This window comes from Musa acuminata, chromosome BXJ2-10, assembly GCF_036884655.1.
Source record: "Musa acuminata AAA Group cultivar baxijiao chromosome BXJ2-10, Cavendish_Baxijiao_AAA, whole genome shotgun sequence".
In the NCBI taxonomy this organism is placed as follows: Eukaryota; Viridiplantae; Streptophyta; class Magnoliopsida; order Zingiberales; family Musaceae; genus Musa; species Musa acuminata.
The window spans coordinates 4033074-4177252 of NC_088347.1; the positions used below are offsets into that span (position 1 = coordinate 4033074).

General features: G+C 40.5%; 2 protein-coding genes across 3 annotated transcripts; both read left to right on the forward strand.

The window, feature by feature from the left end:
* The first annotated feature begins 36853 nt into the window (after positions 1 to 36853).
* LOC135584451 (pentatricopeptide repeat-containing protein At1g56690, mitochondrial-like) lies at positions 36854 to 41633 on the forward strand. 2 transcript variants are annotated; one of them, XM_065128075.1, is made up of 2 exons: positions 36854 to 39046; positions 39176 to 41633. In XM_065128075.1, exon 1 carries the CDS (start codon positions 36892 to 36894, stop codon positions 39004 to 39006), a length of 2115 nt encoding a protein of 704 aa, XP_064984147.1. In that variant the 5' UTR covers positions 36854 to 36891; the 3' UTR covers positions 39007 to 39046; positions 39176 to 41633. The 2 variants fall into 2 exon arrangements, with proteins under 2 accessions (XP_064984147.1, XP_064984146.1); XM_065128074.1 differs by having other exon boundaries at positions 39179 to 41633.
* A 1400-nt stretch (positions 41634 to 43033) lies between these two features.
* On the forward strand, positions 43034 to 111540 carry LOC103999775 (probable inactive DNA (cytosine-5)-methyltransferase DRM3). Its single transcript, XM_009421619.3, has 9 exons — positions 43034 to 43050; positions 43701 to 43764; positions 43848 to 43970; positions 70859 to 70966; positions 79425 to 79524; positions 91021 to 91133; positions 97539 to 97641; positions 109264 to 109334; positions 109926 to 111540. The coding sequence occupies exons 2-9, from the start codon at positions 43762 to 43764 to the stop codon at positions 111249 to 111251; spliced, it is 1947 nt and encodes a 648-aa protein (XP_009419894.2). The 5' UTR covers positions 43034 to 43050; positions 43701 to 43761; the 3' UTR covers positions 111252 to 111540.
* The last annotated feature ends 32639 nt before the right edge of the window (positions 111541 to 144179 follow it).

The window sequence follows — 144179 nt, forward strand, 5'->3', positions numbered from 1 at the left end:
GTCAACGGTTTAAAAGGTCTCGGAAAGAGCTTTTCGGATTTTGAGCTTGTTAATAAGATACTAAGATCCCTTCCTAAGAGTTGGGATCCTAAAGTCACCGCCATTCAAGAGGCAAAAGATCTGCGAAATTTCCCTCTTGAAGAACTAATCGGGTCATTAATGACCTACGAAATGACATGCAAAGCTCATGAAGAGCAAGAAGACATCCTTCCAAAGAACAGGAAGGATATGGCACTTAAAACTTCTGAATGCCACTTGAGAGAAAACTCAAGTGATGAGGACTGTGATGATGACTTGGCACTTTTGACAAGAAAGTTTAAAAAATTCTTCAAAAGAAACAAGTTTAAAAACGATGTGAAAAATAAACTTGAACCTAAGAAGGACCAAGTAATCTGCTATGAATGTAAAAAGCCGGGACATTACAAAAGTGATTGTCCCCAAGTCAAGAAAAGAACAACAAAGAAGAAGGCGCTCCAAGCAACATGGGATGATTCGAGCGCATCTGAGGAAGAAGAATCCAACACCGAGCAAGTTGCTCATTACGCATTTATGGCCATCGAAGAGGAGGTAACGGATTTATTAGATGCTGATTTATCTTTCGATGAATTATTAAATGCCTTCCATGATTTATTTGATGAATGCAAAGTTATAAATAGAAAATACAAGTTGCTAAAAAAGGTACATGATAATCTTACTTGTGAGTTTGATAAGTTAAAAGTCGAACATCATGATAATTTAAATTCATGTATCAAATGTCATGATTTAGAAACTTTACAAAAAGAAAACTTGCTACTTAAGGACACCTTGAAGAAATTCGAGGTTGGTAGCAAGTCATTAAACATGATCCTTACAAACAAGGGTCATGCTCCCAAAAGAAGTGGGATTGGATTTGTGAGGAGTCCTCACCGAAATCCAACTACCTTTGTAAAAGGCCCCATCTTACACGTTCAACACCAAACCAAGTGCAACTTTTGTTGCAAATCTGGACACAAGACACATTGTTGTCCATTCAAGAAAACAAGTCCAAACAAATTAGTTTGGGTTCCTAAAGGAACCATGATAAACTCTATGCAACATGATAGAAAATATAGATCTGTTTATGAGGCACCCAAAAGCAAATGGGTTCCTAAAGATCATCCGTTCCTATAAAAACATTAAAAGTCTAGGCCGGAGCAAGAAATAATGTTCTGCTCCTTAACTCTCAATAATCATAAACCAAGAATCAAAAAGGAACTCGCAACGCTTAAGTAACAAGTGGAAACTATGAAATCACAAATACGATACGATTAGAAACTTATGATATCCAAATTCACATACCCCCCTGATCTTCAAAACCTGTTCATCTACGAATTAATTCTTGTAGAAACTAAACATGTCATGATCTTAAAAGGGACACCAAACAAACATTCGTATGCACGTTAAAAGATCTATCCTACAAAGAGCTTCTTCCTTAAATAAAAACTCATACGAAATCATGTAACAAACATAAATTGCTCTGAAACTCTCCTCAAGACAAATTCTCCCAAATCAAATCATCCTAAGTACTCACCTGCTGCAGGCGGTGGCACCTCTCCAGCTGGCGGTTGCACCTCCAGCCATCACGGGTTGCCAGAGGTTGCACCGCTCCAGCCAGAGGTGCAACCGCCAGCAGCTCTGCCCCTTAAAATCACGCTAGGGCCGGCTAAGAAACCGACCCCAACTCACCCCCATTTCCTCTTCTACTCTTCCAAGTCTCCTCCATTCCCACTTCACTCCTCTAAGCCTTCCAAATACCTCCCATTTCGGAGCAAAACATCAAGAATCCTTCCTTCTCTTGAAGATTTCACAAAGCAGTAGTAATGGGATCTAGAAGATCCTCAAGGGACAAGGGAAAGAGGAGAGTAGTAGAAGAATTTGATCTCACTCTTTTTGATTCCAAAAACCATGCTGAAAAATTTCTCTCCTTCGAACTAAGAAGCATCAATAAAGGAAAATACGTAGATCTGAATGAACTAAGAGATGTAGAGACTATCCATTGGTTTGCAAACCTTAATCTACTTCCCATTTTGCAGATCAATGAACCCATTTATCCTAGACTAGTTAGATTGTTTTATAACAACATGCAAAAAGATGATGAAGAAAGGATATCAACCTATCTCTTAGGACAACACATTTCAATCACTGATAGATTCATTTGTGATATGATAGGTATTCCCATGAAAAGCATAGGACTTTACTTCAAAGGATCATGGGATGAAAAAACTATTGAAACATCCTACGTTGAAGCCTTAGGAACAATCCTTGCCAATCCTAACGTAGAATCTATTCCTAAAAGTTGTGAACATCTAATGCCCTTTAACACTAAGATACTTCATCATATCATGACTAGTATAATTCTTCCTAAGCAATACCATCATGATGAAGTGAGTCAATTGGAATTAGGAATTATGTACCTAATTATGAAAGAACGTGACATTTGTCTTGGCTATCTGATCCAACAAAACATGTTGGAATTATCTACGAAAGATATGATGCTCCCATATGGTGGAATTATTACTAGAATAATGAAAGCTTACGACATTCAAATACCACCAGAAGAAGAAGTAATGAAATCAGATAGATACAGCATAATAAACAAAAATCTACTTCACCGACTGAGATGTCACTATAGAAACGGTAACTGGGTTAGAATGCCTAGAAGAACTGATCCCCCTCAGCTTGAACCTGAACCAGAGCCGGAAACCCCAGTCTTTAGGAGTACCCACTCTCCTCCGATCTGTCCCTATGAGGAAACACATCCGGTTGAGCAAACTCACACATCATCCATCGAAGATATCGGGATTCGGATGGACCGATTTGAGCAACGACAAGAACGGCTTGAACTTCGACAAGATCAAATCCTAACCGAGCTACAACAAATCCATCGACAATTTGACTCTTTATTTAGGCACTTTAATCTTCCACCTCATGAATAAGCTTGTATAAACATCTGATGTTTTTGATATGACATGTTGTAAACTCCTTATGTTATTCATGAAGGACTTTGTCTTTATGGTTACCTGATATGCTGTACATATGTTACCCTGATATGGTTATCTTTATCTATGTAAGCATATTTGCAAACATCTCTTGTTGTTTATCTCGTCTTTTTTACTGAAACTAAAAAGGTTTAAAAGCCTATGCCTTGAAAATATGAAGCAACATACCAATGTAAGTTGATAAGTCAGCAGCATGACATTGATATGGTAGCTATTGCTAATATGTTTGCTATCAGGCCATGTATCAAACAAAAATTTGCATCATACGAGCTGATATCTTACCATGTGATGCAATGCTACACTTGCTGAAATAAAAATCCTGCTATGCAATATGATATAATGCTGCACTTAAAATAATTGTGTTACTACATCAAAATTATTCGAATGCTATTACATGCCTTGACAACGCTTGATCAAATAACATGTTGCAAATTATGTGACAAATATTTTTAACCAAATGCATGTAAGAAGTTCATTTTTCAGGTTGTATGCTAAAAATGGGATGTTCCCGTACACTCTTATGAAAACTCTTTGGAAAATGACTTTCCTTCGTCAAGCAAAATATATGTGTCATGACTTCCTTTATATGCTTGATAATGCTATCATGCTTTTTGTTGATGACAAAGGGGGAGAAAAATATGAATTGATAAACACTATGTCATAGCTGAACTGCCATAATCATATCTATGTCATAGTTGCAAATACTTGAGTGATGCTATAAACAATGTTATGCCATCCTTGCATCACCAAGAGATATGTGAACATGTACTATAGTTTGCATCATGTCTTGATTTGATATTATAAAGAAAATGCAAACTTACTAGAAAATCTCAAATGTGAGCATCATGTAAAAAGTCCTTCGTTGCTTTATATGATTACATGATGAATGGTTACAAACACAATCATACAAACTTGATGATGTATGTCATGCCTTGACATAATTCTTGAAGAGATACATCATGATAGGCATCATGATGGGAGCATTGATAAGTTTAACTGATCTAACTTATCAATACGTCACTTGAATTCTTAGGTCTTGAATTCAAGGTTGACTTATCTCAACTATGGCATATAGATAGGGGGAGTTAAGGACAACTCCTTTATCAATTGATTGTCATCATCAAAAAGGGGGAGATTATTGAATCTCGGATTTTGATGATGAAGTCAATTGTCATTTGTTATCTAATCTATGTGTTGAGATAAGTGTGCAGGATTAACTACGATGAGAGTAAGACAAGCAGCAGGAGTTGCGCAGGAGTCAAGATCATGATCACGTTGGGAGTTCGAGAGTTCGACGGAAGTTCGGACGGTCGTCGGAGGTTCAGAGAGAACAGATCCGAGAAGTCCAGAAGCTTGCCAAGCGAAGCTCGTCGGAACTCGCCAAGTGGATCGTCGCAAAGTCCAGGAGTATGCCGGATGTCCGCAGAAGGATCACCGAAGGTTATCGGTTGATCGACGGAAGTTGGCCGGAAACTCGCCGGAAGAAGCGATTGACGCATCGGAGCAAAGCTGCAGAAGTTGTCTTAGAGATATTCGTAGTTAGCACGATGATTAAGCATGAAAATGGGAGGTGATCCCATTAGCTTAATCTTGGGGCAATTGGGCCCCTGAAAAGATTCAAAGTGGGTCGAATGGAGTGAACCATTCGGACCCTGATTGCACCAGGAGGTGCAACCGCCCCAGCCAGGAGGTGCAACCGCCTGGGCTGTGGGGTTGAGAGGTGCAACCGCCCCAGCCAGGAGGTGCAACCGCCAGGGTTGCAAGGCTGGGAGGTGCAACCGCCCCAGCCAGGAGGTGCAACCGCCAGGGTTGCAAGGCTGGGAGGTGCAACCGCTCCAGCCAAGAGGTTGCACCGCCAGAGCTCAAGTTCCGAGCTCTGCCAGGCGATGCAACCACCGAGCTCAGTCTTCGAGCTCTGGCAGAGTGGTGCATCAGCCTGAGCTCAGTCTCGAGCTTTGCCAGGTGATGCATTCACCAAGCTCAGTCTTCGAGCTCTGGCAGAATGGTGCATCAGCTTGAGCTCAGTTTGGAGCTCTGCCAAGTGATGCAACCACCAAGCTCAGATTTCGAGCTCTGCCAGGTGATGCAACCACCAAGCTCAGTCTTCGAGCTCTGCCAGGTGATGCAACCATCGAGCTCAGTCTTCGAGCTCTGGCAGAGAGAAGCAATCGGCAGAGCTCAGTCTTCGAGCTCTGCCAGGCGGTGCCACCTCTCCAGTCGAGAGGTGCAACCGCCTGATCCCAGAATTCTGGGATTTGATCGATTTGATCGTTTTGAGCTCGAATTTTGAATTGGGTTGGGGCCTATAAATACCCCACCCATTCAGCACTGAAAAGATAACAGACCCATACCAAAATCGTGATCTTTTCTGTGATTCTAAAGAGCTCAAAAGTGTTGTAAAGCCTTTAAGTCTCCTCCTTCTGTTCTTCAAGTTTTCAATTGTAAAGTGAGGAGAGAAAGGTCTGTAAAGGTTGTCTCCTAAGCCTGTCAAAAGGAGAGAAATTGTAAGAGGGAAGTTTGGCCTTCGCCCATTGAAGGAAGGCACCTAGTTGACGTCGGCAACCTCATCGGTGGAGGAAGCCAAAAGTGGAGTAGGTCAAGGCTGACCGAACCACTCTAAATCTCTGGTTTGCGTTTAATTTTGAGTACTTTATCATTACTGCAAACCTCCCTCATCACTACTGCTCTCTGCGCTTTCACGAACAAGTTCTAAGAGCTGTTCTTCCAAATCTGCATTCAGACGTAACTTCATATTTTCATACATTACAGCTTACGTTTACGTTTGATTCTGCAGAACTGTTTTCCGCACTTTTACGAACGAGCTTCCTTGCAGTTTACGCTTACATTTTAATCCTATTAATAACTGCAATCTGTCCTCTACGATTTTAAGAACGAGTTTCAACATTTAGACGTAAAACTGCATTCAGACGTAAATCGGCTTTCCTCGCTCAATCATCAGATTTCAGTTCACGTTTACGTCTTGATTTCAACTGCATACTGCCTTCTGTGAGTATACAAACGAGTTTCAAAGTTTAGACGTAAATCTGCGTCTAGACGTAAAACTGCGTTTAGACGTAAATCTGCGTTTAGACGTAAAACTGCGTTTGGACGTAAATCTACGTTTAGACGTAAAACTTCGTTTAGACGTAAAACTGCGTTTAGACGTAAAACTGCGTTTAGACGTAAAACTGCGTTTAAACGTAAATCTGCGTTTAGACGTAAATTTGCATTTAGACGTAAATCTGAGTTTAAACGCAAAACTGCGCTTAGACGCAAAACTGCGCTTAAACGCAATCTGCACTTAGACGCAAACTGCACTTAGATACAAACTGAGAATTTACTTTTGCATCACAATAGTTTTTGAACGAACGCAGCTTTTGGTTTTTAAATTATTATAAGATTTCCGCTGCACTAATTCACCCCCCCCTCTTAGTGCTCTCGATCCTAACAGACGGAACCGACGAGGACGAGATGGATGATCACATGGCATAGAGATGCACTGCTACACACATAAATCTTGATGTGAGTGATTAGAGCCATTGGCTCGGGCATGATCACATTAGGTTGTAGTCCATGATCATCTAGTGTGATTACTTGTATACCTACTAGATATATATATATATATATATATATATATATATACATACGATGTAGATATATATTAAATATGTGTATGCGTGACATGTCATATTAGGAGACCAAATCATAGAAACCCCTCTCTGGATAATATTAAGTCAATAAACATGAGACAAGAGGCTCACCTACATCACGATTCGCTATCTTGCCTACGACATAGAGATGTCACCGATGACCTGAGGACATGGTATGCTTGGTTGAGTCTCTCGAGAGTATATCATCGAATTAGACTCATCTTGTAACAATGGTGTTGACTTAACCGAACATCATGGTTAGTCGAGTCCCTTGAGACCATGGTGATTCAAAGGCCGAACAAGACGGGAATCATAAGGAGTTGTGATCGGCAAGAGTTGCCTACCTTTAGAGCATAGTGTGATTGGTCAAGTCCCTCGAGGTTAAACTAAGACGTTGATTGGATCCTAATCCTCGCTAGAAGTATGCCGGAGACTTCCGTTTCATGTGTTGAGGGTATCGTATGACTCGCTAGTAAAATAGTGGGAGCATATTAAGATAGAAGTCCATATCTTGATTGTTTATTTCTATAAAATCTACTTGTTATTTATTTATGTTGTATCTTTATTTTCAGAAAATGTCACTTTCAAATCTCTTACGTGGCATACTTGATGTCAACTACCTTACTGGTCCAAATTATATGGATTGGCTCCGCAACTTGAGAATTGTTCTCATGATGGGAAAAATTACGTACGTCCTTGATATAGTGATGCCTACGCCCGAGGAAGGGGCAAGCGAGGATGAGATGACTCGCTACGTGAAGTACATTGATGACTCCACTCTTGCTTAATGTTACATGTTGAGCTCTATGACTCCTAAGTTATAGAGATAATATGAAAAGATGGATGCCAGATCCATTCTCCTACATATCCACAAACTGTTTGAGGAACAGAGAAGGACTCAACGATATGAGATATCCAAGAGCCTCTTCCGAGCTAGGATGACTAAGGGGCCACAAGTTCAGAACCATATCCTATAATGATTAAGTGGATAGAGAAACTCACAAGTCTAGGAATGGTCCTAGAGGATAACTTGTGTGTGGATATTGTGCTTCAGTCCCTACCAGATTCCTTTTCACAGATCATAATGAATTTTAATATGAACAAGCTTGAGGTGACTCTCCCGGAGCTCCTCAATATGTTGAGGAAGGCAGAGAGCACTATCAAGAAAGAGAAGTCAGTTCTCTACACTGATGAAACCAAAAAGAAAAAAAAAAAGCAAAAAAATCCCTTAAGAAGGGCAAGGACAAGGGCAGACTAGGTAAAGTAAAGGTTACTAAGAAAGACCCGGCAAAGAACAAAGGCTAGTGCTTCCACTATGGCAAAGATGGGCACTAGAAGACGAACCGCAAAGAGTACCTTGTAAAGAGGCCAAAACAGAAGCTTGGAGAAGCTTCAAGTACATTCATGACCAGTCTCCATTTGTCAGACTCTTATGATAACACATGGGTATTGAATACTGATTGTGCTTATTATATATGCAATTCGTTGCAGGTTCTGGCAAGGCCTAAAAGAATAGCGAGAAGTGAGATGGACCTCAAGATGGGCAATAGAGCAAAAGTTGCTATAGTAGCTATTAGCAAGGTCACCCTACATCTACCTAGTGGAGCTATTATTGCATTAGATGCATGTTATTTTGTTCCTTCTATTATCAAAAATATTATCTCCATTTCATGTTTGATAGTCAGTGGATATAAATTAGTTTTTTAGAACAATGGTGGTTCAATATTATTAGATAATGAGATTATCACAAAAGGAACATTGCATAATGGTTTGTTTATGCTAAATACTACTCTACATATCATGAATATAAGTGTGTCTAAGAGGAAACGAGATAAGGTGAATAGTGCATACTTGGCATTGTAGGCTAGGTCACATCCATGAGGGAAGGATTCAAAAATTGCTAAAGGATGAATATCTAGATCCATTTGACTATGAGTCATATGCAACTTGCAAGCCTTACCTTCATGGAAAAATGACCAACTCTCCATTTAGTGGAACTAGAGAGCGAGCTATTGAGTTGCTGAAACTCATACATAGTGATGTATATGGACCCATGTTAACTCATGCCATTGGTGGTTACTCCTACTTTATCACTTTCACAGATGATTTCTCAAGGTATGGATATGTGTACTTAATGAAGTAAAAGTCCAAGGCATTTGAGAAATTCAGAGAGTATAAGAATGAAGTGGAGAACCAGACTGGAAAGAATATCAAGACTCTTCGATCAGATCGATGAGGTGAGTACTTAAGTATAGAGTTTACCTAGTTCCTTAAGGACCATGGGATTTTATCCTAATGGACACCTCCTATACACCTCAGCTTAATGGTGTGTTTGAAAGGAGGAATCGTATGCTGTTAGACATAGTACAGTCCATGATGAGTTTCACTGACCTACCCATCTCATTCTAGGGATATGCCCTAGAGACCACAGCTTACCTTCTGAACAGAGTTTCAACTAAGTCGGTAGTGTTTATACCATATAAGATATGGAAAGGGAAGAAGCCCAATCTTAAGGTTGTTAAGATTTGGGGTTGCCCTACCTACGATAAAAGACACAACCCCGATAAGTTGGAATCAAGGACGGAGCGGTGCAAGCTCGTGGGATACCCCAAGAAAACTTATGGGTATTATTTCTATCATCTTGAGGACCAAAAGGTCTTTGTAGCCAAGAGAGCGATGTTCCTTGAGAAGGAACACATTCTTGGCAGAGATAGTGGGAGCATGATAGAGTTGAGTGAGGTTGGAGAACCTAGCTCAAGCACCACCCTATAGCCTAAGTCTATTCAGGTACCGAATACACAAGTTTCAACTTTACGTAGGTCTGATAGAGTATCCCATCCTCCTAAGAGATATGTGCTACATATTAGAGAAGAGGATGTTGAGGATATTGATCCTCAGATCTACGAGGAGGTTATTATGAGCATAGACTCCGGGAAGTGGCAAGAAGCCATGAATTCTAAGATGGATTCCATGTACTCCAACAAGGTTTAGAACCTAGTTGATGCGCTTGAGGGTATTGTACCCATCGGTTGCAAGTGGATCTTTAAGAAAAAGATTGGAGTAGATGGAAAGGTAGAGACCTATAAAGTAAGGCTAGTGGCTAAGGAGTATCGTCAAAGGTAAGGTATTGACTATGATGAAACTTTCTCACCCGTAGCAATGCTAAAATTCATCTGAATTCTATTGGCTATTCCAGAACACTATGATTATAAGATATGACAAATGGATATGAAAATCATATTTCTCAATGGGAACCTCGAGGAGGAGGTGTATATGATACAACCCGTGAGATTCATGTCCAAGGACTGCCAGATAAGGTGTGTAGGTTGCTTAGATCCATTTATGTACTAAAGTAAGCTTCCCAAAGTTGGAATATAAGATTTGATGAGGCAACCAGATCTTATGACTTCGTTAAGAACGAAGATGAGCCTTATGTGTATAGGATGGTAAGTGGAAGCATTATCACTGTTTTGGTGTTACATGTGGATGATATCCTGATCATTGGAAATGATGTAGAATGCTATCCATAATAAAAACTTGGTTATCTAAACACTTCTCTATGAAGGACTTTGGGGAAGTATCCTATATCTTGGGGATTTGGATCTATAGAGATAAATCGAATAGCATGCTTGGCTTATCCCAATCCAGGTATATAGAAACCATTGTCAAAAGGTTTGGCATAAAAAATTCCAAGAGAGGTCTCATACCGATGAGACATGGGATATCGCTTTCTAAAAGTATGTCCCCAAAGACTCCTGAAGAAATGACGAACATGGATAGGATACCCTATGCCTTAGTAATAGGGTCTATCATGTATGTCATCCTATGAATTATGCTTAATATAGCACAAGCTTTGAGTGTCACATGCAAGTATTAGGTGGACCCAAGCTTGGAGCACTGGAAAGCAGTAAAGTGTATCCTTAAGTACTTAAGAAGGACTAAAGATCTTTTACTGGTATATGGAGTTAGTAGCCTCAAGGTTGAAGACTACACAGACTCGAGTTTTTAGTCTAATATCGATGATAGTAAGTCAAATTTGGAGTTTATGTATACCCTGAATGGAGGAGCAGTATGCTAGAAGAGTTCCAAGTAAGATACCACTACTGACTCGACCACAGAGGTGGAGTACATTACTGTAGCAGAGGCAGCAAAGGAGGGAGTCTAGATGAAGAAGTTCATCACAGATCTAGGAGTCGTGCCGGGTAGCGAGGAGCCGATTCCTTATATTGCTTAAATAAGGGAACCCGGGTCTCATCAAAAGTGTTCTAAGGAGGTTCCAACTTATTAGAGAGATCATGACTCGAGGATATGTAGTAGTGGAAAGAGTTACCTCCGAAGATAACATTGCAGATCCACTAACAATGCCATTGTCTTATATTGTCTTTGAGCGTCACAGGGGTCTAATGGAAATCAGACACATAGGTGATTGACTTTAGGTCAAGTGGGAGATTGCTAGTCATAGGTGCCCAGCAAGCCAATCACGTAAGTGATGGCACATGTGACTTGACACAGAATTTTTTTACTTATTATATTTTGGCATTTATCACTTTATATTGACTATTGCATATATGCATATATATATATTATGATGTCCTTGGATCTGTGCAATAAAAATCGGATCGTGATGAGATCACGATAATGAGACCGATTCGTATTTAAACATAGATCCTAAATAATCATGGTCATAGGTTACTCGAGAGGGACATCGAGATAATCGGACAGACTGGTGTGCTATATACCCATCCATATGATGGATGCAGTTGGTCTTATAGTTGCTCGTGTAGGGACACTAGGGATACAATACAAGTGCTTATTGGAGAATGAGTTCACTGATTAATCTTCTTGCAGAATGCTGGATGGTTGATGCTACCCGATTGTCAAACAGCGATTCCGTAGTCCTAGTGGTGTATCTCGTCCTTAGATTTGAGACACCAAGGATGTCTTGTATGAGTACTCCATTCTTTGATACCAGACTTATAGGTTTAGATGTCCTGGATCTTGTACAGCCGGTCATTGGGAGTGGTAGTCAACCTTACGAGGGCTATTGAGTGTCGATAGAGGATCATCAACTCTCAATGTCATGAGAGGAATATCCTATGTATTCTTGCTCAGACAAATCCCTAGCTAGGGTCATTCAAATTGAGAGAGAAAGTGTTCTCTGGGAGAATCCGATTAGAGTGAGACTTGAGTAGAAACCATATGGGTCTGACATCACCATGCCCGATATACAGTCTCTAGGATATTAGATGGATGAGTGACTATAGGTATATGGTAACTAAGGACTAACATGTCCAATGGATTGGATTCCCCTGTATCGTCTGGGGACTGCGACATAGTGGGCTAATACGTCCATAGTCGATGAGTCGAGTGAATTATTATGGAGATAATAATTCACTAAGTCAGAAGGAGTTCTGACATGTATGACTCATGATTAGTTTGATATTGGGTCTAGAGGGTCACACACATATGGTAGGCACTACAATGAGTAGAGGTACAAATATGAGATATCCGCCGGAGCCCTATCTTATTGGATATCCAATAAACTCCTGAATTATTGAATCATATGGATGAGATCCAATAAGAGCCCATGAGAGATTATTGGATAGAGATCCATTAATCTAAGAGGCTTAGGTAGTTGGATGCAGATCCAATACCCAATAGGGGAGGATACATTAAGGTTTGATAGGGGAACTCTATAAATAGGAGGGATTCAGTGGATCATAGGTTAGAGTCTTTGCTTGCCTCTCCTATTCTCCTCCTCCCTCTCTACCTCAAAGGAGGCCTAGAGTTTTGAGGAGCATCATTGCAGTCCTACTGTGTGGATCACCGCTAGAGAGGAGAGTGCTTGACCTCCTTCACTCTCTCCTAGAGATCTGTAGGGAAACAAGGATATATGATCTCCCTAGGTAACCTAATCTATTCTATATGTAGTTTTAAGTTTCACTAATTTTTTACGCACCAATCTTGACCCTAGCCAGGGATTTCTCGAAGCAAGAACACATGGGATATTTCTCTTATGACACCGAGAGTGGATGATTCTCTATCGACACTCAATAGCCCTCATAAGGTTGACTACAACTCCCAATGACCGGCTGTACATGATCTGAGACATTTAAACCTATAAGTCTGGTATCAAAGAATGGAGCACTCATACAGGACATCCTTGGTGTCTCAAGTTTAAGAACCAGATACACCATTGGGACTATGGAATCGTTGTCTGACAATAAGGGATCATCAATCATCTAGCATTCCGTAAGCGGATTAATCAGTGAACTCATTCTCCAATAAGCACCTATACTGTATCCCTAGTGTCCACACACAAGCAGCTATGAGACCAGCTGCATCCATCATATGGACGAGTATATAGCACACCAGTCTGTCCGATTATCTCGATGTCCTTCTCGAGTAACCTATGACCAAGATTATTTAGGATATGTTTTTAAAGGCGAATCGGTCTCACTATCGTGATCTCATCACGATCCGATTTCAATTGCACAGATCTAAAGACATCACAATATATGCATACATATATGCAATAGTTAATATAAAGTGATAAATGCCAAAATATAATAATCAAAAAGATTCCGTGTCAAGTCACATGTGCTATCACTCACATAATTGGCTTGTTGGGTGCCTATGACTAGCATAAACATGATGTCCGGTCTAATTGTGGTGAGATATAGTAAACTACCTATCATACCCCTATAAGTTTTTTATCAAAGCTTTCTCCACTTTCATCAATATCTAACTTAGTGGATGTACTCATAGGAGTGTTGATAACTTTTGAACTATCCATATTAAATTGTTTTAGCAAGTCTAGTGTATATTTTGTTTGACTAATAAAAATATCATCCTTAAGTTGTTTGATTTATAAGCCTAAAAAGAAGGTTAGTTCCCCCATTAGGCTCATTTCAAACTCTAGGCTTATGCTTTTGACAAACAATTCACTTAAGGATTCATTTATAGAGCAAAAAATAATGTCATTAACATAAATTTGAACAATAAGAAAATCATTTTCAAAATTTTTGATAAATAATGTAGTATCGACCTTTCCTTTAGAGAAATTATTTTGAATAAGAAAAGAGCTAAGTCTCTCATACCAAGCCCTTATAGCTTGTTTTAAACCATAGAGAGCTTTAGTTAATTTATACACATGAATGTGGAACTTATCATTCTCAAATCTGGGAGGCTGTTCAACATAAACTTCTTTGGAAATAAAGCTATTAAGAAAAGCACTTTTAACATCCATTTGAAATAACTTAAAATTATTACTACTAGCATAGGCAAGGAGCATTCTTATGACTTCTAATCGTGCCACAAGAGCGAAGGTTTCTTCATAATCGATACCTTCTTCTTAGTTAAAACCCTTGACCACTAATCTAGCCTTGTTTCTAACCACGATACCAAATTTATCTTGCTTGTTTCTAAAGACCCATTTAGTATCGATAACTAAATGATCATTTGGCCTAGGAACAAGCTTCCATACTTCATTTCTCTCAAATTGATTCAACTTTTTTTGCATTATGATAACCCATGAATCATCTTTCAAGGCCTTGTCAATGCATTTAGGTTCAATTAGGGAGAGAAAAGTGTCGTTGATACAAATATTTTAAAGAGAAGAACGAGTTTGAACCCCTTTTGATGTGTCTCAAGTGATTAGCACCTTAGGATGAGCATCTACATACTTCCATTCCTTAGGTAAGGATGTTTCGGAAGAAGATGTATCCAAGTTGCTAGATGAAGAAAGGGTTTCATTTAAATTCAAAGCATCAAAATTAAGATCATCATCAAAATCAATTTTTTTAACTCCAGAAACTTCATTAAAAATAACATGAATAGATTCTTCTATAACCAAAGTTTGTTTTACATATGCAGGATTAACTATGATGGTAGTTAAACATGCAGCAAGTGTTGAGCCGGAGTCAAGACAAAGATCACGTTGGGGGTTCGAGAGTTCGTCGAAAGTCCGGATGGTCGTCAGAGGTTCTACGGGAACAATCCGAGAAGTCCAGGAGCTTGCCAAAGAAGCTCATTGGAACTCGCCAAGAGGATCGTCACAAGTCCAGGAGTTTGCCGGGTGTCCGTCGGAGCATCATTGAGGGTTCGTCGGATGTTCACCGGAAGTTCGCCGGAAGCTCGTCGGAAGAAGCGATTGACGTACCGAAACACAATATGCAATACTGATGACTTAATTATCGTAGTTAGCATGTAAATTAAGTTAGAATTGGTAGGTGATCCCATTAACTTAATCCAGGGCCAATTGGGCCCTGAATATACCCAAATTGAATATACCCAATCGGGCCAGTTAGTATTTGAGTGCTTAAAAAGTGTTGTAAAAGGCTAGAGTTCCTCTCCCTCTTTTCTTTCTAAGTCTTGATTATTCAAGAGAGGAGTGAAAACTTATAAGGGTTGTCTCCTAAGCTCATCAAAAGAAAAAAAGCTGTAAATGGGTGGTTGGCCTTCGCTTATTGAAGGAAAGCCTCTAGTGGACATCGGTGACCTTGTCGGAGGAGGAAGCCAAAAGTGGATGTAGGTCAAGATTGACCGAACCACTCTAAATCTCGATTTGCATTTACATTCTGCTCTTTATATTAACTACAAACTGCCTCCGTTGCTTTACATCATCTATGTCACATCCTGGATTATTATTATTATTTTTTTTTATCTTCCCACATATTTAGGCCAAATAGATAAATATCACTTTATTCATCATTCATAAACATTTATTACAATTTATTTATTACAATCCATTTATTCATCGAATCATAAATAAAAAAAGTAAACATAGTGATGTTAACTTCAAGAATCATCCAAGTGGCTCTACCTAGCGGTAGAGAAGGTCCGCTCTCCATTGGAATCCGATTTAGTACTAAAGGGAGGCTGCTCTGAAAAATAAAAAACAAAGAAAATTTAGCAACGCTGAGTAGGAACCCCAAAAGTCAACTCAAAATGTATACATGATCCAAATTCAATCAATCATCCCATTGGCGTATATCAAGTACCCGAAGGAGCACTCCCCCAACAGCGGATGGAGAGGCTTTATCCTACGGGATGAGTTTATATTCTCCCAACAGCGGATGGAGGCAAACTCATATCACACTCCCAACAGCGGATGGAGTGGTGTCCCACACCCGCCAAAGTGGGGGCACGTTCCTCCCAACAGCGGATGGAGGAACCGTCCAGCCGCCACGTTTGACGGCCCGCTAATCCCCGAAGGGAATCGCCCTACCTGCTCTTGGCAGGAAAATATATAATCTCACACTGGTCATGTCCATTTCGGGATGAAATAACATATTTAAAATGTCTCTTTCAAATATCATCAATATCAAATAATATAAATTAGCCCTCAATTGACTTGAACTCTAGTTTAATCGATTCAATTGAACTCGATTTACTAGAGCCTAACTGAACTGATCTCTAATCCTTATTTAACTGGTCTGGAACTACCCTAGACTAGTATAATTTAGACTAGATTAAGTTTAATTTAGGTTAAACTAACTTGAATAAGTCAATCAATTCGGAATCACCCTGAATTGATCTAGACTAATCAAGTCTAGTTTAGTCCAATCAATATTTGGGCTCAGGTTCAACAATAATATTGGGCTAGATTGAGCCAGTCCATCTACTGGTCATGTGCATTATACATGATTGAGTATGCATTACACAAAACTGGCCCAGCCCTGGCCCATGGACTAATCATGTGCGTCGCATGTGACCGCCCATAATGGTTGGGCTGGGGTAGCCTACGGGCCAAGGCATGACCCATGGGTTGGGCCTGGCCTGTGAGTAATTTCATTCTAATTAATATCTAATTTCATATCATAGCATATACCCATTAATAATATAAATAAAAACATAATAATGCCTTAAAAGATAGATGAGGAGAAAAGCTTTAATACAAGGAAATAACATTCTAAATTTGACTAGAAATCATAAGACATTAAAAGAGGAACTCAGTGATAAGTTTTAATACAAGGGAATATCCTTCTAAATTCAAATAAAAATCATGTTTTCAACACATATAAAATTTCAACATATTCTAGTCATATTTTAAATCATTCAGAATAATATATTTTAAATTTTAGATCAAAGAATATCAAAAAGGATTTTAGATAACATATTCTAATCTAACAAGATTTTAATCCAGATAAGATTAAAGATAAACTGTAATATAGGAAATATCATATAACAAATACATTTTTAACATATTTAACTCTACAAGAAAAACCTTAATAATGGGTCAAAGAATATTATGAAAACTTTAACTAATTACTTTAATACAAAAATTTTGACATTTAAAGAATTGATATATATTTTTCAAATTATAAAACTTTTAACATTTAAAGAATCAAAATAAAAACTAAAACTTTTAAATTTAAGAAAGCTAGGGAAACCTACCTTGTCAACAGGGTGTAACTCCTCGTTCCTCCCGCTGTCAGGCTCGACTAGGTTAGGAACGAAGGAGAGAAATTCCTCCCTTTAAATAGGAGGAGGTGATCCTCTATTAAGGGAAATTAATTTTAATTTTTGTATTTATTTAATATAAATTATTTCCATTTAATATACTAACAAATATGATATCATCATATTTAGAATACTTACTAGTTATTTCCTTAATTCATATCAACAAACAAGGAATTAGATTAAGATTTTTTTAAATTATAATAACAAGTAAGGAAAAAAATCAATTCCTAACTTAAATATTTGATGTGATTACATTTCTCCCCTCCTATAGGAAATTTGGTCCCCAAATTTAGCTTTCCTTAATAGAATAGATGAGGATACTGCTCTCGCATATCTTCTTCTCTTTCCCATGTTGCCTTTTGGTCTGATTGGTGTTGCTAACAAATCTTTACAAAAGGTATAATTTTGTTCCTTAGAACATGTTCTTTTCTTTCCAAGATCTGAGTTGGTTGTTCTCTAAAAGTGGCATAATCTCGTAGTTGTAGAAGTTGGTAATATATGACATGTGATGGGTCACTGATATATCTTCGAAACATTGACACGTGGAATACATCATGGATGCTAGCCAAAGCCGGGGGCAATGCCAATCTGTATGCCACAGGCCCAACCTTTTATAAGATCTCAAATGGGCCAATAAATCTTGGGGCTAACTTTCCCCTTTGACCAAACCTCATAACTCGCTGGGTTAGCGACACCTTTAAGAAGACGTGCTCACCAACTTCGAACTATAGATCTCTTTGCCTCGATCTGCATAACTTTTTTGATGACTTTGAGCTATTAATAATCTTTGGCGTATAATTCAAATATTATCAGCATCTTTTTGAATTAATTGAGGCCTCAAAAGCTTCCGTTCTCCCACCTCATCCCAATATACAAGTGATCTGCACTTTCTTCCATAAAGAGCTTCAAATGGAGCCATCTGTATGCTAGAGTGGTAACTATTATTATAAGAAAACTCAATTAGATGCAAGTGTATATCCCAACTCCCACCAAAGTCTAAAACACATACTCTTAAGAGATCTTCAAGAGTTTGTATTATCCTTTCAGATTGGCCATCAGTTTGGGGGTGAAAAGTTGTACTAAATTTTAACTGCGTGCCCAAAGATTTTTGTAGACTTCCCCAAAATTTAGAGGTGAATCTTGGATCTCTATCTTAGATAATGCTAACTGGCACCCCATGATATCGAATAATTTCCTTAATATATATGCTTGCTAGTTTATCCAATGAATACTTCTTGTTAATAGGAAGGAAGTGAGCAGATTTAGTAAGTCTGTCTACTATTACCCAAATTCCGTCATATCCTTTCACAGTCTTGGGTAATCCTGTCACAAAATCCATAGTGACTTGCTCCCACTTCCATTCAGGAATCGAAATCCTTTGTAACTTTCCCGTAGGTACTCGATGTTCTATCTTCACCTGTTGATATATCAGACATTTAGAAACAAACTCTATTATATCTCTCTTCATACCACGCCACCAATAGTTTTGGAGTAAATCTCGATACATCTTAGTAGTCCCGGGATGGATATTAAATTTTGATCTATGTGCCTCCTCTAATAATTGCATCTTTACTGGATGGCTTTCGGGAACACAAAGTCGATTATGGAATGTAATAGAACCATCTTCGGCTTGGAGGAATTTAGGTCTAGATCCTTGAGCTATTTCCTTAACTATCATTTGAAGATATGTATCTTCCTTTTGACCTTCTTTAACCTTTTCCACCAAAAATGATTGTGTCATCAAACACACAAGAAAACCTTTATTTGTCTCCGATAAAAGTTTAAGTTTTAAGTCTGCTAACTCCGTCATCATAGAATTCCTTTGAATATTCATATAGGCTATAAGACTATAGGTATTTCTACTTAAGGCATTAGCAACTACATTAGCTTTCCTAGGATGATAGTTGATATTAAAATCATAATCCTTTAGAAAGTTCAACCACCTTCTTTGTCTCATATTTAAATCTTTCTGTGTGAAAATATATTTGAGACTCTTATGATCTGTGAAGATTTCGAAAGTCTGTCCATAGAGATAATGCCTCCAAATTTTCAATGCAAAAATGATAGCTGCTAGCTCTAAGTCATGAGTAGGATAGTTCTTTTCATGAGGCTTTAATTGCCTCGATGCATAAGCAACTACCCTCTCGTTTTGTATTAGAACGCAACCAAGCCCTTGTAGTGAGGCATCACTATACACTACAAAATCTTCTCCCCATGAAGGAATCACCAAGATAGGAGCACTGGTTAATTTCTTCTTCAATTCTTGAAAACTTTGTTGACATTTATCATCCCACATGAATTTTATATTCTTTTGTGTCAACTTGGTCAATGGTGCTACTATTTTTGAAAAGCCTTCTACGAATCTTCTGTAGTATCCAGCCAAACCCAAGAAGCTTCTAATCTCTGAAACACTAAAAGGCTGCTTCTATTTTATCACAGCTTTAATCTTGTGCGGGTCAACAGATATACCAGTGCTCGAAATTACATGACCGAGAAACATAATTTCATTGAGCCAGAAGTTGCACTTTCTTAACTTGGCATATAGTTTCTCTTGTCTTAGGACTTCTAGAACTGTCTTAAGATGGTGTTCATGCTCTGCTATGCTTTTGGAGTAGATCAGGATATCATCAATGAACACAATTTCAAATTTATCAAGATAAGGGTGGAACACCCTATTCATGAGGTCCATGAAGGCAGCTGGTGCATTTGTGAGTCCAAAAGGCATTACTAAGAATTCATAATGACCATATCTTGTTCTAAAGGCAGTTTTCTGTATGTCTCCTTCCCTTATCTTCAGTTGATGATATCCGGATCTCAAATCAATCTTTGAGTATACCTGAGTACCTTGAAGTTGATCAAACAGGTAATCTATTGGGGGAAGAGGATATTTATTCTTTATGGTCACTTGGTTGAGCTGTCTATAATCGATGCATAGTCGCATAGATCCATCTTTCTTCTTCACAATTAGGACAGGGGCACCCCAAGGTGATACACTGGGTCGAATAAAACCCTTGTCCAAAAGCTCTTGGATCTGTTTCTTTAACTCCTCCAACTCAATTGGTGCCATTCTATACGGAGGTTTAGAAATAGGTGCAGTACCAGGTAGAAGATCAATTGTAAATTCAATCTGTCTATTTGGTGGCAATGCAAGTAGATCTTCAGGAAAAACATCTAGAAAATCCCGCACAATAGGGATGTTCTTTAATACTGGCTTCTTAGATTCTTCTCCAGAAATGAAGGCCAAGTATCCCTGACATCCCTTCAAAAATAGTTGGGTAGCATTCAAGGCTGAAATAATAGAAGGAAACTTTTCTTGGATCCCAATGAACTTGAAAGGTGGTTGATCTAGAGGTGAGAAAGCAATAGTCTTCCGAAAACAATCGACACTTGCATGGTATGCTGAAAGCTAGTCCATACCCAAGATAGCATCGAAATCTTGAAATTCTAGTAGAATAAGATTTACTAGCAAATCGTGACTTTCAATAGTAATAACACAATTTCTATATATCTGATCAACTATCAAAGAGTTTCCAACTGGTGTTACTACTATTAATGCATTATTCATTGCCTCATGATTCTTTTGCAGTTTCATAGCAAAATAGGGTGATATAAAAGAATGCGTAGAACCAGAATCAATAAGCACAGATGCTGGCATACCACAGAGTGTGATGATACCTTTAATAATAGATCTCGAGGCTTCAGCATCTTGATGAGTCAGTGCGTAGACTCTTGCCTGTCCTTCCTCTCTAGGTTGTAGCTATTGTTGTCCAGTTGTTTGGGGTGGAGCTCGGTGTTGATGTTGCTTCTGTGAGCAATCCTTCGACATGTGCCCTGGTTGTTGACAATAAAAACATACACGTTGTCCCATGGGGCATGAGGTGAAAATATGATCTGTCTTCCCACAAAAATAACATCTTATAACAACTTGATTGCTAGGAGCTCTTGCTTGTTGATGCCCAAACTATTTGCTTTTTCCTTTCTTTGAGGGTCCAAAATGTGATCCCCCATACGTAAATGGTGTAGCACTAAAAGGTTGCTTTCGATCCTTTGCTTATTGTAATTCATTATCCAATTTCTCTACCACCAAAGCTCGATTTAACACTTCAGCATATATTGGTAAAATTAGTACTGCAACAGACTTTCTAATTGATGATTGAAGTCCCCTCTCAAAATGACGAGCTCTTTGACTTTCATTAAAAGCAATATGTGGAGAGAATTGAGCCAACTTAGTGAAATGATGATCATATTCCATTACAGTTCTATTTCCTTGGTCGATGCTAAGGAACTCTTGTTGTTTCTCAAAGCGAACTGAATCAGGAAAGAACTGCTCATAAAATGCATCTTTAAACTGCTCCCAAGTTACCACATTACCTCCAGCCTCTAACATCCTCCTTTTTTAGGTCCACTAAGTGTCTGCCTTCCCTTCCAAAATGAAAGAAGCAAAAGGCACTTTCTGATTTTCCCTACATTCGATAGCTTTGAATGTCTTTTCCACTTGACGAATCCAACGTTCAGCAAAGATTAGGTATGGCTTGCCCTAAAAAATTGATGGTCCCAATCTTTTAAAGTGATCTAAAGTATTATTCCTACCCCATGGAATTTCATCTCGTTCCTCCTGACGCTCAAAGTATCCTCTAATAGCATTGAGGACTCCGTGTACGTCATCTTGAGCATTGACGGGTGCTGGTGCATGAGGGGCATTCTGCGAAGTCGGAGAAGCTAGCCCATAATTAGTGGCAGGTGTACGGGAGGACTGGGTTTGCTCTACGATGCGTGGAGCTTCCAAGTTATTATTTGTTTGAACACGTCTCCGAGTGCGTAGACCAATAGCATTGCGACTATGAGCACCCCGAGTGACAGGACCATTAATCTGTGGAATTTGCTCCATTACTCCTATAATAGGTTAAAGGCAATCATCGGTTAGAGTCAATCAAGGGACCTAATACACCTACAGGCCCTAGACCATGCTCTGATACCATAAAAGAATGTCACATCCTGGATTATTATTATTATTATTTTTTATCTTCCCACATATTTAGGCCAAATAGATAAACATCACTTTATTCATCATTCATAAACATTTATTACAATTTATTTATTATAATTTATTTATTATAATTTATTTATTATAATTTATTTATTACAATCCATTTATACATCGAATTATAAATAAAAAAAGTAAACATAGTGATGTTAACTTCAAGAATCATCCAAGTGGCTCTACCTAGCGGTAGAGGAAGGTCCGCTCTCCACTGTAATCTGATTTAGTACTAGAGGGAGGCTGCTCTAAAAATAAAAAACAAAGAAAATTCAGCAACGTTGAGTAGGAACCCCAAAAGTCAACTCAAAATGTATACATGATCAAAATTTAATCAATCATCCCATTGGCGTATATCAAGTACCCGAAGGAGCACTCCCCCAACAACGGATGAAGAGGCTTTATCCTACGGGATGAGTTTGTGTTCTCCCAACAACGGATGGAGGCAAACTCATATCACACTCCCAATAGCGGATGGAGTGGTGTCCCACACCCGCCAAAGTGGGGACACGTTCCTCCCAACAGCGGATGGAGGAACCGTCCAGTCGCCACGTATGACGACCCTTAATCCCCGAAGGGAATCGCCCTACCTACTCTCGGTAGGAAAATAATATAATCTCACACTGGTCATGTCCATTTCGGGATGAAATAACATATTTAAAATATCTTTTTCAAATATCATCAATATCAAATAATATAAATTAGCCCTCAATTGACTTGAACTATAGTTTAATCGATTCAATTGAACTCGATTTACTAGAGCCTAACTGAACTGATCTCTAATCCTTATTTAATTGGTCTTGAACCACCTTAGATTAGTATAATTTAGACTAGATTAAGTTCAATTTAGGTTAAACTAACTTGAATAAGTCAATCAATTCGGAATCACCCTGAATTGATCTAGACTAATCAAGTCTAGTTTAGTTCAATCAATATTTGGGCTCAGGTTCAACAATAATATTGGGCTAGATTGAGCCAGTTCATCTACTGGTCATGTGCATTATACATGATTGAGCATGCATTACACAAAACTGGCCCAGCCCTAGCCCATAGATTAGTCATGTGCGTCGCATATGACCGCCCATAATGGTTGGGCTGGGGTAGCCTACAGGCCAAGGCCTAACCCGTGGGTTGGTCCTGGCCTATGAGCAATTTCATTACAATTAATATCTAATTTCATATCATAGCATATACCTATTAATTTTGATACCATAAAGATTTTATGTATGAGATTTTAAAGTTATACATGATGATTTTTGGGGTTTATTTATCTTGATGGTTTTTATGATGAAATTTATTTTTTGATCCTAAATGATAGATGATATTTTTTTTTGTGGCACAAAAAGGACAAAAGCATGCTTGTATGAAACAACTAAATAGAGAAAATCATTTATCTTGAAAATTATTTTTCTCTATCTTATTGACTTTGATGAATCTATTTTATTATCTTTTTATGAATTTCTTGAAAATGATTTTGATTTGATGATTTGAATTTGAATGAGCTTTATCTTGATTTTTCAAGATTTATAACTTAAGATTTACTCTATAAAAATCAAGATCTTTTATATTCAATGTTTCTTTTTGCCATCTACCATCCAAATGAATTATGATTGGTATTATTGCTATATTTCTTCTTGTCGTGTACTAAAGAGAAAAATTTCCTAATTAAATCATGATTTTTCGGAACCATAATTTTTTTATGATTCATAATGAATTAAGAAATTTTTTATAGTTGAATTAATATCTTGTTTTCCTACAAGAATGAATTTTATCTATATCATAATCTCCTAAGAATTCCTTTCATTTTTTAAAAAGGAGATATGTCAAAATGAATCATGTCTTTTGGTATTCACATAATTTTATCTTTTCATGATATGATTTTTAAGCAATTCCTTGTGTTCATGAAATATTTATCTCATCATCCAATAATTCTTCTTGATATTCCTTATGTGATGATATGAATACAAGAAATATTCATTAATTTGTTTTGATGTATACAAATAAGAAGTTTCGATCATGCATTATAGGATGTAATTTGACAAAATTGGAACCATCATGATGTGAAATAAATGATGATTTGGAATCATGCATGTAATGGTGATTTTATATACATGATGATTTGGAATTGTGCATGCAATACTTTAACTTATAATAATGATGCATACATGAAATATTCATGATAAAATAATTGTTTTGACATTCATGACTTAAATTTTTATCTATGCTATTTACCTTTGTCATAATTTATAAATTAACTTAAAGGGTCTTCCTTTCTTTTTGACAATGACAAAGGGGAGCAAACATGCTAGAAAGCTAATTTGCTAGCTCGCACAATTCAAGAAGAAAGCAAAAATTACACTTCTCAAAAGAGAAGAAAGAAATTGCTATCTTGAACATCACCAAGAATTGCTAGCTTGAAATTTCAAGAAGAGGCAAAAATAACTATCTTGAACATCACAAAAAATTTGCTACCTCGCATGATTTAAAATTTGCTAGAATTGCTAACTTGTGGTCTAAAGAGAAGCCAAGAATTGCTATCTCAAAAGTAGCAAAAGTGCTATCTTGCCTATCTTAAGAAGCAAAACATGTTAAATTTGCACATCTCTAATTTGCTAGCTTGTATGAAGTAGAATATGTTATCTTACTACCTTACATATCTATGATGATAGCAAAATTACATGATGATAAAAATGGAGATTATGTTTATCATGCAAATGATTAGAACTTATATTACAAACACTTGATTGTGGTACTTCTCCTTTTTGTTGATGACAAAGGGGTAGAAGTATGTTGATGACATATATGATTTGATCATGACATGTTGCTTGGATTTTTTAATCCAAGAGTTTCTATCAATAAGCATATTGATCGGGGGAGTTTGTTTAAACTCTGGGAGTTAAGTTTAACTCCGTTATCAATTTGTTGCCATCATAAAAAAGGGGGAGATTATTGAATCTCATATTTTGATGATGAAACAAATTGATAGTTGTGTTTATGTTTTAATATGCGTTTTGATTGAAGCAAGATGCTTCGATCAGGATGAGACAATTAAAGCAGGAAAAATCATGTTGGGTCGGAGGAACATGTCTGAAGATTGGACATCGGGCCGGTGGATCGATCGACGTATCGACAAAAGGCTTCGGACCATGGATTCAGGCATCAAGCCAAGAAGAGCGGGTATTGTGCTAAGGATATCAGAGTTGCGAAGTCAACTGGCCGATTAGGCAATAGGCCACTAGAGAGGACGATGCACCGAAGAATCAGACGAAGCGTCGAGGGGCCAATGACATGTCGGACAACTTGATTAATGCTTAGTATTAATTGTCTAGATCAAAGTTTATTTTACATGTGTAGGATTAATTATGATGGCAGTAAGACATGCAGTAGTTGTTGAGCCAGAGTCAAGATAAAGATCACGTTTGGGGTTTGAGAGTTCGTCGGAAGTTCAGACGGTCATTAGAGGTTCTGTGGGAACAATCCAAGAAGTCCAGGAGCTTACCAAAGAAGCTCGTCAAAACTCGCCAAGAGGATCGTCGCAAGTCCAGGAGTTTGCCGGGAGTCCGTCGGAGCATCGCTAAGGGTTCATCAGATGTTCACCGAAAGTTCGCTAGAAGCTCGTTGGAAGAAGCGATTGACGCACCAGAACACAATCTCATTTCAAATTCAATACTCATACTTTTAGCAAATAACTCACATAGAAATTCATTCATAGAACCGAAAATGATATCATCAACATAAATTTGAATAATAAGAAAATTATTTTTAAATTTTTTGATAAACAATGTAGTATCGACCTTGCCTTTAGAGAAATTATTTTTGATAAGAAATAAGCTAAGTCTCTCATACCAAGCCCTTTCAATCTATAAAGAGCTTTAGTTAATTTAAATACATGATTAGGGAGATTATCATTCTCAAATCCGTGAGGTTTTTTAACATAAACTTCTTCGGAAATAAAACCATTAAGAAAAGTAATTTTAACATCCAATTGAAATAACTTAAAATTATTACTACTAGCATAGGCAAGGAGCATCCTTATGGCTTCTAATCGTGCTACAAGAGCAAAGGTTTCTTCATAATCAATACCTTTTTCTTGGTTGAAACCCTTAGCCACTAATCTAGTCTTGTTTCGAACCATGATACTAAATTCATCTTGCTTGTTTCTAAAGACTCATTTAGTACTAATAACTAAATGGTCACTTGGCCTAGGAACAAGCTTCCATACCTCATTTCTCTTAAATTGATTCAACTCCTCTTACATTGTAATGACCCATGAATCATCTTTTAAGGCCTCATCAATACACTTAGGTTTAATTTGGGAGAGAAAAGTGGCGTTTTCATAGAAATTCTTAAGAGAGGAACGAGTTTGAACCCTTTAGATGTGTCTCCTATTATTAGCTCCTTAGGATGAGCATCTATATACTTTAGTACCAATGAAAAAATGGAATTCCACTATCAACTCGCAACTACTGTATGAGTTCTCAAAAGTCATGTGTTCGTTCCATTGTTTTCTATGTTCTTGTTAAGTCGACTAGAGAAAAAAGCTAGATTAGGATTCTAATAAGGATAAGGTCCTGGCAGCGCTATGGGATAAAGTTGCCATGAGCAAGTCCTTTTCTCTTTTGAGTTTAGTTGTTTGTTTGAAAAGTTTGAAGTAAACTAATTCTTAAAGGAGTATCGGAGTGGTAAGTGCACTCTCTTAATTAGTATGTTTCCAGATTCATCAATACCAGATTCATTACTATCCTTCAGTAAAGAAAGGTTCGGAAGAAGATATATCTAAGTTGCTAGAAGGAGAAAGGGATTCATTCAAGTTCAAATTTTCAAAATTAAGATCATCATCAAAATTATTTTTCTTAACTTCGGAAATTTTATTAAAAATCACATGAATTGATTCTTTTATAATCAAAGTTCTTTTATTAAAGATATGAAAGGCTTTAGAAATGGAAGAATAACTAAGAAAAAATCCTTAATTGGATTTTGCATCAAACTTTCCTAAGATATCTTTTTCATTCAATATAAAACATTTACATCCAAAAACTTTAAAGTATGAAACATTGGGTTTTTTGTTGTTCCACAACTCATAAGGAGTTTTGAAAAGTAATGATCTTACTAGAACCCTATTCATGACATAGCATGCCATATTTACGACTTTGGCCCAAAAATATTTAGGTAGGCTATGTTCATTTAACATGGTTCTAGCTATTTCTTGTAAGTTTCTATTCTTTTTTTCTACTACTCTATTTTATTGAGGATTTCTTAGAGTAGAGAAGTTATGGTTGTATCCATTAGATTTACAAAATTCTTGGAAATCACGGTTTTGAAATTCACTACCGTGATCACTTCGAATTGATGAAATCATAAAACCTTTTTCATTTTGAACAAGTTTAAAAAACTTAGAGAAATACCTAAAGCAATCATTTTTGTGTGCTAAGAAGTAAGTCCATGTGTATCTACTAAAATCATCCATAATGACAAATGCATATTTGCTACCTCCTAAGCTTGATGTAACAATTGGTCCGAACAAGTCGATATAGATCAATTGTAAAGGTCTATAGGTGATTATTTAATTATTAGGTTTAAAGCTACCCTTTATTTGTTTTCCTAATTGACATGCATCATACATATTATCATTGACAAACTTGATATGAGGAATTCCTCTTACAAGTTCTTTAGATAAAATTTAATAGATTAGTTTCATGCTAGCATGACCTAATCTCCTATGCCAAAGCCAAGTATCGTCATTCAAAATCGAAAAATATATTTTATTGCAAAGATCATCGATGTCAATAGTGTATACGTTATTTTGTTTTAGTGCAATTATAGATGTATTTTTGTATGGTTTTTCAATAATACAAGTATTAGATTCAAACCTAACAATATATCCTTTATCATATAATTAACTAATACTCAAAAGGTTATGCTTTAAACCATCAACTAACAATACATCTTCAATAAGAAGGTTGGATTTGTTACCTATGGTTCCTTTGCCAATGATTTTACCCTTGTTGTCTCCGAAAGTGACATATCCTTCGTCTAGGTTAGTAAGCTTAGAGAAATGAGATGGATCTCCGGTCATATGCCTTGAGCATCTACTATCAAGGTACCATCTCTTGCTCCTAGCTTATGATAGTACATTTTTCTACAAAAGAGATGATTTTTAGGTACCCATTTGATCTTGGGTGCCTCAAAAATCGATTTACATAACTTATCATGTTGCGTTGAGTCATTTGAGGTTCTTTTGGGAACCCAAATCAATTTATGCAGACTATATTTCTTGAATGGACATTTGTACATAACATGTCTAAGTTTGCAACAAAGGTTGCATTTGGTATGAGGCGATACATGCAAGGTAGGGCCTTTAATAAAGATGGTTGGATTTTGATGAGAGCTACTCACAAATTCGATTCCGCTTTTCCTATGAACATGACCCTTGTTAGCAAGGATCATGTTCAAGGACTTGCTACTAACCTCAAATTTCTTCAAGGTATCTTTGAGTAGCAAGTTTTCCTTTTGAAGTATTTCTAAATTATGGCATTTTGTACAGGGAGCTAAGCTATTTTTATACTCAATTTTTACTCTATCAAAATTGCTAATAAGAGAAGCATGTTCCTTTTTTAAAGAATTATACTTTTTACTCAAAAATTCTACATTCATCAAATAATTCATTAAAAGCACTTGAAAACTCATCGAAAGTTAAATTTGCATCTAATGAACTTATTACCTCATCTACAGTAGCCATTAGCGCATAGTGAGCAACTTGCTCGGTGTTGGTTGGCTCATCTTCTTCGGAAGCACTTGAGTCATCCCATGTAGCTTTGAGCACCTTGGGACATTCACTTATCAAGTATCACAGCTGCTTGCATTCATAGCATATCAATTGTTCTTTCTTTAGTTTAAATTTATTTTTAGTCATTTTTGAATTTATTTCTTTTTATAAATTTTTTGAATTTTTTTATTAATAGTGTCAAGTCTTCATTAATATCCTTATCACTTGAGGTTTCTTTCAAATGGTCTTCTTGTGTTCTCAGTGCTATATCATTATTGTTCTTTGGAAGGGTGTCCTCAAGCTCTTCATGAGCTTTGCATATCATTTCATAGGTCATTAGTGACCCAATTAGATCTTCAAGAGGAAAATTATTTAGATCTTTGGCCTCTTGAATGACTGTTACTTTAGGATTCCAACCTTTTGGAAGGGATCTTAAAATCTTATTAACCAGTTCAAAATCCGAGAAACCTTTACCAAGTCCTTTTAAACCATTGACGAAACAACTCGGTTTCATTCGAAACAACTCGTAAGAATACACTAAAAGATTAATTTTTGACTCATTCACTCTACTAGTGCCTTCATGAGTCACTTCGAGTGTGTACCAAATGTCAAAAGTTGTTTCACAAATCGATACTTGATTAAACTCGTTTTTATCTAATGCACAAAATATGTTATTCATAGCCTTTATGTTTAAAGTAAAAGTCTTCTTCTCTAACTCATTCCAATCGTTTATTTGAAGAGAAGACTTTTGAAAATCATCTTTGACAACGTTCCAAAGCTCAAAATCCATTAAAATTAAGAAGATCCTCATTCTAGTCTTCTAATATGTGTAATCCGTCCCATTGAACATGGGCGGACATGTAATTGAATGGCCCTCTAGGTTGCCGGCAAATGCCATCTCTCATGGGTTTAAAACCAAATGAGAGTAAACCTTGCTCTTATACCAATTGTTAGGATCAGGAGTGGCACTAAGAGGGGGGGTGAATTAGTGCAGCGGAAAACTTTTTGATTCTCGTATAAAATATTTCGTATATTCGAAGGAAATCGATTCGAAAAGATAGTAACTTTAAAACATAAGAGAGCGTAAGTGTAGTGAAAGCAAGATGAGGAGAAGAAGCACTTTGCTATGAAATAATTTGCAGTTAAAGAAAATTGCTCAAAACAAAATGTAAACCAGATTTAGAGTGGTTCGGTCAAGTGACCTACATCCACTTTTGGATTCCTCCTTCGACAAGGTCTCTAGCATCCACTAAAGGCCTTCCTTCAATAGGTGAAGACCGAACACCTCTTTACAACACTTTCTCCTTTTCTCGGGTTTAGGAGATGAATCCTTACGAGCTTCACTCCTCTTTCTTAGATAGTTACAAGGCTAAGAGATGGAGGAGAACTCTAACTTTTACAATAATTTAAGACTCAAGAACTCAAGATTATGCCAATAGGTTTCGTACCCTTTTCATGCAGAAAAGTGTGGGGTTTTTATAGGCCCTAATGACTTCAAAAATGAAGCCAAAAAGTGTCTAATCCCATATTTTCGGGGTCCTGGCAGTATCACCGCCATTACTAGGCAGTACCACCGCCTAACACCTAACACTGGGTGGTACTACCACTCAGTCTGGGTGGTACTACCGCTTAGTCTGGGCGGTACCACCGCCTGACAAAGCTCGGAGACCGAGTTCTAGCGGTACCACCGCTTGATAGGGGCAATACCACCGCTGGGGGGTTCCTGGGGTCTGAGATGGCTGACATTTTGGTGAGCGGAGGGTGCTCTCCGCTCACCTCTCGCGGCACGCGAAAACGGAGCTGTTTTGGGCTGTTTTGGGGCTGTTTTGCTCGGTTCGGTGAGCAGTCGCTTTGCAACGCTACAGCTTATTCGAACTTACATATTTACAAGCAAAATGACCCAAAACCATGAGAAAACATGCTGTCAAGCAGTTGTACATGCGGGTGTGAGCGACGAACGGTTCGTTGAACGGAGTTGTTGCGGGTGCGCGACGACCGTTCGTGACATTCTCCCCCACTTAAACTGTCGACGCCCTCGTCGACGCTTATTGGTAGTTGTTGATGACTTCTTCTTCATGTCGCAGGGCATCTTCAGGCTTCCAATTGGCTTCAGTTCGGGGAAGCTTTCGCCACTTCACCAAGTACTCTATCTGCTCCGCTCCGCTAGGTAGCTTTATCTTACGATCCGCCAGAATGGTTTCCACTCGCTTCTCGTAGGAGGCTGTGATGGGAGGAAGCCGAGTTGGAACACTTCGAGAAGCATCTTGCGAATCCGAGTGGTAGGCTTTTAGGTTGCTGGCGTGAAGAACGTTGTGAATTTTGAACCACGCCGACAGCTGCAACTTGTAAGAGACGTTGCCTACCCTGCTGATAATTGGGAAGGGCCCTTCATACTTGCGCACCAATCCTTTGTGGACTTTGTTCCTAAAGAATTGGAGTGATGCTGGTTGGAGCTTTACCAACACCAAATCGCCAACTTTGAACTCTTGTGGTCGCCTTCCCAAGTCTGCCCACTTCTTCATCCGTTTTGCCGCCTTCTCCAAGTAAGCTCACGCAATATCGGCATTTCGATGCCACTCCTTTGTGAAATGATAGGATGATGGACTACTCCAAGTATACCCAATTGCCATAGTGTGCAGAGTCGACGGTTGTTGTCCTGTGATAATTTTGAAGGGGCTCTTGTTGGATGCAGAGCTCCGCTGCAAGTTGTAGGAGAATTGGGCGATGTCCAACAGCTTCACCCAATCTCATTGATTGGCACTCACGTAGTGCCAGAGATATTGCTCCAAGAGCGAATTTATTCTTTCAGTCTGGCCATCCGTCTGGGGGTGGAGGCTTGTAGAGAAGTATAACTTTGACACCAACAATTTGAATAGCTCGGTTCAGAATCGTCCCAGGAACCGAGCGTCTCGATCACTAATGATATTGTGTGGGACTCCCCAATACTTCACTACACCCTTTATCATCAGTCTGGCCGCCTCTTCAGCTGAACAGTGTAGGGGAGCAGCAATGAAAGTTGCATACTTTGAAAACCGATCGACCACCACGAGTATCGATCCAAGTCCCCCTACAGGTGGCAAGCTTGATATGAAGTCTAAGGAAATGCTCTCCTATGGCCTTTCTGGTACGGGCAACGGCTCCAAAAGTCCCACCAACTTCCGCTGCTCCGCCTTGTCTTGTTGGCAAGTAAGGCATGTTCGAACATACTCCTCCACATCAATCCCCATCTTTGGCCAATAGAAGGCCCTCTCCACGAGAGCCAACGTTCTGTGAATGCCGGGGTGTCCAGCCCAAAGGGAATCGTGACACTCTTTTAAGAGTTCACGCCTTAAATTGTCCACTCGGGGAACATAAACCCTATTCCCTTTTGTGTAAACAAGTCCCTCCTGGACCCAAAATCGTCGTGCCTTGCCTTCTTTGATGAGCTGCATTAGGATAACTGCTTGGGGATCACTATACAGTCCATGTCTGATTCGAGAAAGGAAGTTGGAGTGTAACTGACTTGCTTGGCCTCTGCCCTCCAGTTGTGCAGCATTCACGCATTCCACTTTCCGACTCAGCGCATCGGCCACGACATTCACCTTCCCGGGCTTGTATTCCATTGCCATATCAAATTCAGCCAGGAAGTCCTGCCACCGTGCTTGCTTTGGGGAGAGCTTCTTCTGAGTTTGGAAATAACTCAGGGCGATGTTGTCTGTCCTCAGCACAAATCGTGACCCGAGAAGGTAGTGTCGCCAAACTCGTAGACAATGGATCACTGCTGTCATCTCCTTCTCATGCACTGGATACCGCCTCTCGGTCTCGTTGAGTTTGCGGCTCTAGTAGGCCACCGGATGACCTTCCTACATGAGTACTCCTCCAATAGCGAAGTCCGAAGCATCTGTGTGGACTTCAAAGGGCTCTCCATAGTTTGGCAATTTGAGCACTGGTTCTTCTAGGATAGCAGCCTTCAGGTCTTAGAATGCTATCTCACATTTGTCCGACCACTTCCAAGGCTGCTCCTTCTTCAGCAACTCCATCAGTGGGGTTGCCCGCTTCGAATATCCGGTAATAAAGCGTCGATAGTAGTTGACGAAACCAAGGAAGGATCTCAACTCTGGCACCTTCTTTGGAGTTCGCCATTCCGCAACTGCTTGCACCTTCGACCTGTCCATCCGAATGGAGCCATCACCGATTCGATGCCCCAAGAATAGGATCTCAGTTTGAGCAAAATAGCATTTCTCCCTTTTTACGAACAACGTGTTCTCCCTGAGAACCTTGAAAATCGTCCGAAGGTGCTTGACATGCTCCTCGAACGTTTGACTGTAGACGACGATATCGTCCAAGTAGACGACCACGAACTTATCCAAATACTCCTTGAATAGCTGGTTCATGAGAGTACAGAATGTGGTCGGAGCGTTGGTTAAGCCAAAAGACATCACCAAGAACTCAAACGCTCCATATCTGGTCACACAAGTAGTCTTTGCATCGTTGCCTTCAACAATGCGCACCTGCCAATATCCCGACCGAAGGTCGAGTTTTGAGAAATACTTTGCCTTGCCCAATTGATCGACCAAGTCTGCAATAAGCGGGATGGGATACTTGTTCTTCACTGTTATTTTGTTGAGGGCTCGGTAGCTGACACATAATCAGAGGCTCCCATCTTGTTTCTTCTGGAAGAGAACTGGAGCTCCGAAAGGTGCTTTAGAGCTGCGGATGAGACCACCGCTTAGCAGTTCACCTGACTGCTTCCTGAGTTCTGCCAACTCTGGTGGAGGCATGTGGTAGGGTGGTCATGCGAATGTCAGTTCACCTTTTCGCACCCCTTTCTTCAATTGTAATGCCGAAATATGTTAGGGCTCCTTGGTTCCTCTCCGAGAGACGGGAACCACGCAGGGGTCATCGCCTCCCATCATACATAGGAAGTTCAAGAACGCCATCGACACCAACTTCGCCGCGTGCATAAACTCCATTCCAAGAATCACTTGGAAGTCATCCAGTGGCACGGCCATCATATTGGTGTTTCCGCTCCAAGTCCCGATTTTGATAGGAACACCCTTTGCTAACCCGGAGATTCGCCTGGCCTCCAAGTTCACCACTTTCATTCGGCTTGGCTCTTCTCCAAGGTCAACCCAAGTCGCTGTGCTTCGCGATCGGCTATGAAGTTGTGGGTAGCGCCCGTATCCACCATTGCACGGGTCGTTTGGCCATTTAGCTTGATGTCCATATACATCAGCTCGCTACTTCCTGCTTTTTGTGCCTTCGTCTTCATGTTCTCCCCCACTTGACCCCGCATAGCGTTCAGCAAACGCATTGCTCCCATTCGGGGTCCTTGCGACTCCTCATCGTCGCTATTGGATTCAGAACTGCTTGAGCTAAGGGCGACAGCTTTGCCCTTGTCCGATCGGGGAGGGTGGATGGAAGCCGTCAATGCATTGAGTGCCTGTTTTTGTGGGCACTCCCTTACCATGTGCGGTCCTCCGCACAAGAAGCATCCTCCAGGTTTTGAGGCCTTGCCTTTCGGGTTTGGCCCTTTGTGGGAGCTCTTCTTCTTCTGTTCGCCCCCGAGCTCCTTCCCTCGAGAATGTTTTGGAGGGCGATTGTCTGAAGATTGTTTCCTTCTCGCTGGGTCTTCAGAGGAAACAAAGTCGGTGAGCCTTTCTGCAGCTGCAATTGCCCCGACTACAACGGTAACATTCCTTCGATTCAGCTCCTGTTGAGCCCATGGTTTCAAACCATCAAGGAAGCTGAATAACTTGTCCTTCTCGGACATGTCCTATATGTCCAACATTAGTGCAGAAAACTGCTTCACATAGTCTCGGATGGTGGAACTTTGGCGGAGTTGTCTTAACTTCCTTCTTGCGACGAACTCTGTGTTCTCCGGTAGGAACTGAGTTCTCAACTCCCGCTTCAAGTCTTCCCATGTGTCGACTCGACACCGACCTTGTTGGATCTCCTCCCAACGAGTACGCCACCAAAGTTTCGCATCTCCGTTCAGATACATTGTTGCTATGGAAACTTTGGTATCTTCAGAATCGGGCCTCGTAGCTCGGAAGTATTGCTCCATGTCGAACAGAAAGTTCTCGAGCTCCTTGGCATCTCTGGCCCCTCCATATCCATGGGGCTCAGGTGCTCTCAAATTTTGTGGCGGTGCAGCGCAGGTGTTGCCTCCTCCCGCATTTAGCGTTCTTGTGAGCATGGCCACCTTTGCAGTGAGTTCCACCACAACATCCTGTAAGTGCTGCACGAAGTCCTTGGTGTCATCGGACAGTCGGTCGACTAGGGCCTCGACCTTGTCGATCCTGGACTCTGCTTCCTCTTGCGAGCTCTCTACCCCAACAAGTCTTTGTTGGCCATGGTAGAGTTCCTCCATGCTCGCTTCCAAAACATCCAGGCGGGTTTCGGCCGTCGTGAGTCTCTCCTTATGACTCTTTTTCCCAGTTAGCGCACTAGATTGCGCTTCCTCCGCTCGCGGAGAGTTGCCAATTTCTCGCTCATCCTGTTCGCTGCCGTGCTCCTCTTGAGCGGCTCCAACAGCATGAGAGTGAGTGTGCACATGCAACCCACCTGCGGCTGCTTGGGGCAAGGGTCCGGCGGACCCTTGCCCCGTCTTGCTTGATTCGCCACGATGCTTTGCCATGGCGAAGTTGCGAAGTTCATTCGCTGTTCGATCGAAGAGCTTGCCCGCTCTGATACCACAATGTCATGACCTTAGCTGGAATTGCCTAAGGCGTGAGGCACCCTTGCGGCCAAAGACGCGAACTTAGCTTGTGTTGCCTAAGTCGCGAGTCACCCTTGTGGCAAAGACGCGAACTTAGATTGCATTGCCTAAGTCGCGCTTCGCCCTTGCGATCTTGCTCCGCAAGGATCAGCCCACTTTGTAACCTCTCGCAGGTCCCGAAGGACCTGTAAAAGAGAAAGAAGTTAGTTCGAAAGAACGAGCAATGGACAAGTCCCGAAGTCTCGCGAAAAGGGAAGCTTTACAAGCAATTCGACGAACACCTTGTGTGCACAAGAGAAAAGAGGGAGAGGGAGAAAAACAAGGCTTTCGAGGATGAACGAACAGCTGCAAGCCCACAAACAGCCGCTCACCTGGTCCCGGGCGCAAAACCAAGTTCCCGTAAAGGTCATGTGCGAACTTGCGAAAGAGTGTTCAACGCCCGGTATATAACCGAAGCCCCATCCAGCCATGTGCCACCCGGGGGGTTCCTGGGGTCTGAGATGACTGACATTTTGGTGAGCGGAGGCAGCTCTCCGCTTACCTCCCGCGGCACACGAAAACAGAGCTGTTTTGGACTATTTTGGGGCTGTTTTGCTCGGTTCGGTGAGCGGTCGCTTTGCAACGCTGCAGCTTGTTCGAACTTACATATTTACAAGCAAAATGACCCAAAACCATGAGAAAACATGCTGTCAAGCAGCTGTACATGCGGGTGTGAGCGACGAACGGTTCGTTGAACAGAGTTGTTGCGGGTGCGCGACGACCGTTCGTGACAGAACGTCCGGACTTCCCACGAACTCTCGAACTCCCAATGAGATCTCGATCTTAACTCCGGCAATACCCGCTTTATGTCTTACTACTTATCGTAGTTAACCCTGCAAACTTTTCTCAACATATAGATTAGATCAAACAATTTACAATTGATTTCATCATCAAAATCCGAGATTTAATACGTTTGTCATCATTATTAAAATTATCTTATTGCCCATCGTCTTCATGTCATTCATGCATGTGTTATCATATGCTGTATTTTTCATTGGAAAAATCGATAGTGTCAAAGTACATGCGATTAAATATTTTATTTTTATAATTATAAAAATTTTAATATAAATTTTTAAATTTTAAGAATCAAGATATCAAAGATATCTAATTATTGGCTTAATACTTAATTAGACAGTTGTCCGTTTCCCACGCTGACACTAGTCTTTCTTTTGTGATTACTTCTGACGTTCCTTATTCACCGCCACCACTACACATCGATGCGGTTCGCACCGTTCCGCTTGCGACCCACCGCTACACCGGCCATCCTCCGCGCGAACTCTCTTATTCACCGCTATGGCCGTTTCGGTCGCATCGAGGAAGCCGAGAGGATCTTCCACGCTATGCCCGAGCGCACCGTCGTCTCCTTCAACGCCCTCATCGCCGCCTACTTTCTCAACCACCTCCCCCTCTGCGCCCGACACCTCTTCGACCGAATGCCCCTCCGCAACACCGCCTCCTACAACGCCATGCTCTCCGGCCTCCTCCGCTGCCCCCGCCGCCTCGCTGAAGCCCGCGCCCTCTTCGACTCCATACCCCACCCCAATGTCGTCACGTGGACCTCCATGATCCGCGGCTATGTCCAGCACGGCCTTGTCGCCGAGGCCGAGGAGCTCTTTCTTCGCATGCCCGAGCGCAACGTCGTCTCATGGACAGTCATGCTTGGCGGTCTCATCCAGGACTGCCGCATCAATGACGCCAGGCAGCTTTTTGATCGGATGCCCGAGAAGGACGTCGTTGCCTGGACCAACATGGTCTCAGGATACTGCATCGCTGGCCGCATCGCTGAGGCCAGGGAGCTGTTTGACGAGATGCCAAGGCGGAATGTTGTCTCCTGGACGGCCATGATCTCGGGGTACTTGCAGAACCTGCAGGTCGATGTTGCAAGAAAGCTGTTCGAGGTGATGCCGGAGAGGAACGAGGTCTCTTGGACTGCAATGATCACCGGCTACACCCAGGCAGGCCGTGTTGGGGAGGCAGCGGAGCTTTTTTGGAGGATGCCGGAGAAATTGCTGGCCGTTTGCAATGCTATGATTCTTGGTTTTGGGCAGCATGGCATGGTGGAGGAAGCAAGGAAGGTCTTTGACGGGATGGTCGATCGTGATGATGGAACTTGGAGTGCGATGGTCAAGACATGCGAACAGAATGGGCTTGAAATGGAAGCACTTGACAACTTCCGCCAAATGCAGATGAACGGGATCCAGCCAAATTTTGCTTCAATTATCAGCGTGCTCTCTGTTTGTGCCAGCCTAGCAATTCTTGATCTTGGGAGGGAGGTCCATGCAGCACTTGTGAGGTCCCATTTCAACGATGATGTCTTTGTTGTCTCGGCTTTGGCAACGATGTATGTTAAATGCGGTGAACTTGTGAAGGCAAGGAAGGTCTTTGATAAGTTTGATGCAAAGGATGTTGTGATGTGGAACTCAATGATCAGTGCCTATGCTCAACATGGTTTAGGGGAGGAAGCTTTGAATATCTTTAATGATATGAGGGACATAGGTATGGTGCCCAATGAGATTAGCTATATTGGGGTTCTGTTGGCTTGTAGTTATTCAGGAAAGATCAAGGAAGGGCGGGAAATTTTTGAATCAATCAGTTCAAATCCTTTGGTTGAGCTAAGAGCTGAGCACTATGCTTGCATGGTTGATCTACTTGGTCGAGCAGGCCTTGTTGATGAAGCAATGAATTTGATCAAAAAGATGCCAATGCAAGCTGATGCTGTTGTTTGGGGTGCTTTGCTAGGTGCATGTAGGACTCACAGGAATACAGATATCGCTGAGATTGCTGCCAAGAAGCTTCTACATTTGGAGCCTGGTAATTCTGGACATTATGTCTTGCTATCTAACATTTATGCTTCAAGTGGGAGATGGGAAGATGTTGCTGAGCTGAGGAAGGTGATGAGCTCAAGGAAGGTGAGCAAGTCTCCAGGTTGTAGTTGGATTGAGTTTGACAAGAAGGTGCATATGTTCACCTCAGGGGACATGTTGGCACATCCTGAGCATGCTATTTTAAGTGGCATGTTGGAGAAATTAGATGGTCTGTTGAAGGAGGCAGGGTACTTTCCAGATGGTGCTTTTGTGCTCCATGATGTTGATGAGGAGCAAAAGGCTCATAACCTGCGATACCACAGTGAGAGGCTGGCAGTGGCATTTGGAATTTTAAAGATTCCTGAAGGATTGCCAATCCGTGTCATGAAGAACCTGAGGGTTTGTGGGGATTGCCATTCAGCTGTTAAGTTGATTGCAAAGATCACTGGCCGAGAGATCATTTTAAGAGATGCTAACAGATTCCACCATTTCAAGAATGGATCTTGCTCTTGCAGGGATTATTGGTGAATTCAAATCTTGGTATTATCACTTCAAAGGAAGACTTGAAGTATGATGTTTTTTTTCTGAAGTTTCTTTTTGCTTAAGAGTTTATTTATAATGTTTAGCCTTCTATACTCATATATTATAGTGTTCAGCGCTCTTAATTGCATTAACACTTGTTTTGCATTTGAAATAGCAGATATTTTGTGTCAAGGTGATCATTCTCGGTCTTACATTTTCCTCGTGTTTATAATGCGGGGAAGGCAGCCCAGTCTTGGTTATACCATATTGAGTGGTTGGTTTTATCTGTCATATTCTTTTTCTGGATTGGACCTACTTCTGATACCAAGTGAGGAGATACAAGATGTTGCCAGATGCAGGGTTAAATATAATATATGCTGCATAAAGCAAACAGTTCAAGATCCCAAGGCTGGTTACTCCTGATTGTCATCTCACTATTTCACCTATCCAGAAGCTCAGAAAGTTACTGAACTCTAGGTAAATGCTCAAGATCTCATATTAGTACGAAAAGAGAAACTGACTGTACCATTCTGATTATCTGCGGAAGCTCCTCAAGTGATCACTCTTACAATTTTATTCTAGAAATATCAATGCCAAAAGAGGTTTATCTGATGGAACTTGTGGGTGTTTAGTAGATAATCAAGTTGTATGTATAGTGTGGGAGCCAGATTGTCAAGCAAAGAACTTAAAAAAGATAAGTGAAAACCATCACATCTGATTAAAAAATTTTGTTCATGTTATTCTGAACATCTTCGATTGTTTTACTTTATTTGTTTTTATCCATTGGTTTTCGAGAAAATAAGTAATCTGATCCGAAATAAAAAGAATAACTATGACTAGTGTTTTTTACTCAATTTTATCTGTAGCCTCTTAAAAACCTTTGCCAACCAGAGGAGTGTACTAAACACTTGGGAGTTATGATCTGCCTGATGTTGGGAAAGCAAGTAGCATTAAAGCGACTGGTAATGTACCATTTGATGCTAGTGAGATTCTTAGAAACTTTGTGCTAATGAACATTCAAGATGCATCTGTTGAGATATGGGACTTAAAGCACAATGTGTAAATCTGGATTCAAGCAAAGAAGAAGCATCTTGCATCTCATTTTGTTTTGTTTGGGAAGATAATGCCGTGAACCCATTAGCCACAAACAGTTCGTGTTGTAGGGAATTTCCAATTTTACTTGGGTCAATTAGTAGAGGAAAAGGCATACAGTTCAAACTTACACCGAGATAAATACATCAGAATATCCTACGTTCAAAGGCTATGTTTATTTGCAAACTGGTTCTATTAGCTTAGCATAACATTTGAGACTGGAGCAAGTAATAGGATACCTTTTTTCCGCATCATTATTCTTTTTTGATTGATATTAATCAAGACCAACACCACTTTGAAGTCCTTCTGATTTAGGTTTTTATACCACTGAAATCGACAGTGATCAAACGTTGCATTCCTAATGAAGTAAGTATTAAGCTATTGGTTTTAAAATCAAATTAAGAGTTTAGTAGATTTTGTTGTGGCTGTGGTAATTTGGTATAATTTTTTCACTATTTTACTTTTTTATTAACCAAGTGTTCCCTTCAGATGTATCCAATTGAATTTTCAGCTTTTTCCTTCCAGCTGCCAGTTTTTTTACAGAACTATATTTTCCTTGATAGATGCCTATGTGTTGATTTATTTTGTATGTTATATATTTATGGTTTCTATAGTTTCTATGGATTCATGCTACTTCTATATTGATGATGCTTTGACCAAGAAGATACTCTAGTTGTCTGCGGACACCTTAGCTCAAATCAAATATGCGGACGGACGGATGGACGGACGCTCGCATTACTGTGAGCTTGTGCCTCGCTTGGACACCTCAGCCCAAGTTCATTGCGTCGTGTCAGATATTTCGGCCACTTGCACTGTTGCTTTTAACCTCGGTAGCATGGAGGGCAATTAAATTTGGGGGATTTCAGAAGGGCCCTGGGGGGGGACACGAATCCGTGCGACACAGGGCTGGATCTCAGTGGATCATGGCAGCAAGTCCACTCTACCACTTACAATGCCTCATTGCATATTTAAGTCGTCTGCAAAGGATTCGGCCCATCGTCCGTGCGAAATTTCACTCCCCGATGGCCACCCGTGGCTATACCACCACGGGGGCTACACTGGTGACACAAGCCCATGGTTGTTGCAGGTGAAAGCTTGAACATAAAAGCTATTTGATGCATCAGTTGGAGCAATCTGCCCTGAAAAAATTACTGGTGTAATGAACTTTATTGTAGCTTGAAAGGCCATTGAAACGAGTAGGATTCTTTTTTGCTTTACCCAAGCTTTCTAAGATCTTGACAAGAATCACTCTCGACAGCTGAAAACTTGTATTGCTTCATCCAGGACTGGTCCAAGATGCTCCTGATAGTTTTCTGAGAGGTTTTTTTTATGAACAGTTTTTATTGTGAGGGAAGCAAAACTATAGGACACTCAACTGTACAATGGGAACACTGCAGCTGCTGGACTATTGAACCTTGAGGATGTCAAAGATGCTAAGGATGCATTTGATGTGGAGTAGAATGGTCTCACAGTTACCTTTGCTGCAAACTGTTGTACCCGAGGATTTTTAATGCTCGTGGCAAATTTTCCTTTTTAAATTATCCACCTTTATCAGTTTCTTTTATTTTCCGTTCATGGTAAGTTATTGTTTTACCATCGTTGAGCATCTTTTTGGTGTACTATGATGGTATCATTAGCAACACATACAACTGTCAAGTGTCGACTTGCTTGCAAGGTGATCTGATTGGTGAGCATCATCTAGGTCTGCTATTGCAGTATCAGTAACTACAGAAAGGTGATCTTAGTGGCATAACAAAAATTATTTTGTGTCATGCCTATCTGATACTATTTGTATTTTATTATAGTAGAATGATGGTGAAAAATTGAGCATCGCAACCTCTTGCAGCTTACGATGATGTCAATACACCATTTAGTGCTCGCCCTGTGGTCGATTAAATCGACTTGATGAATTCAACCACTTGGTTTTTTCGGCACTGATATAGTGACATGTGACATTAAAAATGATGGGTAAAATCATACCATTCAACCATATTGCCGGCATCAGTAGATATGGAATCGGAGGATCCAATGAAAAAAGTGTCCATATTGGTTCCTTTATCTCTAGTTGTATCTTTGTTCCTAGTTTGAAGAAAGTTTAGAAAAGATTGGAGTTCATTTTCTAGCAAGTATTAGGCTTTCTTAGCAGGACTTGAGATGGCTGCTTGTTTCCCTCGTGGATCCTCATACAACCGTGAAGATAGGATATACATTCAAGACATATAGTTCTTGGAGGGACCTCGCTACAGGGCGAAGACATATAGTTCTTGGTAGTTCTTGGTAGCATTCAAGACATATCGTTACCATCTCCTTCCCCACGCAAGGGAAGAAGCCCTCTTTCCCCTTCCTATGTTTGTCGGTTACTGTACCTTTGTTTTATTATCTCATTCGATGTTTCCGATGATCAAAAGTTTTTTGCTTTAATTTCTCTCTTTTCTATCATGTAAGAGACGTTGGATGGAGGAGGTCATACTGGGATAAAGATCGAGAGTGAAGTGATAAAAGATTGATTGACTAGGAAAATATGTTCTATGAGAATAACGTAAAAATGGACGTTCTGCCCCCTTTAAAAAGAGAAAACAACGCAGATATATATATTTTTTAATATTTTATTTAGTTTTATGGATAAAAAAAAGCTTTATGCTTACTAATCAGGCATTATGGAAGCTTTCCGCGGACCCCTCTGAGACCAACCAATCCTCGATTTTGTGGTCTACATCTATTGGTATCCGGGTTTGTGTTCCGACTCTCAGTCCGAGAGCTACTTAAAGTGACCGAACTGGCTATCTCTAGTTTAGACAGCTCCCGACCCTCTCGACCTTGAGGTTTGCTTCGGTCATACAAGCAGTGTTAGTGGGTACTATCGTCATTTCGGATAAAAAGGTTCGACCTCTGTATATTTATGTACCTGAATATCCCAAAACGAGACGTCAGTTCACCGACCCAAGAGCCAAAATTGAGGTTCATCGGATTCGTGCATCCTCCACACTTCTTACCGATCTCTTTTAGTCGCCGGCTTTCTCTCTCCTGTGATCCCATTTACTTGCCCCTTCGTCGTTAATTCTTTTTTGCGCATCGTTCGGGTGTATTATCGAAGATTGTTGGATTTCTGTTTCTTGCAGCACAAGGGTTTTGGTTTCTCGTGGTATTTTAGCTTCTGAAACCCATAAAATACAAAGTTTTCTCGTCCTTATGCCTTTTCTTTTTTCTTTTATTTGTTATTTTAGCGATAATACGTTTGCCTTTGTTTTTTGTTTTGAAGAATTATGGGATGTTTGAAAGAATGGTTTATTGCCGTTGTTTTACTGCTTTGTTCCTGTGAACCGCAATGTCTAGTGCTTTCTGTAAACCACATTAGTTGGTTCATCTTCTTAATGTATCTTATATTTTTCACTGCATTGTTCCTGTAAACTACGATTCCTTCTTTTGCATGGTTAGTTACAGTAAAGGTTTCTTTTGTTTTTTTTTTCCGATAAATTATTTTTTATGATTTTAGTAAATGGGTCCCCAGATATAAAAATCTACGTTTGTGCTACCGAAGGTTCAATTATGAGCCATTCCTGATGATTTGTTACTGAGACGGGTCTTTTGTGCTTCTTTTGGTCTTGTAGAAGGTCGATCTTGCAAAAGCTATTGAAAGTTTCGTATGTAAGAGGACAAAGTTGCAGCAAAATGGTAATTAGTGGAATCAGGAATGGCATCCTTTTTGCTACTTTTTGGTTTTATTTTTATGCTTTTTACCTCATTTTTATTTTAAGGTCAAGGTAGAAGATTGCACAGACAGCGGTAGTTCTTCTGATGTTGAAATTCTAGAACGCCAAAGATTGCAAGTTACTTGGTCAGACTTGAAACCAGGCTCTGCGCCAGACTTAGAAGATGAGGTAGTGTACTGTGCTTTAGAGGTCTGCTTCTTTTGTTTTCTTAGGTTCTCGTTAATAGGAAATTTAAACATGTTCCATGCTTTATATTTTGTTTGACTGAGAACTTTTTGGTACTTTTGTACCAGAAATTCCCTGGCTGCAACTAAAACAAGATCTATGATAATGCTTTACCTTTGTTCTATACATGTACACACATGCTTGGTGATTCAGTTCACATAAGAGAGCAAAAGAAAGATCGAGCTTGTTATAAGGAAAAAATGTTTTAAGTAACGTATCCTGTTTTTAATGTCATAAAAAGTGTCCATAACATGGCTTTACACATGCATGTACATACTTGGTGATTTAATATAATAAAAAAAAAAGGATTGCTCTTGTTCTTGTAAGAAATTGACAAGAAATGTTGTTAATAAACTGGACACATTTGATATTATTTATGATGTGGTCTTGCATTTTGTACTTGAACTTTGTAATTCTTTTGTAGATATAGTTTTAGATGTAAAACTTTGGAAAATGGTCACATGCAGACAAACATTTAACAGTATATCACATTTACATTTATTTGAGCACGAACACTAACAAGTAAGGTTTGCAATACCATCCAGTATGGTTCCGCATAGACAGTATTCACTGGTCTAGCAGCTTGCCGATACACAAACTAGGGTAAAACGAGCAGAACTCGAAATAAGGCATACACCCGATACTACCTTGTACCGATGTGTCACGAACGGTCATCGCGCACCCGCATCAACTCTGTTCAACGAACTGTTCGGCACTCTCTTCTACATGTACAGTTACTTGACAGCCTGTTTTGCCTTGGTTTTGAGTCATTTTGCTTGTAAAAGTGTAAGTTCGAACAAGTTGCAACGTTACAAAGCGACCGCTCACCGAATCGAGCAAAACAACCCCAAAATAGCCCAAAACAGCTCCGTTTTCGTGTGCCGCGGGCTGATTTCTGGAATCTGCCTCCGCTCACCAAAACGTCAGCCATCTCAGCCCCTTTGAACCCCCCGGGTGGCACAGGGTTGGATGGGGCTTCGGTATAGTTTCGGGCGTTGAACACTCATTCGCAAGTTCGTACGTTGCCTTGATGGGAACTTGTTGTCGCGCCCGGGACTCGGTGAGCAGCTGTTTGCGGGCTTGCAGCTGTTCGTTCAACCTTCTAAAGCCCTTGTTTTCCCCCTCTCCCTCTTTTCTCTTGTGCACGCAAGGTGCTCGCTGAATTGCTTGTAAAGCTTCCCCTCTTTTCGCGAGACGTCGAGACTTGTCATTCACTCGTTCTTTCGAACTAATCAACTTTCTCTTTTACAGGTCCTTCGGGACCTGCGAGAGGTTACAAGTTGGCTGATCTTTGCGGAGCAATATCGCAAGGGCGAAGCGCGACTTAGGCAACGCAAGCTAAGTTCGCGTCTTGGCCGCAAGGGTGCCTCACGCCTTAGGCAATTCCAGCTAAGGCCGTGACATTATGGTATCAGAGCCGGCAAGCACTTCGTGCGAGCAGCGAAGGAACTTCGCAACTTCGCCATGGCAAAGCATCGTGGCGAATCCAGCAAGCCGGACCCTTGCCCCAAGCAGCAGCAGGTGGGCTGCATGTGCACACTCGCTCTCATGCTGTTGGAGCCGCTCAAGAGGAGCGCGACAGCGAACATGATGAGCGAGAAGTTGGCTACTCTCCGCGAGCGGAGGAGGCGCAATCTGGAGCGCCAACTTGTAACGGATAAACTTCTAAACAAGATGTTGGATGTAATGCTTATGTCTGTCCGTTGTCTTTTGGCATGTTCATGCCTTGTATAGCAGGTAGAGGGGCGGCCGAAGGCTTATAAGTCCCATTTTAGTTGGGTTGGTGGCCTCTTTAGGCTTGTAAATAAAGGTTGTGTCATGTGGACACGTTCGAGAGCTTTTCGGTCTGTAATGGACCATTTTACCCTTTGTTGTGCCACTGTTCAGAGCTTGTAATGTCTGTTTGTAATTTGTATTGTCTATGAAGTGTTTTTCGGACATGTTTGCTTGTGGATCCCGATTGAGGCGTTCTCTTTAACCCGTTCTCTCTTTTGTTGGTCCTAAGGGACAATGGGAGGCTTCGGGGAGGCTGACCTTTGCGGACGGACGCGCGAGGGTGCCGCACGCCTTAGGCAAAACCAGCTAAGGTCGTGACAATATGGTATCAGAGCGGGACAAGCACTCATAGAAACACTTGACATGCAAACGTGGGGGACCTAGCGGGGCTGCGTTGAGGGCAGTCAGCACACGCGCGACCGTTTGAGGGAAAACGGGCATGGAGATGTAGGGAAAAGAGTCGCTCAGAGGAGCGAGCATCCGAGATTGGCATTCAGAGGAATGGCCAACCCTTCGCGCAAGAGGCACCACGAGAACAGGCAAGCTTGGTTGAATTTGGAGCGCACAAAGGTTGGGATGGCTGAGTTTGAGCTACGGCTCAACGTTGATAACTATACTTGATGGTGCTCTAGGCAGGCGAGGCGCTTGGCAAGAATGAGACCATCCAAGGTGGAATGAGTTGCTCAACGACCAAAAGAGTTATGCAAAGCTCATAGAGGTGAGGGGAATTGCTAACTCGAAGAATTTGGTACTCATGCATGGGCTTGTATGCGGACGATGGAATGTTCGTGGCCATCCCAAGGCGGTCGAGACTCGGCGCCAATGGAGCATTAAAACTTTCTCTTCGGCATGCAAAGGATACGTCCGTAGAAGGCTGAAGTGTGCAACGAGTTCAGCATGTTGCTAGGCCTTGAGGGGTGCAGTGGTGGCTGTATTGACGTGGAGGCGCAATCTAGCAAGTGCGTTTGCAAGAGGCAGAACAATGCACAGTTTGTTCAGCAGATCGGAGTAGTCCAAGGGGATGGTGTTCTCCGAAAACGAAGAGAGATGTTGCTCCAACGGGACAGTTATCTAGGAGGGATAAGTCTCGGCACTCCAGAGGGAGAATCATGTGAGACGAACTTCACATGTTGAGGAGGAGTACCTCACAAACAACAACTTCACGAAGCTCGATGGACTGAGCAAGCGGCGAGGAGTTGTCGCATGATCTCGCTCGAGAGAATGCATTGGTGGATGCATTGCGAGATCAAGTGGGGGAGCGACCTAAAGCAACTTATGAAGGTACACTTGGAGTCGATATGGAGATCGGACTCAAGGGAGGGCTGACCCGTGGAATGGAGGGCGCGAGGGCCACCATCGACTCAATGCAAAAACGAGGAGTGGAGCAACTTGGGTGTAACTTGGCGAAGTACCCAAGCCGCATGAAGGGAGCCAACAGAGAAGTTGGAACATGGAGCAGAAGCACAGTGCTTTCCTTAGACAGAGGTCAAAGACATGAACTCTTGCAGAGGCAAGGGTAGGATCATGTTGTTCCATGGGTCCTTCATTCTGACGGAGCGGACTCATCTTGCATGGTGCCAAAGACGAAGGGAGCTTCTGGGCACATGCACCTTATCTCGGAGGAGCATTTGATGGAGGAACTAAGGCGACTCAATTTGCGGAGGCGAAGTTGGGTTCAGGAGGCCTTAGCACGGGGCAAGAGGACGTAGAGGCGGCTACTCTTGAAGAATATGCCACAGTGTTGCCATTCAAGTTGCCATGAAGGAAGCAGTGCGCAGCGGAGATTGTGCTGGTAGGGGCAGAGGCCCAGGATCCAGACAATGGTGCACAAACTACAGTGAAGTCGGTGGACTTCGGGAGCTACTAGGCGACGGACTGTCCTAGAGTGGTGCTTCATCTAGGTGTGACCCAAGAGTGGGTGGATGAAGGTTGATTGCCAAAGGAGTGAACAAAATCGAAGGTGGAGGAAACCCTGCGATGTATTGGCAGAGGCCACACATGAAGGGTTCACAATTCGAGTTTATTCCACAAGGATCAGAATGCAATGGAGATGTCACCAGGAGGCGACATGGTGCAGCGGATCGTGGTGGAACAGTTCGTGGCAATGCAATACACACAATCCGTCCCGTGAGGGATGAGATCATATGGAGGTATGATCGGGAGTTACTGGAAGCTCCACTTCGATGAACAACACGACGGCAAGAAGGGCTATGGATTCAAGGAGTGAAGGCCATGGTACCGCAGAGGCGGGTCTTCCGGGCGTGCATCGAATTTTGCATCGGATGAAAGCCTTGGTCATCAGCATATGGGGGCTGTGTTCCACCAAGGGAAAAGTTCGAATGCAAGTACCAGTGAGTTCCATGGGAGGGACTTGATCATACAGAGGTATGATCGAAGCAGCTGGAGAGTTGGACTGCTCCAGAGCTCATATTCGCTTAAGGGAGCCCGACAAGTCAGAGGACAAGGTCGAGTAAGCGAACGTTGCTACCAAGGAAGCTAAGGAGAACAGAATCAGTGCAAACTCTACAACGTGATGGCAGAGGCCATGCATGGGAGTTGCAGTCTGTCTTTCCATCGACCAAACAGACTGCTTGGAGAACACAGAGGTGTTGAAGCAGGGGGTCGAAAGGGGCGAGGAAGCGACGACGAGTCCAGAGGGACTTAGCTACCCAAAATCAAGCATCAGTTAGAATGGAAGTGGACTCAGAGGAGTGCCACGGAGACATCTCTACTGATTGTGAAGAAAAGGGATACAGAGGCGAGGCGACGGATAGTAGGGCCATGGGCATGGCAGCGCCATGGTACCGCAGAGGCGGGACTTCCGTGCAAGTCATTGATCCCTTGCTCTCATGGAGGGAGAGCGTTTGGTCGTGAAAGGGGCCGAGGAGGTGGAGCATGCAGAGGCAATCTCCAAGTACCGAGACAAGGCTGAAGGGCAGAGGCCAAGAAACTTCGTAAGACCGGTGTCAACAAGTTTCTCATCAAGATAGCCGTAAGTGAAGGACTTCGGGTCATGCAAGAGTGCACGACCAAGGAACGAAGTAGGCAGTACGCGGTGCTGTACCTTTGCTACTCAGTGGAGTAGGCGGCAGGGTTGATGGAGAAGACGGTACAATCCCAGAGGCGACCTCATCTATCAGAGAATTACTCCAAGTTGGGGTGAAAACTTCCTGCATTCCAGAAGTTCAATGGCATTGAGAAGGTGAATCACAGTAGCCAACTCAACGCAAGGAGTGCAAACACTTCAAGTGCTTCAGAAGTGTGAGCAAAGAGCAGGCGAAGACTAGTAACCAGCTCGATGCATGAAGTACAACCTCGAGGAGGCGGGCGAAGTCAAAGTAACCTTTGCCTTCTCAACTCTTAAGAGAATGGGCGAAACCGAGTACCCCAGTTCTCTTATCTATCCAGCAGAGGAGCTCTGCACAAGTTCAAAGACCCTTCGAAGATAATGGAAGACAATAGTTGTCAAATCCTCACCAACGGTGATCAGTGCTACTGAGAGTAGATCGTCCGCTTCATTTCCCAACGAAATGCCAATCGAAAGCGGAAGTGATGCGAACCTACTTGGATGTGACAACTAACTGAAAGAAGAGTCAATGAGCAAATTTTGTGGAGGAAGTACCCAAAACTTCAGAAGTTTGCGAGGCGATGCTCGTTAAAGCTCCAACAAGCATCCACCCAGTTCAAGCAGCATGTGGAAATTTTGAGAGACTGGCGCAGAAAAGATGGTCTTTTCCTTCATTTGGTGGATCCGCAAGAATCGACAAGGATCAACACAACTCAGCAAACCCCCCAATAGATTCAGAGTCATTGGTGAGTTGTAGCAGCATGGCGGATTTAAGGGTCGACTACTCAAAAACAGCAGCGTAGAGCAGCTGGGAGCCAGGAGGCGCATTGCAGCTGGAGCGGAAGATTGAAGACTCAGCAAAGGCGAAGAGTTGCAGTGTTCACAAAGGCTTCGACGAGGACGTCGAAGGGATAAGTGGGGGAGAATGTAACGGACAAACTTCTAAACAAGATGTTGGATGTAATGCTTATGTCTGTCCGTTGTCTTTTGGCATGTTCATGCCTTGTATAGCAGGTAGAGGGGCGGCCGAAGGCTTATAAGTCCCATTTTAGTTGGGTTGGTGGCCTCTTTAGGCTTGTAAATAAAGGTTGTGTCATGTGGACACGTTCGAGAGCTTTTCGGTCTGTAATGGACCATTTTACCCTTTGTTGTGCCACTGTTCAGAGCTTGTAATGTCTGTTTGTAATTTGTATTGTCTATAAAGTGTTTTTCGGACATGTTTGCTTGTGGATCCCGATTGAGGCGTTCTCTTTAACCCGTTCTCTCTTTTGTTGGTCCTAAGGGACAATGGGAGGCTTCGGGGAGGCTGACCTTTGCGGACGGACGCGCGAGGGTGCCGCACGCCTTAGGCAAAACCAGCTAAGGTCGTGACAAACTGGGAAAAAGAGTCACAAGGAGAGACTCACAACGACGGAAACCCGCCTGGATGTTCTTGAAGCGAGCGTGGAGGAACTCTACCATGGCCAACAAAGGCTTGTTGGGGTAGAGAGCTCGTAGGAGGAAGCGAAGTCCAGGATCGACAAGGTCGAGGCCCTAGTCGACCGACTGTCTGATGACACCAAAGACTCCGTGCAACACTTACAGGATGTTGTGGCGGAACTCACTTCAAAGGTGGCCATGCTCACAAGAGCACTAAATGCGGGAGGAAGTAACACCCGCGTTGCACCACCACAAAATTTGAGGGCACCCGAGCCTCATGGATATGGAGGGGCTAGAGATGCCAAAGAGCTCGAGAACTTTCTATTCGACATGGAACAATACTTTCGAGCTACAAGGCCCGATTATGAAAATACCAAAGTTTCTATAGCAACAATGTATCTGAACGAAGATGCAAAACTTTGGTGGGGAACTCGCTGGGAGGAGATCCAATAAGGTCAGTGTCGGGTTGACACTTGGGAGGACTTGAAGCGGGAGTTGAGAACTCAGTTCCTACCGGAGAATACTGAGTTTGTCGCAAGAAGGAAGTTGAGACAACTCCGCCAGAGTACCATCATCCGAGACTATGTGAAACAGTTTTCTGCACTAATGCTGGACATGCAGGACATGTCCCAGAAGGACAAGTTGTTCAGCTTCCTCGATGGTTTGAAGCCATGGGCTCAGCAAGAACTAAATCGAAGGAATGTTACCGATGTGGTCGGGGCAATTGCTGCTGCAGAAAGGCTCACCGACTTTGTTTCCTCTGAAGACCCAGGGAAAAGGAAACAATCTTCAAGCAATCGCCCTCCAAAACATTCTCGAGGGAAGGAACTCGGGGGCGAACAAAAGAAGAAGAGTTCCCACAAAGGGCCAAACCCGAAAGGCAAGGCCTCAAAACCTAGAGGATGCTTCTTGTGCGGAGGACCGCACATGGTGAGGGAGTGCCCACAAAAACAGGCACTCAATGCGCTAACAGCTTCCATCCACCCTCCCAAATCAGACAAGGGCAAGGCTGTCGCCCTTAGTTCAAGTAGTTCTGAAGCCAGCAGCGACGATGAGGAGTCGCAAGGACCCCGGATGGGAGCCATGCGTTTGTTGAACGCCATGCGGGGTCAAGTGGGGGAGAATCCGAAGACAAGGTAACAAAAAGCAGGAAGTGGCGAGCTAATGTATGTTGACATCAAGCTCAATGGCCAAACAACTCGTGCAATGGTGGACACGGGCGCTACCCACAACTTTATAGCCGATCGAGAAGCAAAGCGACTTGGGTTGATCTTAGAGAAGAGCCCAAGTCGAATGAAGGCAGTGAACTCGGAGGCCAGGCGAATCTCCGGGTTGGCGAAGGGAGTCCCCATCAAAATCGGGAAATGGAGCGGGAACACCAACATGATGGCAGTGCCATTGGATGACTTCCAAGTGATTCTTGGAATGGAGTTTATGCACGCGGCGAAGTTGGTGCCAATGCCGTTCTTGAACTCCCTGTGTATGATGGGAGGCGACGATCCCTGTGTGGTTCCTGTCTCTCGGAGAGGAACCAAGGAACCACAACATATATTGGCGTTGCAACTGAAGAAAGGGGTGCGAAAAGGTGAATTAACTTTCGTGGCTACGATGAAGTTAGAGCCACTTAACGAGAAGGCTATTCAAGAACCTGCTGTGGTGGCGAACGTCCTGAAAGAGTTCAATGACGTTATGTCACCCGAGTTGCCGAAGACTCTTCTACCACGCAGGGGCGTGGATCACAACATCGAGCTGGAGCCAGGAGTGAAGCCTCCAATGAGACCACCCTACCGCATGCCCCCACCAGAGTTGGTAGAACTCAGGAAGCGGTTAGGTGAACTGCTAAGCGGTGGTCTCATCCGCAGCTCTAAAGCACCTTTCGGAGCTCTAGTCCTCTTCCAGAAGAAACAAGATGGGAGCCTCCGATTATGTGTCGACTACCGAGCCCTTAACAAAGTGACAGTGAAGAACAAGTATCCCATCCCGCTTATCGCGGACTTGTTCGACCAGTTGGGCAAAGCTAAGTATTTCTCGAAGCTCGACCTTCGGTCGGGGTATTAGCAGGTGCGCATTGCTGAAGGCGACGAAGCGAAGACTACCTATGTGACCAGGTTTGGAGCGTTTGAGTTCTTGGTGATGCCTTTCGGCTTAACCAATGCTCCGGCCACGTTCTGCACTCTCATGAACTAGCTATTCAAGGAGTATTTGGATAAGTTCGTGGTCGTCTACTTGGACGATATCGTCGTCTACATTCAAACGCTCGAGGAGCACGTCAAACACCTTCGGACAATTTTCAAGGTTCTCAGGGAGAACACTTTGTTCGTGAAAAGGGAGAAATGCTACTTTGCTCAAACTGAGATCTTATTCTTGGGGCATCGAATCGGTGATGGCTCCATTCGGATGGATAAGTCGAAGGTGCAAGCGGTTACGGAATGGCGAACTCCAAAGAAGGTGCCAGAGTTGAGATCCTTCCTTGGTTTCGTCAACTACTATCGACGCTTCATCCCGGGGTACTCGAAGCGTGCAACTCCACTGACGGAGTTACTGAGGAAAGAGCAGCCTTTGAAGTGGTCTGATAGATGTGAAATAGCATTCCAAGATCTGAAGGCTGCTGTTATGGAAGAACCGATGCTCAAATTGCCAGACTATGGGGAGCCTTTTGAAGTCCATACAGATGCTTCGGACTTCGCTATTGGGGGAGTACTGATGCAGGAGGGTCATTCGGTGGCCTACGAGAGCCGCAAACTCAACGAGACCGAGCGACGGTATCTAGTGCATGAGAAGGAGATGACAGCGGTGATCCACTGTCTACGAGTTTGGCGACATTATCTCCTCGGATTGTGATTTGTGCTGAGGACATACAACATCACCCTGAGTTATTTCCAAACTTAGAAGAAGCTCTCCCCAAAGCAGGCGCGATGGCAGGACTTCCTGGCTGAATTTGATATGGCAATGGAGTATAAGCCTGGGAAGGCAAATGTCGTGGCCGATGCATTGAGTCGGAAAGTGGAACGTGTGAATGCCGCACAATTGGAGGGCGGAGGCCAAGCAAGTCAGTTGCACTCCAACTTCCTTTCCAGGATCAGGGATGGACTGTATAGTGACCCCCAGGCAGTTATCCTGATGCAGCTCATCAGAGAAGGCAAGGCACGACGATTTTGGGTCCAGGAGGGACTCGTTTACACAAAAGGGAATAGGGTTTATGTTCCCCGAGTGGACAATTTGAGGGGTGAACTCTTGAAAGAGTGTCACGATTCCCTTTGGGCTGGACACCTAGGTATTCACAGAACGTTGGCTCTCGTGGAGAGGGCCTTCTACTGGCCGAAGATGGGGACTGATGTGGAGGAATATGTTCGAACATGCCTTACTTGCTAACAAGACAAGGTGGAGAAGCGGAAGCCGGTGGGACTTTTGGAGCCGTTGCCCGTACTAGAAAGGCCGTGGGAGAGCATTTCCTTGGACTTCATATCAAGCTTGCCACTTGTAGGGAGACTCGGATCGATACTCGTGGTGGTCGATCGGTTTTCAAAGTATGCAACTTTCATTGCTGCTCCCCTACACTGTTCAGCAGAGGAGGCGGCCAAGCTGATGATGAAAGATGTGGTGAAGTATTGGGGAGTCCCGCATAATATCATTAGTGATTGAGACGCTCGGTTCCTGGGACGATTCTGGACCGAGCTATTCAAATTGTTGGGGTCAAAGTTATACTTCTCTACAAGCCTCCACCTCCAGACGGATGGCCAGACTGAAAGGATAAACTCGCTCCTGGAGCAATATCTTCGGCACTACGTGAGTGCCAACCAACGAGATTGGGTGAAGCTGTTGGACATTGCCCAATTCTCCTACAACTTATAGCGGAGCTCTGTATCCAACAAGAGCCCCTTCGAGATCATTACCGGACAACAACCGTCGACTCCGCACACCATGGCCATTGGGTATACTGGGAGTAGTCCGTCAGCCTACCATTTCGCAAAGGAGTGGCATCGAAATGCAGATATTGCGCGGGCTTACTTGGAGAAGGCGACAAAAAGGATGAAGAAGTGGGCAGACTTGGGAAGGCGATCGCAAGAGTTCAAAGTTGGCGATTTGGTGTTGGTAAAGCTCCAACCAGCATCACTCCAATTCTTTAGGAACAAAGTCCACAAAGGATTGGTGCGCAAGTATGAAGGGCCCTTCCCAATTATCGGCAGGGTAGGCAACGTCTCTTACAAGTTGCAGCTGTCGGCGTGGTTCAAAATTCACAACGTTCTTCACGCCAGCAACCTAAAAGCCTACCACTCGGATTCGCAAGATGCTTCTTGAAGTGTTCCAACTCGGCTACCTCCCATCACAGCCTCCTACGAGAAGCGAGTTGAAACCATTCTGGCGGACCGCAAGATAAAGCTACCCAACGGAGCTGAGCAGACAGAGTACTTGGTGAAGTGGCGAAAGCTTCCCCGAACTGATGTCAGTTGGGAGCTTGAAGATGCCCTGCGACATAAAGAAGAAATCATCAACAACTACAAACAAGCGTCGACGAGGGCGTCGACAGTTTAAGTGGGGAGAATGTCACGAACGGTCGTCGCGCACCCGCATCAACTCCGTTCAACGAACCGTTCGTCACTCTCGTCTACATGTACAGTTACTTAGCAGCCTATTTTGCCTTGTTTTTTAGTCATTTTGCTTGTAAAAATGTAAGTTCGAATAAGCTCCAGCGTTACAAAGCGATCGCTCACCGAACCGAGCAAAACAACCCCAAAACAACCCAAAACAACTCCGTTTTCGTGTGCCGTGGGCTGATTTTTGGAATCTGCCTCCGCTTACCAAAACGTCAGCCATCTCAGCCCCTTCGAACCCCCCGTGTTGTCACGGCCTTAGTTGGAATTGCCGAAGGCGTGAGGCACCCTTGCGGCCAAAGACGCGAACTTAGCTTGCATTGCCTAAGTCGCGAATCACCCTTGTGGCAAAGACACGAACTTAGCTTGCGTTGCCTAAGTCGCGCTTCGCCCTTGCGATATTGCTCCGCAAGAATCAACCCACTTGTAACCTCTCGCAGGTCCCGAAGGACCTGTAAAAGAGAAAGTTGGTTAGTTCGAAAGAACGAGCAACGGACAAGTCCCGAAGTCTCGCGAAAAGAGGAAGCTTTATAAGCAATTCAGCGAGCACCTTGCGTGCACAAGAGAAAAGAGGGAGAGGGAGAAAACAAGGCTTTAGAAGGATGAACGAACAGCTGCAAGCCCACAAACAGCCGCTCACCTGGTCCCGGGCGCGAAAACAAGTTCCCGTAACGACCACGTGTGAACTTGCGAAAGAGAGTTCAACGCCCAGTATATAACCGAAGCCCCATCCAGCCCTGTGCCACCCGGGGGGTTCAAAGGGGCTGAGATGGTTGACGTTTTGATGAGCGGAGGCAGATTACTGCAACCCTCCCGCGGCACGCGAAAACGGAGCTGTTTTGGGCTGTTTTGGGGTTGTTTTGCTCGGTTCGGTGAGCGGTCGCTTTGCAACGCTGCAGCTTATTCGAACTTACATTTTTACAAGCAAACTGACCCAAAACCAAGAGAAAACATGCTGTCAAGCAGCTGTACATGCAAGTGCGAGCGACGAACGGTTCGTTGAATGAAGTTGTTGCGGGTGCGCGACGACCGTTCGTGACATTCTCCCCCACTTAAACTGTCGGCGCCCTCGTCAACGCTTGTTGGTAGTTGTTGATGACTTCTTCTTCATGTCGCAGGGCGTCTTCAGGCTCCCAACTGGCTTCAGTTCGGGGAAGCTTTCGCCACTTCACCAAGTACTCTGTCTGCTCAGCTCCGTTGGGTAGCTTTATCTTGTGGTTCGCCAGAATGGTTTCAACTCGCTTCTCGTAGGAGGCTGTGATGGGAGGTAGCCGAGTTGGAACACTTCGGGAAGCATCTTGCGGATCCGAGTGGTAGGCTTTTAGGTTGCTGGCGTGAAGAACGTTGTGAATTTTGAACCACGCCGGCAGCTGCAACTTGTAAGAGACGTTGCCTACCCTGCTGATAATTGGGAAGGGCCCTTCATACTTGCGCACCAATCCTTTGTGGACTTTGTTCCTAAAGAATTGGAGTGATGCTGGTTGGAGCTTTACCAACACCAAATCGTCAACTTTGAACTCTTGCGGTCGCCTTCCCAAGTCTGCCCACTTCTTCATTCTTTTTGCCGCCTTCTCCAAGTAAGCCCGCGCAATATCTGCATTTCGATGCCACTCCTTTACGAAATGGTAGGCTGATGGACTACTCCCAGTATACCCAATTGTTATGGTGTGCGGAGTCGACGGTTTTTGTCCTGTAATGATCTCGAAGGGGCTTTTGTTGGATGCAGAGCTCCGCTGCAAGTTGTAGGAGAATTGGGCAATGTCCAACAGCTTCACCCAATCTCGTTGATTGGCACTCGCGTAGTGCCGAAGATATTGCTCCAAGAACGAGTTTATCTTTTCAGTCTGGCCATCCGTTTGGGGGTGGTGGCTTGTAGAGAAGTATAACTTCGACCCCAACAATTTGAAGAGCTCGGTCCATAATCGTCCAGGAACCGAGCGTCTCGATCGCTAATGATATTGTGCGGGACTCCCCAATACTTCACTACATCCTTCATCATCAGCTTGGCCGCCTCCTCTGCTGAACAGTGTAGGGGAGCAGCAATTAAAGTTGCATACTTTGAAAACCGATCGACCACCACGAGTATCGATCCGAGTCCCCCTACAGGTGGCAAGCTTGATATTAAATCCAAGGAAATGCTCTCCCACGGCCTTTCTGGTACGGGCAACGACTCCAAAAGTCCCACCGGCTTCCGCTGCTCCACATTGTCTTGTTGGCAAGTAAGGCATGTTCGAACATATTCTTCCACATCAAACCCCATCGTCGGCCAGTAGAAGGCCCTCTCCACGAGAGCCAACGTTCTGTGAATGCTTGGGTGTCCAGCCCAAAGGGAATTGTGACACTCTTTCAAGAGCTCACGCCTTAAATTGTCCACTCGGAGAACATAAACCCTATTCCCTTTTGTGTAAACAAGTCCCTTTTGGACCCAAAATCGTCGTGCCTTGCCTTCTTTGATGAGCTGCATCAGGATAACTGCCTGGGGATCACTATACAGTCCATCCCTGATTCGGGAAAGGAAGTTGGAGTGCAACTGACTTGCTTGGCCTCTGCCCTCCAATTGTACATTCGCCTTCCCGGGCTTGTACTCCATTGCCATATCAAATTCAGCCAGGAAGTCCTGCCATCGCGCTTGCTTTGGGGAGAGCTTCTTCTGAGTTTGGAAATAGCTCAAGGCGATGTTGTCCATCCTCAGCACAAATCGCGACCCAAGGAGGTAGTGTCGCCAAACTCGTAGACAGTGGATCACTGCTGTCATCTCCTTCTCATGCACTGGATACCGCCGCTCGGTCTCGTTGAGTTTGCGGCTCTCGTAGGCCACCGGATGACCTTCCTGCATGAGTACCCCCCCAATAGCGAAGTCCGAAGCATCTGTATGGACTTCAAAGGGCTCTCCATAGTTAGGCAATTTGAGCACCGGTTCTTCTAGAACAGCAGCCTTCATATCTTGGAATGCTATCTTACATTTGTCAGACCATATCCAAGGCTGCTCCTTCTTCAGCAACTCCGTCAGTGGGGTTGTCAGCTTCGAATATCCCGCTATGAAGCGTCGATAGTAGTTGACGAAACCAAGGAAGGATCTTAACTCTAGCACCTTCTTTGGAGTTCGCCATTCCGCAACTACTTGCACCTTCAACTTATCCATCCGAATGGAGCCATCACCGATTCGATGCCCCAAGAATAAGATCTCAGTTTGAGCAAAGTAGTATTTCTCCCTTTTCACGAACAAAGTGTTCTCGCTGAGAACCTTGAAAATCGTCCGAAGGTGCTTGACGTGCTCCTCGAGCGTTTGACTGTAGACGACGATATCGTCCAGGTAGACGACCACGAACTTATCCAAATACTCCTTGAATAGCTAGTTCATGAGAGTGCAGAATGTGGCCGGAGCGTTGGTTAAGCCGAAAGGCATCACCAAGAACTCAAACGCTCCATACCTGGTCACACAGGTAGTCTTCGCTTCGTCGCCTTCAGCAATGCGCAACTGCCAATACCCCGACCGAAGGTCGAGTTTTGAGAAATACTTAGCCTTGCCCAATTGGTCGAACAAGTCCGCAATGAGCGGGATGGGATACTTGTTCTTCACTGTTACTTTGTTGAGGGCTCGGTAGTCGACGCATAATCGGAGGCTCCCATCTTGTTTCTTCTGGAAGAGAACTGGAGCTCCGAAAGGTGCTTTAGAGCTGCGGATGAGACCACCGCTTAACAGTTCACCTAACTGCTTCCTGAGTTCTGCCAACTTTGGCGGGAGCATGCGGTAGGGTGGTCTCGCTGGAGGCTTCACTCCTGGCTCCAGCTCGATGCTGTGATCCACGCCTCTGCGTGGTGGAAGAGTCTTCGGCAACTCGGGTGGCATAATGTCTTTGAACTCTTTTAGGACGTTCGCCACCATAGCAGGTTCTTGAATGGCCTCCTCGTTGAGTGGCTCTAGCTTCATAGCAGCCACGAATGTCAATTAGCCTTTTCGCACCCCTTTCTTCAGTTGTAATGCCGAAATGTGTTGGGGCTCCTTAGTTCCTCTCCGAGAGACGGGAACCATGCAGGGGTCATCGCCTCCCATCATTCATAGGGAGTTCAAGAACGGCATCGGCACCAACTTCGCCGCGTGCATAAACTCCATTCCAAGAATCACTTGGAAGTCGTCCAGTGGCACGGCCATCATGTTGGTGTTTCCGCTCCAAGTCTCGATTTTGATGGGAACTCCCTTCGCCAACCCGGAGATTCGCCTGGCCTCTGAGTTCACCTCCTTTATTCGGCTTGGGCTCTTCTCCAAGGTCAACCCAAGTCGCTGTGCTTCACGATCGGCTATGAAGTTGTGGGTAGTGCCCGTGTCCACCATTGCACGGGTCGTTTGGCCATTTAGCTTGATGTCCATATACATCAGCTCAGTACTTCCTGCTTTTTGTACCTTTGTCTTCATGTTCTCCCCCACTTGACCCCGCATAGCATTCAACAAACGCATTGCTCCCATTCGGGGTCCTTGCGACTCCTCGTCGTCGCTGCTGGATTCAGAATTGCTCGAACTAAGAGCAACAGCTTTGCCCTTGTCGTTGCTGGATGTACCACTTAGTATGGGCTTGTACCAAGTGTACCACTTGGTATTGGGCATGTACCTAGCATACCTGTGAGGCCAAGGTTTTTACTGCTTAATATGGGGCATGTACCCAGCATACCTGTTAGGACAAGGTTTTTACCACTTGTATGGGGCTTGTACCACCCGATATAGGCGATATAGGCTTCTACCATGCGGTAACTTTTTTTTTCTTTTAATTTTCATTGTTTTTACATGTTTTCTTGAAACATAATACACACTGAACCATTACATGGTATGCTAATATGGATTGGATCTGTGGTGGTCTGAGCCAGGATAATGCAGGTCCGTTAAATGAAATTGAAATATTGTGAGTCAATATTTGAGTGGGTTTAGTACCTAAAATTAAAATTCTTGCTGACAAGGGATATAATACCAATGATTTCGATTTCTTATCAGGATATCGTATAGGGTGTGCCGAGCTAGTATGTATTGTTGGTTACGGTGTGCCAACATTCAGTAAACTAGTATAAACCAATGTTGAAGAAGAATAGGCTGTGAATTCACCTAAGGAAGAAGAGAAGATGTCGTAGGAAAAGGAGGATGAAGAAGGAAAAAGAGGAAGTGGAAGGAAGAAGAGAAGGATGAAAAACAAAGAAGGGGAAGGAGGAAGAGGAAGGAAGAAGAAGGGTTGATGGAAGAAGAGGAGGAAGGAGGAAAAGGAAGAAAGAGGAGGAAGAGGAGGTGGTGGAGGAAGAGGCAGAAGAAGTGGAGGAGAGGAAGTATAGTTGAGGTCGGCGGCATGGAGGTAGGGATGACATTGGTAAGGAGGTATGCATCAGCTCATGATTTCGTGCTCCCTGCATATGGAGAAGAGGGCTCACATTCACAAGCCCTAATGGAAACAGTAACCTTTAAGTTTTTCTTTATTAATAGACCGCACCAGACCACCCAAAATGGCAGCGGTCTAAAGTGGCTCAATTTGGGCTCGAACATAAATACTAGTCGGTACGAGTCAAACTATAGTCCGTGATTGATATAACATGAAACTGATATGTAAGGTACTGAGAAATGGGTAAATCAACATAAAGGACGTTAAAAGTGTACAATAAATATGATAATACTTTATTATATTTAGTTTGTTAGGGCATATATAACGATTTAAGTACTCTGGATTTAACTAAACATATAGCTTTTTACATACTCTGAACTTAACTATATATAAAGATTTAAGTATATTGAACTTAACTAAACATATGACTTTTTACATATTTTAGTGATAGCAAAAGATTCATGTAATCGACTCCAAATAATCGAGACTTATGACTTTGTTATTGTTATTGTAGGATATATATAACGATAAAACAATAATTTATAAAAATGATTTAAACCTTACTAACTATTCATATTGAAAGATAATATGAAATCATTGTTTGCATTAATAATTATTGTTTGATGCTCAATGCAAATGACTTATGAAGTTGGAGTTAAATAACAATGTCCATCATAAAGATATCACTGTTTAAGAAAAACAAGGCCTAGTTATCCATGTAGGATTCCTGATTGTTCTATTAACATTAATTTCTCCTACTTAAATAAATGCTTAGTTGATGTATATCATCATACAATTTATGAAACTAGAAATTTTAATTGGAAAATTTATAAAATATAAACAATGAAAATTTATGTACATTAAGTAAGAAAATGTCTATGATCAATTAGTAAAAGGTAAATATTTGTCATTTTATAAAACTATTTTATCATACTAAATGACTATTATTATACCATATGAAATTAACCAAAACTTGTCCACTTGTAATTTTGAAGAAAGCCCTTAATGTGGCTTCTAAGCTTTTCTCAAATCCTATGACAGTGCCTTTCTCTACAATGACATTGCTACTTAAGAGGTTTAAGGCTACATTTCCCCTTATCCTTTATTTTATGTGGTGGTATTGATTAACATTGTAATAATAATGGCTGATGACAAACGCGATGACTGCGGTGAATAATAAAGCCCATAGTAGTAGAATTTCCTACTCTATTTCTTAGTTATAATCACAATTCTTCTTTTGGATTTCATCACCCTCCTCTCTCTCTCTAATCTCTCTGCTTTTCTCCCCCTCCTTTTTTTCTTTCTTTCTTGGTTGTTGTCAATTTAACTAAAATTTGTTAAAGTTGAACTTCAGTTAAGTTCAATCACTTTTATAAAATTTCACTTGATTTATGAGAATATGGATGAGAAGTTGTTTAAAATAAAATCAGCCTAGGACAATGATTTGTACAATATTATGAATTGCATGACATGATTTTGATCAATATTCAGCTTACCATGAGACAATGCTTTTCAAAAATTTCTGTTATGGTTGGAAAATACTACTAGGTCTCTTAATTAGTGATATGAAACAATTATTTTAACTGCTAAGCGATGATGTTAATGTGGACTCTCTATCGCAAGAGCAATTACTTAGAACCTTGCATGAACTCTCAATCATGTTCCTACACAACCTGATTAATTCGATTGGACACTTATCATCCATTTTCATTGTGCAACTGTTTAACAGCATGGAAAACCAATAGCTCTATCAAGCCAACTTTTTGTCGATTTTTTTTTAAAATTTTTTTCTTTATATATTCTTACAAGTGTTTGGTGCATCTGTAATAGATATGAAGTAATTATGTTAAGTAATTTACTATTATGAAAAATGCATTGGCTACTTGAGATGTTCCCTAAGAAGTGTGTTGATCACTTATCATGTAAAAGGAGATGGTTTTCAAAATACCTTTCTTGAGATGAAAGGATCAAATGATTCATTAACTCTTCTTACATGGGGAGGAGTTCTATTTATAGTATCGAGGGGCACATTTGGGACTACATTGTAAGCAATCTGCAAGCTGATGACCTAAAATTCCGAGGTCCAATAATAAGTTGGGTATATTTCCTCAAAAATTTTTTAAGTTGGGTATGTTGAATCTCGTATTTTGATGATGAAACTACTTGATATATGTTTATGATTTAATCTGCGTTTTAAGTGACGCAGGATGCTTCGATCAGGATGAGACAATTAAAGCAGGAAAATCATGTTGCGCCAAAGGAACATGTCAGAAGATTGGACGTCGGGCCGGTGGATCGGTCGACGTATCGACAGAAGGCTTCGGGCCGTGAACTCGGGCATCGGGCCAAGAAGAGCGGGTATTGTGCCAAGGATATCGGAGTTGCGGAGTCAACTGGCCGATTGGGCAATAGGCTGCAGGAGAGGACGATGCGCCGAAGAATCGGACGAAGCGTCGAGGGACCAATGACATGTCGGACAACTTGGTTAATTGCTTAGGATTAATTGTCTCGATCGAAGTTTTGTTTTGTTGTGCAGGATTAACTATGATAACGATGAAGACATAAAGCGAAACAAAGTGTCGGAGTCAAGCGCGAAGGATTTGTTGCGAGTTCGAGAGTTCGACGGAAGTCCGAAGATTCGTTGGGAGTTCGCGGAGCTCGCCGAGAAAGATCGGAGCTTGCCGAAGAAGCTCGTTGGAACTCGCTAAGAACAAATCGTGAAGTCTAGGAGCTTGCCGGGAGTCCGCAGAATGGTTTCCGAGAGTTCATCGGAAGACCGCCGGAAGTTTGCCGGAAGCTCGCTAGAAGAAGTCTTGACTTGCGGACTTTGTAAAAGCTTAGAAAATGTCTTTAAATTCATAGTTAGCACGTTAATTAGGGTTAGGATTAGGTGTTAATCCTATAACCCAAGTAGGGGCCAATTAGGCCCAAGTTCGGACTGGTTTGGACCAAGTTTGGAGCCAAACCAAGTGAGCTGGAATAGTGAAGAGGTGCCACCGCCAGGGTTGGAGGTAGCACCGCCCAGGCTATGTCTTCCTGCGGGGTTGGGAGGTGCAACCGCCCCAGCCAGGAGGTGCAACCGCCTGGGCTGTGGGGTTGGGAGGTGCAACCGCCCCAGCCAGGAGGTGCAACCGCCTGGGCTGTGGGGTTGGGAGGTGCAACCGCCCCAGCCAAGAGGTTGCACCGCCAGAGCTCAAGTTCCGAGCTCTGCCAGGCGATGCAACCACCGAGCTCAGTCTTCGAGCTCTGGCAGAGAGGTGCATCAGCCTGAGCTAAGTCTCGAGCTCTGCCAGGTGATGCATTCACCAAGCTCAGTCTTCGAGCTCTGGCAGAGAGGTGCATCAGCCTGAGCTCAGTTTCGAGCTCTCCCAGGTGATGCAACCACCGAGCTCAGATTTCGAGCTCTGCCAGGTGATGCAACCACCAAGCTCAGTCTTCGAGCTCTGCCAGGTGATGCAACCATCGAGCTCAGTCTTCGAGCTCTGGCAGAGAAGAGCAATCGGCTGAGCTCAGTCTTCGAGCTCTGCCAGGCGGTGCCACCTCTCCAGTTGAGAGGTGCAACCGCCTGATCCCAGAATTCTGGGATTTGATCGATTTGATCGTTTTGAGCTCGAATTTTGAATTGGGTTGGGGGCCTATAAATACCCCACCCATTCAGCACTGAAAAGATACAGACCAATACCGAAATCTTGATCTTTTCTGTGATTCTAAGAGCTCAAAAGTGTTGTAAAGCCTTTAAGTCTCCTCCTTCTGTTCTTCAAGTTTTCAATTGTAAAGTGAGGAGAGAAAGGTCTGTAAAGGTTGTCTCCTAAGCCTGTCAAAAGGAGAGAAATTGTAAGAGGGAAGTTTGGCCTTCGCCCATTGAAGGAAGGCACCTAGTTGACGTCGGCAACCTCATCGGTGGAGGAAGCCAAAAGTGGAGTAGGTCAAGGCTGACCGAACCACTCTAAATCTCTGGTTTGCGTTTATTTTCGAGCACTTTATCATTACTGCAAACCTCCCTCATCACTACTGCTCTCTGCGCTTTCACGAACAAATTCTAAGTGCTGTTCGTCCAAATCTGCATTCAGACGTAAATTCGTATTTTCATACATTACAGTTTACGTTTACGTTTGATTCTGCAGAACTGTTTTCCGTGCTTTTACGAACGAGCTTCTTTGCAATTTACGCTTACATTTTAATCCTATTAATAACTGCAATCTGTCCTCTATGATTTTACGAACGAGTTTCAACATTTAGACGCAAAACTGCATTCAGACGTAAATCGGCTTTCCTCGCTCAATCGTCAGATTTCAGTTCACGTTTACGTCTTGATTTCAACTGCATACTGCCTTCTGCGAGTATACAAACGAGTTTCAAAGTTTAGACGTAAATCTGCGTTTAGACGTAAATCTGCGTTTAGACGTAAAACTACGTTTAGACGTAAAACTGCGTTTAGACGTAAAACTGCGTTTAGACGTAAAACTGCGTTTAGACGTAAATCTGCGTTTAGACGTAAATCTGCGTTTAGACGTAAATCTGCGTTTAGACGTAAATCTGAGTTTAGACGCAAAACTGCGTTTAGACGCAAACTGCACCTAGATACAAACTGAGAATTTGCTTTTGCATCATAATAGTTTTTGAACGAACGCAGCTCTTGGTTTTTAAATTAATATAAGATTTCCGCTGCACTAATTCACCCCCCCCCTCTTAGTGCTCTCGATCCTAACAGGGTAGAGTGATCATATTTAAGAGAAAATCAAGGTATACAGCAAGGTCCACAATACCGTACCATACCGGTATTTCGAGGTTGGCTCGGTACGGTACGGTACCGTGTACCGAGCGGCACGCCACGGTGTATCGAGCGGTATACCTAATTTAAGGTGTAAAACCCTCTGAAAATACCTGAAAATAAAAAAAAGTTAGGATAGGGTTTTTAAGTTAGAAATAAATATAGTAATAGTATAAGTTTAACAAAATCAATGTAAATTAGGTAAGAATAGTATCACATATCTTTTTCGGGTTTTGAGGAAGGCTTGTTCAAGGTTCGTATTTCAGTCTGTTATGGATTGTCCTTATGTAAATATTAAAATATCTACAGAAAAATCATTTGAATTGTTAGACTATTTTATTACAATATAAACTCTAAAATTCAAATGAATTAAATAATCACATATGTAGATATACCTAATTGTTGATTCTACCACCAAAATGAACGATGGGCCTCCACGGGTGGTGGATCGGGGTCCTCGATCCTATACATCTGCGTATCAATATGATATGTTTGTTGGACCCAATCATGAAATTAATCCCATGACATAGTGTATTGATACACCGTATGCCATTGATGCATCAATGTGGTGTTGATCGTAGGCTGATCGTTATGAATCATATTTGTTCGAGGTAGCTCTTGAGGCATATACTGGTGAATGTCAGAGCTTCTACTTTCGCTACTGATCTGTTGCTCTGTATTATTCTGTTGCTTAGAGAAGGATGACCAACTATCACCATATTGCTGTTGCCCGTATGATTCTCCATAATACGATGACTGTGAATACGATGAGCTTCTTTCTGTGTCTATATCATGTAGGCTCTGTCACATTTGCTCAAATTCATCCATTGCCTTCCCTTTCCCCTTCCCCTTCCGCGTATAAACTTGACCAGTACATTGTCGAGTTCCATGATCTGAACTTGGGTGACATGTGTAAAATATTGCTCCTCAGTCCATGCACCACCCTCAAGTTGTGTAGACGAGACCAACGACTGCCCGACATCACCGCCATCATCCGTCGAGGCACTATTGTCCGTGTTGCTATTATGTCTCTGGACCGAGCGAGTTGCTGAATGTGATTGTGAAGGTGTCTCGTCGCCCGACTCGATTCTTTCCAACGATGCAACTGATGTTACTGCCTTCCCCTTTGCCTTTGCACGCTGGGCGGACGACTGTGACCGTTGGGTGTCTGTAGTTCCTCGAGCAGTTTGACTCGATGTTGTTTGACTCCTATCACGTTGTAATCGAGGGGGATTTTCCACCTGTTGTGGTTGTGCTTCTTCTTCTTCTATTGCCTCGGTGATAAAACGTGAAGGACACTGAGGATCTCCTGCCTTATCAAGTAGAGGATCCTCTTGGTTCTCTGCTGCTTCAACCCAATCTAACATTGGCTCTGAATCTTCGTTGTAGAATTGGAGGTCAATGAGATCAATATCTGGTTCCTCTAGCTCCTTATCCAACTCAGCACATCGCAATCTTAGCCGTATGTTATAATGGACATATACTAGTTTCTCTAACCGTCTGTAGGAGAGTTTGTTGCGGACCTTCGTATAAATCAATACAAACGTTGACCAATTACGTTCGCAACCATTAGATGTTGTTGTGTGAAAGTAAACGAACGACAACCTTCCTTAAATGTGGTGCATCCCCTTCAAATTATAGCCACCACTCGACTGCAAAAAGATATAAATAAGATTTTATTAGCATAACAAATAATTAATATTAAATATAATTGATAATCAATATGTATAACTTTTCCTCACCAGGATCCATAGTGTAACGACACGATACAACTACAACGTCGAAGAATGAACCAACTGTTTCTTGAAATAATCGATCCTCCATAAGAGCATCGGCTGCATCAGTAGTGTTTGATAAGAGCCGATATATAATATTTCGTAGTGTCGTTAGGAAATTATTTTGTGTTCCGAGAGCATATTAATATTGAATTGTTGGGTTTAGATAATACGCTGCAAGACATAATTTTGTTAGTATGATTTTTTATTATCTAAATAATAATAAATTAGATTATTCTGGATATGAATTTATCTGCATTATGGATATCTTGATCCATATGAACTTTGGTCTGACGATCAATGATCCATACGTATTGGTCGGCCTTAAAATCATCTTTGAATGCTCTCCCGAACTCCTCTCTTGTTGAAATCAGCATATATTTAAGATACGACATCTGTGGACGCTTGTCCATATCGACCTTACGGAGGACAATATAAAGTGGTTCCACACCTTTTATAATTTCTACTGTAGTCTCCCAAAATCTAGAGGAAAGAATGGACTTTTCTATCTTTTTTCCATCGCTTAATTTCGAATATCTGGATTCAGACCACTCTTGTGAGGTGACCATTGCCTTCAAGCCATGTCTTTTTTGCTGTAATGATTTTAATGCAATAAAAGTGGTAGCAAACCGAGTAATTCCAGGTCGGAGTATCATACCGTTTACATACTTTTGTATTAAAGCGTAGACACAATGATGATTATATATAAACTTTGTAATTGATTGTGCTCGAGCTATACAATTCTTGACTGCATCTTACACACCAATATCCTTCAGCGTTAGGTCTATGCAATGAGCTGCGCATGGAGTCCAAAATAAAGTTTTTCTTTTTTCCATCAATTGCAAATCAGCCTTTTTGAAATTCGCTCTATTGTCTGTTATTATTTGGACAACATACTATGGTCTAATCTCCTCTACTATAGTGTCCATCAAGCTCTCATTTTAGTTTGCACCTTGGATCTTTTCAGAAGCATTAACAGACTTATGAAACACCACTCTTCTGTTGCAATAAACAAGAAAGTTGATTGTACTCATTTTTGTTGGTCCTATCTAACTATCACACATCAGTGTCACCCCATATTCGTCCCATTGCCTCTTGAAGGATTTGATCCAATCCTTTAGTTCTATCACCTCCTCATCTAAGTATACGTCGTAAATCTCCTTTGGTGTTGGAGGTTGGATCCCCGTGCCAGACTTTTAAATAGAAGAGACCATGCTCTAATAATATGGACCTTGGGTTGTGTTCGCTGGAATCCTGTGGAAGTTGAACCATTTTGAGATTGCCTTCCCAATATCCCCTTTTTTCTCTTTTGTGTATGCATCGTCAATCCGTGTCTGTTTCGCTGTTTGTGGGGGAGACTTGCGAATCAATATCAACAATATCTGATGCGGACCTCCTGCCAAGACCTCTCATAAAACCACGGAGTCCACCATACCTTATGCTACTAGTTCGGCCTAACTGAGAAGGAGCAATTGGTTGTCTCATGCTGGTCGACCTCTGGATTCCACTACCATTGCCGTGCTCCAATTGTGAGCAAGGTCGTCGATGCCTCGTTGCTTCATCGACCGTATATTGATTATCCAATGATGTACGAATCCCAGCTGTGAGATCCGGGTCGACTTGATCGCCGCAACCCTCATACCGATCATAAACTGGTTCCTGTGTAGCCCTATAATACTCTTCATCAACTCTTGCCTTTTTTTTTTAATGTATCTTCCTTTGCTTGTTGTAGCTTGCTTTAAAATAATTTACGGATCTTCGTTGGATCCTTCTTGCATTTTGCAACATCAGGATACCTGCTAGCCAAATGCATTTTCACCCGAGTTATTCCTCCACCCTTATCGATGTAGTCAAAATAAATACATTGCCAATGATGACAATTCTCATCTATCTTTCGGGCATGAACCCATGCATTATCATGTGGCTGTACCTTTGGTGTCATGATTCTATCCAATTTAAATCAAATAAACTATAAAGTATAAACATATTAAATTGACCAAATATCGATAAAAAATCACTAATCGCAGCATTAAATAATTTTATTATAACATAACTAATCATATTTTATCATCATAAATATGTTACATACATAAAAGAAGCATTAAATATATAATTTTGATCCAATATGGTTCAAATTATGATAAAATTATCATTAGATATACTAATCACCCGATTATCATAGTTAATTTCCTATTAATTACTTCTTATTCAACATTATAAAATGGTAAACACCCTAATAGGTATTAAACACATTGAACTGATATAAAATTAAACAAATTTCGATTAAATCATCATTAAATTGACTAATCACAGGATTAAATAACTTTAATAAAATCTAATTAAACTTATTTTACCATCATATATATGTCAAACACATAAAAGAAACATTGAATATATAATTTTGATCAAATATGATTCAAATTATGATAAAACCATCATTAGATACACTAATTACATGATTAACATAGTTAATTTTTCACTAATTACTTCTTTTTCAATACTATAAACATGGCAAACACCCTATTAAACATATTGAATTGACATAAAAGCGAACAAATTTTGATTAAATCATCATTAAAATAATTAATCGTAGCATTAAATAACTTTAATAAAACCTAATTAAACCTATTTTACCATTATATATATGTCAAACATATAAAAGAAATATTAAATATATAATTTTGATCCAATATGATTCAAATTATGATAAAATCATCATTAGATACACTAATTATATGATTAACATAGTTAATTTTTCACTAATTACTTCTCTTACAACACTATAAACATGACAAACACCCTAATAGGTATTAAACATATTGAATTGACATAAAATCGAACAAATTTCAATTAAATCATCATTAAAATGACTAATCGCAGCATTAAATAATTTTAATAAAACCTAATTAAACTTATTTTACTATCATAAATATTTTTTAATATTTAATATGCATGAAACACACTAATCATAATATTAAAGATCTTAATTACTCTCTAATTAAAGAAAGAGAATACATACATCTTGATTAGAAAGTTCTTCCTCTTAATCTTCCCAAATTAACCTCGATTGAATTTACAAATCCTTGTTTTCTAGAGTTTAGGAGAGAAAAAAGAGTTTGAGATAGTTTAAGAGAGTATGAGAATCTATTGGAGTGAAATAGGGGAGAAGAAGGGTTTAAATATTATAAGAAAGTGCTCCAACGGTTAATTTGACCGTTGGAGCATTGTAGCACTGTTACAGTACGGTAACGGTCAAAATCGATTGTTACCGAGTTGTGCCAGGTGGTAACGGTCGAATTTCGACCATTACCACTCGATATTACCTTGTATCGTCTGATATGCGGTGCTTTTAAACGTTTCACCCGGTTGCGGGCGGTCCGCGTACCGATATACCGTCGGACCGGTATGTACCGCTCGGTATTCGACCGTTACCGCTCGATATTACCCCGTATCGTTTGATACGCGACGCTTTTAAACGTTTCGCCCAGTTGCGAGCGGTCTGCATACTGATATACCGTCGGATCGGTACGTACCGCCCGTATCGGCCGGTATCATTCGAAATTGCCTACCTTGGTATACAGTTTCGAATAATATCGCCTGTACCGGGTGGTACGTACCGGTCCGTCAGCTGATCGGTACACGGATCGCCAGTTACCGGACGAAATATATATATATATATATATATATATTAATATATATTTTTATGAAAGGTTGCGTCACGTCGCCTCGGTGACGTATATATATATATATATATATATATACACGAGGCGACGTCGCCCCGCTTGGGAGAAGAGAGAGGTGATGTCGCTGAATTATATATATATATATATATATATATATATATATATATATATATATATATATTTTGAGCGGTATACCGAATTGTATACCGTTCGGTATATAGTATATCGTACCATACGGAGCGAATGTCGAAACTCTGGTACGGTATGATTTTTCAATCCTTAGAGAAAAAATATATATTTTTAGTTTTCTCTCTATGCAGTCAGAATCTGCTAGCAACTTCTTTCATTTAGGCTGAGATAAAAATTAAGGTAAACATATTTGGCTCTTCAGAATGCAGGTCCTGAAGCATCAAGCTCTTTGGATGGTTTTTCTAGTCCTGAGAGGGAAGAAGCTGATTCTCTTTTTGGGTCTGAGTTAGATGATAATGTTGATTCTGAGGTGATCCCTATGTTCTTTCTCTTTTCTTAAATGCTTATATTACTCAATGCATGTGGGTGGTTTAGGCTACCATTAGTGGAAATTTAGAGAAAATATGCATTATTGGACTCTTCATCTTGCTATTTATACTGATTCTTAGCTTGGAATTTTTATGCTCAGGTCCACATGTCCATTTATTGTAGTTTGTTCTGAATATTGTGCAAGTTCTATCCTGTGCCACGATATTGTTTTGCTTGTGATAAGTCCTATTGCATTCGCTCTTGTAATGGAGGCAGGTTTGCTTTTTTCAAGTTATTAGCAGTTGTGGGATCCCTTGATTGCATCTTCATGGTACACTAACGCAATTGAAATCAGGTTCCTAATAATAAATTTTTAACAAAAGATAAGTTTTTTGTCCTCACGTTGAACTTCTGATATTTTTCCTTTTAAAAGTTGCAATACTGCTGCACCTCCTGGACCCCCTTGGATGACTTGGGCTGACTGTTGCTTGGATCAAAACCAGAAGTAATTGCTTACTGATAAGGAGACCTGTCGTGTAAAATTTCTGTTGAAGGAAAAAAAAAAAGTAAGGAGAAATGTGGACCAAGGTCCGTCATACCGTACCGTACCGGAGTTTCGACCCGGGCTCGGTATGGTACGGTACCGGTGTACCGGATGGTACACCAGGGCGTACCGAGCGGTACACCCTGGTGTACCTATACTTTAGCAGTGATACAGTACTACACTGTAGCACTGCTAACACTATAGCACTGTAGCAGTGCTACAATGTAGCACTGTAGCACTGTAGCGGTAAAAGGTGGTCCGCGTACCGAGTACCTGGCGGACCGGTACGTACCGCCCAATACGGCCGGTACACTTCGGTACGGTAGACACTAATGTGGACTATAGTTTAGAGAGTGGTTTGGGTATATAAACTGAGAGCTGTAGGGAACAGTGATGCAAGAAGATACCAAGTTAAAATAACAAGATTAAGGTGACTTCTTGATTTATATTATCTGATGTGTTTATACCGTTACCTCTTTATGGGCAATACAGTTGCCTATTTATTTTCTTAAGTTAATCAGGTAAATTTGGGAATCAACTAAGTCAATTAGTTTGATAGGTGGCTAAAAGCCTAAAACTATAACAGAAAGCATGCCATGTGATTGTACAAGTTGTAGGACCCTATTATGCCTCAAATTTGACCAGCTCATGACCAGTTAAGATGATTCAGTTAGCGCATTCTATTGCAACTGTAACATATTAGATGTCCTGATTCAAATTACTCATTATTTCTGAAACATGAAAACTTAAATAAAGATGAATGACACTTGATCAGTATTAAGTAGTAAAAAAAAAAAAAAAAACAACTTTAGATTAAACCAAATTTAACTTCAGAAAACGTATAGCAGTTGGGAGCATAATTAGTTGATGGTCAACTTGATTCATTTGAAAGTCCAGCTCTTGTACACATGCATGAAGAAGTTAGTCTACATCCACTAGGACATGTTTTTGAGGTTATGCTTTGTTGACATATATAAGGAAATAGAAAAGTCCAAGGTTGATCCTTGCACATTTCAATTCCTAATTGTACACATGCATAAAGATCTTCCTCGGTATCTCTCTCTGTCTCCTCCTCTTCCTCTGCCATCGCATAGTCCCTTCACCCTCGTCCCTCCCTTCCCCTCCTCCCCCTCACACCACCCACCCACCACCCACACCCCACCCCCCCCCCCACCCCCCCCCCCCCCGGGCTCCCCACCATCGCAGTTGCCACCACCGATCCCTCCTCCCTTTTCCCCCCTTCGTCGCAGCTGCTCCCTTCCCCGACACCATCCTCCTTGTCCTTCTCCTTTGACCTCCCTCTTCCCCCCTTCATTGCAACCCTCGCCCCACAGCCTCCCTCCTCTCGTCGCAACTCGCTGCAGCTCCTTGTTCTTGATAGCATGCTCCTCCTTCCTACCGTGGCTCAAGAAATTTATTATTAATTTTGATGTTAATTTTAAATTATTAATTTTTTGCTATAATTTAAAATAATATTAATTTTGATGCTAATCTTACTTTGTTTTGTTATTTTATTATTAGATTATGACAATCTAGAAGTTTAATGTTTTGTTGCTAGTTAAATGAATGTAATTTAATATTTAGTGGTGGTAATTTGAATTTAAAATTATATGGAACTCATATCTTGTCTAAATTTTATATTAATGATGTTAATTATATTCTTTTATCATTTTATATTGACGAACATCTCGTTTCGCTTGGGTGAGTGCCTAGCACCTCGGACACTTTGGAACCTTGGCACTTATTGCCTTTTTGATGACACTGATTAGATGTGGGAGCAGTTCCATACATGGGTCTTATAGACATACCATATCGATCTATAATGGAGTGATATCAGGGACCCTAACTTACCTTTCATCGACTTATGATGATCATTTTAGTGGTAGGTGCAGGTATATGATCATATTTGACATTGAATTGATCATGCTTAATTGCTTAGATACTAGAACTTGTTTGTGTATACATTTATTCTTTAGATACAACTGATGATCCTTTTCTCGTTTGTTACAAAGAATATTTATTTATTTTTTAGTTTGAAACCAGTTTAATTTTGTTTGTATTATTAAGAAAAGGTGAGAAAGAGTCCTAAAAGAAGAATTTTTAAGGTTTTAACTAATTGAAACGGGTCTGATTGTAAAATTACTAATGAAGAAGGGAGCTGGTACAATGAACTCCTTGCTATTGGAGGAGTTCAAACTGCAATTAGTGAGGGATTTTTGATGCTGTAAATAGAGATAGATTGCTAGAATCCTCAATCAGTTGGAAGAACCATCATAAAGATTTTCGAATTGTGTTAGAAATCTTTTTGTGGCCTTTAGTGAACTCCAGACATGTAAAGTTATTCATAATTTTTTTAGAGAGGCTAACCGTTGTGCACACTGGTTGGCTAATTTTGCTAAATGTAATCAGTTATAATGTATTTGATGGTCAAACTGGCCTCCTGATTTGCTCTCTTTTGAGCTTCAAGGAGCAGAGCTTAGGTTGTTACCTAGTAAAGTTGAACCTTGCTTTTAAGGGTGTGACAACAGTCTTATCCTTCTCTTCTTCTTTGCCTTTCTTATTCTCCCTCGCTGCCTTCTTTTCCTCCACTTCCACTTCTCTGTTTTTTATCCTCTCATCCTCCTCAGTCTTGTTCACCACCATATACTCATTTTCTTCCCCTTTTCCTTCTCTTCGACCTCCACCTTGTCCACCACCACTACCTCCTCTTCCTTTCTTCTCATCTTATCTCTCTTTCTCGATGGTTTGAATGGTTGTCATATCCTAGATTTTTTCATAAAATTACAACATCTTTCTATAAGTACATCAAGAGCTAAGTAAATAAATATTATTTTATTAATATGCATAAATTATAAATATTTATTATAATTTATTTATTCATTAAATATAAATCAAAAGTAGTTATGGGCTTTATTGAGAAACATAGTGTTGCCCACTCAAAAATAAAGTCCAATTGGATTTACCTAGCGTTTGCTCTCTCTACTAGAATGTGGTTAGTGCTATTGGGAGATTGTTCTGAAAATCAAAAACAAAATAAAGAAATTTCAATAACGTTAAATAGGAACGCCTCTAAGTCAATTATAAAATAAATACATGTCCGAAAGTCAATCATCCCAGTGGAGTATATCAAATACATGAATGAGCACTCCCTCAATAGCGGATGGAGAGGCTTTATCCTACGGGACGAGTTTGTGTTCTCCCAATAGCGGATGAAGATAAAACTATATCGCACTCTCAATAATTGATGGAGTGGTGTCCCTCACTCGTCAAAGTGGGGGCACATTCCTCCTAACAGTGGACGAAGGAATCGTCCAATCGCCACATCTGACGGCTTGCTAATCTCCTAAGGAAATCACCCTACGTACTTTCAGTAGGGAAATAAAATCATCTCATACTAGTCATGTTTATATCGGGATGAAATAATACATTAAAATATCTCAATTTATCTTTTAAACATAATTAATATCAAATAATATCAATCAAGGTATGCAGTTTCGAATAATACCGCTCGTACTGGGCAGTACGTACCGGTTCGTCAGTTGACTGGTACACGGACCGCTCGTTACCGGATGAAATATATATATATATATATTTATATATAAATATTTTTATAAAAGGCGACATCACCCTGCGTGGGAGAAGGAAAAGGCAACGTCGCATCGTCTTTTATAAAAAAATATATAAATATAAATAAATAAATAAATATAAATAAATAAATAAATATATATATATATACCGAGCCGTATACCGAACGGTATACCGCTCGGTATATAGTATCGTACCGTACCGAGCAAATGTTGAAACTCTGGTACGGTATGATATTTCGATCCTTTATATCAATTAGCCCATAATTGACTTGAATCCTAGCTCAATCGATTAAATTAAACTCGATTTAACTAGAACCCAGCTGAATCGATCTCTAATCCTCATTTAACTAGTATGGAATTATCCTAGATTGGTATAATTTGGATCGGATTGGGTTCAGTTCAGGTTAAATAGACTTCAATGTCAAACTAGTTTGGAAACACCTTGAATCGATTTAAACTGATCAAATCTGATTCGGTTTAATCAATATTTGGGCCAAAATCAAATAAAGGGCAATGAGATAGATTGTATAACGCTGGGCTAGGTTGGGCTAACCCATGTATTGGTCATGTGCATTGCACATGACTGTACATGCACCATACCAGGCTGGGCCAACCCATAGCTCATGGGTTGGTCATGTGCACCACACACGACTGCTCATGTTGGGTTGGGTTGAGCTAGCCTACAAGCTGGGGCTTGACCTACGAGTTGCGTCTAGCTTGTTGGTTGGGTTTGGCCAATTGGTTGGACCTAGTCTGCGGGCTATGGCCTAGCCTGTTGGTTGATTTCAACCCAAATTCAAACCAGTTCTCTCAATTCCAAATTATGACATCATGAAATTATAATCAAAACATTTATTCATTAGCATTTAGTTATTAAAACATAATAAATAACAGCAGATTAAAAAGATAAAATTACATAAAGGAGAAATAATATTTTTAATAAAGTATTATATAAATCTAATGGAAATCAAATATCATGCATCCAAGATAAAAATTTTAGAAACTGCATATGACATGAATAATTGCAATATGTTTTAATCCCAAAATAAAATTTTAAACCTTTAAAGGGATAAGAGAAAATTTTAGAAACTTCATATAACGTTAATAGTTATAACAAGTTTTAATCCATTTATAAAATTTTAGACATTTAAAGGAATAGAAGAAAATTTTAGAAACTGCATATAATATGAATAATTATAACATGTTTTAATCAAAAGATAAAATTTCAGACATTTAAGGGAATCGAAAAAAAATTTTATTTTTCAAGAAAGGCAGGGGAACCTATCTCTCCTTAGTAGGATGCAACTCCTTGTTCCTGTTGCTAGGCTTGGCTTGGTAAGGAATGAAGGAGAGAAATCCTTCTCCTTAAATAGGAGGTCAACCCTGCACAAAAGGTAAATTTTTTTTATTTTTATCTTTATTTAATCTGTTTTCATTAATTTACTGACAAAAATGACATCACCCTATTTGGAATGTTGAATAGTTATTTCCTAAATTTCATTAGCAAGAAATGAAATGAAAAATTATGCTTAAATTGGGGATTTGATTACAATAGTATTGATCTATGTTGAGCGTCGATATGCTAATGGATACCAATTCTAGACTAGTCTGATTGCTAATTGGTACTAGACAAACCATAAAAAATTGGCAAGAGGATGCAAATAACATAATTATGTTGTGCAAAACAATAGGTTGTGCTTTTGTTTAATAAAGATAATGAAATAAACACGATCAAGTAGGAACAAAGCAAAAGAAGAGATAGAAACAAAAAAACTGTAAAATAAAACTAAATAGGAGAGGTATGCCTCAACAACCCATATATAACACTGTTGTGGAGCCAAGTAATGAACCAGCTTAAGACACTACCCCAAATGCTCAATGTGTTGTGATAGTTGACATTTCTGGCTGCTCTGTGCACATTAAAAAACCCAAAATGGTTGGCTGGTGGCTTTGTTTTTGGGCAGTTTTGCCTCCCCATGATAGGTAGATTCTGTTTTTCTTTAAGAAGCAATTCGGAGATTCGTAAAGAGGAGGTGGAGGAGGAGAGGTCTGGTATTTATGATGGAGGAGAGGCGATGACATGGGTGAGCAGTTGTAGAGGGGAGGAGCAATGGGGCTGTCAAACTGAAAGAACTGACAACAGAATAAGAGAAAGAAGAGGGAAAGAGAGTACGTGATCACTAGCATCAGACAATAAGACGTGCAGTGGAGGAGGGGTGGTACTAGTGTAGAGGAGGCAATGCAGATTAACTGTAAGAACCACTAGCAGAAGAAGAGATGAGAAAATGTGAGAATACAAAAGATATGATGGGCACTGGTATTGGATGATCCAGCTCAATATCAATCAGTTTATCACCCGGATAAGACTGACTGAAATTGCTTGGTCTGCATGTTGGTCAGCCGTTTGATCTGTAAAAGCCAGATCTTAGTCATGATCAAGATGTTACTTTGCTGTTCCTCCAGTGTCATTGGGTTCTTGGGTGAATGCAAGTTGATTGCCCTAGTTTGTCATCATTCTCCTAATAAAGAATTCAGATCATCGAAATCTGAAGGAGAACACAATGCATTAAAGTGAAAGTTGCCGCCCACCAACACAAATCAAACTGAAAGAATAAAGTAACAAGACAAAAGCTATTTACTCATTTGAGGAGGAAATTTGACTCTCCTTAATAATTCCAGATTTTTTAAGTTCCCAAACTCCTCATCTCAAAGTTCTTATGGCTTTACCTATTGAAACATCTAAACTTTTAAAAATAAATGAAGAATAAAGTTAGAACAAATTAAATAACCTACAAAATGAACAATTTAAGAAAGAGACTTAAGGCTATTGATTTAGTAGATTTGTGGGTGGAGCCATAATTGCCTGTTGTGGTGAAAATATGTACACTCAGATTGCAAAATAAAGTTGCAATGCTTGATTTAGGGGAGGGTTAGATATTTGTTTGTAATGAAGTAGAATGCTTGAATCGATGGGCTTCCTGGATGATACTGTCCCACTTCCATTTCCAAAATCAAAGTGATGGAGAGTAGGGTAGTGGTGGAAGGTAGCAAAACAGTTGAGAGGAGCAGAAGGTTGCCTGATAGAATACCACCATTTAGCGAACTCATTAGGTAAGGTAACAATTTCATTTAGTGATTTAATTCAGTTGAAGTGCTGCAGTAGTTTGTCTTTTGCACATAATGAGCCTATATGGCAGAATCTGAGTGGAGATATGTTATAATTATTCTACAGTCAGGTTACTTTCTTTTCCCTCTTTTTTCCCTAGTGGATTTGAAGATTTTTTTAGGAAGGCTTGTGTTCATAATTATAGCTTGGGATAGTTACTTTCTGAACTTCCTAATAGTGTTCTCAAATTTCTTTTAGTTGCTTGTTTGCTTAATTGGATTCCTAGAAGATCAAAGTTTTTCTAGTTTCAGCAAGTCATATGTTGCATTTTTTTTTTCTTAAAAGGGTAGTCAATTGGTGTCCGATTTGAACTTATAAAAGGTGTGGAAGTATTAGAAGTCTATGGAGTTGATATAACTTTTTGAAAACTTAATACAATAGTTAGCTGTTTTTCTTCTTATTTCCTTTCTCTTCTTTATTATTCTATTTTTGTGTCATTCTTATATCTGGGTCTGATTAATTACCTTGAGCATGTTTATGTTCCATCTGAGATTTTTGTGACAATGCCTGATATATGAGATTATGATCTAGTTTATTTTTACCGGGTAGATGGTGTTTGGTTTTGGTTAATTATCTGTTATGTTGGCCTTGAATTGTCAACCACTTGCATAATCTTGTGGAGCTTTCATTTTGCCCAAATTTGTTTTGCTTTAATTAGAGCCATTATGGTATCCAAATGTGATAAGGAATCAAATGATCTAATATTGACTCTGAACTAATAAGAGGCTACTACAATCAGATATCGGATTGGCATACCCATGCTAACATGGATGTTTCATAAATTCTATTTTTGTTGCTGAGGTTCTATTATGGTTCACTTTATAATGATGCATCTTGCTTCTTTTTTGCTTGAGCAATTCATTTGATGTGTTGATTTTAATCATATTATTTTCTTGTCTTGGTAGAGGATTTTCTTACTCCAGAATAGTGTATCCTTAGCTGTCCTTGTGGTTCTCTTTTATTTTCCTCATATTTTAATCTAATTAACTGATTGGTATTACTACATGGATTGCTTGACTGTGGTTAATTTGGTTTCATAAATATTCATTTTGGCGAAGGAATATTCATGTTTTGCCATTGCGGCCTTACATTGATTGAAATGATTATCTGCTTTATTTGACTTCAAATTTAACTTGTCTTGAATTTTCCTCATATGTCACAGTACCACAATGTGCCTTCTGTTCAAGATGGAGAGAAGAGATTGTACCTATTAGCCATGAACTTTGCAGAAGAAGAAGTTGATTTGGCACTGAAAAAGCTTGGCATGTCATGCTTGCCTCAAATGAATGGATTTGCATTTATCTATTTTTGCCTTGGGAATCTTTAAATGGTCTATGTTCATTGCAGTCTGAAAGTACTTGCTAATATTACTTGAAATTATTTCTTTATTTTTTGATTTGATTTTTGAGTATATTGTTTGTTTTGGGTGATTCTTTAAAAGAGTTTTACATGTTTGTTAAGCAATAAATATATTTAAACATTGTTGAGTAGAGACTGAAAGTGCATTTAGTCATATTTAGGACTGGAGGCAAGTGTTTTGCTGATTTGAATCACATTGACAAGTGGGTGCACAAGCTATTGTTATTTACTTTTGGTGACTGTAAATATAAATAAGCTGAGATCAACTTGCTGTGCTGCTACCCTTCTGTTGGCTATACGTTTAGGTTCTTTCCCCTCATCTAAGCCATAAGACTGCAATATTCTAGTTGAATGTTGTTTGTTGAATTTTTGGACCTGTCAAGCTATGGAAATGCCATATGCAATTTGTAGAATTAAAAAAGACAAGATAAAATGTAGTTGTGTCGCTTTAAATGGCACATTGTTCTTGAGAAAGTTTTTCTAGCTTTTGTTGAGTATGTTTTTGGGTTTTGTTTGCAATAATTTTAGAAACTTGGATCTGTCATCAGTTGAAAAATGTTAACAACAGCAAAAGATTTCAAAAGGCAAAAAGAAAATAAAATGTAAGTATGTCAGTTCAAGTGCTTCGGCCTTGTGGTTAATATGACAATATTGATCATTTTGCTGAGTACTTGGACCCAAGGTTCGTAATACCGTATCGTACCGGAGTTTCGACCTGGGCTCGGTACCGGTACGGTACGGTATACCGCTCGGTACACCCAGGTGTACCGAGCTGTCACGAACGGTCGTCGCGCACCCGCAACAACTTCGTTCAACGAACCGTTCGTCGCTCACACCTGCATGTACAGCTGCTTGACAGTGTGTTTTCTCATGGTTTTGGGTCATTTTGCTTGTAAATATGTAAGTTCGAACAAGCTGCAGCGTTGCAAAGCGACCGCTCACCGAACCGAGCAAAACAATCCCAAAACAGCCCAAAACAGCTCCGTTTTCGCGTGCCGCGGGAGGTGAGCGGAGAGCTGCCTCCGCTCACCAAAATGTCAGCCATCTCAGACCCCAGGAACCCCCCGGGTGGCACAGGGCTGGATGGGGCTTCGGTTATATACCGGACGTTGAACACTCTTTCGCAAGTTCGCACGTGACCTTTACGGGAACTTGGTTTTGCGCCCGGGACTAGGTGAGCGGCTGTTTGTGGGCTTGCAGCTGTTCGTTCATCCTTGAAAGCCTTGTTTTTCTCCCTCTCCCTCTTTTCTCTTGTGCACACAAGGTGTTCGACGATTTGCTTGTAAGGCTTCCCTTTTCGCGAGACTTCGGGACTTGTCCGTTGCTCGTTCTTTCGATCTAACTTTCTTTCTCTTTTACAGGTCCTTCGGGACCTGCGAGAGGTTACAAAGTGGCTGATCCTTGCGGAGCAAGATCGCAAGGGCGAAGCGCAACTTAGGCAACGCAAGCTAAGTTCGCGTCTTTGCCACACGGGTGACTCGCGACTTAGGCAACGCAAGCTAAGTTCGAGTCTTTGGCCGCAAGGGTGCCTCACGCCTTAGGCAATTCCAGCTAAGGTCGTGACATTGTGGTATCAGAGCGGGCAAGCTCTTCGATCGAACAGCGAACGAACTTCGCAACTTCGCCATGGCAAAGCATCGTGGCGAATCAAGCAAGACGGGGCAAGCCGGACCCTTGCCCCAAGCAGCCGCAGGTGGGCTGCATGTGCACACTCGCTCTCATGCTGTTGGAGCCGCTCACGAGGATCGCGGCAGCGAACAGGATGAGCGAGAAGTTGGCAACTCTCCGCGAGCGGAGGAAGCGCAATCTGGTGCGCTAACTGGGAAAAAGAGTCATAAGGAGAGACTCACGACGGCGGAAACCCGCCTGGATGTTCTGGAAGCGAGCATGGAGGAACTCTACCATGGCCAACAAAGACTTGTTGGGGTAGAGAGCTCGCAAGAGGAAGCGGAGTCCAGGATCGACAAGGTCGAGGCCCTAGTCGACCGACTGTCTGATGACACCAAGGACTCCGTTCAGCAGTTACAAGATGTTGTGGCGGAACTCACCGCAAAGGTGGCCATGCTTACAAGAACGCTAAATGCGGGAGGAGGCAACACCCGCGCTGCACCGCCACAAAATTTGAGGGCACCTGAGCCCCATGGATATGGAGGGGCCAGAGATGCCAAGGAGCTCGAGAACTTTCTGTTCGACATGGAGCAATACTTCCGAGCTACGAGGCCCGATTCTGAAGATACCAAAGTTTCTATAGCAACAATGTATCTGAATGGAGATGCGAAACTTTGGTGGCGAACTCGTTGGGAGGAAATCCAACAAGGTCGGTGTCGAGTCGACACATGGGAAGACTTGAAGCGGGAGTTGAGAACTCAGTTCCTACCGGAGAACACAGAGTTCGTCGCAAGAAGGAAGTTGAGACAACTCCGCCAAAGTACCACCATCCGAGACTATGTGAAGCAGTTTTCTGCACTAATGCTGGACATACAGGACATGTCCGAGAAGGACAAGTTGTTCAGCTTCCTTGATGGTTTAAAACCATGGGCTCAACAGGAGTTGAATCGAACGAATGTTACCGATGTAGTCGGGGCAATTGCAGCTGCAGAAAGGCTTACCGACTTTGTTTCCTCTGAAGACCCAGCGAGAAGGAAACAATCTTCAGGCAATCGCCCTCCAAAACATTCTCGAGGGAAGGAGCTCGGGGGCGAACAGAAGAAGAAGAGCTCCCACAAAGGGCCGAACCCGAAAGGCAAGGCCTCAAAACCTGGAGGATGCTTCTTGTGCGGAGGACCGCACATGGTAAGGGAGTGCCCACAAAAACAAGCACTCAATGCATTGACGGCTTCCATCCACCCTCCCTGATCGGACAAGGGCAAAGCTGTTGCCCTTAGCTCAAGCAGTTCTGAATCCAGCAGCGACGATGAGGAGTCGCAAGGACCACGAATGGGAGCAATGCGTTTGCTGAACGCTATGCGGGGTCAAGTGGGGGAGAACATGAAGACGAAGGCACAAAAAGCAGGAAGTAGCGAGCTGATGTATGTGGACATTAAGCTAAATGGCCAAACGACCCGTGCAATGGTGGATACGGGCGCTACCCACAACTTCATAGCCGATCGCGAAGCACAGCGACTTGGGTTGACCTTGGAGAAGAGCCCAAGCCGAATGAAAGCGGTGAACTCGGAGGCCAGGCGAATCTCCGGGTTGGCGAAGGGTGTTCCTATCAAAATCGGGACTTGGAGCGGAAACATCAACATGATGGCCGTGCCACTGGACGACTTCCAAGTGATTCTTGGAATGGAGTTTATGCATGCGGCGAAGTTGGTGCCGATGCCGTTCTTGAACTCCCTATGTATGATGGGAGGCGATGACCCCTGCATGGTTCCCGTCTCTCGGAGAGGAACCAAGGAGCCCCAACATATTTCGGCATTACAATTGAAGAAAGGGGTGCGAAAAGGCGAACTGACATTCGTGGCTGCTATGAAGCTAGAGCCACTCAACGAAGAGGCCATTCAAGAACCTGCTGTGGTGGCGAACGTCCTGAAGGAGTTCAAAGACGTTATGCCACCCGAGTTGCCGAAGACTCTTCCACCACGCAGAGGCGTGGATCACAGTATCGAGCTGGAGCCAGGAGTGAAGCCTCCAGCGAGACCACCATATCGCATGCCCCCGCCAGAGTTGGCAGAACTCAGAAAGCAGTTAGGTGAACTGCTAAGCGGTGGTCTCATCCGCAGCTCAAAAGCACCTTTCGGAGCTCCAGTTCTCTTCCAGAAGAAACAAGATGGGAGCCTCCGATTATGCGTCGACTATCGAGCCTTCAACAAAGTAACGGTGAAGAACAAGTATCCCATCCCGCTCATCGCGAACTTGTTCGACCAATTGGGCAAGGCCAAGTATTTCTCAAAACTCGACCTTCGGTCGGGGTATTGGCAGGTGCGCATTGCTGAAGGCGACGAAGCGAAGACTACCTGTGTGACCAGGTATGGAGCGTTTGAGTTCTTGGTGATGCCTTTCGGCTTAACCAACGCTCCGGCCACATTCTGTACTCTCATGAACCAACTATTCAAGGAGTATTTGGATAAGTTCGTGGTCGTCTACTTGGACGATATCGTCGTCTACAGCCAAACGCTCGAGGAGCACGTCAAGCACCTTCGGACGATTTTCATGGTTCTCAGGGAGAACACTTTGTTCGTAAAAAGGGAGAAATGCTACTTTGCTCAAACTGAGATCCTATTCTTGGGGCATCGAATCGGTGATGGCTCCATTCAGATGGACAAGTCGAAGGTGCAAGCAGTTGCGGAATGGCGAACTCCAAAGAAGGTGCCAGAGTTGAGATCCTTCCTTGGTTTCGTCAACTACTATCGACGCTTCATTGCCGGGTATTCGAAGCGGGCAACCCCACTGACGGAGTTGCTGAAGAAGGAGCAGCCTTGGAAGTGGTCGGACAAATATGAGATAGTATTCCAAGACCTGAAAGCTGCTGTCCTAGAAGAACCAGTGCTCAAATTGCCAAACTATGGAGAGCCCTTTGAAGTCCACACAGATGCTTCGGACTTCGCTATTGGAGGAGTACTCATGCAGGAAGGTCATCCGGTGGCCTACGAGAGCCGCAAACTCAACGAGACCGAGAGGCGGTATCCAGTGCATGAGAAGGAGATGACAGCAGTGATCCACTGTCTACGAGTTTGGCGACACTACGTTCTCGGGTCGCGATTTGTGCTGAGGACAGACAACATCGCCCTGAGTTATTTCCAAACTCAGAAGAAGCTCTCCCCAAAGCAAGCACGGTGGCAGGACTTCCTGGCTGAATTTGATATGGCAATGAAATACAAGCCCGGGAAGGCGAATGTCGTGGCCGATGCGCTGAGTCGGAAAGTGGAATGCGTGAATGCTGCACAACTGGAGGGCAGAGGCCAAGCAAGTCAGTTACACTCCAACTTCCTTTCCCGAATCAGAGATGGACTGTATAGTGATCCCCAGGCAGTTATCCTGATGCAGCTCATCAAAGAAGGCAAGGCACGACGATTTTGGGTCCAGGAGGGACTTGTTTACACAAAAGGGAATAGGGTTTATGTTCCCCGAGTGGACAATTTAAGGCGTGAACTCTTAAAAGAGTGTCACGATTCCCTTTGGGCTGGACACCCCGGCATTCACAGAACGTTGGCTCTCGTGGAGAGGGCCTTCTACTGGCCAAAGATGGGGATTGATGTGGAGGAGTATGTTCGAACATGCCTTACTTGCCAACAAGACAAGGCGGAGCAGCGGAAGCCGGTGGGACTTTTGGAGCCGTTGCCCGTACCAGAGAGGCCATGGGAGAGCATTTCCTTAGACTTCATATCAAGCTTGCCACTTGTAGGGGGACTTGGATCGATACTCGTGGTGGTCGATCGGTTTTCAAAGTATGCAACTTTCATTGCTGCTCCCCTACACTGTTCAGCTGAAGAGGCGGCCAGATTGATGATGAAGGGTGTAGTGAAGTATTGGGGAGTCCCACACAATATCATTAGTGATCGTGACGCTCGGTTCCTGGGACGATTCTGGACTGAGCTATTCAAATTGTTGGGGTCAAAGTTATACTTCTCTACAAGCCTCCACCCCCAGACGGATGGCCAAACTGAAAGAATAAATTCGCTCTTGGAGCAGTATCTCCGGCACTACGTGAGTGCCAGTCAACGAGATTGGGTGAAGCTGTTGGACATCGCCCAATTCTCCTACAACTTGCAGCGGAGCTCTGCATCCAACAAGAGCCCCTTCGAAATTATCACAGGACAACAACCGTCGACTCCGCAAACTATGGCAATTGGGTATACTGGGAGTAGTCCATCAGCCTATCATTTCGCAAAGGAGTGGCATCGAAATGCCGATATTGCGCGAGCTTACTTGGAGAAGGCGGCAAAACGGATGAAGAAGTGGGCAGACTTGGGAAGGCGACCACAAGAGTTCAAAGTTGGCGATTTGGTGTTGGTAAAGCTCCAACCAGCATCACTCCAATTCTTCAGGAACAAAGTTCACAAAGGATTGGTGCGTAAGTATGAAGGGCCCTTCCCAATTATCAGCAGAGTAGGCAATGTTTCTTACAAGTTGCAGCTGCCGGCGTGGTTCAAAATTCACAACGTTCTTCACGCCAGCAACCTGAAGGCCTACCATTCGGATCCGCAAGATGCTTCTCGAAGTGTTCCAACTCGGCTTCCTCCCATCACAGCCTCCTACGAGAAGCGAGTGGAAACCATTCTGGCGGATCGTAAGATAAAGCTACCCAGCGGAGCGGAACAGACAGAGTACTTGGTGAAGTGGCGAAAGCTTCCCCGAACCGAAGCCAGTTGGGAGCCTGAAGACGCCCTGCGACATGAAGAAGAAGTTATCAACAACTACCAACAAGCGTCGACGAGGGCGTCGACAGTTTAAGTGGGGGAGAATGTCACGAACGGTCGTCGCGCACCCGCAACAACTTCGTTCAACGAACCGTTCGTCGCTCACACCTGCATGTACAGCTGCTTGACAGTGTGTTTTCTCATGGTTTTGGGTCATTTTGCTTGTAAATATGTAAGTTCGAACAAGCTGCAGCGTTGCAAAGCGACCGCTCACCGAACCGAGCAAAACAGCCCCAAAACAGCCCAAAACAGCTCCGTTTTCGCGTGCCACGGGAGGTGAGCGGAGAGCTGCCTCCGCTCACCAAAATGTCAGCCATCTCAGACCCCAGGAACCCCCCGGGTGGCACAGGGCTGGATGGGGCTTCGGTTATATACCGGGCGTTGAACACTCTTTCGCACGTGACCTTTACGGGAACTTGGTTTTGCGCCCGGGACCAGGTGAGCGGCTGTTTGTGGGCTTGCAGCTGTTCGTTCATCCTTGAAAGCCTTGTTTTTCTCCCTCTCCCTCCTTTCTCTTGTGCACACAAGGTGTTCGACGATTTGCTTGTAAGGCTTCCCTTTTCGCGAGACTTCGGGACTTGTCCGTTGCTCGTTCTTTCGATCTAACTTTCTTTCTCTTTTACAGGTCCTTCGAGACCTGCGAGAGGTTACAAAGTGGCTGATCCTTGCGGAGCAAGATCGCAAGGGCGAAGCGCGACTTAGGCAACGCAAGCTAAGTTCGCGTCTTTGCCACATGGGTGACTCGCGACTTAGGCAACGCAAGCTAAGTTCGAGTCTTTGGCCGCAAGGGTGCCTCACGCCTTAGGCAATTCCAGCTAAGGTCGTGACAGAGCGGTATATTCTAGCGTGCCGAGCACTGTAGCAGTACTGCTACAGTACCGGACCGGTAACAGGCGGTCTGCGTACCGGAAGCCTGTCGGACCAGTACGTACCGCTCATACCGGGCGGTACGGACCGGTATTGCAAACCATGCTTGGACCTTTAATGAGTTGGATATGCCAAATAATTGTTATTGATTCTGAAAATACAGCATAGATTGTATCCATTGAGTACCTAATATTTCAGTTGTTTTGAAAGTGAAATGCAGTTTCCTGGTGTTTTGCAAGTTTTATGTCGGGAATGATAGTAGCACTGATCGTTTTATATACTTTCATTGGTCTCGTGTTTTTGCAGCTTTGCTTTATATCCTGATCATGTATAATTTAGCTTAAAAAGTTTCGTTATTGCAATTGGAACACCCTGATTAGGCCCACATTGGAAGTGGGCTAAGACTACGAATGATTTATTAGAGTCTAATAGATGTACTTTTGTTAATTTTAGCTTAAGAATTTTGGTCATTGGTTATTGCAATTGGAACACCCTGATTAGGCCCACATTGGAAGTGGGCTAAGACTACGGATGATTTATAAGAGTCTAATAGATGTACTTTTGTTAATTTTAGCTTAAGAATTTTGGTCATTGGTTTGGAGTGATAGACTAGTTATCCTCGTCACAATTGGTATCAGAGCCAACCTAGTATTGGGATGTGGTAAGGGGCTCGAGTAGGTTAGGGTTACTCGTGGACAGGGTTAGAGAATACATCATGGCATGGAGCGACCACTAGGCTATGCCTCACATGCATTATGCTAAGGCTTGATCTGGGCCGTGTTGTACTTTGATAAAGACATCAAAGCCCAACATCGAAAGTTGTTCTATTTTGTACCTAGTGGCTTCTGATGTTGGGCTACTTGTTGTTGTGGTAGTGGTTTAGGTCCCTAGGAAAGAGAGCTTTAAAATTTTGTCTTTTCTTATGTGAAGGATGGAGGAGGATGTCACTTGTTACAACTTGTAAGGACACAAAAGATGATTAGTTTTAATTCCTGGGAAATCAATTTAAATATATGTTGAGCAGTGTTGAGCTGATGAAGTAATTTGCTTTGAATATTTTGTTGTAGTTTGGTGCATCATCGGCAATCCTCTTGGCAATTGGAGGAGAAAATAGCCCGCTTTACACAACTTCCTCAAATGCTAAGGCTTGATCTGGGCCGTGTTGAGCTTTGATAAAGACATCAAAGCCCAACATTGGAAGTTGTTCTATTTTGTACCTAGTGGCTTCCAATGTTGGGCTACTTTTTACCATGGTAGTGGCCTAGGTCCCTAGGAAAGAAAGCTTTAAAATTTTGTCTTTTCTTTTGTGAAGGATGCAGGAGGATGTCACTTGTTACAACTTGTAAGGACACAAAAGATGATTAGTTTTAATTCCTGGGAAATCAATTTAAATATATGTTGATCAGTGTTGAGCTGATGAAGTAATTTGCTCTGAATATGTTGTTGTAGTTTGGTGCATCATTGGCAATCCTCTTGGCAATTGGAGGAGAAATTAGCCCACTGTACACAACTTCCTCCTCAAGGGCTGATATCCTAGCCGATTTGGAGGCTTTGAAGGTGGAGATCTTCAGTGGCTGATCATCGGGATGCATTTCTTCATGTTCCATCTCTGCCACTGAACCAAACATCTTTGAGTTTTGTTCCTGCAAATAGTGACAATCCAAGTGAGCCTTGGTGTGGCTGACCTTATGTTGGGGTAGCTGGTAGATCCCAATTATTGTAGATGCTAAATTACAATTTGCACAACTTGAAGAATGCATATGTCAAGGAAGTTTTTATGATTGATCCAACGATCTCTCCAACATGTGGAGGCTGGAGTAGGCATGTCAAAGGTTGTTTGTACACCTGGTAAGGCTGGACTAGAAGTAGTCTCCTAACCTTGCTCTTTGGTAGGCTCCAATCCATCAACTTGTTTTTCCATTCATCATTGCTAAATATTAGGTTGGAGAGGATTAGTAGGTTTACTATGTTTGATTATGCTATTTTTTTAGTTGGATCTTGTGTTGATATGGTGATCACCCTTAAAATCTTCTTCTTTTCTGACTTCGATCAATCACTGATTTCCTGAAACTGGAGTTTAAGATTTTGAAAGCACAATAACATCCTCAATATCAACTCTTTGAGGCTGTCCTCTTGTACTTGAGCTATTGTAGATGAATAGTTAGACACCTTTGCTGATACAAAATTAATCGAAGTTTAGTGCCTCCTACTGATCGCCTTCTTTCTTTAAAGACACTTGCAAAAGAGAATCAAGGAGAAAGTGATAAGAGAAGAGGTATTGAGAGGAACAACACAGAGTATTGAGAGGGATCAAAGTTTGTGATGCCACTGGGATTTACAAAACTTTTATTTCTAGCATCTTACCCTTTCTCTATCTTCTATCTAAGCAATATGGGACTATTATAGATCTTTTATGTTTGTAGATAAAGTTTTATCTTGAATCTCTTTGAAAGTCCCACTCAAAGAGGACATTGTAGCTCTTAAAAGACAAGTGGAACTATGTACAGAAATACTCGACACCCATATTAGGTCTTTAAAGCCTTAATTAGACTCAGAATAAGGCTCTAAGGAGTTGTCAAAATTGCCTCTTGAAAGCATAACCAAATGATAGGTAAATTCCTAGCCCAAGTAGGTCCAGGACTTTCTTTAGTTACACAGGCTAGCCTAAAGACTCGGTCAGTTCTTGATTTGGGTATTGACTTGGAGGTATATTTAGATCGAGGAAGGGATCTTGTAATCATCTATGTTTTTGTCAATTTGCCATATCATATTAGTGACCCCTACTAATACCAAAATGAATGTTGTGGTATCTTAGTCCGTGGTTGTAGCTGGAGGTCAACATTATAGTTTTATAGAACTCATGATTTATTTTTGCTAGAATCTTGTGAGGATTTAAGCTAGATTTACGTACATGTAGCTTAGTCTATTTAAATCTAGTCAAATTTATGTGGATCTAGTCTAGAACTATGCGAATTTTGGATGAGTCCATACAAATCTAGGCTAGATCAGTATCTGGTTAAAATTTGTGGAGCCAACCAAGATCGCCACATAAATCTTGGTCGAATCCTTGAGTATCTAGTTTAGATCTGTGTGGATCAGGCTATGATCAACATAAACTTAGGCTGGATTTGCACTGATTCATCTGATTTAGATTCAAGAAGATCTACACTAATATGTAGACAGATTAAAAGTTATAATGAATCAAGCCTTACACATGGTACTCAAAAACAACAAACACAAAATTTAGAAAAATGACTTCAGATTTACTTGATCTGAAGAAGAATGTCATACTTTTTGTGAGATCCAAACTTGAATAGGATGTATTACCAAGACACAATGCTTCCCGAGGATAGTAATGGCTGTTTGAGAGAGAACGTGAGTAGTTTGAACTGAAAAAGATTGGAAAGAGGTTCTTTTGTGATGATAACAAGTTGGAGGGTTGATGGTTTGCTGGCCACCTTGTGAGTTAGCCTTATCTGTTGAAAACCAGGTGGTAAGACAGATTTTCTTGGCTTACTGGGGTACAAATTAGGACTGCTTGGTAATGGTTGGTCTGCTTACTGGTTCGAGGTCACATCAGTAAATATTGGTTTGTACAAACTGGTACACCCAAAATTTTAATCCTGCTTTAAACTGAGTTATCATTATTTTTGTTGTATTTATTATCTTTTCCATGCTTATGATCGAGGAATGCAATCTCTGGTATCGGACTGTAATGGTCAAGGCCCTGAGCCGGATACTATATATACCGTGTGGCTTTGCTGGTATGTACCTAGTTTTGGAAAAAAAAACTTAAGAAAAGACTGCGAAATAAAAAAGTTACTGCCTGGTACATATTCTACATCGGCAGACCACCCAGGTTGCCCTCTTCTGCATTAGCGGCATCCCTTTGCTGCTATTTTATCAATTCATAAAATCTATATCAGAGTTAGTTCTTTTTGTCAAATTGTAGAATACTATGCTAGCTTGTCAGATTACTATAAATCTTTTAAAAGTATATATTCTTTTTGTTCAGCGGTAGTAAAATTTTTGTTTTACTAAGTAAAAGCAGCAATGATTCCCTGTCGTGTGTTAATATTAGAATCTCTCCTACACTAGTAAAAGTCTGAGTCATTTCTTCATGAAAGATGGTAAACATATCTTTTCTTTATTGGCTTAATATATATACAGGTGAAAGTGCTCCATTATCAGAACTTGCAGATTTCATAGTAACCGCTCAAACCGCAGGTTCCTCAGGAGTAAATAGTATGAAAGGATCAGAAAGTAACCTTGGAAAAGATGAGGTTTTTCTAACCTTCTTTTCTCATTATTGGAATGCTTGCGACTAATTGTACTTTTGCCATTCTAGCTTTCCTATCGTGAAATATACAATAGGAATTGATTAATGCCATTTGTGATATTCCTGTTTCAGATTTACCTCCTCTTATATGTGCATATTGGTTCATTCTAATCTTATGCAGTTTAACATGACAGTCCACTTGTGCAACAAATTTATCCTATTTCTAGATTTAGGCGGTCCATATCAGAAGCAGGTGAATGAACAATGGAACTGTTGACACTTATGTATATAATGTTAGCAACCACCAAATTCAAGCTTGAAAATGCAGGTAAGTTGTTAGTAACTATCTAGGTTAGCAAAATATAATCTTAATCACCATTGTGAAGATCGAAATAGCCAACTAAAAGTCAAGGGGAAATATAGAAATAATAGAATAGGGAGAAACAAGGATATAGGACAAGGCTCATATCCTTCTGAGGCACCACTTGTGTCCCACTTCAAAGAGATGGCTTTATTGATGGGAGACAAAATTTTCTCATTTTTTATAGGTAAATTAAAAGGATTTTGATAGTGCTAATGTCAATCGAGATACAGATTTCAATTTGCATCACAATATAGTTAGTTTGGAGGTACCATTAAGTAATTTTCATGAGAGGGAAGTAGGCATTAAAATTGTAACAAATTGGGGATTAAAGCAGCATCAATATATCCTGTTAAGAGATATATGACAATATAGAATAGCTCGGAGTGTCCCATTCAGCAATTACTATGTGTGAGAGATGATATAATCTTGACGATACTCAACCAGAGTCTCGAACAAGCTCCAAAGCTCACCCTACCTGGCCAAACTCAAGGCAAGTCATCACTAAAGCTTCAAAACCCAATTCGGCCAGCCCAAGTTAACTCCTACTCGGTGCCACATCAGCCCAAATCTCAATCCGAGTGGGACTCGGATTAGGGCAGCATGCGACCAATTGATAAGGTACAATTAAGGGATTTAGCCCTAGCAAGTCTTAAAGGCATTCGGACTCTCTTAAGTCCCAAAAGGAGTAGGACTCTTGGGTGGCCCTCTACCTATAAAACCAAGGGGAAGCAGCACTGCTGAACAATCCCAAAAAACACAGCAGCCATTCGGCCCTAGTTAGCAGCTTTTGGCTGAGATAGAGGAGAGAAGGAGTGAGGAGTACGACAGCCATCAAAGTTCCGGTCGATCTCCAAAGGCAGCAGCCCTTCTTCCTTATATCCAGCCTCCAACTGGCCTAGGGTTGAGACTCTAGTCGAGAGCAACTGAAGAAGAGAAGAGGAAGAAGCCTTTGGCAGTTTGCAACCAAAGGAGTTTGCAGTAGCAACTCCATCAACTTGCAGCCTAAGAAGCACCGACACGGCACGACATGGGCACAGTGACACACTATTTTTCAAAAAATTAGGACACATGTATTTTTAATATATATATATATATATATATATATATATGTATACATATGTACATATATATATACATATATACATATATATATATACATATATACATACATATATACATATATACATATATACATACATATATATATATATACATATATACATATATATATATATATATATATATATATATATATATAATATTTGATTAACATGAGGGTTATGGTATTTATACTTAAATTTTATAAACTCCCAAGTTTAAATTAAAATCATCTAAATGATTTTATAGTATTTATACAAGTTTAAAGAATTAAAATCATCTAAATGCAAGCATTCAAAATAAAGTTACTAGACACATTTTTTACGTCATTGTCACCTTTGTCCTGTGATTCATCCACAACATCAATAAACATAATTTTTCCATCTTTGGTTAATTCGAGGATAAATTATAACTTCAAGTACTTTAGCATCTTCAAATGAATCTAATTTATCTCTTGCAATATCCCACATCTTAGTCTCACCCTCAAAGTATTCTAGAGTTGTCCTATAAAGAATATGGAAATTACTATGAATGAATATCAAATCTTCTGGATGTTGAGTCATTTTGTTCTTTTTAAGTGAGCACACTTTTTGTTAATAACCATAGATTAAAGTACATCTTTGATAAGTTTAAACATTCTAAGCATAACAATAGTTGAAGCAAAATGTGTTAGCTACATAGAGGAACTTTAATGACACAAACTCATTAAATATGATAACTCTCATCGAATGATTCATAATGAAACTTTTGATCATCACAACATCACGTGCAATATCAGGTATCCAAATGCGTGCATCATATGTTTAACTTATTTTGTTTAATATTCTTTGTTCCACAAATATCTTTTAGCACTATATTAAGAGTATGAATCATATATGGGGGCCATATGCCATGTCCAACAAAATAAAAAATAAAAAATAAAAAAAACATAGTTGGACACATGTCCAGCCTTGTCAATGACGTATTCGTCTTTGACATATGTCCAGCCTATGCATAAGAAGCATCCGTCAGGTTTTGAGGTCTTGCTTTTTGAGCTTGGCCCTTTGTAGGAGCTCTTTTTCCTTTGTTCGTCCCGGACTCCTTCCCTTGAGAATATTTCGATGGGTGATTTGCTAAAGATTGTTTCTTTTTCCTCGAGTCCTCTAAGGAAACAAAGTTAGTGAGCCTTTCCGCGGTCGCAATTGCCTCGATCATATCGGTGCCATTCCTTCGATGTAGTTCCTATTATGCCCATGGCTTCAGGCCGTCGAGGAAGCTGAACAACTTATCCTTTTTGGATATGTCCTATATGTCCAGCATCAGTGCGGAAATTTGCTTCACGTAGTCTCGAATGAAAGTACTTTGGCGAAGTTGTCTTAGCTTCCTCCTCGCAATGAACTCTGTGTACTTTGGCGAAGTTGTCTTAGCTTACTTTGGCGAAGTTAACTGAGTTTTCAATTCCTGCTTTAAGTCCTCCTATGTGTCCACTCAACACCGACCATGTTGGATCTCCTCCCAATGGGTTCACCACCAAAGTTTTGCATCCCTATTCAGATACATAGTTGTTATCGAAACTTTGGTATCTTCAGAATTGAGCCTTGTAGCTCGGAAGAATTGTTCTATGTCAAACAAGAAATTCTCGAGCTCTTTAGCATCCCTGGCACCCCATTCAAGTTTTATGGTGGCGCAATGCGGGTGTTGCTTACTCCCGCATTAAGAGCCCTTGTGAGCAATGTCACCCTAAACATGAGTTCCGCCATGACTTCGTGCAGATGTTGCACGGAGTCTTTGGTATCTTCCGTCAGTCGATCGACCAGGGACTCAACCTTATCGATTTGAGATTTAGCTTCTTCTTGCGAGCTTTGTACCCAAGAAGCCTTCATTGGCCTTGGTAGAGTTCCTCTGAACTCGCTTCAAGAACATCCAGACGGGTTTCTGCTATTGTGAGTCTCTCCTTGTTGCTTCTGTTCTTGGTTGGCGCTCCAGATTGCGCCTCCTCCACTCCTGGAGAATAGCCAACTTCTTGCTTGTCTTGTTCGTTGTTGCGCTCCTTCTGAGCTACTCCAACAGCATGAGAGTGAGTTTGCACTTACAACCCACTTGCGCCTACTTGGGGCAATGGTCTGGCTTGCCCCATCTTGCTCGATTCGCCATGATGTTTCGCCATGGCGAGATTACGAAACTTCTTCGTTGTTTGCTTGAATTGCTTGCTCACTCTGATACTACAATGTCACGGACTTTTCTTAAATTGCTTAAGTCGTGAGGCACCCTTGCGGCAAAGTCATGGGCTTAGTTGGAGTTGCCTAAGTCGTGAAGCACCTTTATGCCAACTTCTCGGACTTAGTTGGGATTGCTTAACTCATGAAGTGCCCTTGCGATATGCATCCGCAAAGGGTTAGCCAATCAACCTTGCTCAGGTCTCGGAGGGCCTGTAAAAAGAGCAAGTTGATTAGTTCGAAAACGAGCGGCGGACAAGTCTTGGCGTCTCACGGAGTGGGCAGCTTTTCAAATAATTCAATAAACACTTTGAATGCAAGAGAGAAAAGAGAAAAACGAGAAAACAAGGACTTTAGAAGGCAAAACGAATAGTCGTAAGTCCACAAACGACTGCCCACTGGGTGTTGGGCATGATGGCAAATTCCCGTCAAGTTAACATGCGAACTTGTGTATACCAATTAATGCCCAATACTATCCCGAAGCCCCATCCACCCCTATGCCACCCGGGGGGTTTCAGGGGTCTGAGATGGTTGACATTTTGCGCGCGGCTGCGATCGGCAGAAAACAGAACGTGGCACGCGAAAACGGAGTCATTTTGGGGCAGTTTTGCCTAGCATGGTGAGCTGTCGCACTGCAGTGCTATGAACTATTCTTGCTTACATTTTTCAAGCAAAAACATACAAAACCAAGGCAAAATATATTGCCAAGCATCTATACAAGCATGCAAAAGTGACGAATAGTTCATTTAGCGAAGATGTTGCGGGTGTGCGACGAGCGTTCGTGACAAGCCGACCCTAGGTAGTAACCATTAGCTGAGTTAGAGAAAAGGAGAGAGGAGTTCAGCAGCCGTCGAAGTTCAAACTGATCTCCAAAGGCAGCTGCCCTTATTCCTTTTATCCAGCTTTCAACCAGCCTAGAGTTGAGACTAGTCTAGAGCAATAGAAAAAGAAGAGAAGAAGAGAAAAAGGCCTTCGGCAGCTTGCAACCAAAGGAGTTTGCAGCAGCAACTCCATCAACGGGTGACAAGTTGACTTCTTGTACAGAGCAACAAGCCATATCGTCTTCTTCTTTGTCAACTCCAGTAGTTGCTATGGGAATCCCAGGAATCCCTGAAGCCCTGTTGCTCTTTGTCTAAACATCAGGAGGAGGTTCCAACAGTACGGGAGGAGGAGACTGAAACCAACGTCTTGCCGAGAGCACCAAGGTGCTGTCCAAAGATAACCTGCATTTTAACATATTTTCGTTCAAATCTTTTATTGCTCTTGTTTCCGTTGCTTAGCTCCTTGTAGTTGGCACTTTAATTTATGAGCAATATAGGTTGTTTTCCTTTCGGTTTTATGTTTGTGTCTAGCGATATTTTTCTCCTCTGCCAAAACTTTTCATTCGAGAGGTGATATCGGATCGACAAACCATTGTACTCGAAACCCATATGAATAAAGAGAGAACCAGATAGTGAAATGTTAACAAATTGAGATCAACATTGATTAAACTAGTATCAACATGTTAAGAGAGTTGTGGCAGTTAACGATATTTTTCTCCTCTGCCAAAACTTTCCATCCGAGAGGTGATATTGGATCAACAAATCGTCGTACTTGAACCCCATACAAATAAAGAGAGAACTAGGAAGTGAAATTTTAACAAAATTGAGATCAACAGTGACTAAAGTAGCATCAATATGTTAAGAGAGTTGTGGTAGTACAAGTCATTTTTATTGAGGATGACATATGGGAGATTCAAAGAACTGGAATGAGGAAAACCAGGAAGCGGAGAGTAATATAAGGAGAAAAATCATTATAGGTGAGAGGCTAATATTAGAGAATCAGCATTATAATCTCTCTCTCTGGCTTAAACTAGAGGATGTTCTTATTGCACATACGATAACATGCTGTAATTGATTTGACTATTAGAATCAGCTGCATGAATCATTTTCTGATGTGGAGATAGGTCGAGGGAAACATCATTAGTTAACACAGGGATCAAATTTCTTTTAGGGCATAGTTTAGTGAAACTCTTGCATGTTTCTCTGCTACTTTTCGTGTTACTTGGAAGGTAACACCTTTCTTTAGATATTTGGTGTTGAGTCAATGATAATTCTTTTCAAACTTCATTTGCCATGCTTTAACTGGTAAAGCCATCATCAGATATGAGAGAGCTTCGGGTGTTATCTTATTGTGACCTTCCAATTTGAGCAACTGGTCCTTCTGGACACTATAGTCATGTCCTGTGTTTCATGTTTTTTTCTCTATGTGACAGCTGCTACTATAGTTTTTGTGGCGAAAAAGGAAAAATTTGGTATTTGAGGAATGTAATACAAGAATATGGACCGGTTCCAGTTTTTATATTGGCTAAAACAATGACATTATTTCATAAGTAGAACAGAATCTTTTTTTCTGTCTTGTTGTTTATGGTCTCTTTTTGTTAAAAATTTTCGGAGTTCTATGGTACAGTGTTATCTATGATAGTAGTGCATACAGGATGTCAATTGCTTACAAACATAATATGGATATCCAAAAGATTATTTCCGAATCTTTTGTGCATTTAGTAATAATTCCTCATGAGTTCAATCATTTGTTCTTTGACTTCCAACATTTCTGGAGGCTTGACAGAATAAAAGAGAATTTATAAATCTTTTGTGCATTTATTAATAATTCCTCATGAATTCAATCTCTTTCTTTCTTTGAGTTTTAATTTTTTTGGAGGCTTAAAAGAATTTCTGGATTATTTTAAAAATCTTGAATTAACAATTTGTAGGAACAAAATGCTGAAGGTTTATTTGGGATGATGGACAAGACAAATTATCTGTTTCAAATGGGTTTCACTGAAGAAGAAGTATCAACTGCTATTGATAATTTTGGTAAGTTGAAATTTTAAATGTACTGGTAAGGGTTCATCTTTTTCTTATAAACCAGCTGTTATTGTGAACCTGATTATACTAAATTTCTAATTTTTTTGTGGAAATGCAAGGACATGTCATGATGATTTTTTTTCATATAAAGCTGATATTTATTGTCATTGGATTCAGTCAAAATAATGCATGGCATTGGTCAACCTTTTTGGGTTTTGTCACCCCATTATACAGAATTAGCTGATACAATCTGCATGAGGGCTGGGATTGGACTGATAAAAATTGGGTAATTCAAGTTGGTCAATTTATGTATAAACTCCAGAAACATACCTTACAGATTCTTTTTCCTACTTTTATTTGTTTACCTCTGTTGTTGCTATTTCATAATGGTTTCTCAGCTTTCTCTAATTACACATGTTTGAGTGTTGGTGGTATTGCTTAGGATGCTGAATTGGTGGTACACGGGAGTTTCAAATGCATGTTTTTGATGCACTTGCTCAAACTTATGTGTTACTCAGAAAAAAAACTTTTAATTAACCTTGCCACACCTTATATAATGTTAAAAGAAGTGCTAAAGAGAATGAAGTGGTCTGTTGTAATTTGAAAAACAATATCAAGGTGTCGAAATTTGTAACATTTGGTACTCAAAGAGGTTATGATGCTTAACCAGCAGGTTCTGTACCTGTTTTCATTAAGGATGATAATTTTGTTGCAGATTTTGGTCACAGCAAATAGAACAAGTAAATAGTATCATCTGGTATAGAAACAGATGGGTCATTAGCCATAAAAAAGGGGTAAGATAAGTCAGGAAGAGCATTGCGGGTGATGTGAAACAATAGAAAGAGAAAATAAGAGGGCAAGAAAAGAAGTGATATATAAGAGAAAATAAAAGAGAATACTCTTTTTTAAAGAAAGGAGATAACTAATAGCTAGTAGCTCAAAGATATAAAAAATTGTTATGGTTTCAAAAACTGGACTACCTCAGAAATCTTTCTCCCCTCCCCTTTTGTGGATGTACATTAAATCTTTCAACCACCTAATTAATAAGTCATAATTTACAAAAATTCAAGCACAAATTACAATACATAATGAATACATGGTACTTTGTACTTGGCCGCTTAGAGTTTGAAGAGAAATACAAGATACGAACTATCTTCTTGGAATTTGATAAGTTTGAGACTTGGAAGTTTGTTATCATGGAGTTTGGGAGCATTGAATGCTCACCATAGACTGCACCATCCTTCGCAACTGAGAAAGAACTCGTCCACCGGTGACATCATTGTTGCCATAACAAATTGATAAGTCTTGGGTATTGAATGTGGAGTGTGTTTAATCTCATAAGCATTATCATTGATCCTCTTGAGAGCTCGACAGATACTAATTTTCTTCTCCTTGAGTTTATTATAAGTTCTTGCTAAAATTTTTTTTTTTTAGTTTTTTCAAAAAGACCCAAATAAGATCTTCTTCAAAGGTCTTCGTAGGTTGATGCTTGTTAGCCTTTTTTTGTAAACTTTGTAACATAATCTTCATGATGACTCTCTATGCATAACTTTCATGAATCTTCATGGTTAGAGTATCTCTTATTGCATCAAATCCTTTTAATTGAGCAAGCATAATATTAAGAGGTGATCGTTGTCAATTGAGTGCATATGCTACTTGACTATGTGACAAAAGTATACAATTGTAAAAATACTATCCATCTTGCATGTCACCTATTGAGATTTGCTTGAGAATTTGTGTTTAAGAGCTTTATGATCAAAATTTAGGATGAATTCTCTTTGAATTAAATAAGGTTTTCAATACCGTAATAATTGAACAATAGCATAGGATTTTAATATAATAAGTTTGATAGTTCTTTCTTGTATTGTATAGTTTTTCACTAAAGAATGCAATTGAATATCTTTGGCTAAGTACTCCACCAATACCTACGTGAGAGGCATCACAAACAATATCAAATACAACAATAACAAAGTTGTAAGTCCCAACTATGTAGGGTTGGCTATATAGATCTGTTGTCACAATCAACATCAAATATTTTAGAAAATTCCAGTAATGTAATAATGGGAGCAGTGGATAATTTTACCTTTTAATAGTTCAAAACTGTTGTTTATCTCAGGATTATACAATAAGAGGGGTTATAATAGTGCTGAAATTATGAATAAATCGATAATAAAAGGATGTCAACCTGTGAACTTTGAATATCTTGTAAGGAAGTTGGTATTGGCAAGTCTGGATAGCATTAGTCTTCTCTCGAAATCCACTTGGATGCCTACAAGGATTTAGATTAACTATAGAAAAACTAGGTTAGACTTTAGAGAACATGATGGAGCATTTCTTAAGATTTACATATAACTTTTTTGTCTTCGATGTTGATAGGATAGCTCTCAAATGTTTGATATGATTATATTTGTTGCGACTATAAATAAGAATATCATAGACAACAACAAACTTCCTAATATAAGGATGAAGAATATGATTCATTACTCTCATGAGGGTACTTGGAGCAATTGAAAGTCCAAATGATATAATTAGCTATTCATATAAACCTTCTCAAGTCTTAAAAGTAGTTTTTCATTCATCTACTAGTTTAATATGGATTCAGTGACGGTCACTTTGAAGATCAATTTTAGAGAAAATTTGAGCACTAGCAAGCATATCAAACATATCCACCACATGTGGAATAGGAAATATGTGCTTGATCGTGATCCGACAAGTCAATCTTGATATTATCATTTGCATGAAGAAATCTCTCCATGAATGAGCCTCCAATAGCTTCTCTAGATACAAAGGGATTTATGTTATCAAATCCAACACTTGCATAACCATGGCTAGAGCCTCTAGAGGCATGAATTTCTTGATGCTCGAGGTGCATGATAAGCTCTTCAACTTGTCTTTGTAGTGCTTCAGAAGTTGCTTCGAAAAATAAAATACGTCACAAATCTTCCTCTCCTCCCCTTTTATAGATGACTTGTACATTAATTCCCTCAACCACCTAATTAATAAGTCATAATATACTAAAATCCAAGCACAAATTAAAATACATAATGAATTCACAGTGCTTTGTACTTCGTGGCTTAGAGTTTAAAGAAACAACACAAGATACAAACCATCTTCTTGGAAGTTGATAGGTTTGAGGCTTGGGAGTTTATCTTGGAGTTTAGAAGCATTCAATGCTCACCATGCACTTGTATCAGTAGGAGGGAGGGAGAGGGCTTACTGACCTAGTTAAATGCAAGGACTTAAGTTTGCCTGAACCGGTATGAAATGTGCGGCACGTATTGGTCCGAGCGATTGGCACGTATTGGTCCACCCTGGCCTAGTCCATCATATGAAGGGGAAAGTGGGAAACTCTAAATCCCACTTCCACATCGCCTCCGCTCCTCATGTAGTCGTGATTGGTGCTGCGGCTTCTCATTGCGACTTCTTGCCTCTGTTTTCTCACTGCGATCGACGTCGCCACTTCTCATGCAAGCTGCTACCGGCGACCTCCGCTTGCCGTGATGTTGCTGTACACTGCCACACACGATCTTTGCCTTAGTCACTTCTCAAGTATGTATCTTCCCCTCCTCCCCTCCTCTTCCACATTCCTTCTCTGCCATTTCTTCTTTCCTCTTTCTTCCTCCTTCCTCCACCATCCCTTTCCTTTTCTTCCTCTTCGAAACACGTACCTATTGGTGTACCATGTGTCGGCATACCGGTATGTACTGGTCTGATAGATCTTAGAGATGGGTCCAGTACCCAAAACAGTGAATGCTGGTTAAATGAAATTTGTGACCTCTTGTTCAAAGTATTCAGGTGACTAGAGTGGCTGAATACCCTCTGTTTAATACATTGGTCGAGGAAATCAAACTCTGGTCCTGCATCCAATTCTAATGATAACTCTAGTTGGAGGACATCAAAGCTTAGACATATCTTTTTAGAGGAGATTGTTGTCTCTTTTCGTTAAAATGTTGCTGCTAAAATACCAGAAAACAAGAATTTTAAGACCTAGGCTCAATAGGATTCAATTAAGTCGATTCTAAGTCCCAACGTAAACACAACAGGATCCTACACTAATCCGACTTGCATCAGTTTACTTCTGCCTACAGTCACATCTCTGGGTCATCTGATTTTTGGATTGTTAATCAATTGATGTAACTCCATGATGTGGGGATGAAAAGAACATACAAATGGTTTGATGTGTAATGGATAATTCGGTTTGGGTAGAAGATAAATTTACCAAGAAAGGGTCCATAAAAATTCATGTTTTTGTGTTCTTTTTCACTTATTGGTTAATATATATGGTCTTCAATTTATCTTTATCATCAACATGATTGTCTTCCAGATAATTCTCCTTATCAGCATTTGAAAATAAATATGAAAGGAAAATGACTGTTGGTGGTATCTCTAAAATATCTGTAGCTATGCTCTTATGATTCCAACTCCATTGGATCCCAATTATGATAATTCAAATTTTCATTAGAAACAGCTCATGTCATCCAATGTTTCCCTTTTATATTCTTGTAGATAATTTCTGTTGTTGTTCTCCATACAGTTAATCTATCTAGTAACAAAGGAATCTTCCTCGATTGCATACTTGTTCATGATGCCAATAGAAGTTAGCAAAAGTATGAGCAACATATCTATTTAGTTGCTCACTGGTTTTGGATTAAAGTGTATCTGGTCCAACATTGATACCAATTGATGCGAAAAAGCACAGCAGAGGATGAAGGGGTCAGTGATCTAGATTTGGGCCTGCCATTGAAGTTTTTGCAAATACAGGGCTGACAAACTTTCGACACTAAAAAAGGTGACAGCAATGTTCGTCCAACTGGTTCTGCATCCTTTGATCAAAAGATTGAAAGACGCTGCTGATTTTATTCTCGGTGAATAGAACCATATATATATATATATATATATATATATATATATATATATATTTATATATATATATATATTCATTGTGATATATTGCATCATGATTTCCAAGGTTTGGAATCTCGTATTGGACTCTGTACCAGTTCGATACCGAATTGGTACATATTGTTGGTACTGATACTGACAACTGGTACCAACATTTTCTTGAGAGAGGGAGAGTAGGGAAGAAAGAAGGAAGAGGAAGAAGGAAAAAGAGAAGGTGATGGAGGAAGAGAAGGCATGTCAGAATGAGATGGATGACGTGCTATGCAAGGCAAGCGCATGTGAAGGAGGCATGTAAAGGAGGATTGACACTAGTGGCTCATGAAGGAGAAGAGGGTGGTGCGACATTATCATCATCATCATCATCATTATCATTATCGTTATGAAATTTGGGACATTAATCCACTAGATAAGAGAATATAGTAATCGTGATATCATTATTATTATTTATAATGCAACGGACCAGATCGATCGAAATGGAGGCAATCCACATAATGGTTTTTTGTGTTCAGATGGTAATTATCAGTTGGTACAATCGTATCAATGGCGAAATCACAAACCTAATACTGAGTTATGGGTACAAACATGGGATGGAAACTTGGCATGTCGTAGATATACTAAAATGTCAAAATCGTATAAAGTAGGACATGTCACGACATGAACATGGATATGAATAATGTGTATATTTTCTGTGTACCATATAGTTTTATGCTATATTTTCTATATAATATTTATAGTTTTATACATTGTACAATATAGATAATCTGTTACTATCATATATGAAATTTACAAACATACGTTCAAATGGTTAGCGATCATTTACAATCTACTTCAATCTATATAACATTAAGGAGTTGCAAAAGCCTAAGTAAAATGCTTATTGTCAATATTTGATATATTCTATAGCCTTGTAGAGATCATATAAGTTGCTTACATATATACAATACATCAATATATACGCTGATGGTATGAGTCCTAATATATTTTGATGTGCTCAACATGTGTTAGGAAATATGTTGTCTTCCATTCTCTCTCTCTCTCTCTCTCTCTCTCTCTCTCTCTCTCTCTCTCTCTCTCTCTTTGTTTTCATATGTTGGTTGGCATGACATTGAACGAACTATTTTAACGGCCATAGAGAACATTAGGACCACGTGATGGGGAAGTGGGAATTTTTCGAATTTGTGTTACTAACTTAATCTTTTCTTTTTGGTTTCTTGGATACATCATGTCTTGTGAAGAGCGTCTATGATCCATGCAAGCTTGTAGTCTCAATTCTAAGTTGACTATCGTTGATTAAAATTTCCAAGCCATTGAAGGCAAGGATTTTAATTTTGAATAATACTGCCCGTATCGGGTGGTACGTATCGGTCCGTCAGTAGACCAGTACGCGGACCGCCCGCTACTTAGCGGTAGCGTTGATTGGTGCTGTTTCCGCTCCGTTATCACCCTAAATCGACCGTCACCGCCAGCCAAGGTTCGCAATATCGTACCGTACCGGTATTTCGACCTGGGCTCGGTACCGGTATGGTATACCGAGCAGAACACCCATGTGTGTCGAGTACTGTAGCACTGCTTTTGTGGACTTCCCAACTGTTGTCTATTCTTTGCAAAATGTTAAATAGAGGTCATATATAATCATTGTGAGGCATCCTTCATTACCTTTTCCTTCTCAATATAGATTTTTCAACTGTTGTCAAATCTTTGTAATGTTAGTTATAAGCATCATGAGGCATTATAAAAAGTGGGAATAAGTTGTATGTACAATGCAAAAGTTATTGCTATCGATTTCACTTTCTTTAGTAATAAAGTGAATTCTTTTATCCATTTGCAATTGTCAGCTATCGATAGCCATAATTATGCATGACACAAAGTGGGAATGAGTTGTATATACAATGCAAAAGTTGTTTCCATCAATTTCACGTTTAGTATCAAAGTGGATAGATCTTTTATCCATTTGCAATGATGAGCTATTGGTATTGCTTGGTGGTTAGATATGTTTAATGTTACTCTAACCTAATAAAATCCTCATATTACTATGGTGAAGAATACTCCATGAATTGCAGTTGGTGGCACATGAAAGTTAAAGTACTACAAATTGTCAAAGGAAGCAACAGAAAACAAAATCAATAGAGTGCTTGAGGCAACTGTCATTCTGGGATTTAGGGGAGAATTAGATGCAAATAACTTTATCCTTGCATGTGAAGAGGTCTTTTTTTTAATCCAGCTCCATGATGTTGTATCACTTTTAATGTATACTTGTCCATTCGAAGTGAAGAACAAGTCTCCCAAGAACTTCCAACTAAACATCACTACTAGTCTAACATTTTATTAAGCATAAAGTGGAAAGCAAGCTTCCAAGCATCAACCATCATGTCTCACAGTCATGTTTATATAGGCTTTTCTTTGGTTAGTCTTGTAGACTAACTAGGGGTCTAACTAGTTAGAAATCTTGATTTAATAGATAAGTAATATGTTGAAAATTGCATATTAAGCCTATGCTATAGTAAGGCTAGTTATGCTATAGTATCTGTGCAGCACTACTGAAAAATTGATATATTGTTTGGAGAAGGAAAGTGTTCTCCATGTAGACTGGTGGTCTATTGGTAGGTTCTTTTTGAATTAGGAATCATGGATCTCGATCTCCTACAAATTGTTATAGGGGCTTGTATCTTCTAATTGGTTGATTCTTATTTGATGTGCTTCTTATTTCCAATTCTACCCCTTATAACCTTTCAGCTTTTCCTTGTCAATAAAAAATTGATTAGATGTTGAAAGGGCTGCTGCATCATCACCTAAGCCCTCCAAATTGAACAAACCTACTGGAAATAGGGCTGAGAATATAGATTTGTCCGATACAGTACTGTGCTGGTTAGGCCATCCTCTTGGTAACCATTGCCTGAGCTTGATCAAGCTCACATTGGTTTTGTAACAATTCTGCTCTCCTGTGATTCACCTCATCTTAATGTAAAATGACAAATTTGCCAATTCAAAGCATGTCGCATATTAGGGACTTCACCTCTTGACACTTGAAACAAGTGTCTTCTTGTCATTTCAGCTTTCCTGTTGTCTCATAGTGTCAATTAAAATTCCATATTTCTTTATTGAACCACTTTATATAGGGAACAGCATTGGCTCCCTTGACATCTTTCCAAAAGAGATTGACTTGGTACTTCTTTGTATGGAATTATTCATGCTTCCAATTTTACAAATTTATCAGCCATCCTTTACGTGGATAGACTGCAAAACAGTTGATGGTTTCTGCTACTAACCAGTTTTCTTAATGAGGCAAATGGCAGCTAATAGTGCAACGTTTAGGTAGCCCTGTGTGAAGGCATTGAACTGCATAATAATTGGCAGATGTTCTTGTTCCAATGTAGCAATTTTTAAACTTGCTACATTGGAACTAATTGTATATAATAACTAGTGTTTTGAAAAGGCCCTTGCCTAGGAGCTCGTGCAAGGCAAGGCAAGGCCAGGCTAGAGAGTCTTGAAGAGGGTCGGGGCGAGTTGTTTTAAACAGGAGCAACTCGGTGCATGCTTGTGCCAATCGAAGCTTGGGTTCGATTTGGCTAGCTTGGGTTCAATCAATTTAGTTTAGTTGGTTCAGCCAAACCAACTAAAGTCCCACTTAACATATGCAATTCTTTTACTTTTACTTTTATGTTAAAAAGAACTTGAGAACATAAAAATATTATATGTTAATTTGTTTTTACATTTACTTCTAAAAGTATATGTAAAATAAAAAAATCTAATTAAGTAATGGGTAATAGTTAAAGTGACTATGATATTTTTGAGGGAAAAAGTATTGATCATATCTTACAAGTATATTGCTATACTAAATAATTATTTTATATTTGTTGTATAGAAAGTCCCATAGTCATCCATTTGCAGTTTTGATGATAGTATTAGCTCTACTATATGACCCTGTTGCTAAGATAAGTAATAAAAAATTATTTGAAGAGAGCATACGTAGAATAGTGGATTAATTTTGGATTCCATGATATCTCTCTTCATCATGAAAGCATTATAATTACTTTAGTATGTTGAGAACTGATTCCTATTCTTCCCTGGTATCTCCTATATCTTTTTCTCTGTCTAATATGGTGAATGACAACCATTCTTCAATAATGAGAGGCAACAATGCAATGATTGCAAACAAATGGTGAATGCAATATTGTTGCTTATCCTACTTAAGTTTGTAGTAATGGTTATGGATTTATTTTTTTTTTTTTTTTCATCGAGATCTGTCCAAAACATAGTTGAACCAATCCATATCCTGGCTGGCCACAGATTGGCCATCTCTTGAGTCTGGTTCAAGCTTGAACCACTTCATAATGAATGTCTAAGTCCCATTAGAGCAACATTGTAACTATACCAAGGTTTTTTAACAAAAAAGCAAAGGCAGCTGCAGAATTATATAGATGGGAATTAAACACTTATTATTGCTTTGTTCTCCATTATCTGATAAAGCATGAATTTCAACTATCTGGGGAAGTTTCTGTTCTTGGTAACTAAACCCTAGTGGCCAATAATTCATTTAGTGTGTTTGAGCTAGAACACAAATGTTGTGGGTTTAATTTGGACTGGCATTGATGCACCAAGTTCTAAATTCCAGTGATTAAATCAATTAGATCAAGTGTGTCCCTATGGAAATTCCAATCAATCTGAAGGTTGTAGTATCTTAAGTTAAAGTTTCCATAGTTTTTCTTTGTATTTGTTTTCTTTTTTATCCCGTGTGTTGTTGAAAATTTGAATAAGTAATCGTGAAGAGGACTACCTTGTCAAAATAAGTGGAATCTTGGATCCTATAGGAACATTTTCTCATAATCTGGAATGAACATTTGGGTGGAATTTGAGGTGATTTTGCAATGGTAAATAGCAGAAGTTTTTCACTCTTAAATTGTATTAAGATTAGTGTCTTTTTGTCTTAATTTAGGAATGGAGGCTTTTTGAGAGCCAAATAACTGCAGTCAGTTTGTGCTATAGACCACTATTAATATAGCTCTTAATTACACAAATATAAATAGTAGTGCATGTGAATAGCACCAGAACTCAAGCATGTCATATCAGTTATGGTAAAGCTAGTTGTAAGACAGTATCCACATTCCTCAGCCCTTGACCTGAAATAAATCAAACCAAGGCATCATCTTAATTTTAAATCTAACTTGAGGTCAGGTTAAGTTGGAACAAGATCAGGCTATGGAGTTGTGAAATTGCAGCAACAGATTCTGTATTTGAGATGTAATAAGTTGTGAAGATGAAAAAAGACGGTCATAGAAAAGATATCTAATGTGGAAAAAGTTGATACACTTTGGTGATGACTGATGACATCTAGAGCAAAGAGTGTTATCTGGCTTGAGCAATCCTTGGAAATGGATTGTCATCTATCGAGTCCACTGCTTGATGGCTCGCATATTGAGTTATTTTGAAGCGTCACAATGATGTATTATGGAAGAGATTGAAAGGGGTGATTGAGGGTTTCAGCAGCCTGCTCAAGCGTCATTAAGGATGCCATAGCAGATGTCACCATGGCAAGGAAGCTAAAAAATGAAAGGCAACAATTTGACTGGGATGGAATATTTTTTAGTTTTGAGACAAAACTATATTGAAATTAGATTGCCAATATTTCAGCATCAATCTGGCCAGTACTAAGATCACATCGGCTTGATTGATCCCTGCTCAGACTAAGCTCAAGGAATCCCTTATTAGTGCTAGGAATTTGGGTTAGTTCTGAATTCCGAGTTCATTCATGTTTACTTGTATAAGTTGCAGCTATGGCTATAGGGTTGGAAGAGTTTTGATAAAAAATCTCCATAATGTTACAAACTTGATGTGCAACAAATGAATTGACTAATAACTTTGACATGTTTGATGAAAACACAACAGCCATTTATTTTTGCTTTATATTTATTATTTTGAAGTATCATTTAAACTTGAGATATATGTAGATTTTTCTGGTTAAATTCTTTTATCTACGTTTGAGTATCCTTTATTCACAAAGGTAGTGAACCAAATGGACTCCCATGTTCAGTTATATGACAGGCGTGTAGCACTTTTATCGGTCTTCATTTATTTTTTATTCTGATTTCTGTTCATAATATTTTTTTAATAAATAGTTATTTCGTTTTTTATAGCTAACTTCGTGTTCATTTATGAAGTTTGTTCTTTGTGTGATCTGTCCCATGTCTTGTATTATAAAGAAAACTTTGTAAGCCAACTGTATGGCTAACCATTTTTTATGGATCAAAGAGTTGAATGATTAAGAAAGAAGACAGAAAAAATTGATATAGATTTGAATATTGGGGTGGATGTGTCAGATTGCTAGAAGAGATAAATTACTTTTTTTTTCACGAATAATTAGGTTAGACCCAAAAGATGATAAATGAGAAAAAATGAGTTCATGTTGACATATTCAAAGAAGGATCTGGCAATGCTCTGGTTGGATTGAGTCAAGTTGATTAGAATTAGCGGAGGGGTGCAGAGATATCTAAGAATACTTTATTAAAACGAATTAAAGGAGATTTGATTACTCTTGATATAGTTAGTGATGTGCCTCTAAAGAGAGCGTAGTGGTGCAAAAAGATTGGGAAGCTGACACCAAATAGTTGGAGATGTTATGGCTTGTTATTTGTGGCATGTTGCTGGTGTGATTGATTGTAAGCAACTTAGGGTTAATATTTCAATAGGCCAAAATCCTTGTCCATATGTTTATAAACTTTTGCTGAATTTCAGGTCCAGAAGTTTCCATTCAGGAGCTTGCTGACTCAATTTTTGCTAGCAGGCTCTCTTGTAGAATAAAAAAAGTAGGTGCCACTCTTTTCTTTAATAGTTGTATCATTTTTGAACTTAATAGTATCTACTTTTCTTATGTTTTGAAATCATTTCTAATTTATTAAATCTTCTTGTAAATATTTATTAGAAGATCTATGTGTAACTTATCTGTTATTTTGAATGATGGCATGTAATGATGCTTGAATTAAAAAGCTTAAGCCAATGAATTGGATAATACATTAGAAGGTGCTGGATAGATTGGCTGGTAAACATTTTATCAGGTCACCGCAAATTCCTGTATCAAAACTCATCTTCACCACTTACCCTTTGTGAAAAACAAGATAATGTATCAAATATTTATAAGGTTGCTTTCAACAGGCATCATTGTAGTTGAATAGTGCTGTGTGTTACATTAGCTCGACTCGGACTTTTCTTTCTGCTTTCATCTGTCGTCTGTCCATTTGTTACTATGATAACTAGAGAATACAGATGTCTCAATTAGGGAAGATAATATATTTGATTTTAAAGAAGTCAAACTATCAAATTTATAGAACTCCGTTCCATCTCAATATGATGACCTTAAACTCAATATGATGAATATGGTTCTTCTCTCATATCTGCAGGATCAAACAGTCGATGGAAGTAACATTAAAACTGAACTAGATTACACTGACCATGCATCAGAAGAATTAAAATGCTATCATTCTGTAACTGACGCATGGGAAGCTCATGCATCAAGTTCCAACAAAGAGTTTTATGACTATGAAGAGAAGGTGCGAGTGAAAAAGGCCAAAGGCACAGTTGTGGATGGTGAATCATCTTTCAGCCATAGCGCTAAACAGCAGGCTAGATGGGAAGCAGCATGGCAGAGCAAACCTAACATTTTTAGTAAATTTGAGATGTCTGATCCAGTATTTATCAAAAAAGAAGTGCCTGAACAAATGACATCAAATCTAAATGGGAATATTCATGGGATCCTCTCCAGAGCACCTTATTTTTTCTATGGAAATGTTGTGGATGTTTCCAGAGAAACATGGAGAAGATTATCTGAATTTCTGTATGGTGCTGAGCCAGAATTTGCCAGCTGTCAGTTCTTTTCTGCTTTCATGAGAAAGGAAGGTTACCTACACAACCTTCCAAGTGGAAGAAGATTTTACATTCTCCCCAAACCGCCTGTGACCCTCGGAGAAGCGCTTCCACATACCAAAAGGTGGTGGCCATCATGGGACACCCGGAAACAGTTAGGCTGCATCAATGCTGAGACCAAAGTTGTTCGGCAGGTGTGTGAGCAGCTTGGAAAGATGATGATGGATTCACAAGGAATGCTTTCGAAAGAACAGCAAGCAAACGTTCTTCACCAGTGCAAAACACTAAATCTGATGTGGGTGGGTCAATACAAATTGAGTCCCATTGAGCCAGACCAAGTGGAAGGCATCTTAGGATATCCAAGGCATCATACTCGCATTTGGGGTCTGGAACCAGATGAAAGACTTAGGGCACTCAAGTACTCTTTTCAAACGGACACCCTAGGCTATTATCTTTCGGTATTGAAGTCTATGTTTCCTGATGGGATGCGGGTGCTCTCTATCTATAGTGGAATCGGAGGTGCAGAAGTTGCCCTTCACAGACTTGGTATCCATCTTAAATGCGTCATTTCCGTTGAACCATCTAATATCAATAGAAGGATAATCAGGAGATGGTGGCAGTACACTGGACAATCCGGAGAGCTAATCCTGGTCAGAGGAGTCGAGAAGCTGACAACTCAGATGCTTGAAAATCTTGTTCACAAGTTTGGTGGATTTGACCTCATCATTGGTGGGAACCCAGGTCCTTGTATTCCTGGAAGTTGTAACGCGAGCATCTTGATGGGGATGGGTCCAAACCCCTTCTTTGAGTTTGTTCGTGTGTTCCAAAGAGTGAGAAGCATAATGGGAAGAAGCAGCAGCTGATGACAAGTAATATCACTTGTGGTAGATTCTAAACCAAGTAGAGTTTTTAAAAGAGAAATGACTTTTGCACACTATGATGGTTAGCAGTATGAAGATGTAACTTTTGTGGCAGCAAAATCTTCCTAGATTACGCTTGTGGTGTCACTGGATACCCCATCTACTAAATGGCATCTCGATTCTCTTGATTTAAGGGTATTGACAAAGAGAAAAGTTGTTACATAAAAGAGGGATATTAATTATTATATTGCGATATTTTAATGGCTAATCTATTATGTTTTATTTGGCTTAAGATGAACTGTAGCTTCCTTATAGAGAATGGTACGTATACATACATATACATATACATATGTATATATATATATATATATATATATATATATATATATATATATATATATATATATATATAATAGGTTCAGAAGATATTCATCTAAGTTTTAGAAGATACATATTTCAGATATTCTGAATCAATCAATAGGTTTACCTTTTCTGATTTTAATGATTTAAAATGATAGACTATTTACCTAAATTCATACCTTTTAGAATTTAATTAATGAAACTCGTATTATAATTAGTGATCATGCTGTATGATCCGTTCGAATAAATTATTGGAACTTGGTGATGGTTGCATCACTCAAAAGGCAAACCGATTTATGCTTATGGAAACAAGCATCATCGAGTTAAACCTCTATTGTAGAGCGTGCGTGATGCTTGCTGACCAAGCTATTGAGACAATGATGGAACGAGCAAACCCAAACAAAGAGAAAAGAAGAGGGTGCTTGTAGAGTTATCCATAAAATCCCCTCTTGAGATTGATTATACCGAACATACCTACCTACCTACTTAAACTATGTAGGAAGGGTTATGGCCCTATCAAATTGGTAACGCACAATTGGCTTCGCAGAGTCGAAATGCCAATAACAAGTAGTCAAGTTTGTAGATGATGGATGAGTTTGACATTATTTATAGCATCCTACAAAGTAGGTTGCATATATGGCTATAATGCATGCAACTTGGTTTCACGAAAGGACGGGAGTTAATAAGAATTTTCCGAATTTGTTGTCGCAGGAAGTAATAACCGAAGCTGAAGCATAACTCAACAAGTTATTTGTGCGTCTATTGCTTCCGTTTGAAAATTTGTGATAACCATGTTGGTCATGGACAAAGAGAGCGGCTATTTTTGATCTTACGTTTTACAAGAGGAAACACTCCTTGTCATCATTATAATACAAGAGCCATAGACGATTTGTAGAGAGAGATAATCCACCCAAACCTTGTGTTTGAGTAAATGCGTTAATTTGAGTATTGAATTCAGCAAGGATTATTTGTGATTGTTTCTACTTTGAGTAAAATTGATGATGATTTTGTTTGACAGGGGTAGGTAGGTTTGTTTGTATCAGCATTGAAATTTATTTTTTAAGATGCTAGAAAGAGCAAGTTTGGATTGGTCCACCTTCCACTAGTCTTTTTCAAGTTGTCTTACGAGAGATGCTCCCCTTTGTTTTTTTTTTGAATGCCCCTTCTTAAAACCACAGCAGTTCTCTCCTACAAGTAGGTCCTCGTCACCGACAATGGTGCATGATGCCCACTACAGTTGCTAAAAATCTTTCTCTGGTATGGAGGGGCAATCTATCTTTAGTGATGATTATTTGTTCAGGCCTTGGATTCACATGCAACATTGGGGACTTCATTAGTGATGAAGTCATGTGATGATGTTCATTCGAATCATGATAGCAATCAAAATCAATCTCTCCATGGCATGACTTGTGAGCTACATCTTTGAGGACTGTTCTTGTGTAGATGAAACAGCCGATTAGGGGTTGTAGATCGTAAAATGTTACAAGAATTGGTAGGATCAAGAGCATTAAGAGGGGGGGTTGAATTAGTGCAGCGGAAAACTTTCGACGATTTAAAATGATGTTCGTACGATAAAAACACTTTCGATTAAAATCCATTTCGGAAAGTTCTTCAACTTAAGATTAAGCGAAGTACAGTCGAAGAAAAGTAATGGAGGTAGTTTGCAATTAAGATAGAGAGCAGAATGTAAATGCAAACCGAGATTTAGAGTGGTCGGTCAATCTTGATCTACATCCACTTTTGGCTTCCTCCTCCGATGAAGTCACCGACGTCCACTAGAGGCCTTCCTTCAATAGGCGAAGGCCAACCACCCTTTTATAGTTTTACTCCTTTTGACAGGCTTAGGAGACAACCCTTACAGATTTTCACTCCTCTCTTGAATGATCAAAATTTAGATGAAAAGAAGGAGATTTCGGTGTCCTTTCACAACTTTTGGCCTTTTACAACAACTTTGAGCTCTCAAATTCTCATAATAAGATCAAGATTTCGGTGTCCTTTCATGCAGGAAAGAGTGGGGTTTATATAGGCCCCAACTAGTTTGAATTTGGAGCTAAAAAATATTATATCTCGTATTTCCGAGGTCCTAGTGGTACTATTGCCATAACTAGGCGGTACTACCGCTTGGCATTGCTCGGAGACCGAGCTTAGGTGGTACCACCGCCTGACAGGGGTGGTACCACTGCCTGGCATTCCTGGGAGACTGAGCTCTTAGGCGGTGCCATCGTCGGCTAAGAATTCTAGGTCCGAATGGGCTGATCCATTCGGCCCAATTTGCATTTGTCAAGGGCTCAATTACCTCCAGATTAAGTTAATGGGATCACCTCCCATTCCTAACTTAATCTATATGCTAACTATGATATTTAAGACATTATTACTGCAACTTACTCCGGTGCATCAATCGCTTCTTCCAGCGAGCTTCCAGCGAACTTCTGGCGAGCATCCGACGAATCCTCGGTGATGCTCCGGTGGACTTCTGGCAAACTCCTTGACTTACGACAATCCACTTGGCGAGTTTTGACGAGCTTCTTTGGCAAGCTCTTGGACTTCTCGGATTTGTTCCCACAGAACCTCTGACGACCGTTCGAACTTTCGTCGAACTCTCGAACTCCCAACGTGATCTTTGTCTTGACTCCGACTCAACACCTGCTACATGTCTTACTACCATCGTAGTTAATCCTGTACATGTAAAACAAACTTCGATCTAGACAATTAATACTAAGCATTAATCAATTTGTCTAGCATGTTATTGGCCCCTCGACGCTTCGTTCGATTCTTCGGCACATCGTCCTCTCTTACTTCAAATCAAACATGATTTCATTTATTTTCAAAATATTCATCATGATAGGACATACAAGGCAAAAAAATCACTAAACATAAAGCATATTCATCGATCATGGTTTCATTGAGCATAAGGTATTTTCAACCAAAATCATTTTATTATTTGTTGTAGTCATGCATTTTTCTTTTTAGGTGAATCTATCTTTTCATGCTTAGTTTTCCATATAAAAGCCATGCATCATCATTAAGCATGATATTAAACTTCTTAATATTTTCATTAAAACATCAAGGTTTCAATCAAAATCGAAAATCATCAAGATACACATTTTTTCTTCTTAAGAAAAACATACATATGATCATTAGATTTAAATCTAACATTTTATTTCATTAACATAAAACATGTAATTTTCATTATTATTTTCAAAATTACGAGCATGATCATATTCTTGCATTTTCAATTTTTTAAACATGTAATTTTTAAGAAAAATAATTATTCAAAAAAAAGAAAATACATCATGAAAAATATCAAGTAATTTCAAATTAAATTAAGGGGGTTTCGATTACCTCATCGTTGAATACTATTAAGGCATAATTTGCCACCTCGCCTTTCTTGATTTTCTCCTCGTCTTCGGAGGAGCTTGATTCATCCCAAATTTTGTTCTTCTTCTTGCATTCAAAGCAAGTAGTTTCGTTCTTTTTATTCTTTAATTTTTATTTTATTAACTTTTTAAATTTCTTAGTAAGTAGTTCTTGTTCACCATCACTTGAGCTTATGCTCGAGTGGTCTTCAAATGTTCTATGTCTTAAATCCTTCTTATTCTTTGGAAAGTGATTTTGTTCATCATGTTCATCAAGTACATTGTGCTCCATTTCATATGTCATCAATGTACCGATAAGTTCTTTAAGTGAAAAAATATTTAAATCTTTTGTTTCTTGTAAAGCTGTTACTTTTGAATCCCACTTCTTAGAAAAAGAATGCAAAATCTTATTTACGAGTTCAAAGTTCGAAAAACTTTTACCAAGTGCTTTTAGACTATTGATGACATCCGTAAAACGGGTGTACATGTCTCCAATAGTCTCTCTTGGTTCCATATAAAACATCTCAAAATCGTGTATCAAAAGATTTACTTTAGAATTTTTTATACTACTTGTGCCTTCGTGTGTGATTTCAAGTGTGCGCCGAATATCGAAAGCCGTTTCGCACAAAGAAACCCGATTAAATTCATTTTTGTCTAAGGCACAAAATAAGGCATTCATAGCCTTTGCATTAAGAGCAAAAGTCTTCTTCTCCAATTCATTCCAATCGATGATTGGAAGAGAAGACTTTGAAAATCCATTTTCAACAAGATTCCAAAGTTCAAAATCCATGAAAATAAGGAAGATCCTCATTCGGGTCTTCTAGTAGGTGTAGTCCGTCCCATTGAACATGGATGGATGTGTAATAGAGTAGCCATCTTGGTTTCTAGTGTATGACATCTCTCTTGGGTTTTAATTCAATTGAGAGTTAACCCCGCTCTGATACCAATTGTTAGGATCAAGAGCACTAAGACGGGGGGGGGGGGGTGAATTAGTGCAGCAGAAAACTTTCAACGATTTAAAATGATATTCGTACGATAAAAATACTTTCGATGAAAATCCATTTTGGAAAGTTCTTCAACTTAAGATTAAGCGAAGTACAGTTAAAGAAAAGCACTGGAGGCAGTTTGCAGTTAAGATAGAGAGCAAAATGTAAATGCAAACCGAGATTTAGAGTAGTTCGGTCAATCTTGACCTACATCCACTTTTGGCTTCCTCCTCTAATGAGGTCACCGACATCCACTAGAGGCCTTTCTTCAATAGGTGAAGACCAACCACCCTTTGATAGCTTTACTCCTTTTGATGGGCTTCGGAGACAACCCTTACAGATTTTCACTCATCTCTTGAATGATCAAAACTTAGATGAAAAGAGGGAGAAGAACTTTTGGCCTTTTACAATACTTTTGAGCTCTCAATTTCTCAGAATAAGATCAAGATTTTGGTGCCCTTTCATGCAGGAAAGGGTGGGGTTTATATAGGCCCCAACTGGTTCAAATTTGGAGCTCAAAAATTTCATCTCTCGGATTTTCGGGGTCCTGGCGGTACTACCGCCTGGCATTGCTCGGAGACCGAGCTCAAGCGGTACCACCACCTGACAGGGGCGGTACCACCGCCTAGCATTCCTGGGAGACTGAGCTCCTAGGCGGTGCCACCGCCGGCCATGAATTCTGGGTCCGAATGGGTTGATCCATTCGGCCCAATTTGGGTCTGTCAAGGGCCTAATTTGGATCACCTCCCATTCCTAACTTAATCTACATATTAACTATGATATTTAAGACATTAATACTATAACTTGCTCCAGTGCGTCAATCGTTTCTTTTGGTGAGCTTCCGATGAACTTCCCGCGAACATCCGACGAACCCTCTGCAATGCTCCGGCGGACTTCTAGCAAACTCCTAGACTTGCGACGATCCGCTTGGCAAGTTCTGATGAGTTTCTTTGGCAAGCTTCTAGACTTCTCGGATTTGTTCCCATAGAACCTCCGACGACCGTCCGGACTTCCGTCGAACTCTCGAACCCCCAACGTGATCTTTGTTTTGACTCCGGCTCAACACCTGCTACATGTCTTACTGCCATCATAGTTAATCCTGCACATGTAAAACAAACTTCGATCTAGACAATTAATACTGAGCATTAATCAAGTTGTCCAGCATGTCATTGGTCCCTCGACACTTCGTCCGATTCTTCGGCGCATCGTCATCTCTTGTGGCCTATTGCCTAATCGGCCAATTGTCTCTGCAACTCCGATATCCTTAGTGCAATACTCGCTCTTCTTGGCCCAATGCCCGAATCCATGGCCCGACATCCAATCTTCTGACATGTTCCTCCGGCCCAACATGATTTTTCTTACTTTAATTATCTCATCCTGATTGAAGCATCATATGTCACTCAAAACGTAGATCAAAATATAAACATAATTATCAATTGATTTCATCATCAAAATATGAGATTTAACAAGAATCCCATCAACAACTAGATTAAGTTTTAATTTCACAGGATTTGGATTTTGACCCCATAATGGTGCTTTTGTGTGATCAATCTAGATCATCATTAATGAACCTTGTTTGCTTCCAAGGGCACACCTAATAGGCATGAGATGGTTGGAAAAGCTATGATGATAATGAACGATTCACCAGGGCATCTTAACTCTAGGGTTTTTATGTGAAGGTTGGCATCTATATGTCAAAAGAATATGATTTTTGATGGGGCCTTAAGGTTCGAAGCAGCCTATGAGGTCTGACTTCTCTTTACGCCCTCCTTTTATGTGGAGGTCAAGCACTCTAACTATGTTCCCACCAAGCCATATCACTTCCTCTCGTGTGGTCAAGCACCCTAATGCCGTCCTTTTATGTGGAGGTTTGATGCTAGTCATGTTGACTCTCCATACGTTAGAATTAAGCCAACTCAATTAGGGGAGCCATTGGGCCTAAGTAAGGGCTGAGTTGGGCTGAATGGAAGGCCCACTCGGCCACTTGGAACCATGCTAAGTGGCGGCACCACCCAAGGTGGGCAGTAGAATCGCTTGAGGCTCAGCCTCCAAGGAGGTCCGGGTGATGGTATAGCCCAGACTAGGCAGTGGTACCGCTCAGACTGGGCAGTGGTACTGTCGGCCGCTATCAAGTGATGGTACCACTAGAGTCCAGTCTTTGAGGCTCTGTCAAGCGATGGTACTGATAGACTAGGCAGTGGTACCACCTAGTGTCAAAGTGTCAAGTGGTAGTACCACTCAGTACTGGCAGTGGTACCACTAGTATCTCAAAAACTAAGGATAAGAGCCCCATTCATCCCTATTTGGAATATACATCAACTGAGAGCAAAAAAGAAGGAAAATACTATTGTAATATTATGAGAACTCTTCTCAAGCTTTAAGTGTTGGGTGAAGTTTAAGAAAAGGGTGAGTGGTTGTAAAGGTTATCTCCTAAACATGTGAAAAGGAGAAAAGGGGTGTAAAAGGGTACTTGATCTTCGCCCATTGAAAGAAGATCGGTAGTGGAAACCAATGGCCTCGAGTGAAGAGGAATCGTGAGTGGATGTAGGTCATGATGACCGAACTACTATAAAAATCTAGTTTGCATTTACTTTAAGCTTTTTATTTTAATTGCAAACTGAATTCTTACTTTCACTACACTTATGAACATTTTCAAGTCAAGCATTTTTCTGATACGTTTTCATTGTATGAAGTTTTCTAAACCGTCTCAATTTTTATGTATGCACTAATTCATCCCCCTCCCTAGTGTCGACTCGATCCTAACAGTTGATATCAGAGCCACGTTTTTTCTCATTTGGTTTAACACCAAAGAGAAATGACTCATTTCGACTTTCGGGAGGGTTACTCTATCATTGGAAAACTCGGATGAGAGTTTTCTTATTTTCTATGAGCTTTGATTTATGGAATATTGTTGAACTTGGTTTTCAAACACCTTCTAAATTTATGAATGAATGGAGTGATTTTGAGAAAAAATCTTTTTCTTTGAATGCAAAAGTTATGAATGCTTTATTTTGTGCTTTGGATAAAAAAACGAGTTTAATCATATTTCCATTTATGAAACTACGCATGACATTTGGCACACACTTGAAATCACACAAGAAGGCACAAGTAGGGTTAAAGATTCTAAAGTTAATCTTTTGATGCATGATTTTAAATTGTTTCGTATGAAACCAAGCGAAACCATTGGAGACATGTGTACCCGTTTTACGGATATCGTCAATGGTTTAAAAGCACTAGGTAGGAATTTTTTGAATTTTGAACTTGCTAATAAAATACTAAGATCCCTTCCAAAAAGTTGGGATCCGAAAGTAATGATAATACAAGAGGCAAAAGACTTAAACAAGTTTTAAAACTTATTGGTTCATTAATGACATATGAAATGACGTGCAAGACATATGATGAACATAATGAACATGAGAATAACCTTCCAAAGAACAAGAAGGATTTTGCACTTAGAACAAAAGAATACCACTTGAGTGAAAGCTCAAGTGATGATGACCTTGAACTCATAATAACTAAGTTTAAAAAGTTCATAAAATAAGAATAAAAAAATAAAAATAAACACAAAATGAAGAAGCCATTAAAGAAGAAAGTATTCAAGGTGACTTGGGATGAGTTAAGCTCATCCGAAGACGAGAAGCAAACCAACAAAGACAAGGTGGTGAACTACGCTTCAATGACTTTCGATGATGAGGTAACCAAAACCCCCTTAGTTTACTATAAAATTACTTGATATATTTCATAAGTTATTTTTAAATTAGTATATAAAATAAAATAAATAAATAAATAAAAAGGGATCATGCTTTTCTTTCTAGTGTTTTTAAAAAATTAAAAAATTGATTATGACAATTGCATTTCTTTATAATAAAGGAACAAAATGTTAGATTTAAATCTAATGCTTGTACGCCTAATAAGATTAATCCTATGTATGTTTTTAATGAAGTAATAATGTGTATCTTGGTGATTCCCATATTGCTTTTCGATTATAAATGATGACATGGCCTTTGTATGAAAAATTAGAGCATGAAATGAATTATAAAATTTGGAAGTAAAAGAACTTAAGCAATTTTTAATCTTATATGCATCCATCTATGTTGCTTTATGAAAAGTGATTTTGATGATGATTTTGGATTTGTTTCCGTATGATTCATTTTAATAATGAGATATATCTAATCGAATCATTTATCGATGTTTGCGACTTGAGATGTATTTTATATGAAACATTTTTCTTGATTCTTGTCTATTTACTCATCTAAGAGAATATTTATCCAAACAAATCTTGATTCTTGATATTAATAATTTAAGATTTATTTGGATCAAGATATCTTATTTGATCTCCTATGATTCTATTCGTTATTTACTAAAAAGAAGATTTGTCAAGATGAATCATTCACGAATTGATCTTTCATATTAATATCTTTCTTGTCATGATTTTTATATGACTCCTTTGTAATTATGATTTGTATATCTCATGATGAAAGAAAGAAAGAAGGATCATATTATGACTCCTTTGTAATTATATGACTCCTATGATGTAATTATGATATCTCATGATGAAAGAAGGATTTTGATGATTTGATAATTTGAATTTGAATGAGTCTTATCTATAATATGATCTTAATTTTTTTTAAAATTATAGCATGAGATTTTTTATGAATCAAGATCATTTACTATGATTCTTCTTTTCACTATTTGAGTCATCTAAAAAGGAATCATAATTTTTATCTTGATTTTTCGATATTCATAATTTGAAATTTGGTTCATGACTCTCTTGTATTCATGAAGTGTATATCTCATCACCTAATTATTTTTTATTGATATTCTTTATGTGATGGTATGAAATTATGCATCAAATACTTATGATATTATATTGATACATATAAATAAGAAGTTATGATCATGGTATGATGTAATGTAATTTGACATTTTGATACTATCATGATTGAAATATTTATGATTTGTAATGATGCATGCACTACTTATGATTTTTTTAATGAAATGGTGTAAAAGTCAACAACTATCATTTTATGAAATGTTGCTTTATTTTAATATGCTATATTGAAATAAGATTGATACTCTATCTTTATCATAATTTGGAAATTGATGTAAAGGGAAAAGAATTACTATTGTATTCTTTCCTTCTTTTTGCCAATGACAAAGAGGGAGAAAGGATTGCTAGTGTACACATCTCACAAGAGAACCAAAATTTGCTAGCTTGCACAATTCAAGAAGAAGCAAATCATGCTAGCTTGCACATTGCAAAGGAAAGCAAACATGCTAGCTTGCATGTTCTAAAATGATATAAAATTTACTAGCTTGCATATTCTAAAATGATACATTGTTATCTTGCTAGCTTGCAATCTCGAGCAAAAGTTCTATTTTGCCCATCTCAAGAAGCAAAACTTGTAACTTGCACATTGCAAAAGGAAGCAAGAATTGCTAGCATGCAAACTTCAACAAAGAGGCAAAAATACTATCTTGCATATCTCTAAAACTTGCTAAGCTTGCATGTTTTATAATGAAGTAGAACTTGTATTTTTAAACATAGCTAGTTACACTTCTCCTTTTTGTTGATGACAAAGGGGGAGAAGATATGTTGATGAGTTGAATCATGATGAGAAGAAATTATGATAACGATCATGCATAAAATGATGATTTTATATTTTGACAATATACATGATGATTTGGTATTATACATGCAATACTTCAACTTATGATAATATTACATACAATAATAAAATATTCATGATTAAATTTGCTTTGACTTGAATTCAATTTGAATTCAAGGTTCTATCAATATAACATATTGATACAGGGAGTTAAGGTTAACTCCATCATTAATTGGTTGTTATCATCAAAAAGAGGGAGATTGTTGAATCTCAGATTTTGATGATGAAACCAATTGATAGAGTTTATGATATAATCTGTATTTTTGAGTAATAAGGACTAGCTTCGATCATGAAGAGACAGTTAAAACAGGAAGAATCAATGTTGGGCTAGAGTGAAACATGTCAAAAGATTGGATGTTGAGCCGAAGGATCAGTTAACGTATTGGCAGAAGGCTTCGTATCATGAGTTTGGGCATTAGGCCTAGAAGAGCAGATACTGCACTAAGGAGATTGGAGTTGTGGAGGTCAACATGCCGATTGGGCAAAAGGTCAAAAAAGAGGACAATACGCCAAAGGATTAGACAAAGCACTGATGAACCAATGACATACCTAAAACATTTGATTAACGCTTTATAATAATTGTCTAGATCGAAGTAGTGTTAAGATGTAATTGGGTTAGAATTAAGCTAATTCAATTAGGGGGGCCATTGGGCCTAAGTAAGGGCTGAGTTGGGTCAAATGGAAGGCCCACTCGGGCATTTGGAACCATGCCAAGCGGTGGCACTACCTAAGGTGGGCGGTAGAACCACTTGAGGCTCAACTTCCAAGGAGGTCTAGGCGGTAGTACCACCAGCCATAAAGGATATCAAGTGGTGGTACCACTAGAGCCCAATCTTTGAGGCTTTGTCAGGTGGTCGTATTGCCAAATTGGGTGGTGGTACCACCCAGTGTCAGAGTGTCAAGTGGTAGTACCGCCCAATACTGGTGGTGGTACCGCCAATACCCGAGAACCGAGGATGAGACACTTTTAGGCTCTAAGTTTGAATCCATTTGGAGCCTATAAAAGCTTCATTCATCCCTGCTCAGAATATACATCAATTGAGAGCAAAAAAGAAGGAAAATATTGTTGTAATATTATGAGAACTCCTCTTAAGCTCCAAGTGTTGGGTGAAGTTTAAGAGAGGGGTGAGTGGTTGTAAAGGGTATCTCTTAAACCTATAAAAAGAAGAAAAGGGGTATAAAAGGGTAGTTGATCTTCGTTTATTGAAAGAAAATTGGTAGTGGAAGCCGATGTCCTTGAGTGAAGAGGAATCGAGAGTGGATGTAGGTCACGATGACCGAACCACTATAAAAATCTGGTTTGCATTTACTTTATGCTTTTCATTTTAATTACAAACTAAATTCTTACTTTCATTACATTTATGAACGTTTTCAAGTCAAGCATCTTTCTGATGTATTTTCATTGTATGAAGTTTTTTAAATTGACTCAATTTTTATGTAAGCACAAATTCACCCCCCCCCCCTCCTCCCTCATGTTAGTCCCAACTTGATCCTAACATTTTGCCCTTGTTCCTCTCTCTTTTATTAGATGATGTCTTAACCTCTACTATACTGCGTGTTGAATCTCAGATTTTGATAATAAAATTAATTGATGAGTTTATGATCTAATCTACGTTTTGAGTGACATAAGACTAACTTTGATAAAAAAAAAGATAAATCGATTAAAGTAGGAGCAATCAGATGTTTGGCCGAATTGAAATGTCAGAAGATTAGATGTCAGCCAGAGGATCAATCGATGTGTTGGCTAAAGGACTTTGTGCTATGAGTTCAGGCATCGGGCCAAAGGATCAGACATTACGCCAAGGAGATTAGAAGTTACGGGAGGTCAATATGCAAATTTGACAATATGCTGAAGAAGATGATGTGCCGAAGGATTGGATAAAGCACCGGATGAACCAATGACATGTTGAACAACATAGAATTCTTGTCTTGTAATCAGTTGTCTTAATTGGTCATAGTTATATTGTAGTTGAGTTGGTTTCGGGTGTAACTATGTAAACTTAATTAGGGGCCCATTGGGCCTGAGTTGGGACTATTTTATGCCAAGTGGAAGGCTCATTCAGTTGTTAGGATTAAGAGTGACACTAAGGAGAGGGGGGTGAGGGGTTGAATTAGTGCAGTGGAAAAATTACATCGATTTGAAAATCTTCATACGATAAAATTCGATTCCAACGAAAATCATTCATTTTTCTTGAGTGAGTAGAGAAGAGGAGATTCGACGGTTTATAATGAAGTAAAGTTGAATGTAATAAAGAGATTAAGTAGTGTGGAATGAATACACCAAAATTTATAGTGGTTTAGTCATTGTGACCTACATCCACTTCTGATTCCTCCTCCGTCGAGGTCACCGGCATCCACTAATGGTCTTCCTTCAATAGGCGAAGACCAACCACATTTTTACAGTGCTTTCTCTTTTTCACGGGTTTAGGAGATAACTCTCACAAGCCTCACATCTCTTCTTGGATGATTATAAAGCTAAAGAGAGAGAGACGGAGGACTCTTCTCACTTTTACAACACTTTTAACACCCCAACACTTAGAGTTTTTTTCACACTTTGATTATACTTTGTGACCTATATCCACTTTCTCTTTTTAATGCAGAAAAGGGTGGGATATTTATATGCCCCAATAACTTCAAAAATAGAGCAAAAAAGTGTCTCATCCCGGATTTTTAGGGTACCGGTGGTACCAATGCCAGTATTGGGCAGTACCACCTCCTAGTCTAGTGGTACCATCGCTTGATAGAGTCTCGGATACTGAGCTCTAGTGGTACAACCGCTTGACAAGTGGTACCATTGCTTGGCAAGTAATAACTACCGGTGATACCACCACCCAAACCACTTGAGAGACCATTCCCTAGCGGTTCCACTACCCCAGTCTGGCGGTGTCATCGCCAAACAGGGTCTAGCAACATGGTTGGGACTTGAATCTAGCGCAAACCAGTCCAATTACAAGCCTAAGTGACCCCTAACAGAATTAGTGGGATTACCTCCCAAATCTAACCCTAATTACGTGCTAACTACGATTCTAAAGGTATACACTAGGCAAATCAAGTCCGGTTAGTCTATGTTTCTTCTGGTGAGCTTCTGACGTTCTTTCGGCGAACTTCCGACGATCTCTCAGCAATGTTCTAGTGAACTCTCGACAAGCTCCTGAACTTCACGACGATCTTTTTAGCGAGTTTCGACGAGCTTCTTTGGCAAGCTCCTTGACTTCTCGGTTAATTCCGGTAGAACTTCTGACAAACGTTTGGACTTCTAACGAACTCTTGAACTCCCAACGAAATCTCGATCTTGACTCCGGTACTTCATTTTGCTTTATGCCTTGATTGATATCATAGTTAATCCTACACACTTTTCTCAACATATAGATTTGATCAAATAATTTATCAATTGATTTCATCATCAAAATATGAGATTCAACAATCTCCCCCTTTTTGATGATGACAATCAATTGATGATAGAGTTAACCTTAACTCCCCTTAACTATATGTCATACTTGATAAAAGATACTTTTGAATTCGAGGCTTTTGAATTCAAGCATCAAACAGATAAGTTACATTCATTTAAAATTATCAACATGCATATCATGATTTACCAATTCAAAATACAATACCACGTATTTATCAATAAAAAAATAATATCAAAGCATGACATCCATTTTCAAGTCCAATGATAATAGATAGTTATCATTTTTAAGTATGATATGAATTTCAAATATGAAATTTAGTAAGATGACAATTCTCGATAAAAGAGGATAATTCATCATTCCAAGGCATGATATCAATTGGAAATAAAGCTCATGATAATGATAGACAGTTATTAAGCATTCATGAAACATTTCAAGTATCTATGTTACATATGATGCATATACAATACATTTTTATATGTTTCAAGTATTTGCGATGTGTTGTGATGTATCTGACGATTCCAATTATATTTTAAGCATTCGCAAAACCTTCAAGCATTTATGACAAGATATATTTTTTGCATAAAAAGATACATTTTATATATTTATGCCAATGTGTCATCAATTTATCATATTTCTCCCCCTTTGTATCAACAAAGAGGAGAACCATTCAACAATGCAAATATGGTAAAAAAAAAATTCAAGCAAGTTCCACACCAATTTATCCAAGTTAGCAAAAATGAGAAGTTAAGCAAAAATTTTGCATGATAACTACTTTTGGATAAGCTAATATTTTTACTTTGGATGTGCAAAAGATTTTTGGTTCTTCTTGAGATGTGTAAGTTTCTTTTTTCCTTTGTCATAAAAATAAGAAGAGGAAGAAGGGTAAGGGAGTAATTTATCAAGAACCAAATTCATGAAAGGATTTGAACTAAGTTAAATAAAAATAAATGAGTTTCATTGAATCAAGCTTCTAGTTCAACAAGGAGAAGGGAATCATGAAAAGGATCAAGATATCCATACGAAATCAAATCTCCATTCTTGCACGTGATCATCACATACTAAAAATTCAAAAAATTCTTCTTTCATGAGAAGAGTAAGGTAGAATTCATGGAAAGGAGTATCATAAAAAATCATGAATAAAACTTCATAAATCAAATCCATTTCTCATTAAAAATTCACAAGAGTGAAATCCATGAGAAATGTATTTGTCAATGAATTCCAAGAGTGAAGGGACTAAGTGTATAAAAAATTATTAAGTTTGTATGAAATAAATATCATACCAAGTAGATTGATATTCCGTATTTCATGAAAGCCTTATTTACGAAATGAAATAATTTCATGAAAGCTTTATTAAAAATCAAGAAAGTCCAAAAAAGATATACAACAAATTCATGCATTCGGACAATTTAACATCCCAAACTTTGTAGATAATTATCATATGAGAAATAATACATCAAGTTGTAAATACCAAAAGTCGAATCTTTTCTTTTGTAAATATCACGAGAAAGAAAAACGTTCTTGATTTAAAAAGAAAATCGAGAAATTCGAAGAATGTATCAAGAAATTTATGCATTCAAAAGATTTATCAAGTCTAATTCTTAGAGTGATGCAAGCATTAAACCATCATCAAGAAGCACATCATAATATTGAAAAGTACATGACGTCAAAGGGTACGTCATAGAATGTAAGAAGTATAGTATATCAAAGAGTACAACTCATCATGGTACTTTTTAGTTCTTTACTCCCTTTTATCAGCAAAAGGAAATATATAACATATTCTGGTGGTGGTAAATCAAAATACCTAAACAAATTATTTAGTTGCCAACGAATTTGCTGCATCTCGGTTAAGATTGGAACTTGACGTAGTTCAATTTGCTCTTGATGTAGTTCAATTTGATCCAGTCGAGTTACTATTGGATCGACAAATGAGGAGGGTGCTTGCTCTGTTAGAGGTGCTACCTCAAAGGGACTTATAGAAGGAGAATGACTTTCCCTATATACATGTGTTTCTGGTTCTGGTTCTGGTGGGGGAGGTTCAATCCTCCTAAGTAATCTAGTCCAAATCTCATTTCTTACTATACATCTTAATCTCCTTAATAAGATTCCATTGATGACATTGAATCAATCTAGTTTTAAGGTTTCTTCATCGGATGGAATAACTATGTTATGTGCACGCATTAGTCTAGTGATTAAACTACCATAAGGAAGCAGCATATCTTTTGTTGATAATTCAATCATGTTTTGTTTTATCAGATATCCAAAATAGTTGTCATGTTCTATTATAATCCAATACATTGTTCCTAATTCCATTTGACTAACTTCATCGTGATGGTGTTATTTTGGAAGTAGGATACTTATCACTATGTAATGTAGCAATTTCGTGCTAAAGGGTAGCAAATGTTCACAACTTTTTGGAATGATGGAAAGACTTTGGGTTATCAAAGATAGTTCCTAATGCCTTAGAATATGTAACCCCAACTAATTCTTCATCCCATAGCCCTCTAAAGTAACAACCTCTTCTTTTCTCAGAAATTCTTATTGTTGAATATCATATTTTGATGATGAAACCAATTGATAAGTGTTTATAATTTAATATATGTTTTGAGTGATACAGGATGCTTCGATCAGAGAGAGACATTTAAAGCATGAAAAATCATGTTGGGCTAGAGAAATATGTTAGAAGATTAGATGTCGCACTGAAGGATCGGTCGACGTATCAACAGAAGGCTTCGAGCTATGGTTTTAGGCATCGGGCCAATAAGAATGGATATTATGCCAAGAATATCGGAGTTGCGGAGGTCAACTGGTCGATTGGACAATAGGCCGCAAGAGAGGACAATGCGTCGAAGAATCAGACGAAGCGTCGATAGACCAATGACATACCGGACGACATGATTCATGCTTAGTAATAATTGTCTAGATCAAAGTGTGTTTTTATGTGTGTAGGATTAACTATGATAGCAAGGCATAAAGGAAAATAAAGTTCCAGAGTCAAGACCGCGATTTCGTTGGGAGTTCGAGAGTTCATTGGAAGTTTGAACGTTTATCGGAAGTTCTATCGGAACCAACCAAGAAGTCTAGGAGCTTGCCAAAGAAGCTTGTCTAAACTCGCCAAGAAGATCATCATGGAGTCTAAGAGATTATCGAGTGTCCACTGAAACATTGTCGAGAGATCGTCAAAAGTTCGCCGGATGCTCATCGGAAGAAACCAGACTTATTTTGCTTAGAATATGTCTTAGGAATCGTAGTTAGCCCATAATTAGAGTTGGGATTGGGAGGTAATCCCATTAACTCTATTAGGGGCTAGTTGGGCCCATAGTTAGGCTGGTTTGGGTCGGATTCAAGGCTCAACCAGGATGCTGAAAGCTTGGCCGACGGTGGCATTGCTTGGGAGACTCAGTCTCCCAAGTGGTCTGGGCGATGGTATCGCCCAGACTGGGCAGTGGTACCTCCTAGACTGGGTAGTTGTACCGTCGGCAATAAATGCTGCTAGTGGTGGTATCGCCGGTAGTAAATGCTACCAGCGGTGGTACCGCCCCTATCAAGCGGTGATACCGCCAAAGCTCGATCTTCAAGCTCTATCAGGTGGTGGTACCGCCTAGTGTCAGGATGCCAGGCGGTGGTACCTGTCACGCCCCCTCAAAAATTATCCATGATATTAAAATTTTCATCACAACTAATCCAGGATCCAAACTAACATTTGAGGACATTGAAAAACATTCTATCAAATTCACATCTATAAAACCTGTGCAGTTTATAATCATATATCACATCACTCGATAATTCACATTTATGGCAACCCAAGCCAACTTAACAAACATGAACAACATTTATAAATCCACAAGCTAAGTAATTTATACAATCAGAACTCCAACCATTTACCACAAGTTCATATTATCGTAAACTAGACTTAACATTCCGAATTCCCAAATAAGAGAGATCTTCTAACACTTTTACACGGTATATCCATTTCGATTCATCGACAACATTTCATTACATACAAAACATGCTTATACAACAATAACATAATAACCAACAAGACTTGCCCATAATTCTGAATAGCTATCCACTGCCTCAGCCCAAATCAAACATCTCAAATGGTGACAAGCTGACCTGAAAGTTTTATATAACAACGGAATGAGCTAAAAATAGCTCAGCAAGTGACAAAGCATATTCAGAACAAAAGGAATGGTTTCAAACAAGTAAGGTATCATAATGCAAGGCAGAATACAAGAATTCTCAAGGATACCATTTCATTAGATAAAAAATCATATGTATCTTGTCATTCAAAACATATTTGATTCATAACAAATAGAGCATAGAGTAATCGGAGAATATCAATAGCGTATGAGATGATCCGGAGCATATTAATGGCAAACAGGACATTTCAGAATATATCAGTTCATAGCGAATGGAGCACAGAGTAACTGGAGCATATCAATAGCGTACGCGATGATTCGGAGCATATTAATGGCAAATAGGACATTTTAGAATATATCAGATCATAGCGAATGGAGCACAGAGTAACTGGAGCCTATCAATAGTGTATGAAATGTTCCGGAGCATATCAATGACATATGGAACATTTCGAAGCGTAACAATAACAAATGAAACATTTCGGAGTATATCAAAGGCGTATGAAATGTTTCGGAGCATATCAATAACAAATGAAACATTTCGGAGCTTGTCAATGGCGTATGAAATGTTCCGGAGCATATCAACGGCATATGGAACATTTCAAAGCATATCAACAGAGAATGAACCATTTTAGAGCATATCAAAAACAAATACCGTACAAAAGCTCAAACGTCGTCCTTGACATTGCAATTGTTGGGAAATCATAGGGGGCGACATCATATGCGCAGCGGAAGAACAAGAAAACAAAAATCCCCGATTCCCAAAAAGATGTTCATCGTCGTGCGAAGATTGGTGCGCAAAATCCGCAAAACACAAAACTGCGTATAGAGATTGTGTTACCTAGGGAGATCGTATATCCCTGTTTCCTTGCAGATCCTTAGGAGAGGGTGAAGGAGGTCAAGCGTCCTCCTCTCTAGCGGTGATCCACACAGCAGGGTTGCGACGACGCTCCTCAAAACTCCAGGCCTACTCTGAGGTGGAGAGGGAGAGGAGAATAGGAAGGGCAAGCAAAGACTCTAGCCTATGAGGCTGTGAATCCCTCCTATTTATAGAGATCCCGTGTCAAAACCCTAATGGGTCCTTTCCCTAGTGGGTATTGGATCTGCATCCAATAAGACAAGGGCTCCGTCGGATATCTCATATCCGAACCTCTACTCATCGCAATGCCTACCATATGTGTGTGACCCTCTAGGCCCAATATCGAGCTGGCCGTGAGTCATACCTGTCAGAACTCCTTCTGACTCAGTGAATTATTATCTCTGTAATAATTCACTCGACTCATCGACTACGGAAGTACTAGGCCACTACGCCGTAGTCCCCAGACGATACAGGGGAATCCAATCCATTGGACCTGTCTGTCCTCAGTTACCATGTATCTATAGTCCCTCATCCATCTAATATCCCAGAGACCGTATATCGAGCATGGTGCTGTCAGACCCATACGGTTTCTACTCGAGTCTCGCTCTAATCGGATTCTCCCGGAGAACTCTTTCTCTCTCAACCCGAATGACCCTGGCCAGGGATTTGTCTGAGCAAGAACACATGGGATATTCCTCTCATGATACCGAGAGTGGATGATCCTCTATCGACACTCAATAGCCCTCGTAAGGTCGACTACCACTCCCAATGACCAGCTGTACTAGATCTGAGAACAGCCAAACCTATAAGTCTGGTATCAAAGAGTGGAGCACTCATACAGGACATCCTTGGTGTCTCAAGTCTAAGGACCAGATACACCACTAGGACTACGGAATCATTGTCTGACAATAAGGCATCATCAACCATCCAGCATTCCGTAAGCGGATCAATCAGTGAACTCATTCTCCAATGAGCACCTGTACTGTATCCCTAGTGTCCCTACACGAGCAGCTATGAGACCAGCTGCATCCATCATATGGACGGGTATACAGCACACCAGTCTATCCAGTTATCACGATGTCCCTCTCGAGTAACCTATGACCGGGATTATTTAGGATATGTGTTTAAAGGTGAATCGATCTCATTATCGTGATCTCATCACGATCCGATTCCCATTGCACAAATCCAAGGACATCACAATATATATGCATTTATGCAATAGTTATAAAGTGATATACGCCAAAATATAATAAGCAAAAAGATTCTGTATCAAGTCACACGTGTCATCACTCACGTGATTGGCTTGCTGGGCACTTATGACTAGCAATCTCCCACTTGACCAAAAGCCAATCACCTATGTGTTTGATCCCCATCAGACTCCTGTGACGCTCATAGACAATCTGAGACAACGGCTTTGTCAGTGGATCTGCAATGTTATCTTCGGATGGAACTCTTTCCACTACTACATCTCCTCGGGTTACAATCTCTCTTATAAGCTGGAACCTCCTCAGAACACTTCTGATGAGACCCGGGTTCCCTTATTTGAGTAATCACCCCATAGTTGTCGCAATATAAGGAAGTCGACTTGTCGCTATCTGTATCGACTCCCAAATCTGTGATGAACTTCTTCACCCAGACTCCCTCCTTTGCTGCATCTAATGCGGCAATGTACTCCGCCTCTGTGGTCGAGTCAGCAGTGGTATCTTGCTTGGAACTCTTCCAGCACACTGCTCCTCCATTCAAGGTGTACACATACCCTGAATTCGACTTGCTATCATCGACATCAGACTGAAAACTTGAGTCAGTGTAGCCTTCAACCTTAAGGCTATTACCTCCATATACTAGTAAAAGATCCTTAGTCCTTCTTAAGTACTTAAGGATACACTTTACTGCTTTCCAGTGCTCCAAGCCTGGATTCGCCTGATACCTGCTCGTGACACTCAGAGCATGCGCTATATCAGGCCTAGTACATAGCATGACATACATGATAGACCCTATTGCTGAGGCATAAGGTATCATATTCATGTTTGCCCTTTGGAATTTTCCATGCCAAACCTTTTGACAATGGTTTTTATGTACCTGGACTGGGACAAGCCAAGCATCCTCTTGGATCTATCTCTATAGATTCTAATCCCCAAGATATAGGATGCTTCCCCTAAGTCCTTAATGGAGAAGTGTCTAGATAACCAAGTCTTTACAGTGGATAGCATTCCTATGTCATTCCCAATGATGAGGATGTCATCCACATATAACACCAAAAAGCTAATAGCGCTCCCACTTACCTTTCTGTATACACAAGGCTCATCTTCGTTCTTAACGAAGTCATAAGATCTGATTGCCTCATCAAATCTTATGTTCCAACTTCGGGAAGCTTGCTTTAGTCCATAAATGGATCTAAGCAACCTACACACCTTATCTGGGCAGTTCTTGGACACGAATCCCTCAGGTTGCATCATATACACCTCCTCATCCAGGTTCCCGTTGAGGAATGCGGTTTTCACATCCATCTGCCAGATCTCATAATCATAGTGTGCTGCAATAGCCAATAGAATTCTGATGGATTTTAGCATTGCTACGGGTGAGAAAGTTTCGTCGTAGTCAACACCTTGCCTTTGACGATACCCCTTAGCCACTAGCCTTGCTTTATAGGTCTCTACCTTTCCATCTACTCCGATCTTTTTCTTAAAGATCCACTTGCAACCGATGGGTACAATACCTTCGGGTGCATCAACTAGGTTCCAAACCTTATTGGAGTACATAGAATTCATCTCAGAATTCATGACTTCTTTCCACTTCCCGGAGTCTATACTCATAATAGCCTCCTCGTAGGTCTGAGGATCAATATCCTCAACATCCTCTCCTCTAATATGTCTCACATATCTCTCAGGAGGATGAGATACTCTATCAGACCTACGTAAAGTTGAAACTTGTGTATTAGGTATCTGAACAGACTCGGGCTGTAGAGTGGTGCTTGAGCTTGGTTCTCTAACCTCGCTCAACTCTATCATTCTCTCACTATCTCCGCCAAGAATGTGTTCCTTCTCAAGGAACACTGCTCTCTTAGCTACAAAGACCTTTTGGTCCTCGAGATGATAGAAGTAATACCCACAAGTTTCCTTGGGGTATCCCACAAATTTACATCGCCCTGTCCTTGATTCTAACTTATCGGGGTTGTGTCTTTTAACGTGGGCAGGGCAGCCCCAAATCTTAACAACCTTAAGATCAGGCTTCTTCCCTTTCCATATCTCATATGGTGTAGACACCACCGACTTAGTTAGAACTCTGTTTAGAAGGTAAGCTGCGGTTTCTAGGGCATATCCCCAGAATGAGATGGGTAGGTCAGCGAAAACTCATCATGGACCGTACCATATCTAATAATGTACGATTTCTCCTTTCAGAGACACCATTGAGCTGAGGTGTATAAGGAGGTGTCCATTGGGATAATATCCCATGGTCCTTGAGGAAGTGAGTAAACTCTGTACTTAAGTACTCACCTCCTCGATCTGATCGAAGAGTTTTGATACTCTTTCCAGTCTGGTTCTCCATCTCATTCTTATACTCTCTGAATTTCTCAAAGGCCTCGGACTTGTACTTCATTAAGTACACATATCCATACCTTGAGAAATCATCAATAAATGTAATGAAGTAGGAGTAACCTCCAATGGGATGAGTTGACATGGGTCCACATACATCACTATGTATGAGTTCCAACAGCTCAGTGGCTCTCTCTCCAGTTCCACTAAATGGAGAGTTGGTCAGTTTTCCACGAATGCAAGACTCACAAGTTGCATATGACACATAGTCGAATGGATCTAGATATCCATCATTTAGCAACTTTTTGAATCATTCCCTCATGGATATGACCTAGCCTACAATGCCATAGGTATGCACTATTCACCTCATCTCGTTTCCTCTTAGACACTTACATTCATGATATGTGGAGTAGTGTCTTGCATAAACAAACCTTTATGCAATATTCCTCTCGTCAATCTCCCCTCGGCTTTGCTAGAATTTACAATAAATTGTAGATGTGATAAGCAATACTAGTATCCAATACCAATGCACTATCACAAAAATCTAACAATTGGAGATTGATCATGAATGTACCTGAAGCTTCTCTAAGCTTCTATTTTGCCCTTTCTGCAATGTACTCTTTGCAGTTCCTCTTCCAGTGCCCATCTTTACCACAGTGGAAGCACTGGCCTTTGTCCTTTGTTGGGTCTTTCTTAGCAACCTTTGCTTTACCTTGTTTGCCCTTGCCCTTTCCCTTCTTAAGGGACCTTTCTGCTTTCCTTTTCTTTCTGGTCTCACCAGTGTAGAGAACTGGCTTCTCTTTCTTAATAGTACTCTCTGCCTCCCTCAACATATTGAGGAGCTCTGGGAGAGTCACCTCAAGCTTGTTCATATTAAAATTCATTATGAACTGTGAAAAGGAATCTGGTAGGGACTGAAGCACAATATCCACACACAAGTTATCCTCTAGGACCATCCCTAGACCTGTGAGTTTCTCTATCCACTCAATCATCTTTAGGACATGGTTCTAAACCGGTGTCCCCTCAGTCATCCTAGTGCGGAAGAGGCTCTTGGATATCTCATATCGCTAAGTCCTTCCCTGTTCCTCAAACAATTTGCGGACATGTAGGAGAATGGATCTGGCATCCATCTTTTCATGTTGTCTCTGTAACTCAGAAGTCATAAAGCCCAACATATAGCACTGAGCAAGAGTGGAGTCATCAATGTACTTCACGTAGCGAGCGATCTCATCCTCGCTTGCCCCTTCTTCGGGCGTAGGCATCACTGTATCAAGGACGTACACGATTTTCTCCGTTGTGAGAACAATTCTCAAGTTACGGAGCCAATCCGTATAATTTGGACCAGTGAGGCGGTTGACATCAAGTATGCCACGTAAGGGATTTGAAAGCGACATTTTCTGAAAATAAAGATGTAGCAAAAATGAATAACATGCAGATTTTGCAAGAAATAAACTATCAAGATATGGACTTCTATCTTAATATGCTCCCACTATTTTACTAACGAGTCACGCGACACCCTCAGCACGTGAAACGGAAGTCTCCGGCAGACTTCTAGTGGGGATCAGGATCCAATCAGCGTCTTAGTGTAACCTCGAGGGACTCGACCAATCACACTAAGCCTAAAAGGTAGACAACTCTTGCCGATCACAACTCCTTGTGATTCCCGTCCTGTTCGGCCTCCGAATCACCATGGCCTCGAGGGACTCGACCAACCATGATGCTCGGTTAAGTCAACACCTTCGTTACAAGATGAGTCTGATTTGATGATATACCCTCGAGGGACTCGACCAAGCATATCATGCCCTCAGGTCACCGGTGACATCTCTATGTCGTAAGCAAGATAGCGAATCGCGATATAGGTGAGTCTCGAGGGACTCGACCAACTCAACCTACACCGGGATTCGGTTCTTACTCATAACGATGGAAGGCCACGTGGGTCAATCTAATTGCCTCACGTTTACCGACTTAATATTATCGAGAGATGTTTCTATGATTTGGTCTCCTAATATGACATGTCACACATATGCATATTTAATATATATCTACATCGCATGCAAATATATATACATATCTAGTATGTGTATAAGCAATCACACCAGATGATCATGGACCACAACCTAATATGATTAGGCCCGAGCCAGTAGGCCTAATCACTCACATCAAGATCTATGTGTGCAACGGTGCATCTCCATGCCTTGTGATCGTCCATCTCGTCCTCGTCGGTTCCGTCGACATCTTGATGCATCTCCATGCATCACGATCGTCCGTCTCGTGGGTCCCGCTATGGCATCCACGCTCCCGCTGCGCCTCCTCATGTGATTACAACTTAATCATAGGCACGCAGGCCCAACAATAAACGAGAAATATAATGGAGGTTCGCAGACCTCAATAATAATAATCACAAGTACACACATCACACGGTCCATGATCATCCGTCCACACATCATACATCACATGTATAAATAATCATCATCATGTAGGACTACTAGATAATAATAAAAATAATAATCAACTAAACCTTTTAATTAATTAATATTTTTCTGAAATCAGGGACATGTAGGGAATTTCTCAATTCCTAAGGGTATTTTCATAATTTGGACAAAAGATAGAAACTGGAATTTCTCAAATTCCGAGGGGCAAAACTGTCTTTTTCCCAGAAAACCCTAATGCCCTTTCCCCTTTTCGCTGCTGCCGCCGCCGCCACCCTGCCGGCGGCGGCCTGTGCGGCGAGGGGCGGGGCGCTGCCCTCGCCTGCGGGCGGCACGCCCGCTGGCCCCCGCGGTCGTCGCCGCCTCCGCGGGCAGTTCTGCCGGCGAGGCAGCGCCCGCAGGCGGTGCTGCCTCGCTGGCGGCCGCCCCTGCGGGGTTTTTGCCCGTGGGAGCAGCGGCCACAGGCGCCGCTGCCCTGCGGTGCCTCAGCCCGCGCTGCTGCCCCACGGCGCCTCTACCCGCGGGCTCAGCGGCCGCAGGCGCCTCTACCCGCGGGCTGCCAGCCCCGCCGGCAGCAAGCCTGCTGCAAGCAGGCCGCCGGCCGGCTACTGCAGACACAGCGCTTGCGCATGCGCCGGCGCTGTGCTGCCTGGCTGCGGCTGCCGCTGCAGGTGGCTGCAGGCATGCAGATCGAGGGCAGCAACTGTTGCTGCCCTTCCTCGCTTTTGCGTCAATGATTTTGACGTCAAAATTCTTCCTAAACACAATACACGCAGTTCAAAACCAATCATTCGCACGAACAACCTGGCTCTGATACAACTGTTGGGAAATCATAGGGGGCGACATCATATGCGCAGCGGAAGAACAAGAAAACAAAAATCCCCGATTCCCAAAAAGATGTTCATCGTCGTGCGAAGATTGGTGCGCAAAATCCGCAAAACACAAAACTGCGTATAGAGATTGTGTTACCTAGGGAGATCGTATATCCCTGTTTCCTTGCAGATCCTTAGGAGAGGGTGAAGGAGGTCAAGCGTCCTCCTCTCTAGCGGTGATCCACACAGCAGGGTTGCGACGACGCTCCTCAAAACTCCAGGCCTACTCTGAGGTGGAGAGGGAGAGGAGAATAGGAAGGGCAAGCAAAGACTCTAGCCTATGAGGCTGTGAATCCCTCCTATTTATAGAGATCCCGTGTCAAAACCCTAATGGGTCCTTTCCCTAGTGGGTATTGGATCTGCATCCAATAAGACAAGGGCTCCGTCGGATATCTCATATCCGAACCTCTACTCATCGCAATGCCTACCATATGTGTGTGACCCTCTAGGCCCAATATCGAGCTGGCCGTGAGTCATACCTGTCAGAACTCCTTCTGACTCAGTGAATTATTATCTCTGTAATAATTCACTCGACTCATCGACTACGGAAGTACTAGGCCACTACGCCGTAGTCCCCAGACGATACAGGGGAATCCAATCCATTGGACCTGTCTGTCCTCAGTTACCATGTATCTATAGTCCCTCATCCATCTAATATCCCAGAGACCGTATATCGAGCATGGTGCTGTCAGACCCATACGGTTTCTACTCGAGTCTCGCTCTAATCGGATTCTCCCGGAGAACTCTTTCTCTCTCAACCCGAATGACCCTGGCCAGAGATTTGTCTGAGCAAGAACACATGGGATATTCCTCTCATGATACCGAGAGTGGATGATCCTCTATCGACACTCAATAGCCCTCGTAAGGTCGACTACCACTCCCAATGACCAGCTGTACTAGATCTGGGAACAGCCAAACCTATAAGTCTGGTATCAAAGAGTGGAGCACTCATACAGGACATCCTTGGTGTCTCAAGTCTAAGGACCAGATACACCACTAGGACTACGGAATCATTGTCTGACAATAAGGCATCATCAACCATCCAGCATTCCGTAAGCGGATCAATCAGTGAACTCATTCTCCAATGAGCACCTGTACTGTATCCCTAGTGTCCCTACACGAGCAGCTATGAGACCAGCTGCATCCATCATATGGACGGGTGTACAGCACACCAGTCTATCCAGTTATCACGATGTCCCTCTCGAGTAACCTATGACCGGGATTATTTAGGATATGTGTTTAAAGGTGAATCGATCTCATTATCGTGATCTCATCACGATCCGATTCCCATTGCACAAATCCAAGGACATCACAATATATATGCATTTATGCAATAGTTATAAAGTGATATACGCCAAAATATAATAAGCAAAAAGATTCTGTATCAAGTCACACGTGTCATCACTCACGTGATTGGCTTGCTGGGCACTTATGACTAGCAGCAATCATATCATTCTTATCCAAAGCATGTACAGAAACACATATCCAAAGCTCTGGATATCATATCAAACATATAGAAGGTGTAGTGGGATCTCAATCAGAATGTGATTCATCCATTTCTGAATGACCACCTGACAGAAGTCTCCCACGTATGGGAGCTCCATCCACCCACGTCTTGGTGAAGCCAGAGGGGGCCGGCAGAGCATCGCAGGCTCTAAGCACATACCCTTTACCATTTCTGGCAAAGGTCCAGAATAACACCCTTTACCATTTCTGGCAAAGGTCCAGACAATCCCACAACACCAGAGTACAAGAGGACAGTTTTATAAATAAGTAGCATATATCGGAAGCACACGCGGAACAACAAAACGTACATGTGCCTTTACGAGTCAATACGAAGTAAGCAATAATCTTTCACAATGGTATTCGGATTTTGAAAGGAAATGGAATAGGCACATATCGAAAGCAAATGCGGAACAATGGGATACACATGTGCCTAAATGAGTCAATACGATATAGCATAAACGTTACACAATAGTTTTCAAGAATGCAAATAACATTAAGGACAAGAGCATAAAAGAATTCAAAGCAGTAATATAAAGCTCGATTGAATAAGAAAGCTAAAGGATATCAATTTCCAAAGGAATGAAACCAGAATATTAGAAATCGACCAAAGCTCGATTTCTGGCATGATACAAGAGGCACATTGAACAAATGATTCAAACTATCAATCGTGCTCCAATTTACTCAGAAATATACCATTGGATTATACTTTCAGATAAGACAGGCTTCATATGAATTAAACTGTCCAATAGAGAGAGTTACAATTAAGTTGGTAAACAAGGGTCGTAGAACAAAATCTCTGTTTGGCAGAATTCATAATGTCAGATTCAACAGATAACTGGGTAGGTGTTTGGATTCCAAATCTTTCAATCCATATATCAAAAGAAAGATCTATGAGTCTAGTTTCCAATGAAATAAGCTTTGAACAAATCAGAGTTTCCAACAATGACTTATAGGCAGCTCGGTATCGAAAGGTCAGAATCTCAGAAGTTGCACAAATTCTAATCGTTACATCTAAACAGGAGATATATCTAATGCAAGGCTAGAACAATTCAAAGTTCCTCATATTCAAAGCAAATGTAGAGATAAAAATGACAGTGAGGAAAGATTAGGATACTTGCAATAGGAAAGATTAGAACAATTACAGGAGGAACGATAAGGAAACTTGCAATAAGAAATATCAAAGCAATTATAGGAGAAACGATCAGGGAACTTGCAATAAGAAATATCAGAGAAATTATAGGAGAAACAATCAGGGAACTTGCAATAAGAAATATTAGAGCAATTATAGGAGAAACGATCAGGGAACTTGCCTTTCAAGGATTTTGATCCGAAGTTCCAAAGAAGGTGCCAGCCCAAATCCTTCTACTTTTCCTCCGTGTTCTCTCTCTGTTTCGTTTTGTGCTCCCATTTTCTTCCTTTCTTCACAACTACACCACGTGTCGAACATCGAGGCACAGTCACCTGCTCTCTCTTACTCTCATTCCTTCTTTTTCTTTCCCAACCGCAGCTGCCACAGCCGCCGCCGCTGCCGCTGCCACAATCGCAGCCCCTTTCACCGCACTACCTTCCTTCCTCCCTTCTCTCGCAGACATAACTACTGCATACGCAGTCGCTGCCGCTGTGGCCGCAATCCCGTCCGCATCCCCTTTTTCCCCCTTTCCTTTCTTTTCTTTCCCAGCTGCAACTGCCGCAGTCGCAGTCACAACCATGGCCGCAGCCTCTTCTTTCTCCCCTACTCTATTTCCTCTCTTTCTCTTCCAGCTGCAGCTGCCACTGCCACAGCTGCCTCTCCTTCTCCTCTTCCTCTCTTCTTCCCTTTTCCTTTCTCTTCTTCTTCCTTTCCTTCTCTTCTTTCCCAACTGCACTGCTGCAGTCGCAGCCTCAGCCGCGACCACAGCCTCTTCTTCCTCCCCTGCTCATCTTCCTCTCCTTCTTCTCTTCCAACTGCAGCTGCCATCGCCGCAGCCGCAGCCCCTTCTTTCCCTTCTCTTCTTCCTCTCCTTCCCTTCTTCCTTTCTCTTCCTCTTTCCCTGCCATAGTTGTAGCTGCCACAGCCACAGCTACTTCTTTCCCTTCTCCTCTTCCTTCTCCTTCCTTTCTTCTTCTTCTCTTCTTCTCCTTCCTCCCCTTCTTCTTCCCGGCGTCAAACACACCCTCTCCTCTGTTTCCTCTGCAGGGAACAGAGGTATCACAACCTCTTCTCCTGCTTCCCCTTCTTCTTCTCTTCCTCTTCTTCTTCTTCTGCTCTTCTCCTACCCGACACCCCTCACGTCTCCTCTGTTTCCACCTGCAGGAAACAGAGGTGCTGCAGCCCTAGCTGCTGCCACCTCTCGCTCCTCTCCGTCTTCCCTCTCTTTTCCCTCTTCTTCTCCTTCTCTTCTTCTCCTCTTCCCTTTTCCTCCCCAAGGCCACACACCTCCTCGCTGCAGCCTTGCCGCAGCTATCCTCCTCTCTTCTTCTTCTTCTTTTTCTTCTTCTTCTTCTTCTTCTTCTTCTTCTTCTTCTTCTTCTTCTTCTTCCCTTTTCATCCTCAACGCCCCACACATCCTCTCCTCTGTTTCCACCTGCGGGAAACAGAGGTGCTGTAGCCCTAGCTGCTGCAGCTGCCTCTCTTTCTCCTATCCATCTTCCCTCTCTTCTACTTCTTCTTTTCTTCTCTTCTCCCTCTTCTTCCTCTCTTCTTTTCCCTCTTCTTCTCTTCTCCCTCTACTTCTCTTCTTCTTCTCCCCACGCCCCACCGCTTCTCTCTGTTTCTCGAAGAAACAAAGAGAGCGTGGGAGGCGGTGGGATAAAATCAAAATTTTCGGTATTCTTTATTTTCTTCTTTTTACAACTTAATAGTTTAGTCCTTGAAATTTCCATATTTACATATAGGTCCCCCGATTTATAAATAAATCTTTATTAATAATTTTTAAAAGCGAGGGATATTACACTCTCCCCTCCTTAAAAGAAAATTTAGTCCTCTAAATTGATCATAGCTCAATCAATGAAAAGATGAGGATTATGATATCTTTATTTCCTCCTCCTGTTCTTAAATAGTTTCATCAATACAATACAATTACATAATTATCCACGAGTGACCGAAATATTCTCCTCCTTGATCCTCAATAGACGGTAACCCGACCTTCAATCAATTTCTAAAAATACTTGCGCACCCTACAGTTAATCAAGCAAGTCGTTACTCCAGAAAATACTCATTTTTGATGGTCACCTAATTCAACTGTCTATAATCATTACAAAGCCTCAATGTTCCATACATCTTTTTAACTAACACCGGAGCACCCCATGATGAAATATTAAGCCAAATAAAATCCTCATTTAATAATCCTTGTATTTGCTTTTCCAATTCCACTTACTCAAATGATATCTTTCTGTAGAGAGGCTTAGATATTGGGATTGTCCCAAGAACCAAATCAAAAGCAAAATCACATTTGGAGGTAATCCAAACAAGTCATCCTGGGATACATTAGGCAAGGAGATAAAAAATGTCCAATACTCTCAAAATAAAAGATCGGCTGATCAAATATGCAAAAAGTGATCATTTGTTATATACCAATCCATACTGGTATAATAGGAAGATAGTCAATCCATACCAAGTATAATATCAAAACCCCAAATCTCTAGGAGAACTAAATCAACAAAAAGTTCAAGTTCTCCAATAAAAATTAGACAAGAGGACCAGATTCAAGTTCGTTATCAAAGAATCTCCAATGATCGTATTTTTACATATATCACATAATACAGTGGTCTAGGTTGAATACCCAAGTGATAGGCAACATGTTACAAATCAAATCGTAGATAGAACCCATGTTCAAACAAATATTTGCATTCTTTCATAAACATGCATAATACCTTCGACCACTAATTCAGAAGTCTTAGAATCATATTCAGTGATAGCATACACTTTGACATGGGCTAATGATTTATGAAGCAGTGACTCTTTTTTCTTGTTCAAAGGACAGTCTTTTATTTTATGATCCAACTTTATACAAGCAAAATAGACTCTAGTCACCCACCAACACAAACTTGTTTCATAATTTAACTTGCAATTCACACCTGATTGAGTCTTTTGTGGTGACTTACTTTTTCAAATCCAAATGTCTTGACCCTCCTGTTATTACTTATTGATTCATTTCCAATCATATTTTTATTGGTAAACTTGTTCTTGTAATTCTTGCCATTGGTCTTCAAAAATTCTTTTCATTGTTGCCATTAATGATCAGCCTCTACTTCCAATATAAGGTAGCAAAAGAAAATTTTCGATCATCAGAACAATTTTGTACATCAAATATCTTCTCCGTTTGCATCATCCATTTTTCTACCACCAATGAAACTAGGTCCACCATGCTTTCATTTCGCTACTCTGATTTGATATCCTCGATCAAACCTTTCATCCTACTTAATTAATCAGAAACAATTGAAATAGGAGGACCAAATTACCTCATCATCCTTGATTCCTAAAATACATCAAAGAAAATTTTCACCGATCATTATAGTTCACTAGACCTCAATATATTTCGTACGTCAACATATCAAATATTTCAGTGATCCTCAAACTATGCTCTGATACCACCTCTATCACGCCCCCTCAAAAATTATCCATGATATTAAAATTTTCATCACAACTAATCCAGTATCCAAACTAACATTTGAGGACACTGAAAAACATTCTATCAAATTCACATCTATAAAACCTGTGCAGTTTATAATCATATATCACATCACTCGATAATTCACATTTATGGCAACCCAAGCCAACTTAACAAACATGAACAACATTTATAAATCCACAAGCTAAGTAATTTATACAATCAGAACTCCAACCATTTACCACAAGTTCATATCATCGTAAACTAGACTTAACATTTCGAAGTCCCAAATAAGAGAGATCTTCTAACACTTTTACACGGTATATCCATTTCGATTCATCGACAACATTTCATTACATACAAAACATGCTTATACAACAATAACATAATAAACAACAAGACTTGCCCATAATTCTGAATAGCTATCCACTGCCTCAGCCCAAATCAAACATCTCAAATGGTGACAAGCTGACCTGAAAGATTTATATAACAACGGAATGAGCTAAAAACAGCTAAGCAAGTGACAAAGCATATTTAGAACAAAAGGAATGATTTCAAATAAGTAAGGTATCATAATGCAAGGCAGAATACAAGAATTCTCAAGGATACCATTTCATTAGATACAAAATCATATGTATCTTGTTATTCAAAACATATTTGATTCATAACAAATTGAGCATAGAGTAATCGGAGCATATCAATAGCGTACGAGATGATCCGGAGCATATTAATGGCAAACAGGACATTTCAGAATATATCAGTTCATAGCGAATGGAGCATAGAGTAATTGGAGCATATCAATAGCGTATGAGATGATCCGGAGCATATTAATGGCAAACAGGACATTTCAGAATATATCAGTTCATAGCGAATGGAGCATAGAGTAATTGGAGCATATCAATAGCATATGAAATGTTCCGGAGCATATCAATGACATATGGAACATTTCGAAGCGTAACAATAACAAATGAAACATTTCGGAGTATATCAAAGGCGTATGAAATGTTTCGGAGCATATCAATAACAAATGAAACATTTCGGAGCTTGTCAATGGCGTATGAAATGTTCCGGAGCATATCAACGGCATATGGAACATTTCAAAGCATATCAACAGAGAATGAACCATTTCAGAGCATATCAAAAATAAATACCGTACAGAAGCTCAAACGTCGTCCTTGAAGTTGCAATCATATCATTCTTATCCAAAGCATGTATAGAAACACATA

What these genes read in the sequence shown, in the direction of transcription:
- LOC135584451 (XM_065128075.1), top strand. Translation starts at nt 36,892, where the DNA reads ATGCGGTTCGCACCGTTCCGCTTGCGACCCACCGCTACACCGGCCATC.
- LOC103999775 (XM_009421619.3), top strand. An exon ending in CGCCAGACTTAGAAGATGAG is followed by an intron (nt 43,971 to 70,858) that starts GTAGTGTACTGT and finishes TTGGCTCTTCAG; the next exon opens with AATGCAGGTCCTGAAGCATC. An exon ending in TCTCTTGTAGAATAAAAAAA is followed by an intron (nt 109,335 to 109,925) that starts GTAGGTGCCACT and finishes TCATATCTGCAG; the next exon opens with GATCAAACAGTCGATGGAAG.